This window comes from Cnephaeus nilssonii (assembly GCF_951640355.1).
Source record: "Cnephaeus nilssonii genome assembly, chromosome: 5".
NCBI classification, from domain to species: domain Eukaryota; kingdom Metazoa; phylum Chordata; class Mammalia; order Chiroptera; family Vespertilionidae; genus Cnephaeus; species Cnephaeus nilssonii.
Window position 1 is genome coordinate 96,570,768 of NC_137076.1, and position 144,179 is coordinate 96,714,946.

Here is a 144,179-nt window from a genome sequence, read left to right on the forward strand (position 1 = left end):
TTGATTGGTTGCCTCCTGCACTCCCCGACCAGGGCCCAGGCCTAGGAGGAGCCTGCAACTGAGGCATGTGACCTTGATTGGAATCAAACCCAGGACCCTTCAGTCCGAAGGCCAACACTCTATCCACTGAGCTAAATCTGCTAGGGCAATTCAGTTAATTCAAAGGTCAAATATTTTAACATAGAACTTATTTTTTCCGAAGAATATTTTCTAACCCCAAAGAAAAGAAAATAAGTGATAGTATTTCCTAAGTAGCTCTATAGAAAGTATTGGGGACATAACTCACAAAACTTATAGACAATATTTATGTCTCAAGGTCATGCAGCATTCTGATTCTGACTTAATTCAACTCACATCCTTCTCTCTACTCTAAAGCAGTGTTTGTGAATGTTAAAATAAAGCCAAGTGTTTTGTATTTGCCAGAACTACATTTGTAAAATCACAAACCTATTGCAAGGAAATGTCCTTGATTTATAATTTACTTCCAGTGAGCTCAATCCAATATGAAATAAAGGGTACTCAATTGGCATATACAGACATTCCTTGCTGCAACTGCCTGCAATATATTTATAGAGAAGAAAGCTTTGAAATATTTCCAAAACATAGGTGGATAAATTGCCTCTGAGAAGGAAGTATATAGAATCTCTCTGAGTATAGTGTCAACTCCTTACTTGTCATATAACTGATGTTCCCATTCTAAATATAAACTCTGACATGTAGAATTAAAGATTAAAGGATATGAAGGAATATCCTATTTGACATTTGTTGCAAGTGATAATCTATGGACAGATGAATTCACTGTGTACAGGAGGAGGAGCCCCACAGATTTCCTATTATAAATCCCACGAGTTACCACTTACTGAATCTTCATACACTGTCAAAAATGTATTATGTCAAACACAAAGGTGACTATTTTAACTTTCCCACTATGTCGTTATAAAGAATTATCTCCATTTTGTAGCAAATTAAACTGATACCCAAGATGGTTAAGTGATTTGTTACAATTCTGGGAGCTAGTCATGTGCAAGCAATGTTCATCCCAGGTCTCTCAGAATCCAAAGCTAAGCATTTCAATGCCTCTGCCATTTTGCCTCTGAGCTAATATAAGAGAAGAGATAGAGGAAGACATAAACAGATGGAAGAACATACTGTGTTCATGGATTGCAGAATCAACATTATCAAAATGTCCATACTACCCAAAGCAATCTATAGATTCAATGCACTCCCCATTAAAATACCAACAACATATTTCACAGACTAGAACGAACTTTCCAAAACTTCATCTGGAATAAAAAAAAGACCCCGTATAGCTGCAGCAATCCTGAGAAAGAAGAACAAAATAGGTGGGATCTCAATACCAGATTTCAAGCTGTATTACAAAGCCACTGTTCTCAAAACAGCCTGGTACTGGCACAAGAACAGACATATAGATCAATGGAATAGAATAGAGGACCCAGAAATCGACCCAAACCACTATGCTCAATTAATATTCGACAAAGGAGGCATGAATATACAATGGAGTCAAGACAGTCTCTTCAATAAATGGTGTTAGGAAAATTGGAAAGGTACATGCAAAAAAATGAAACTAGACCACCAACTTACACCATACACAAAATAAAATCAAAATGGATACAGGACTTAAACCTAAGATGGGAAACCATAAAAATACTAGAGGAATCCACAGGCAGTGAAATCTCAGACATATGCCAAAGCAATTTCTTCACTGATACTGCTCCTAGGGCAAGAGAGACTAAGGAGAAAATAAACAAATGGGACTACATCAAAATAAAAAGCTTTTTCACACAAAAGAAACCATCAACAAAACAAGAAAGCCCACTGCATGGGAGAACGTATTTGCCAATGTTATCACCGATAAGGGTTTAATCCCCAACATTTACAGGGAACTCAACAACTTAACAAAAGGAAGATAAACAACCCAATCAAAAAAGGGGCAATGGACCTAAATAGATACTTTTCAAAAGAAGACAGAAGGAAGGCCAAGAGACATATGAAAACATGCTCAAAGTCACTAATCATCTGAGAGATGCAAATCAAAATGACAATGAGGTACCATCTAACACCTGTCAGAATGGCTATCAACAATCAACAAAGGACAAGTGCTGGCAAGGATGGGGGTAAAAAGCAACCCTCGTGCAATGCTGGTGGGAATGCAGACTGGTACAGCCACTGTGGGGAACAGTATGGAGTTTCCTCAAAAAACTAAAAATGGAACTCCCATTTGACCCAGTGATCCCACTTCTAGGACTATATCCCAAGAAACTAGAAACACCAATCAGAAAGGATATATGAACCCCTATGTTCATAGCAGCACAATTCACCATAGCTAAGATTTGGAAACAGCCTAAGTGCCCATCAGCAGATGAGTGGATTAAAAAACTGTGGTACATCTACACAATGGAATACTATGATGCAGTAAAAAAGGAGTTCTTACCATTTGCAGTAGTATGGATGGAACTGGAGAGCATTATGCTAAGTGAAATAAGCCAGTCAGAGAAAGATAAATATCACATGACTTCACTCATTTGTGGAATATAATGAACAACATAAACTGATGAACAAAAACAGATCCAAAGACAGAGAAGCATCGATCAGACTGTCAAACCTCAGAGGGAAGGTAGGGGAGGGTTGGGAGAAGGGGGAGAGCTCAACCAAAGGACTTGTATGTATGCATATAAGCATAACCAATGGACACAGACAACAAGGGGGTGAGGGCATGAGTGGGGGGTTGGAGGGGTAATGGGGGGATAAGAACACATATGTAATACCTTAATCAGTAAATAAATTTAAAATAAAATAAAAATATGTAACAGCAGGTTTATTTAAAATAAAGTACAGTTAGCATACAATATTAAAAAAGAGTTATGCAAACTCAGTTAAATAATTTTTTGACTAGCAATTAAACTGTAAGCTCAGAGAGAGTGAGACTAATTCTAATCTACCTCAAAGTGGTGTTCATTTTTATTATTTTATTCAGTCATTTGTTAATTCATTTAATAAATATTTATTGAGTGCAGATTCCTTGGACATTAGGCACTTAAAACAAAACAGATAAAGTACCTGCTTTCTGGAAATCACATTCTAGTGAGGATGACTGAAAATCCTACATAATAAAAGGGTAATATGTAAATTACCATCACTCTGCTACTCCCACGATTGGGCCAGCGGGAGGCGCAGGGGGCGGGACTCGGGGTGGCCAGAGTGGCCGATTGTGCCCGTGGGACGCTGAGCTTGCGTCGCCAGCGGCGGCGCGAGCTCAGCATCTGTGCCATGGCTGTGCTGCTGCACAGAAAGGGCCTCTGGGGCAGCGAGCCCATGTCCTGATGCGGACCATCAAAAGCGGGGAGCAAAAGTGGGGAAGCTGGCTATCTGTCCACTCCGGCACCAGGCCTTTCAAAAACCTCTGCTGCACCGGAGGCTTTCGAAAGGCCTGGTGCACCAGCGCACAGACAGCTCCCCCATGATCAAAAGGATGTGTGTCCGCTCCAGCACCAGCGGACCCCCTGCCATCAAAAGCGGGGAGCAGGCTGCTAGCAGTGTCCGCGGAGCGTGCTAGGCTTTGCGGGGCAGTGGATATGGCCTGGATGGCAGGTTAGGCCTAGGGGACCCTACACGTGCATGATTTAATCATGCACTGGGCCTCTAGTAAGCATAATAAAGAAAAATAAACAAATAAGATAATTTCCAATAGTGATAAATTTTATGGAAATAATTAAATATAGGGTGTCCCAAAAAATGTATACACACACTTTGAATAGGTAGTGTTTATTAAAAGACATTTCATTTTCAAAATTGAGCTATCAGCTGTTAAAGTGTATATACATTTTTGGGACACTCTTTATAACAGAAATGAAATCTAATTTAATTCTGCAGAAAAGGAGACACCTCTCCTTTTCTGCAAAAATAACATTGGAATTGATAAAATGCGTAACACACTGAACATTTTGAAGCCTGGATTCCATATCTGTCAAGCCTTGAGATTGGTTCATTCAAATTCAAATTTGCTACCTATTTCTCTAATATTGATTCAGAGGGAGAGTCATTGAACTCTTCAGATAGAGATGCATCCTTCTATTGCTAATATTCTTTTTAATCATGGCTATTGCTTTATAGTAAGAACATGTTTTGCAAAGAATAATTGGCTCCTATGACAGTGTAACTTCAAAGAGAACGATACTTGTTCCTTACTTGTTCCTTACCATTTCAAAGGCTCCTTTCTCCCATCATTCATCTCTTTGAACATGGTTCAAACAGTGAGAGTGATCTGCTTAGTGGAAGAGGTGTGTCCATTCATGTCATGGTGGTGAGTTTCCTTTTTACTGATATGTTAGGAAAAGTGGTAATCAACCATGAAAATGGGGAGATGTAGTCAGAACACCCACTAGTCATTTGGGCACTATTGTGTAGTTGGTTTTCCCAAATTGAGTAATTGTTCATAGCTTGTATGAACCAAACTCTTCCCTAATGTTTACCTGTAATGCAACAAAAAATAGTATAGGCTAAAATTACAAAAATTAAAGACATCACAAAATTCTTATCACCAAAACAATACACTGCCAAATTTATTGTCTGCTTACTATATTAAGGTAACCTTTGAGTTAAATTTTTATTTGCAATGTTGCCTGATAGTATCAAATAAAAGCTGTCTGTAGAGGTAGTGAGAAACTTGCCTAACACTGGGGAGAATGGACCACTCATGAGAAAGGCTTTAAGAATATTATTTGTTTGGAGGACAAGATATCCTATTAAAACTCTGAAATAGCATTGCAAATTGTAATTACATATTGTTTTGCTATGGCAAACTATGATTAAAAGAATATTTATATTCTTATTATCAATAAGGTTCAGCACATTTTTCTTTTGCTTCCTATTAATTGAAGTGATGTAATCTCTAAAGGTGCGAGTAGAACCATCTGCTTTCTTCACTTCATTTAATTATTTTGTGTTAGCTTAGACAAGGTGTTATTGGAGATTTATTGCAAACAATTTCACCTCACTGCGGCTTAGGCCTGATTGTGTAAGCATGGCCAAACCTGAACTCTCTATGGTTTCTGTACATCATTTTGAAATAGCTATATTTCCAAAACAAAGCTCAATATCTAGAAAAGAGACAAGACATGACAGGTGCCATATACAATGCATGCTTGCTGAAGACAGGATTTGCTAACCAAAATTACTTTTTTGTTAACTCCTTTATATCTTGCTTGAATAATCATTCTATCTCCCCAAGTTTTTGTTCCACATATGTTCAGTCCTCTGCTTTTGTTGTACCTTCTCTGTAAAGTCCATTAGGGATGATTATTTGAAGAATAAATGTTTCCTGTTCCCCCTACCCACACACTTGCTGTCTCTTTGTAATAGTGTTAGATAGTGATACTTTCTTGCCCTAGTCAGTGGATAGAGTGTCAGCCTGTGGGTTCAATTCCAGTCAAGGGTATGTACCTCCATTGCAGGCTCCTCCCCAGCCCCAGCCCTGTTTGGGGCATGTGCAGGAGGCAACCAATTGATGTGTTTCTCTCACATCAATATTTCTCTCTGTCTTTCCCTCTCTCTTCCACTCTCTCTAAAATAATTTAATGGAAAAATATCCTCAGATGAGAATTTAAAAAGAAAGTGAGACTTTCTTCTCCAAGACTCAACCACTGAGCAACACCTGCCAGGTAGAACATATTCTTAACATACATTAATTATAAGGTATACCAGCCATAATTGCATCATTAGTTCATTTAAGAACATATCTATGGCTAAAAAGATGTAAGTAAACTTTAAAAATATCATCTTTTTAAACATAATTTTAATATATTTTAATACAGAAATCTTTAAAGCAGATACAAAAGAATACTGATTGATTGTGATTTTTCCCATGCTAAATACACATGCTTGCTAACCTTGCATTTTCATTTCTCATTTTGTGTCTTTTGATTTTTTAGGGTATATTTAGTAATCAATAATTAAATATATCTCAATCATTATATATGATACATTCATTAGTTAAATGCACAAAGGTTATACATATACTGTAGGAAGTTAGCTCCATGCACTCACAGAAATTGCTATATGAATATTTTGTGAGGCAATATGTGATGAATGTAAAAGTTTTCTAAATGAGAGGACAAGGATTATGCACGTAATCACTGATTAGAAACGATAAAGATTATGTACTTAATCATGGCTTAGAGATGGGTAATCTTAATACCTCTTTAAAAATCATAAATAGATATAAAATGTCAGCGACAGTGTCAAGCTACTAGAATATATATTGCTTGTGGGAGAGTAAATTGATGAAATAACTTTGAAAAATAGTTTAGTACATACCTCATAAAAAGAATACTTACATACCTTTTGAGGCTTAGAACTTCTATTCCTAAGTATATGCCATATACACTCTCAAGAAGACTTTAAAAATGTTTATAAAATAATGATTTGAATTGAAAAAACAACAACAACAGAACTTTCCAAATAACCACCAATCTCAGAAGAGGTCAATGGTATAGAGTATACTATTTCAATGGACTAGTCCACAGCAGAGACAATTGTGTAATAGCTACTTAAAATAACATGGATAAATCACAATATGTAAACTGGGTGAAAAGTAAAGAATATATAGTATTATCCTATTAAGATATATTTCAAATGAAACAGAAAAAATTTAGGGATATACATATAGAACTAAATAAAGAAATTCAACATACTTTAGTGGCTACTCTGAGGATGTAGACAAGGAGGTGGAAAAGGGATTGGGTACATAAAGAACTTCAGGCTGATGATAATAATCTTTTAATTAAATTGAATGGTGTGCCCACAGGGAATTGCCGTATCTTATTCTTTATCCTTTACAAATATTCCATAAATATTCTTTTGTATCTACTCGATCTTTAATTTAAAAATCATTTAATGAATAATGATAGAAAATGGTATAATAGTTGTGTTTAAAATAGGTATTTATTTTTAGTAAATAAAAATTCAAAAAAAAATCTAAAAAAGAGATAAAACAAAACAAACAGTATGTATTGATATTCCTGGCCTTAGCTACTATCATAATTACCTCTTTGCTGCCTGTGATATGGTTGCAGTGAAGACACAACCTTTGCCTATCTCTAGATCTTATTTGTGGCATATATGAGATTTAAAAAAAAAAGAGAGAACTGTTAAGAATTATAAATGCTATCATTTTTACTCTCACAGAAGCTAGGATTTTAGCCAAGCTTAAGTCTGTATGTTTTTTGGGATAGATTGTGTGTGTGTGTGTGTGTGTGTGTGCATGCACACGTGCACATACTATACACACATGCACACACAACACAAGCAAGCAAGGCACTGAAAACTATAACTGGGTTAACACTTTGATTCATTTGAGAAGCTATTTTTGTTTCAGGAGCTATGAAATATGCTTGACGAATTTAATGAAACCTGACCACTTGATGATATATCACTATTATTACATTGTGAATTGTCCCTCCAAAGGGGAGTCAAAGATACCAGGCCCCCAGAAAGAGTTGTGGGAAGTAGAAAGTAGTAACATCAACTCACAGAGGTTTTTGTTCCCATATTATATGTGAAATGTGCATGGTCCATCTCACTACTTCCTGAACACTCATAACCAGCTAGTTCTTTACCAAAAAGTTGATTCCATCTAAAACAAGTTCTGCAAAATATGTTTCCATGGGCAAGTAAGGTTGGGAAATACATTGTCAAACAAAGATAGTAAGTTTACCTCAGCACATTTTAGAGGATGTGAAACACTAAACTGCATTTTGATTCTCCTCTAAGTGGGAGACATTGTACACATTGCTCTTCAAATTCATTTGATTTTGATGACCTTTTCCTCCTTGGAGAATCACACTATGGGGTTAGTGATTTGTGTAATAGACTTTGAGAAATGCTGCTAAAATTTATTCTATTCCATTCTCTACCTTTTCATAAAAAGATATAGTAATTAGAGAACTTAGGCCATGTCAATAGATTTTTAGAACTTATTCGGGATGGCAGAATGAGAAGAGAAGCAAACTAAAATGAACCTGATAATACATATACTCTTATTAGAAAAATCATTTTATAAAAGCATATTTTATATTTTTATCACATAAGGTGCTATCAAAGGTTCTCTTTGTCTTTTTGTAATACTACCTGTTCATCCTAGTTTATCTCTCCTCCTCTCCCCACCATTTAGATGCTAAATTAATTGATTAAATTTAATCTGCTCTCTAGAGCTAAAAAAGTAAAAACAGAAATCTTTAAAAAGATTCACCTTCTCTTTAATCAGGCCAAAGGATTTTCACTTTAAATATAGAAATGTGTCTCACTCGTGCTTCTGTACAAATATCATGAGACCCACATCCTACTTGGTTGTTTTTAGATTCTTAGTCCTCATAAAAGGATAAGATCAAGAGGTGAGAAAAGTCAGGTGCATGTTCTGAATGGAATGGAATAAAACATTATTTTACACTCCATGGAACTATGCTTTATTTAAGTGTGAAACTGGGATAAAAATAAGCTATCATGCTTTTATTATGACTTATGGGTTTTCAGAATTTTAAAGTTATTTCATGCCCACCAATTTCCTCCACAAGTTTATTGAGGTTATGGATATATAGGATTATTATTTCTATGTAATAACTGGAAATATGCAAGACAACAAATTTAGATAACCTGTATAAAGTTACAGGGGATAGTATGACATCCATAAAATGAGTGGGTTAAATTAAATTAACATTAAGAGATGAGTTTAGATTTAACACTATTGGATTCTATACTATAATAATATTCTTTCTGGTCAGACTATATTCCAGTAATATCAAGAAGATACAGCAATAATGAATACAACCAAGACCATATCTCAGGAAGAGTCTTGATACTTGATACTAACCATTTACCACATTGATTAATTTCTAAATCAGCCACTAATCTTTAGACCAAATGTGATGGCATGTGTGGACTTACCTGAGGTTCATTTGTGCCCTACTTGCCTGGGAATGGGTAGGCAGAAATTATAAAGCCTATGTCTATAATAAGTGGAATCCTGCCTGCTACAAGTACACAAAACAAACTAAAATGACATTAAGATGCTGGATGGATTAAATATATTAAACAAATATAAAAAATAAGGCAAATAATGGAATGCCTGATTCCATAATTCTTGTCTACTAATTGGATGAGATTTATAGTTTGTGCTATGAAGTCCCCAGAAAATGAAGATTGGTGGTAATGTCAGCTATTGGGTAAACAATTGGCAAGTATATTTGATAATGATTCTTGCAACTTCCACATAGATGGTACACATGAGCAAAATATAGTTAGGTGTTAAAATTATAAGTATTACCCAAAGTGTAGAAAAATATAGGGGAAGACCTATCTTGTGCTGAGACTACTCTGCCAACTGAGAACTTGAAGCAAATCTCTGGTTGCAACCTGCACCTCTTAAAAAGATTAGGTGGACATTGGCACTATAGAACTGTAGGAGGGTAAATTCCAATGTTTCCATGTTACTTAAGCCTTTGAAACAATTCTTACAGAATACTCTGATTGTTATTCCCATTATATACAACAGGAAAATATACCTCGGACAGGTTAAGAAAACTAACAGAGATTTCAAAACTGGAAATGGCCAATCCAGAAATCCAATTCAAATGTTTCTCATTCCAGCACTCAAAAGCTTAAGTACTAAGGCATGATGATTCTACAGAAACTAGAAGCACCTAATGTGGAAGAGGTGTTCTGGAACCCTGAAATAATATTGTGATCCCCCCTATGTGGAAAGTGTGGAAAGCCCATTTGTCCCACATTTCTCTCACCATCAGGGACAAATTTCGACATATGTCGATGTGAAATTCAGAATACTAAGATCTGAGGCAGGTCACATCCCTGTTTTAGCACTCAATTTCCCCATTCATATAATAGGAATATTAGAGCAGATGATCTGTAAGATTCCCTTCAGATTAAACCCTGTTCAAAATTTCATCACAATTTTCCCTTTAAGTCTAAGATTTAAAAACTCTTCTAATGCATGATTCTATTTGAAAATGAGATCATACCATAAATAACTAAATAAATGTATTGACATTAAGACTTTTCAACCTAAACATTATAGTTCTTTCTACCTTATTCATTTTCATCTTTGTATAGTACCCCATAGAACTCGGTGGTATTCCATAATACACCCACTTTATATATATATATATATATATATATATATATATATATATATATATATATATATCCTATCTAATAAAAGAGTAATATGCAAATTGACCATCACGCCAACACACAAGATGGCTGTCCCCATGTGGTCAAAGATGGCTGCCCCCATGTGGACACAAGATGGCCACCACAAGATGGCCAGCAGGGGAGGGCAGTTGGGAAGGACCAGGCCTGCAAGGGAGGGCAGTTGGGGGCGATCAAGCCTTCAGGGGAGGGCAGTTAGGGGTGACCAGGCCAGCAGAGGAGGGAAGTTGGGGGTGACCGGGTCTGCAGGGAAGGGCTGTAGGGGGGGTCCCAGACCTGCAGTGGAGAGCAGTTGGGGGGGACCAGGCCTTGAGGGGAGGGCAGTTAAGGGTGACTAGGCCTACAGGGGACGGCAGTTAGGGGCAAACAGGCTGTCAGGGGAGCAGTTAGGCATCAATCAGGTTGGCAGGGGAGTGGTTAGGGGGTGATCAGGCTGGCAGGCAGAAGCGGTTAGGGACAATCAGGAAGGCAGGCAGGTGAGCAGTTGGGAGCCAGCAGTCCTGGATTCTGAGAGGGATGTCTGACTGCCCGTTTAGGCCCAGTGGGATTGGGCCTAAATGGGCAGTTGGACATCCCTTGAGGGGTCCCAGATTGGAGAGGATGCAGGCTGGGCTGAGAGACACCCACCCCCTCCATTCACGAATTTCGTGCACCAGGCCTCTAGTATGATTATATAATGCATACCTCCTTCATCCTGTTTACTTATTTAGGAAAATATCACAGACATTTCCTTATCTCTTAATATTAGTGAATAGTCTTGGTGAAACATATATATATATATATATATTTCCCTGTTTTTAAGATTATCTTACTTCTCTTATCAAAGTGGATTGTGCTGTTTTTATTTTCTTCTTACTTAAAACCTGTCTCAACAGAAATTAATATTTTAGCTTCTTAAAAATTAAACAGAAAAGCATGGCATTTTACTCAAGAATTATTCATAAAACAAGTCAAATATGGCCCTGAATTTAATTCTATAGTCATAAATTAAGTATAAATTTATAAATACATAATTCATTTAAAACAGTCCCTTTAATTTAATGGCTACATATCACATAGAGTTTGAATTTCCCAGGAATTTTTCATTCATTTAAAACTGAAGCTCAAAGTCTAAAATAAAATGATAAATGAATAAAATGGGTTCTCCTCAGGCAGATGGAGATGACAAAGTTAATATGATCTAAAGAAAAATGAAAAATGTTTGAAAGCATGAATTTTTATTTTTCATTTTTCTTTGCACATACTTTATGCCACCCCAGTTGAAATGAACACATTTTTCTCAAATAGAAATAAAACTTGAAATCACTGCTTACATTTCTGTAGATGTAAGGTACACAGAGTACTTTTTAAAAAGTATCCACAATAAAAGGTTTGGCTGTCAGTTCACTAATTACCTGGGTAGAATCAAGATTCCAAGAAAGAAATAAAATTCTCTGAAGGGAAGAGTAGGAGGTTGAGAATGTCACCAACTCAATGGTTCAAATCAAGTTCTCTCATTAAACTAGACTTTAACCCACCAACACCACCTAACTGAATTCCACCCCCATGCCTCACAATAAGTACTCCCTTCTTCTGCATCCCCAGTATCATAATTGATAACCATCATACTGCTATATCAAATAGTTAAATGTCAGGATTCAAATAAAGAAAAATCATCCTTTGAAGACTGGATTAAATAAACAGGAAACAATCTCATATATTGCAGAGTACTGAATAAGAAGAACTGCCCTACCCAGTATGACGCAGTTGGTTGGAGCATCGTCCTGTACACCAGTACACCAAAAGGTGGTGGGTCAGGGCACATACCCATGTTGTGGGTTCGACCCCTGGTCGGGGCACAAATAGGAGGTAACCAATTGGTGTTTCTCTCTCACACTGATGTTTCTCTCTCTCTCTCTTTCTCCCTCTCTCTCCCTCTCTCTCTCCTTCCTCGCCCCTCATCTCTCTCTCCCAAATCAATAAAAACATATCTTTAGGTGAGGATTTAAAAAGATTAAAAATAAGAACTAAAATATAAATACTTTACAAGGATAATCTTTATCTTTGTCTTAAACTACAAATTGAAGTTATTTTCATGGGGGTAAATAGTTGGGGGTAGCGGGTGGATATTTGAGGCCTAGCAAACAGAAAATCTGCATTTCTCTTCCTCACTCTGTCATAAATCAACTCAGTAATTTGGTATCAGTCATTAAATTTCTCTGGACTTAAATTTTTTTTTTTTTTTTACAAAAAGAATCATTGGTTAAGTATTTTCTAAAGCCAGTATCAGGTCTAACATAACTCTCACTGAGTAATTAATTTGACATTGATTAATGAAAAATGTGAGGGAGAGTAACAAAAGTATGAAAGTATCTAATTTGACCAATATAACATCAACGAACTATGGTGCTTTCAAAAAAGTTTCATTGACATTCTACTCAATATCAAATCCTACAACCAGCCATGTGTAATTTCTTAGAATGCCAACAAATATTTCACCATCTTAATTGTTTTCAAAATGTGTATACAGCGCCTTAAAAGTGAACACCAGACTGTGTGAGGCTTGAGGACAAAAATCATGCCTTGCTCACTTTTATATCCCCAGTACCTGGCACAGCATATGAAACTGTAATAGAAGAAGTATTTGTTAAATGAGCGAATGAATGGATTGATAAATTGATTTGATCTGGTTTGCCTAGGTTTCTGAAGATTAAGTGCAAAATGCTATCTATTAGAAATAGGATTCCATCAAGTAGAAATAAACCTTATAAAAAAGTGAAGTAAGTAGCTGCCTTATTAATATGAATTGAGTTAATGACAAAGGAATTATCTCTCCTATTTATTGTCAAAATGTTGTATAACCAACACCACCATCCAGCTCCAGAGCTCATTTCATCTTGTAAAACTGAAAGTCTATACCCATTAATCTTCATTCCCCCCCACACCCTGACAATTATGTCACTTCCTGTCTATAATTCTGACTGCTCTAAGTATCTCATGTTTTTGGAATCATGCAGTGTCTGTCTTTTGATGAATGGCTCATTTCACTTAGCATAACAACCTTGTGGTTTCATCCATGTTGTTGCATATGTCAGAACTGCATTCTTTTTAAGGTTGAATAATATTTCATTGTATGCATATACTACAATTTTCTTATCCATTTATCCTTTGATGAACACTTGGCTTGCTTCAACTTTTTAGCTGTTGTGAATTCTTCCTCTCATTTTAAGCCACAGATTTGGAGTTCAAGAGAACCACTTAAAGAGAATGATATGTGCCCCTTGGCAAATGTGGAGGACTTGGGGATCTACACATGACTCAGAACTATAATAGTCTAAAGGCAAGAGGCTGTGACTAGAGCTTTCTGGTAACGGGGGAAGAGACTGGATGTATTGGAAACATTCTGCACTTGCAGAGCTTGGCAACAAAATTGTGTGTTCACCATGAGTCAAATGTAACTCCCAGGAAAGGGGGTTGGCTATGGGCCATCTTGATAGAGTCCACATAAAGGACAAAGGTACGGAGATCTACTTAGAGGTGCAGAAACTGAGGGAGATCATCGCTACCACTCAGATGCATTGTCAGCACCAGAAAACTGCTTTCGGTGGCCTTTAGTGGGTATCTCCTAGGAACTGTCAACAGAGCCTCACAAGAGAGAGACAGTAATTGTGTATCTCAGGCCCTGACACCAGATTATAATGTACCAGTCAAGTGGTATCTTTTCTCCTCCTCACCCTTGTTAAAAAGCAGCTATTCGATACGTACGTGCTTGGGTGTGAATGTGGTGGTGGGGAAGAGAGTTCTGAGCTAGCTACAGAATGAGGGAAAGTATGCCAAGAAAGGAATCATTTCTCCCTTCCCTTATCAGGTTTCTTATCCTGAAATAAATCTTTTCAGTGCTACAAGAATGTTTTAAATTGCACAGTGTTAGTCTTATGCTAAGTTGAATTGCACATGTTAATACTTGGTAAATAACCTACTCATCTATTAGCTTGAATAGAAAGAGCTGTGGATATGCCTGAGATTTCATGTGGGAGAAAGAAGAGAGTCCACAGAGAGACTTGAAACGCATTTTTGTGAGAACGATCTTGCAAGAATCGATGTCTTAGATACACTGCGTTAGTTGTTTTGGGAGACTGCTAAGTGAAGGGGTCTACTGGGCAGTTGGATATTTGTTTATGAAACCTGGAAGAGTGTTGGGAAAGGGCTTATTTTGTGTTCCAGTAAAAATGAGAAAAATAGAAAATTAAGTCACTGAACTATTATCTATTCAAGGGCAAGAAATATGTTTAATGAAACTTTAAATGATACTTCAATTGAGGCCTAGTAGCAATTAGGGATTAATAAACGTTGCTGATTGTTGTTGAATAATAGAACAATAAGTAATAATAATAGATAATATTTTGAACATGTAATATGAGCCAGAAATTTTATAAGTTGTTTACATATATTAATTCATTTAATCCAGAGAGCTCTGTGAGCTCAGTATTATTAGGATTAGGCTATATGCAGATGAGAGAAATGTAAAAAATCTTTAACAGTTGTGACCCGGGAATGATATTAAAATTTCTGACAAGACTTAAAAAGTGAATCATGCCCTAACCGGTTTGGCTCAGTGGATAGAGCGTCAGCCTGTGGACTGAAGGGTCCCAGTTTCAATTCCGGTCAAGGGCATGTACCTTGGTTGCGGGCACATACCCAGTAGCGAGTGTGCAGGAGGCAGCTGATCGATGTTTCTCTCTCATCGATGTTTCTAACTCTCTATCCCTCTCCCTTCCTCCCTGTAAAAAAATCAATAATATATATATTTAAAAAAAGTGTACCAGTTTTCTTGCTTAAAGCTCTCACTTTTTGACAAAGAGAGTAGAATTTTAAAATATATTTTCTGTAAATTTAAAGAGCACCTGTTTTCTTTAAAGTATTAATCTGAGATGTTAACGTTATTTTCCTCAATGAAATAGTCTTATGATTTTAAACTGAAAGTCTTCCTACAGTTTGGTAGATCCATATTGTATTTTCTGTTTTCACATTTGTTTTCTGCTTATGCAAACTGTATCAAATAAATGGTAATGGTTGCAAATAATGATTTTATATATAGGTGTGTTTTTGTTACCACAATTAAACTTTTAAAAAAATGAAATCAATCATTTAAGAACTGATTCACCTTTCAATGGAACCACAAAAAATATAAAATTATTTTTAAAAACATTCCAGGAATATTATAGATTATTACTGCCATGTTCACATGTCCTTTACTCACAGTTTACAATCCTTCAATATTTGAAGGTATTCTAAAGCCAACAGAGAAGGAAATTCATGTTCCAGTTCCAGGCCGCCTGTTCTACCAGTCCCATCCACTAACAGTGTCACACTAAATGACACTCCTGTGACTCCAAAGTCTAAAAGAAAGTCCCTGGGAGGCATATTATTAGCAGTGAGAGACATTTGCCTGAGGAAAGTCGGTTTTACCATGTCATGATTGCCAAGAACATCTGAGAATCATTACAAGATAATTCACAGCCTTGATCAAAGTTCTTAGATCATGTATAAATGTTGAGAATGTTTACAATTTTCAAACCACAATTTGACATTTAAAAAAAGGATACACACACACACACACACACACACACACACACACACACACACATACACATATAATGATTTCAAAAGATTGGTCAACTTAGGATCTTAAGATCCATACATTGCTTTCAAATGCACAATGACAAACATCTGGAAGATACCTTATAAGATTCAAATTTTAGATTTCAACTGATTTTCAATGAGCATCTACTATGTGCCAGGACCTCTTCTGGGTGCTGAGGAAAGTGCATTAGATATGGCAAGTAAATACCCTGCTATCATGGAAAACTGATGTTCTTACATGGTGGTAGGATCATTATAAGAGGATGGAAACGGAAGCGGAGATGTCTTTGGGCTCAGACTTCAGAACTCACATATACATACATTCTATTGCACAAAATGAATCATAAGGCCAGCCCCAATTCAAGCTTGGGGAAACAGACCCAACCTCTACATCTGGTTCGTCTAATATCCTGAGCAATGAACTATTTTCACGCTCCCATGAGATTTGAGAAGATTAAGACTGAGATAACTAAGCCAAACTATTTCTTTTCAGTTATTTTAATACTGTATACAATAACATGAACATTAACCCTTGTAATATCATGCTGCAATTAAAGAAGCTAACATTTGAAAGAGCTATATATATATATCTCTTCCCATGTCACTCACAAGAAAATGCTATTCAAGTTATAGTCACTAACGGTTAAAACTGAAAAGTATCACCCATCATTTTATTGATGAGAAAATATGACAGAGAGAAATGAAGTAATTTTCCCAAAGTCACAGAGTTAATGACAAAGCCAAGATTTCTGATTCCGAACTGTATGCTCTTTGTATTATATCATGTTGCCTCTAAAGTTTTATTATAGCTGATGATTAAAGAAGTGAATTAATAGCTATGTTATTTATTACCAGAACCATGTTATTGAGAAATGGTTTACAACCATTCATAAGAGTTCAATTTCTTCCATCGGATTGCCTGGATTTAAAATCTGTTCTGCCATGAACTATATAATTAACTCTAGATTATATTAGGCAAGTAACGTAGCCTTTCTAAACTTTAATCTTCCCAGGTGTAAAATGTTGATATTAACAGTACCCACCTTGTAGTTTATTAGTGAAGATCCCATAAGGCCTGTCACACAGCACTGTGCCTGATTATACTTACTGATAAGAATATTTATTTTATCAATAGAATTTTTATTAAGGTGAAATTAGCATGTTCAGATTTTAAGTATATCATTTCATAATTTTTATCAGTGTATAACATTGTGTAATTAAGCTATAGAATACTTAATTTACCTCCGAAGTTTATCTTGTGCCTCAACTATTATAGGCACACACTGTTCTTATTTTAATCACATAGAATTCTCTTGCTGCCCTTGAAGACAATATAAATGGCATCATCAGACAGTATGTACTGTTTTTCGTCTGACTTCTTTTGCTTAACATAATATATTTGAAATCTGACCATGTTGTTGAATGTATGTTTGTATGTATATGTATATTACATATTCATATGTGTGCATTTATTTATATGTGTTATTCATAACATTATTGGGGAATAATATACGTGTTTTTGTAAAAATACCCTGGAATCTAATTATCTACTTTCCTGTTGATGATATTTGGATTGTTTCAATACTGAATAAATCTTCTACAGAATTCTTGTTCTGTGCTTTGTTTGTGGCACATATTTTTATTTTCTTTGATAAATATCTTGAGAAAGAATCAGTTGGTCATATGGAAAGAGAATGTTTAACATTGTAAGAAACTGCTAAAATATTTTGCAAGTAGCTGTAACTGTTTTACATTCTCACCAGAAAATATATGAGTTTTGTTTACTCTATATCCTCAAAAATTTTTAATTTTGTAACTTTTGTTATCAGTTTTGTTAATTTTAGCCATTATAGTGCATATAAAAAGATAGCATTATCGTTTTAATTTGCATTTCCTTAATGAAAGTTGATTATTAAAACCTTACCATGTACTAATTAGATACACACATGACTTTTTTTCATAGAGTCTGTTCAAGTATTTTGACCATTTTATTGTTTTTTTACAAGTTCATCATTGAGATTTAGAATTTCTTTATGTATACTAGATATATGTCCTTTGTTAGATATTTTTTTTTGAAATATATTTTTATTGATTTCAGAGAGGAAGGGAGAGGGAGAGAGAAATAGAAACATCAATGATGAGAGAAAATCATTGACCGGCTGTCTCCTGCACGCCCCCCACTGGAGAATGAGCCCGCAACCCGGACAAGTGCCCTTGGCTGGAATCGAACCCGGGACCCTTCAGTCCACAGGCCAATGCTCTATCCACTGAGCCAAACCAGCTAGGGCCTTTTGTTAGATATTTTCATTGTGAATATTTTTTCTCCGTATGTGACTTTGTAAGTTATGTAAATGTCTAATGACTATGCTGTACACTTGAAATTAATATAATATTGAATGTCAACTGTAATTTCAAAAATATTAAAAAATAAAAATAAAACCCATGCACAAACTTGTCCTTTTGGGCATTATAAATTTTAGTTCTAGAATTCTCTGTTTTGCTTTTAAAAAATAGTTTTCATATATTTGCTGAGATTCTCTACTGTATTCTCATTGATCATATAAACATCGTGACCATTTTTCTTTTAAGTACTTGAACTATTAGAAATAGTTAATTGAATGTCTTTATTTGCTGGTTGCATTTCAGGTTTGGTTGGTTTATAATGACTGCTAGTTTTTATATTTTTTATTGATTTCAGAGAGGAAGGGAGAGGGAAAAAGAGATAGCAACATCAATGATGAGTGTCATTGATCAGCTGCCTCCTGCTGGCATGTGCCCTGACTGGGAATTGAACCATGATCTCCTGTTTCATAGGTCCACACTCAACAACTGAGCCACACTTACCAGGCTTGGCTGCTATTTTTTAATGTGTATTATGCTGTACTTTGTATATTTCTTTTTTTTTACCATGTGTCAAACATGTTATATATTATCATCATTCTGATTTTTAGTACAACTCTGAAGAATGTCAGTATTTGTTCTAACAGGAGTTAAAATATTAACAAATCACCTTAATCTTGTGCAGGATTAGTTTATACTGCTTCCAGATTAATTCCAGTTTTGCCCTTAGGCTTCCAGCAAATTCTTAGTTCTAAAACAGAGAAGGGTTATGGTACTTCCAGGGTTTTAAAGGAAAGTCTGAAATGCTTATTATTAAGACCCTCTCTCTGGTGGGATTCAAACTCCAATCTCATTATCTCCTGCAATGAGTGGCAGCTGAAATGTTGGCTCAGCTTTTTCAGTATTTTAGTTTTTGCTTTCTTCTGGGATTTTTTGGTGTCTTTTTTCCCTTTTCCCACCCCAAAACAAACATTTAAGGACAGTTTGCATGTGAATTTGGAGTTTTACCTCTTGGTTGTTACTTTGTTTCTATGATTTGCCCTCAATTTGAGCCTCTCACTAAAAAAATAAATATAGAGCCATAAGCCACCTAAGTTTTGTGGGGTTTTTCTGTAAAAACAAACAAACAAAGCTTAAATATAAGGAGGGCTAAAGTTGCGCACAGTGCAGCAAGGAACAAGAAATGTACAAAGAAAGGGGCTTATATTTGTATTGCCTCCAATTAAATCATTATAGAAAGAAGTAAACTGACTGGATAGTGAATGTTGTTGTTGCTTTAATTGGATTATTCGCTAATCCCATAAATAACTGTCTAAGGCAGAATTCTAAAGACATGCAGGTGTCCAGGTGTGTCTGTTAGGCCCTTTTTGCTTCCTAGTCAGAATGTGTCTCCTCAGCCTCTTGTCATGAGCAGAAGTCACCAGCAATTATCTCTGCTTTCCTTGGGTATATTTTAGGGTTGGAGATGGAGTGTGGACCTACTCATCTCAGGTTCTATTCCTAAACCTCCTGGACTCCTTATTCATGTCGCCTCCTGGGAAGACTCGGTTCATATTGAAAAGGCACTGGCTTTGATATAACTTCCTGCTATGCTCCAGAAAGGAGTCCAATTGGTTCTCTTCACCTGCATCTCTACATGAACATCTTTGCTCTGGACTGGACTCTACGGGAACCTTGAAACACACCTCTACTTTCTTCTCCGTGGTCAGTGAATGGAGTTCCCTCTGTGATGGATGAACTAGGTTGTCATAGAGGGGTGTCTCCCATGTATCAGTATCCATGGTAACATTCCAGGTAAGAAGGAAGTATGCTCACCACCACTCATTCACCACAGAAATTTTCAGGATTGTCACAAAGCAGAATGAAGAAAGAAAGTCAATCCTACACAGCAGAAATCTCTTTATATTGTTAAAATGCCCTCTTGACCTTCTCCCTTTATCCAACTTCCCTTCAAAAAGCCCCCTCCTGTTTTATGGTTTATATTCTTTACCCAGGCAGCTATCCCCATGCAATTACATTATTCAACCTTCAAGTAGTTTGTGTCTTTCCATTTTCACTGGGGGGTGGAGAGCAGAAAAGGGAGGAGTGCGTCCTGGGGACACAGAATTTCTTCATGTCTTTCAAATCTTTCAATGTTTGCTTCCTTCAGTCAAACTGAAAATCCATCAAATCTGTTTTCAAACAGGATGGTTTTACAGTGAAACAGCCATTCCTCCCCCACACTCGGCTCTCCCTCCCCCCACTCGGCTCTCCCTCCCCCCACAATGTAATCAGGATTTCTAAGACTGCTGGATTTTAAACAAGGATTCTGGGCAGATCTGAGGAGACAAACCTCTGCCATTGGTGTATAGTTTATGGGTTTGCTAAAGCATCTCCAGGCTTTCATGGGGATGAAAGCCAGCCTTGCATACTTGTGCGTGCAGTGAAGGGTTAAAAAGCACTGGAGAGACGCAAGGCATGTGTTAATTCCTGCTGCAGCAGCAGTATGCATCGCTTCCACTTTGACCTCACAGTTAATCTGCGTGATAGTTGATCACGCAGAGATTCTCGTGATTTTTATGTCTTTTACACACACACACACACACACACACACACACACACACACACACACACACAGCCCTGTCCCCTTTAAAAGAAAAATAAAAGCAAGTAAATAAATAAACCTACAAGGATGGAACTGGAGGAGTATGTGTGAGTGTGAGGGACATGAGAGTGTATATCAGGGTCCCTGCTTTCTCACCACCCCCCCTTATTTTTCTCTGAGTGTCTTTCCCTGTACCCTCCCCCTACCTCAATTATATTATTCCCCCAGACTTGGAAGCCGCTCCCTGAGCTGACGCTCTGATGGTATCTGCAAGCGTGTGTGCTGATCTTATTTCTGCCCTCTGAATATTAATTCCTGAAGCTGGTAGCAATATATCTCCCCAGTGACGGGACCTACTAGAGGCAGGTGGGGGGAGCCACCACCAGATCATAAGCATAATAATAATACAAAGGGGAGGGATTCTTCTGCAACCGAGAGGCAAGAAGCAGAGGGGGTGGGGGGGAAGCGATGAGTTCGCCAAATATATGGAGCACAGGAAGCTCCGTCTACTGCACTCCTGTATTTTCCCAGAAAATGACGGTGTGGATCCTGCTCCTGCTAACGCTCTACCCAGGGTAAGATGTGCCGTTTTCAGCTTCGTTTTGCTCCGGAGAGGTGGGGGAAGGGTGAGGATGTGGCACTACGGAGACCACCCAGATTTAAGACACTCTTCTAGGATTTGGGGCTTTGTAAATTAGGGGGATGTGAATGTGCGGGGAGGGGAAGGGAGGGGGGGAAGAGGAAGGTCACTTTCGTTTATTTATTAATTTATCGCATTGCTTTGTTTTGTCTTAGAGTGGCAAAGCTAATATATTAAAGACTTTGTGTTTGAGGAGTAGCATGTTGATATTACTGCAAAATGATGTCTAGGTGGGCTGTGCTGATACATGCTGGCATTTGAGGCCATGTTGGAGGAGGCGTTTGGGGTGGGGGTCTAGAGGAGAATACTGCAAATGAGGTCCTGGCGTACACCTGGGAGATACACGTTTGGGGGAGGGGTTCTGTTCTTAAACATCAAAGTATTGCTTGCTCCTGCACTTTGGCATTCTTAAGATCAGTTTTCTATGCAGCCCCACTGACCTGGCAGCAGGCTCCGCGACACACAAGCACGGTTCAGCACCAGGGACAGCAGTTCCGCTTACAGCCAAATGGAAAGAGGCTTGTCTAACCCATAGGTCATCCCTAAATTCACACAGGACATCCATATAGTGCAGACAGAAGGCCAACAGAGCCATGGAGCACTAATGACATCCGAGGACCCTACTCTGATTATTACTACCTCCTCCTTGAGATGGGAGGGGGGCTCTGGGGCATGGGCTAAGGAACCTAGTTGATGAATGCATGGAGGAATATAAGTCTGGAAAGAGTTGGCCTTGCTGCAGTATTGAAAACTATGCGGAACCAAGGGGAATGTGATGCCAACATTGTGAAGTATGCATTAATGCCCTAGAGCCTTGATTCACTGAACAGAAAAGATGGGAGGGAAGTATGGATTCCCCAAAACCATGAGCAGGTGTGTGATCTGAAGTGCTTTCACCTACATTTTTTTGAACTTCCTTGCACCACAAGTATCAGAGGAATATTCCTCCAACTATAGTTCACCATTGATCTACCCACCTACACATCCAAACCCCGCCCCCCTCTCAACACACCTCAGGATTTCCAGCAAGGACCAAGTGCAAGTGCAGGTTAGAGATCCACTATTTACAGTACTTAAACTCTCCTGTATTGTCATTTTGAAATAAAACTCTATATTTAGGGTAGTTCTACACCCCTCTAAGAAAAGAAAAAAAAAGTAGCTACAGAATATATCAAGCCATTGCCTTATGATTTTTGTGGGAGTTGACACTTTTATGTAGTAGTTGTAACAAAGTGAGATAAGAAAGATGGAGGTGAAACTGTTATTTGATTTTATTAAAATTAATGAGTTAACTTCTCTGATGCTTCATTTTTTAGGGCAGGTAATGGAAGATACAGATTTCTGATAAAGAAGAGACTCAGGCAAAACAAGGAGTGAAAGCCTCTCTTGGAGTTTCTAAGCAGAGAGAGGACCTACTTAATTTTTCCAGCATTTTTCTCACTTTCCTCCTGCACTACAAAAATAGAGTGCATTTTCATTAAGAATATAATATTAAGTATATTTCTTAGAAGAGGAGAGGTCCTTTTACTGGAAATGGTTTATGGGCAAATACATTTTAGTGGAATCCTGGAAAAACATTTTCCTATTCAAAATTTGCAGGCAGGTTTTTCTGTCTAATGTTGTGTGTAGCTCTTAATTTGTTTCAGAAATTAGACAGTTGATGGTGGTTTTTGGATAGAAAATATCATTCTTATATCCCTACCTTTTATGAAACCTGTGGATTAAAATCTACACAAGACAGAGGAAAATAGGTCTTTCCTTCCTATTCACCTTCCATCCATCTTAATAAACAATTTTGCAACTAAATAGATAAGGACATCCTTATGTATTTCATCCTAATGGTCTTACTTTAACAAAAAAAAATCTTTAATTTTATAGTTACTCATAATAGTGGCTATTTCTCAGTTACAATTTCCTAGCCATTCCAAGACCGACTTTCTACAGTTTAACTACAAACAGCTATAGTGAAAGGGAGAATATCTAAGAAGTCTTACTCTTTTGCAACAGTACCACTTTTTCTTTTCCAATATATAAACCTTAGAAATACATTTCACTTTTCAATTCTTGGCAGAGTATTTTAAGTAGCTCTAAATAATGGTAGCCACATGCCATGCGAGCTCTCCCATAGGGGGATTTCACATTTCCTCAGTGATGACAGAAACAAGGCATTGCAGGTTGGTGCAGAGAATGAGATCAGAGTTTCAGTTTGCTGCAATCCCATAAAATAGCCAGTTGCATGGCTGAATCGGGATGGATGGAAATCGAGGCTTTGCTCTGAAGCTGCTCCTAAAGAAGGACCATAAGTAACTGGAAAAATGTGGGATCCTAGGAGACAATCTAAAGAAGGCTGTGGGGGTAAATAGTGGCAGTAGAACCACCTGAAAAGTTTAAGGGACATTTTAAAAACATTTAATTGACTTTTTCATTTATATAACTCCAAAGAATATGTTTTCCTCCTCATTAAATTGACTAAATTCATTAGTTTGTGTTCACCTAAGGAGGAATAGAAGCGTTGGAGTGAAGATATAAATAGATATAAATAGCTAATATCTCTTCTTATGTGTGAAATTGTTAATTTCTAAAACTCAAAATTACCTAAACTGTCATCTTGTATATAGTGCTGTCATTAGCTTCACCTGAAGAATGTGCTAAAATGGAGATTCCTGGACCACACGTTGGAAGATTCTGAACCATTATGTCTGGGGTGTAGCCCAGGAGTATTCATTTTCAACAAGTACCTTGGGCCACCATTGAAGAAAAGTGGTATATGCCTCACTAATCTCCAAAGTTTATTCGCCACCATATTCAATGTTTATAAGGGCTTGGATTATTGCCACTTTTTTCATCAGCTGAGCACAATGAGTCAATTTCACCTCAGAATTTTTTGTTTGTATATAAGTCATTGAGTATATTATACAAACCATAACAGGTCAGAAATAGCTATAAAATTTTTAGTAAACCCACCTCATGTATTAAAAAAACATTGGTTGAAAAATAAATAGAGACTTCTCTCATTAAAGGTATGTATGCATGTGTATGTAATTTAATTTTCAAACTATATACACTCTGTTAGGTCCCTATAGTCCTAACACACTCCATATACAAATATTCATACACTTAAGTTTTAAGACAAATTTCCTACTTTTATAAACTTTTTTGATGTAACTACATTTCATCTCAGAGTAGAAATACCTTAAGAAGAAGAAAGAAATGGAGATAAAACAGAAAATTATTTAGAGTAAACAGGAGTAAATGCTAGAAATAAAGATGGTTTATTTTTTTCTTAGAATAAAATTAGATTTTATAGTATACTTTGAGTGATAAAGAACTAATTTTAAAGGATAGATTGAGCAGAGGAGAAATTGTTTAAATTTGTGATAATCTAACCCTTACTTGAAGTGCTAGCTCTTAATTTTAAAATACACTGAGTTACAATTTTGTAAACGTTTTCTATTGCTTGAACAGAAATACTTCAGGTGACTTTTCTTATAAGCTGCTAAAGCTTTTTATCCCCTAACTAGTTTTTCAATTTTTAACTTTTAACATGCATGTAGGGGAATACTGTGACTCTTCACTATAACCCTGTTCATTTACAGCATTAATCTCTGCAGACAACCTTGTTATTTCCTATCTTTCCTAATGTTCCACTTTGTTTTATTTAGAAAAAAGAAATGTTTCCTCAGCAAATTTAATTGCTTAGTTGTAGACATAATATTGCAAATAATCTACACTGAGTCAAACATCTACGTGAAAAAAAAAAAAAAAAAAAAAAAAAAAACAACACACACACAAAAAAGTGTCACCAATTTCTTCCAAAATCCAGCAGCCCACTACCCTGTAGACAAAACATCTGGATCATAGGCAGGAATTTAAAACTTGGCTTTTAATTTAAATAGTTAGTTAAATAAATATCTGCTTGATATGCTAGACTCCATTTAGAAGAGCTAAGAGCTAATCTACTCAAAACATTGAATTATAGAATATTTAATGTTTGAAGCCTCTGTTGTACATATCTTAAAAATGTGCTTCATGCAAGGATTTCTGCTCAAGTTCAAATGAAGTTAGGACTAACTTTATAGACTTTTATCTTTGCTGTAAACATTACATTACTAAGGTTGTGGCTATTTCTCAGTTACAATTTCCTAGCCATTTCAAGACAGGCTTTCCACAGTTTAACTACAAATAGCTATAGTGAAAGGGAGACTTTGCCATCCCATAATATGCCTCTTTAGCATAAAAAATATTTTAGGCTGATTATTTTTAATAAATAGCAGACCCAGGAGAAGCTCTGAAAGCCAGTAGAAGTTACCCTTTTGGGAAGAGCCATTTATATTTATATGGGAAATCTCCATTTGTAAGAGTGTCTCCTTCCCCAGTACCTGGAAGAGAAGAATGACTAAATCTGTAGGAAATCTTATCAATTGAGAAGGTAGGAATTTAGATCTTCAAAATAACCATGCCTCCAGTTTACTGTGCTTCGCTAGGTAACCTCCTATATCTGCCTTCCCCCTAAAATAATCTTTTGTCTTTAGCTGGAGATGATATGTAAGGTGACAGATTGGGTATTCCAGGGACCTACTCATTTTTCCTGGATACCTCCCATCCATACAGGAGGTTATACATGTTACCAAAATTCTGTTTAACCCATCTTTTTATTACAGCCAAGAACCTATAGAGTTAGAAAGAAAATTATTTTTCCTCCCCTGCATGTTTCTCCAAAGTACTTCTGCTAAATTTACAGATCACAGAAAATTGGTTAAAAGTTATAATTAGCACAGTTCCAAAATTGTTTGACCACCGTGGGTGTCAGCACAATTTATGTGCTTAAATTTCAGTATTTCAATTGGGATGAGCATTCCAGATATGATAACTTATTCAAACAGATATAAAGAGAAGAATTCATCCTTCTACTACTAGGTTATATCTATGTGATATCTTCAAAGTTAGTGTGTTTAATGAAGAAATTTTCCTCTACTCTCCTAGGTTTTCAGCTGGTCTAATAATTAAATCTACATGAGACAAATGAAGAAGAGAAAATAACCAAATTTAATGACATATGTACCCATGACAACCCCACATACCTGAGAGGGTCAAAGACCCCACATACACGAGAGCTTCGGAGACAGAAAGGGAAAATGTAGTATGTATGATATTCTGAACTAAGGATGAGATAAGGCCCCTTGGGGCTTCAGAGGGTCATTGTCAGACAACAAGAAGAGTAGATGTTCAGTAACTGATCGTTTGCCCTGCTCTATGATAGATCACAAAAGCTTATCTCTGGTAATTTCTTATTATGGGAAAGGCCTCTAATTCAAATTTTTCTAGGTATCTAGGGAAAGGGAAGGAGTAGAAATTTCTGTTGAGCCCAGAGGGTCTCAGTTTCCTTTAGCTCAAAGTAATCCACATACCACAGAAGCACATATTGGGGTGATTTGTTCTGAATACCTACATCAGAAAGTAAATAGTCACAACATAATATCAATTTCAGACATTCAAAGCTACTCATGTCATGCACACATACACACTGAACCAAAATTTTACATATAAATATTAATATAGAATATATATTTTAATTAATGTATATATAAATAATATATTTAACATATGAAATATTTTAATGAATTAATATATGATTAATATCTATTATATACACTTAATTTTTACTAACATCTGTGAAGTAGTTATTGTCAACCACATTTAACAAATTAGGAAATCAAGATTACAGAGAGATTAAATGACCTGCTTAAAAGCAACAGATAATTAGAAGTATAAAATTTATTTTATAAAGTAATAAAGTGGTAAAGTAGTATATTTGTGGATAGAGATAGATGTAGATGCCTAATGATAAAGACATATACACGTATAAGTATATGTGTGTGCCTGTGTGTGTGTGTGTGTGTGTGTGTGTGTGTGTGTATCCCATCCTAGGCATCCAGTTCCCTGTCCCTAGTGGGTGCCTTCCAGAAACCAGGGAGCTGCTCTCACTCCAGTCAGCAGCACTAATGGAGTCCCCTAAAAAATTATCAGCAAGGTCACTGTGAATCCCTCCCCTGACCTATCAACAGTGCTGATCAAACTGAAGTTTCTCCTTCCTGTGGGCCCTATCACTCACTCACACAGAACTTCTCACCGTTTTATCCAGACCCCTTAATTCTCCAGCAGGGCCTCAGAAGGCCTACCACCTCTTTGTTTTATCTCTCGGGCCACAGCCACTCTTTCTCAGTGTGTCCTTTTCTAAATATGCCTTTTTTTGTATAAGTAAAAGATTATTTGGAGTCACTATATATTTTTTTCCAAGTGATCATGAGAATGGGTTACATTTTAGATTTGTCACTAATTATTTTCTATACTTTTTTACCAGTTTTACCCTATCAATACTCTTTTCTCACAAGAGTATTTAACTAGTCTAGATTATCTATATTTATCAGCATTAATTTTTATAATTATTTGCTTCTATCTTTAGACAGTAGAATTCAGAAAAGATACCTTACTTCCAATGAACCCACTGAAGAAATTAAAGTAATCTATATAGTAGCATGTTTTGAGATCCTCAGTCTCCATCAAGTATACCATTCTTAAATTTATCTTATTTTTATTGAAAGCTCTAAGCAGAAATGCTTAGGAATAATCCACTATTTGTTTTTTAATATGTTTAAAAACATGTTAAATGGCATTATTTAGATCCCAAACCAATATTATACTTAGAAAGTACATTTTCTTAATGGTTAAGTCTGTGTATATAAAGCATAGTTTAATCTGCAATTCAGTCATTTAGCTTCTGCATGTCACCCCATTTTCAAAGAAGAGATCTTGCCCCTCCATTGAGTAAATTTAAGGATAATTTGTTGCAGTTTTCCTACAAAAAATCCTTTGAAAAGTGAAAGACAAAATCAAGGCAACTATACTGAATATTAAAATAGAAATAATATTACTACTTTAACATCTGGATATTTGTAGCTTCGATATGTAGATATTTAAGGTTGATGTTTTTAATCACCTCAATTATACATGCAACTGCTTTGATAACTTGGCATGTGATAACTTAATATCAAGCTTAATTTCTAAAGGAATAAGAAGATATAAATTCTAGAAACTGGGACTTTATTTTTTCTGAGAATGTTTACATGCATGCTCTTATTCTCTCTATAGCTTATGAGTTAGATAAAGAAGATGATGGCTATAAAATATGAGATACAAAGAGCCTAAGGGACTGTCCACAGCTCCTTGAATATTATCTGTAAAGCAGATTTTAGCCTCCACAGTTTCACTTTAGTCTATATGCCATATCATACAGGTACAGTCAGCCCTTTTCTTTCTAAAAGTAAGGAAATAGTTGGATTGTCTTGAGATATAAAAGACCTCTTCAGTTTGCATTAGTGGAATGCTATTTGCTATGCATGTTTTTATTATTCTAGAGAATAAATATCCTTTAAGAGGAAATAAAAAGTTCTTTTAAGTTACACATTAGGGTAAAATAAAATGTAACTTCAAATCATATTAATTTGTATACTTTTATGATATGAGTACAAAATATGGTAATAATTCTATATCATTATGAAACTCATTGTATAACTCTTACAGATAAAGTGCTATGTAAATGCTAAATAAGTAGTGCTGATATTACACTCTCCACCCATTCATAAAGAAAACTGTATGAATCCCAAATAACATAGTAAGAAAAACAAGGAAGTCTTTTAAAGCAAAGATCTCTGTAATTACGGAAACCCTGCCACAAACTCAAGTTTAGTTGTACAACCAAAATGTGCTTAGTCAGACAAATACATACTGGGTTCTGTCATTTATTTGGAAGTATTTAAATAAAATGGCCGAAACAAACTGAATAGAACTTGCCAATGTAGTCTTTATAGAAAACTAAGTGCATGACTCTTATTTATGTTATATTTGGAAGGTTATCAGTCCTTTTTTATAAGCTGCTTTTGAGGTACATTTGAAATACATTTGAGGAGAGCCACTCTAGATACAAAATATAGTTAGGTTCAGTGTTTCAGCTAGGTCTGTGCTAGGAACTGGATGTATAATTATGAGGCAGCAGAAGCCATGATTTCTGCCATCATGGAGTTTGAATCTCAGGAGATAGCAATGATCAAAGAGGTGTACAAATAATTATTAAATTTTAACTCAGGTAAATACCACATGAGAAAGTCACATGGTGCTATAACAGCTCTCTAGCATAGTGAAAGCAAAGGACAGAGAAACGAAGATCCACAATCCTGCTGAAACTGACCTACAATCATCTAATTGGTTGATTTTTAATAGTCCATCACTTTTCTTGGTCATAATAGTTTTTGCTGAATTTTTTAGCTTCAATTGGAGAGATTTTCACTTAAAAATGAATGGTATTTTGAAGAAGTAGAAAAGTGATGTAATTTTTTAAGGTTCTGAAAACTATATTTTTTCTTTAGTATTTTAAACATCATCTACATAATAAACAAAGACTATATTTAAAACATTTAAATAAAGCAATATGGTCATATATGACACTACTTTAACATAGGCTAAATTTACAAATCAATTCCAGGTGATGGATTTTTGCTCCATTTACTCCCTATCTTATAGGTATTCAAGTTACATGCATAAAAATGATCTATTCCCCACCCCCTCATTATCTGCAACTGATTCACCTTCTCGGTGTCATTGTCAATCTAAGTAGTCAAATATAGTCAAACAGTGGGGAAAACAACACAGACATAACCACCTTGCGCTTTTTACAAAGATGGTACCAAAAGCTAAGAAGGAAGCCCCTTCCTCTCCTAAAGCTGCAGCCAAAGCAAAGGCTTTGAAGACAAAGAAAGCAGTGCTGAAAGGCATCTGCAGCCACACAAAAAAGATCTGCACATCATCCACCTTCTGATGGCCAAAGACACTAAGCCTCCCAAGGCAGCCCAAATATCCTCAGAAGAGCGCACCCAGGAGAAACAAGCTTGATCACTATGCCATCATCAAATTCCCCCTGAAGAAGATAGAAGAAAACAATACACTTGTGTTCATTGTGGATGTCAAGACCAACAAGCACGAGGTCAAATATGCTGTGAAGAAGGTCTATGACATTGATGTGGCCAAGGTCAACACCCTGATCAGGCCTGATAGAGAGAAGAAGGCATATGTTTGACTGGCTCCTGACTATGATGCTTTGGATGTTGCCAACAAAATTGAGATCATCTAAACTGAGTCCAGCTGCCTAATTCTAAATATAAAAATTCTTAACTATAAAACAAAACAAAAAAACATAACCACATTAAATATACATACCAGTTGTGAGCTTCAATTAATTTCAGAAATATTAGGGCTTGAAAACTTAGATGTAATAGGATAAAGAAACACAGTGAACATTTTGAAGCTTTTTAAAATTAAGTGCAAAATACATTGCATATGGCTATTAAAATACATACAAAACAAGATTTTAGTGCCTCAGTAATTTTTCAGTATTGATACATTATAATCTTTGGTAGAAGTATAGATCAGAGTAATTATCTATATATATGAAAACCTAAGCAACCTTTGACTGGTAGCTATGACGCTCACTGACCACCAGGGGCAGATGCTCAATGCACAGGCATGGAAACATGGAACAGACTGATGAATCTTCGAGGGAAGGGAGAAGGAGGGAGGGCAGGAAGAGATTAACCAAAGATCTTGTATGCATACTAGAGGCCCGGTGTGCACTGGTGGGGTCCCTTGGCCTAGCCTGCAGGATCAGGCCAAAACCAGCAGTCCGACATACCTCAAGGGGTCCTGGATTGCGAGAGGGCACAGGCCAGGCCAAGGGACCCCACCGGTGCATGAATCCAGGCTCCGGGCCTATAGTATACTAATAAATTGCCAGCTAATTTTTAAAAATAGTTTTAACTTTTTTTTTTTTTTCAGTATCCCCCTTCATCATCTTATTCAATTAGAATAAGCAAGGGAGCATTTAGGTCCTTTCAAATAATCAGCATTCTAAAAGCAAGGTGTCCTGTCCTTATGCACACACATGCAAATCTGTCACCTTTTGATGTTTCATTAAAAGCTCTAGAGTCTTTTGCATTTTAGCCATTATTGTGGGGCTAAAGTTGTATCTATTAGGTTTTGGGTTTTATTTTATTGTATTTTATTTTATTATGATTTGAGGAAGTACTTTAAGGATTTTACTTAAAAATCCATGGCAGATATCTATAGTGAAAATATTTTTCCCATTTTGGGGTTGATTATTTATTTATTTATTTATTTACTTATTAGAAAGTAAAATTTGTCGTTTTTTTTTAATAATGGTGAGTTTTCTTTTTCTGTATTCTCTAAGAAATTTTCCCTCCCCTAAGTATGCAAAGATATTATCATATTTTTTTGGAAGCAATGTAGTTATAGGTTTTTCATGTAGCTCTATGGTCCATCTCAAATTATTATTTTTATATAATACATGTTAGAAGTTGATATTCATTCTTCCCCATGCATTTATCCAATTGTTCCAGCCCCATTTTTTTTAATGGTTTTACTTTTTCCATTGACATTCCACAGAAACTTTGCCAAAATGTTATTAGCATATATGTCTAGGTCTTTTTCTGGACTCCGTATTCCATTTTATTGATCTACTTGTCTATGCTTATGTCAGCACGGTATAACTTTGATCATTGTAGCTTTATAGTAAATCTTAAAATCAGGTAAGAAACATGCAACATATTCACGTGTTCTTTTTCAAGACCAATTCGTCTATTTTAAACCTTTTATATCCTTATATGTTTTAGAAAATTTGCTAATTTATACCAGAACAAAACATCTTTGTTGAAATGGTACTGAATAAACAGATCAGTTTAGAAAATATAAATATTTTTGACAATTTTAAGTCTTTCAATCTATAAACATAATTTATCTCTCCATTTGTTTTTATATTTTTTTCATTTTTCTCACTAACTTACTGTATATTTCAGTGTCAAAATTTTGCACATTTTTCTCAAGTTTATTCTTAAGTATCTTGTGTGTTTTATTCTATTTTAATATTTATTTTCCAAATGTTTATCATTATTATACAGAAAAGCAATTTATTTTGCATGTTAATGCATATCCTGTGGTATTAGTTCTAGTAATTAATTCTAATAGTTTTTGTAGAGTCTGTGATTTTTATATATAACTAGAGGCCTGGTGCACAGATTCATGCACAGGTTGGATCCCTCGGCCTGGCCAGTGATGGAGGCAATCGGGCGGGCTGGGGAGAGGGACTGCCTCAGGAGGTTGGCTGTGGGAGTGCACTTACCACCACGTGGCAGCTCCTGCATTGAGCGTCTTCCCCCTGGTGGTCAGTGGGCATCATAACTACCAGCCAGTCATCTGGTCATCCAGTTGTCCAGTCTTAACGGTCACTTGGACTTTTATATATATAGATAGTGTCATCTGCAAATAAAGACAATTTCACTTCAGAATGACTTCTTAAAACATAAATATGGTCATGTTATATTGTTGTATTAGAGCTTTGCAATAACTCCCATTTCTTCCTAAGATCCAATTGTCTTATCTAGAGTTGTAGGCAATATGACCATATATTTATTGTGCAAAAATGGAGTACTTTTTTAGTGAAAGAGAACATCATTATGAATAATTATGTCAGACCCACAGGTGCCAACTGGAACTTTCCCAGGCAAACTGGGCATATGATCACTCAATATGGTCCTTCATGATCTGATCCCTGACAACCTCTCCAGCATCAGCTCCTGCCCTCTCTCAGACACAAGTCAACTGTCACCTCACTGTATTTCATTAGATTCCTATAAATATCAGCATTATTTTCCAAACTTCTTTCCAGCTACCCTAAGAGCTTCTAACCCTTCTTCCATTTTGTTTTAAACTTTTTAGTCTTTAATACAGAATTTTTATCTGAGAGATGCTTTAGGATCTGTGAGATATTTTTATTATAAATATTTTCTGTTTGTGGTTAAAAAGGAGAGATCACAGTAAGTTAAACTAAGCTAATATTTTTGAGAGCATGAAAAATATTCAACAGGAAAAGTGACTCTGAATAGATTAAAATTTTTTTCCACTCATATCATACGTCACTTGACAAAAAATCCTTTATATATTAAGATAAACAGGAAATAAAGTCATCTCAGTGCCATAAAACCAAGGATATCTTGGCACTCAAATACTGCTAGAAACATCCATCACAGTGACTAGGTTTTTCCAGGTACCCTTGTGGGCAATAGGCCCTGAACAGAATTTCCAAGGTCCATGCCAGGAGCATCTTTTTGTAGACCTGCTGCCATTTGTATTTTTGCAGATCAATTTCCCTGATGACTGGGCATCAAAGTAAACTCAGCAGAGAATCACAGGGGGAAGGAGAGATTTCCTCATTCAATTTTATTCTCCTTGACTTCAGACTTTAAGTATAATCTCTCAAACATATTCTTAATAGATGATTAAGTATCAATTCAATTGATCAGAAAATTGCAGATGAATATAAAGCAGAAAATTGGAGATAGAGAGGTTGCACACTCTGATTTAGGTGATCTAAATAGTGACCTGTTTAATTCCTATTTATTTTGTGAATCACATTTGGTTTAATCCGCATCCACTGTGTTCCTGGAACTATACCTGATACAGAAAAGCGCATTGAACAAGGCAAAAATAGTCCTTGTTTCTGTGGAATTTGTAATCTAGAATAAAGACATGGTTTTAAAAAACATACACTATATTATATTAATAATAGAGGCCTGGTATATGAAATTCATGCAAGAGTAGGCCTTCCTTCCCCCGCTGCCAGTACCGGCTTCCCTCCGGCACCCGGGACCCGGGCTTCCCTCCAGCTGCCAGCAGGCACCTGGGACCTGGGCTTCCCTCACAGCCCCAGCTTCGTCCGGAGGGATGTCAGGTCTAATTAGCATAATATGCTTTTATTATTATAGATAGTAAAATATGTTATATATCGTAACCATACTTTTACTAATCAGCAGTGTTCTACCTTTATATTGATTTGTTTCACTTATTATCTCTGATTTAAGTAAGTTGTGTAATTAGATACACATTTTATATTCAACCATTTTTAACCCACAAATTTATGTGATTCTGTCCTTTTCCCCTATTAAATGGGCTAACAAGGGATATCATTTGACTCTTGTTGAGTTATGTTAAATGTGGAATAAAAATCAATGCAAAGTGGACAAACTTCTTTCTTTATGCTTCTGGCCTTCTTGCCATAAATAGTTATTGAATTCCTAATACTTGTTTTGCACTGTACTAGAGATAAAACAGTGAGAAAAACAGACATCTTCTTAATCCCCTTAGACCTTGCAGTTTGAAGACAGGCAGACAGTAAACAAACTTCTAAATATGATCAATGCTGAAGAAATCACCAAAAAAGTGGGGTGTCATGGAGAAAAATCAATAAAAATGATAGATGATCATGAAAGACTCTTGAATAATGGATAAGAAGTTGAGATTATAAGGAGATGAAAAAATCAGCCCGGAAAAAACTGAGGGGAAGAACTTTGTCATCATTGATAACAGTAGGTTGCAAGGACCCGGAAAGGAGTAAAAGCCTGGTTTGATTAAGGAACTAAAAGATGTCCCAGATGGCTGGAAGACAATTATTAAGAACTAGAGGCCCAGCGCACGATTCAATCGTGCGGGTAGGGTCCCTAGGCCTAGCCTCCTGCGATCAGGGCCATCTTCTGCCTGTTCGCCAGTCCCCAGGCCCAATGCTGCCTCCGCCGCCACCACTGAGCTGCCAGGCTGTTGGGATCCCCAGCTCATCCCCAGCCGCTGCGGCTGCTGCTGGGGCTTGAGGCGCTGATGAAGGGGAGCATGGCAGGGGATCCGGGTGCGGACAACCGGCTCCCCGCCTCCGATGGCAGCGGAGCTGGGTGTCCAGGGTGTCCGAGGCAGCCCCCCTCAGCGGCCGCCAATCCAGCCGTTGAGAGGCAGAGGGGGGGCAGGAGTCCCGCGCCTCTCAATGGCCGGATATGCCACCCCGAGTCCCACCCCCCAGCCTCCCACCGCCCAATCGTGGGCGTAGCGGAGTGATGGTTATTTGCATATTGCCTTTTTATTATGAAGGATGAAGACGTCAGGATATAGGCTTTGGGGGACAAAAAGCTGCTTCCTATTGCACAGCCTTGCAGCCATAGTGAAGAATTTGAATTATATTTCAGTAAGGGATTTGAATCAGTTTCCTTTTTAAGGAAGAAGTGTGCCTTGATAATCTGGGAAATGGTGAGGGTTGCAATTTACCTGTCTATATTCAATTGCTTGGTAATTAACTTAATGGTTGACTTTTAGCTTCCTTAGAGTTATATATAGTATTACATATATATGGTTTTATATAGTTATATATGATTTTATATATATATATATATATATATATATATATATATATAGTCACAAAATTTTATCAAGATCAAGAATTAGTTATTTGAAGCATAGTAATTATTTTATGCAATTGTTATGAAATTATTGCACTACATGTAACTAATGTATTTAAACTGGTATATTTTTATGAACATAAATACTTTGTATCTATGAAATGTCAAAGAAGGTTCCTAAATTCCAAATTAATCAATATGATTTGGGAGCAATTGTTTGAATGACTAATTTTAAAATTTTAACAAATTCTCAGAGAATTAACAAAAGCACACTTATTTCTTGTCCACAGCATACATTGTTGGAGTTAATTTGTGTACAGCAGAACCAGGGAGGGTAATATCCCATATAAGCCTGAAAAAGACACAAAAATCTATGTACCAAATTGAAAAGAAACCCCAATACCATTTTCTTTCTCACCAGGAGATTTTTAAATTTTTACTCAATTACCTCATACTTTAGATCAGGGAATTTCATCAAAATCTCATGTCAAAGACTATTTTAAAATTCACTGATTCACTTTACAAGATGATAGCTTTGTTTTCTTTATTTATTTATTAAATATACTTTTATTGATTTTAAAGAGGAAGGGAGAGAGATCGAAACATCAATGAAGAGAGAATCATGGATTGGCTGCCTCCTGCACCCCCACAGTGGGGATTGAGCCCACAACCAGGCATGTATGTGCCCTGACTGTGAATCGAACCATGACCTCCTGGTTCATAGATCAACACTCACCCACTGAGCCACACTGACTGGGCTTTTATTTTTCAGTTTGTATAGAGAAAGATTGACCTTTATTGGTATACAGTTTTGTGAATTTTAACACACATGTAAATTCTTGTAGTTCAGTATCCCAAGTCAAGATACTAAATAGTCCTAGCACCCCTCCCCACAAATAGTTCCCTCTGCCACCTGTTTGTAGTCACACTCTCTCCCACACTTCTGGCAACAGCTGGTGTGTTATTTCTCACTGTAGTTGTTTTTCTTATCAAGAATGTTATATAAGTAGAATCATATAGTTCACTCAGCATGGTGCTTTTAAATTCATCTAAGTTACTGAGGGGTTAATAAGCACATTAAAAGATGCTCAACATTAATAGCATTAGGTAAATGCAAATTAAAACCTTAGTATGATAACATTATATACCTATCAGAATGAGCAAAGTAAAAACAATATTGGCAAGACCAAGTGTTGGTAAGGATGAAGGGCAACTAGAACTTTCATACATTGCGAGTGGAAATTTAAAAATGGAGAAAAAGCTTGCAATTTTGTTTAAGATTAAACACGTACCTAACATATTATTCATTTTCAACATATGTTTAATATATTTGAATTTGATACAGGTAAATATACATCTAAATATATGTAGATACTTCATGCAATAGAATCAGCCTTCATTTTTATTCCACAGCTCTCAGTGACCTTTAAACTATTTTAAATCTGGGATAGTTTCACCTTTTGTTCATGGACCATGAGAAAGTACAGAGATTCTGCTATCCACCTGTGACCTCCCTATAATTAAGTGAACTATTTTAAATGTTTATATGTACTATATTTCCTTCTATTTCCTAGAAGAGGGAATAAGAACTTTTAGCAGTTCCCCAAAATGTTTTGTTGTTTGTTTGTTTGTTTTTTGCCAGGCTAAGGAGTTTTATTTATTTATTTATTTATTTGTTTGTTTGTTTATTTATTTTAATTTAATAAATCTTTATTGTTCAGATTATTACAATTGTTCCTCTTCCCCCCCCCCCATAGCTCCCCTCCACCCGGTCCCCACTCCACCCTTTGCCCTTACCTCCCCCCGACTGTCCTCATCCATAGGTGTACGATTTTTGTCCAGTCTCTTCCCACACCCCTTTCCCCTGAGAATTGTCAGTTTACTCCCTTTCTATGCCCCTGATTCTATTATATTCACCAGTTTATTCTGTGCATAAGATTTTTTATTCACTTGATTTTTAGATTCACTTGTTGATAGACATATATTTGTTGTTCATAATTTTTATCTTTACCTTTTTCTTCTTCTTCCTCTTCTTAGAGAATACCTTTCAGCATTTCATATAATACTGGTTTGGTGGTGATGAACTCCTTTAGCTTTTTCTTATCTGTGAAGCTCTTTATCTGACCTTTAATTCTGAATGATAGCTTTGCTGGGTAGAGTAATCTTGGTTATAGGTTCTTGCTATTCATCACTTTGAATATTTCTTGCCACTCCCATCTGGCCTGCATAGTTCCTGTTGAGAAATGAGCTGACAATCATATGGGTGCTCCCTTGTAGGTAATTAACTGTTTTTCTCTTGCTGCTTTTAATATTCTCTCTTTGTCTTTTGCTCTTGGCATTTTAATTATGATGTGTCTTGGTGTGGTCCTCTTTGGATTCCTCTTGTTTGGGGTTCTGTGAGCTTCCTGGACTTGTAAGTCTATTTCTTTCACCAGGTGGGGGAAGTTTTCTGTCATTATTGCTTCAAATAGGTTTTCAGCATCTTGCTCTCTCTCTTCTTCTGGCACCCCAATAATTCAGATGTTGGTACGCTTGAAGTTGTCCCAGAGGCTCCTTACACTATCTTCAAATTTTTGGATTCTTTTTTCTTTTTGCTTTTCCGGTTGAGTGTTTTTTGCTTCTTTGTATTTCAAATCTTTGACTTGATTCTTGTGGTCTTCTAGTCTGCTGTTAGGTCTCTGTATAATATTTTTTATTTCAGTCAGTGTATGTTGAATTTCTAGTTGGTCCTTTTTCATATCCTTGAAGGTCTTGCTAAATTTATTGGCCTTTTCTAGGAAATTCTTGAAAAACCTTATAACGGTGGTTTTGAACTCTATATCTAGTCATTTGCTTTCCTCCATTTGTGATCTGTTTCTTTGTCTCCACATTTTCGCTGCTTCCCTGAGTTGGTAGAGTAGCTTTGTGTGCTAGGTGTCCTATATGGCCCAGTGGCTCAGCCTCCCCATTTACCTGAGGTGGACACTCTTGGTGCACCCCTTTGGACTGTGTGCACAGCCTTGTTGTAGTTAAGTGTTGATTGGTGTTGGTATCACTGGGAGGAATTGACCTCCAGGCCAATTGGCTGTGAGGACCAGCTGTGTCTACACTGGGAGAACTTCTGTGCTGGAGGCAGCCTTATGAGACAAGACTTGCAAAATTGCAAAAGCCTCTGTGCTCAACTTGGATGGGGCAGAGTCTCAGGGTGGAGCAGACAGCCTTGGCTTCCCGTCAGCCCTGCCCTATGAGGGCCCTGGGTCTCAGTGTCCTTCGGTAATTGCTGCAAGCACCTCTGAGAGAAAGCTTCCCTCGAGTTTCGCCCACTGCCAGACAGTCCAGTTTCTCCCCGAATGAGTCTGGGTTCCCAGAAACTCGCCCAGAACTGGAGTCCAGCGCAGTTGGGAGCTTCTGTCTCCCTTCCAATTGAGAAAGCCAGCCTCACACTCAGCCACCTGTGCACTCAGCAGTCAGTCCTCTCTACGCGCGCACCTCTGGACCTCTGCTTTCCGCAGCTCCCCTGAGTTTCAGTGTGCTTTCTCTTTTCCTGACAGTCCAGATTCCCCCGAATGAGTTTGGGTTCCCAGAGTTTTGCCCAGGACTGGAGTTCAGCACAGTCGGGAGCTTACATCTCCCTCCTGCTTTAGAAAGTCAGCCGCTCACTCAGCCGCCTGTGCACTCAGCCGACAGTCCTCTCCGTGCGCGAGAGTCTCTGTACCTCAGCCTTTTGTAGCTCCTCTGAGTCTCAATGTGCTTTCCTCTTTCCTTCTAGCTGTAGAATTTCCACTCAGCCAGCTTTTCTGTGGTTCTGGACCGTGTCCGTTTTGTCTTTTAGTTGTAGTTTTGATATTGTTGTGCAAGGCAGCAGTTTAGGTGTTTACCTATGCCGCCATCTTGGTTTCTCCCCCTCAAAATGTTTTATGTTCTAGAAAAAAAATTCCTCTTACCTCATAAATTGAAATTTGGAAGTGAATACAGAGTCACACTGATAGAAATAACCTTAATAGCAAGTTGGAGATGCTGGTAGACAGAGATTAGTCATAGTCTCCCCTATGACAATGTTTTTTCTATTATTGCCTTATATTATTATGTGTGTTGCATTTTTCTAGCTGTTAAGGTATTTGTCTCCTCAAATAGATGAGAGGTGTTTTGATACCAATATTGCAGTTTGCACTTCTTCCCATCTGTGACTGCATCTTGCACAAAAGAGTCTAAAGTACACGCTGATTAATGGAAGGGTGAAGACATCTAAATCTATAAGGGGTTGTTACCCAAGTTTGGCCACTTCCACAGTTTTACTTTTTATAACAGAAGACAACTACAAAGTAAATACAATGAAACCAGAATAATGTGATCATGTTGTAATTATATATTGTTTTCTATAAGAAGTGCTGAGCTTTATTTGGCTATCATTAGAAATTAGGTTAGCAAATTGGAAAATGTGGTTAAAGGCAAATTGCAAATATAATGAGACTCTGTCCTTAATATAATTAGAGGTGCTGAAAAAAACTAAAAAGGGAACGTTTTTCTAATTATGTGTTTTCATGTCTTTTAATGCTATGCCTATGTGACATTTAAAATTGTCTTGGGAATCAGGGGCAGGTACCCTCAACTTTGGAAAAGATTAATATGGGGTAAGCTTAATAGGACATAAGTATTGATGGCAATCACATGATGGCATGTTATATAGGCAGCTCATTTCAATATTAGCTGCAACTCTTAAGATATGTATATTTGTAAAGAGTGAGTTTTATCAAGTTAATTTTCACCAAAACTGAATCTTTAAAAATAACCCATACTCTCATCGATTCATTTAATACTCTGAAAATCATTCCGTTGCTGTCTTATCAAGTGCCAGGCACTTGAAAAGGTTTGGAAAAGATGTTGTTGAAGACAGAAACACTTCTTGCCCTCAGGGACCTAATAATGTTCTTCTTTTAACTCTCACACCTAAACCTATTTTTAAATGTTTTTGTTGTTTTTAACGTGAGGTAACATGTGTAAAAATTCATAATACATAAATATGGCTTCATGAATTATCACAAATTGAAATAAAAACCCATATAATCACCAACCACATCTGAAAATAAAATATTGCCAATATCCCAGCAAACACCCTGAGGCCCATCTCAATTCCTTGCCTATTACTCTTCCCTCAAAGGGATCTTTGTTCTGACTTTCAGTTCTATGGTTGAATTTTGCTCCTTATTAAATTGTACAAAAACAGAAACATACTGTGTATGTGTTCATATGTATGTGTAGCATCTTTTGCTCAAATTTTTAGTTTTCAGATCCATTTTGCTGCATGTTGCAGTAGTTCATTAATTTGTATTGTCATATAATATTTCAGTGTGTGAATATACCATAATTTATTTGTCCATTCTTCTCTTGATTTGGATTCCAGTCATTTATATTACCAATAATGCAACTGTGAGCATTCTTATGCATGTTTGTGAGTAGACATATGCATGCATTTCTTTTAGAAACCTAGGGATGGCCTTTCTGGGTGATTGGATTACCTGCATGCTCATTATTAGAAGATAATGCCAAAAGGTTGTCCCTCCAATAGCGTTGGAGTCCTAGCTGCTCCACATTCTCCCACTTTTATTTAAGAAGGCTAAAACAAACAAGAAATAATAACAAAACTACAAAAAGGGGGCTAACCCAGAGAAAATGGACTTCAGTGATAATCCTAGAACATGACCTGATATTGATGGTCTTTTCTTGTTTATACCTCTTGCTCCCAGTGAATATTGTATGCCTTCTCCACACTTTCCCTCCTCATCTTCTTAATTATCCCAATTTTCATTTGGTATTTGTGAAACCCATATGCTTTTTGAGAAGGTGATTCCATCTTTGATACCAGTGGTGGGAAATGAAATTAGGCTAAATAATTAATATAGTCCAAAACTGTAAACAAACATATTAGTTTCAAAGTATTCAGGCTAATGACACTCAAAATGAGATAGGCTTTGTAATTATATATGCCAGTGCCTCCCAATTTAGTTTGGATGCCTTAATTCTTGCAATAAAGTTCATCTTAGCTAATAAAATCATACACATTTATTTTATATGGGCCATTTGTGATTGCTAGTAAAATACACAGTTTGCATATATTGGAAATATACAGTTCTGATAATGCACTGAGTCAAATAAACACACTTGGCAACAGCTGTTATTCTAACATTAAAAAAAAATGACCTAGGCATGAGCTAAGGAAATAATTATAAGTAGGATAAATCAGTATCAGAATTGATACTTAGTGATTTACTTCCCTGCCCTAACTCTACTGTATTTGCATAATGATCACCTGTGCATTGAGCACCTTCCCAAGAGGTTCTGTGCAGTATATGCATGTCCTTCCTGGGAGGTATAGAATCCCAAAGGCTACTAAAGGCCCTGTATGGAAATGCCATGGGTGCCCCAATGCTCCTACTCATTGAACACCACCAGTGTCCCTCAAAAGCTCCCAGTCCTCCAGAGTCCAGAGCGTACAGACAGAGGCCCCTCCTCCCATGATCAGACTCTGAGACCTATGACCTCTGATGGTATCTACTCACCTTACTAGTACATACCTGTTCCTATACTTTCTACTAAAATCCACCTTTTGCAGTGGCTGGAGGAACCCTATAAAATGACCTCACTTACATGTATGCCTTGCCCCTGCAGTGTTCATTGCTTTCTAAGCCCAGAAATTGTTTTAGTGAGGCATCTTATCACATCCATTAAGTGTAAATTGTGAGCTCTGCTTTTATTCCTCAGCGTGGGGAAATCAAATCATTGCTATCTGCAATGGCAAGCTTATGAAATTCGAATGTTATTAACTTTGTGCTGAGGGTGCCATACTTTTATTGAGCTCAGGCATAAACTAATTTATTACCCTAAGGGAAAATTAGCTTAAGCAACCATTCATTTTGGTTGATCCTATTTTTTTGATGAATGTCCAGTGGCAGATTCTCTGGCCCCAAATCCTGTTTCAAAGCCTTGCGGCATAATGGTATGACATTGTGGTTTTGGCAACCTAAAGTGACTATTGGTAAATATCATTGTTTTCCTTCAAATCTAATGGTGTTTGGCATCATGAAGACAGAATACATGTATTTCTCTGACACAGGTATGTAAATAGGGATAATAATAGAAATATCAGTGTTTTAAGGATTAAGTGGAAAAATGTATGTGAATCCACAACTTAGTCTTAGAACACAGTGAATATTTACCAGTAGTTAGTGTTGGTTTTATTATTTACCTTAGGAAAACTAGTTAGTAAAGTAGCTCAGTTGGTCGGAGTGTCGTCCAATATGCCTAGGCTGTGGGTTCGACCTCAGGCCAGGCACATACAAGAATCAACCAATGAATGCATAAATAAGTGGAACAACAAATTAATTTATCTCTCTCTCTCTCTCTAAAAATCAATTTAAAATGATTCTTCCCACAAATCTTAATTAAGCATGTACTCATGGAATATATAATCTAGTAACAGAGACAGACAATAGGTAAGCCAATCAAAAATACACATTATGAGAGCATTATGCTAAGCGAAATAAGCCAGTCGGAGAAAGATAAATATCACATGATCTCACTCATATGTGGGATATAATAATCAACATAATTTGATGAACAAAAATAGATCCAGAGACAAATGACAGGGGAAGTGGGGGGATAGAGAGCAACCAAAGGACTTGTATGCATGCATATTAGCATAACCAATGGACACAGACACTGGGGCGGTGGGGGCTTGCCCGGGGTGGGAATGGCTGGGGGGGAAGGGGTGTCAATCAGGGAAAAAGGAGACATATGTAAAACTTCAGACAATAAAAAAAACCACATTATTACAAATGCTAAGAAGCAAATAAGAGATTGGATAGAACATACAAAGGTGGAACAGTTGACACGGGTCATTAAACAGTAACAGATGGCCTCCATGAGAATGTGATGCTTGTGTTGAAAATTGAAAGGGGAGAAGGAATAAGCCATGCCAAGTATTGTCTTGGGAGATGGAGAGAAGGAAAGATTATCAGTAGAAAGGACAATATATGCAAAGGTACAGGAGTTTGGCCAGGTTTCTGGAATTCCACAAACTCTCAGGGAACACTCTGATGTAAGGAACAATGCATTCTCCTGTTACTGATGCTTTAGGACTGTGAGAATCACAACAGGATCTTATAGCCTGATGAGAATTTAGGGTAGCAGGGGATCCCTGTGGTTTTAGTAAAAGGAAAGAATGGATTTTATGTTATATAGTAGAGATACACAATACAGTAGGTCCTCGGGTTACATCGGAGATTCATTCCTACGGCGCAACGTAATGCTATTTTTGCCGTAAGTCGGAACCCACCTACCTAAGCAAGCATCTAAGTCACTCACATGGAGCACATGCAGAGCAGTAATGAAGTGAAACAGTAAAAAAAAATTAAAAGACAGATAACAATTCCTGACCTTTACTTGTGGTAAATAAATAACAAAAAACATAAAGCACATATGTACATACGTCGAAATGACAGAACTTTTTTTTTAAATAAATACTGTAAATGGGAGATGGCGATGTAACCACGAAACGACCTATGTCGAGTCTGACATAACCCGAGGACTGCCTACAGGTAACATTGACAGAACAGAAAGTCCAGTGCACAGGAATTTTTAATATAAAATTTTCCAAAGGTTTCATTTTGCTGACATACTAGTATATGTATTGGGAGATTTATGTTGACATCTAAAATATTATGCTTTTGACTCATTGCACCAATAAAATGAAAGTAATCAAAAAATTGTACCAATAAATAATATTGATGGTTCAAAGGACTCAAATACTAATCATTTAAAAACATTTTAAGTATAAAAATAAATGAGTTTTTGTTTATTCAACTATTTACCTACTTGTGTCAGAGAATATCTATATCTATATATACAGGGTGTCTCAAAAATGTATACACACTTTAACAGCTGATAGCTCAATTCTGAAAGTGAAATGTATTTTAATAAACACTGCCTTTATAATTATTCACAAGATGTGTATAAATTTGGAGGAATATATATGTATTCTGTCTTTATGAAGCCAAACTATAGATTTAAAGGTACCTAAATGAAATGTTTTTATATTCATCCAAGTGTTTGCTGTTGTACTACCTGGGGAGAGTACAATGACTAGATTTTTCCCTCACAAAACTTAGGGCTTTTTTAAATCTATGGTAATCTGAAATACCTGAAATTAAAAATTTCATTAACTGCATTATTAATGTTCACAGTGGCAAATATCCAGAAAATGTAACAAAATTCAAATATTTAGAATTGTCTACAGTAATGAGAGCAATCTCTCATTATACTATGTCTATTCAGTATTTGGTTTATTTTTATAAGCCACGTGTCCTAAATAAAATCATTTTTTGTTTCTAAATATAAACATGAACTCATTACATGTCAGTATTCATGCATAAATTTAAATCATGCATAAAACTGTAAATGTGAAAATAAAAATTAATAATCTAACTTATAACATGGTGATCCAGAGTCATATCTAAGGTATGAACCTGGGAATCTATATTTTTAAAAGAGCTCACCCCAGCACACACACACACACAAACACACACACACACGCGCACACACACACACACACACACACACACACACACACACCCCAGTGTGAAAACCACTTATTGAAACATTCTACTATTGGGATTCTCAAATTTTAATACTTGAAGATGTTGTTAAAACAAAGATTCTGATTCAGGAATCTTTGTGGGGCTCAGGGTTCTGAATTCCGAGCAATTTTCCAGGAGATGCTCATTTTGCTGTCCAAAGTGCTGGGTCAGATGGCTTTCTAACAATTTTTTGAAAGCTTTCATAAATGAAAGCTTTACAACATTTTCTGTCACTGTCTTTCAGAAATTATCACTCAAGAGGACCTACGTGTAATCACTTCTAGAGGCTATTTATTTAAATAGGTGCCTTCAGCTAGAAGTTTGAATTTGTGTTTGCTCTTAGCCCTCTCAAGTGTTAAGTGGATTTTATTGAATCTTTATCATTCAACTAGAGGCCCAGTGCATGAAATTTGTACAGGGAGGGAGGTGTCCCTCAACCTGGCCTCCACCCTCTCCAATCTGGGACCCCTCTCACAATCCTGGACTGCTGGCTCCTAACCACTTGCCTACCTGCCTGCCTGACTGCCCCTTACCACCTCTGCCTGCCTGCCTGACTGCCCCTCACCACCTCTGCCTGCCTGCCTGACTGCCCCTAACACCTCTGCCTGACTACCTGATTGCCCCTAAACACCTCTGCCTGCCTGTCTGATAACCACTAATCACCTCTGCCTGCCAGCCTGATTGCCCCTAACAGCCTCTGCCTGCCTGCCTGATCACCCCTAATCGCCTTTGCCTGCCAGCCTGATTGCCCCTAAGCGCCTCTGCCTGCTGGCCTGATTGCCCCCTAACTGCCTCTGCCTGTTGGCCTGATCGCTCCCAAATGCCCTCCCCTGCCAGCCCGATTGCCCCCAACTGCCCTCCTTTGCCAGCCTGATCACGCCCCCAACTGCCCTCCCCTGCTGGCCTGATCACCCCCTAACTGCTCTCCCCTGCCGGCCTGATCGTACCCTTAACTGTTTGCTCCCCTTTGCCAGCCTGATTGCCCCCTAACTGCTCTCCCCTGCTGGCCTGATCATTCCTAACTGCTTGCTCCCCCACACCGGCCTGATCTCACCCCTAACTGCTTGCTCCCCTGCCAGCTGATCGCCCCTAACCGCCTCTGCCTCAGCCCCCACCACTGCGGCTTTGTCTGGAAGGAAGTCGAACATCCAGAAGATGTCCAGTCAACCCGGTCTAATTAGCATATTACCCTTTTATTAGAACAGATTCCTACCCTGGAATTCTCATGAGGTTCACAATTCTATAGAATGCCTTCTTGAATGGTCAGACTTCATTACCTGCTTAGACTGTTCACCTGTAAATGTAGACGTTTTTGACTCCAAAGAATGATAAAGAAACAGGTAACATTGAATGAGAGAGGTTCTTTTTTCTTTTTTAAAGACAAATCTGGACACAATCCCAGGTTATGTATCAGCCCTATTAATTTATACCTCAGCTGGGAAAACTCTAGAGAATAGTAACTCCATTTATTTATAATGGAGGGGCTCATTATTTTTCTTCCTGTAAAACATCTGTTTTATAGTCCTTCTCAGGCCATATTAGTTAAAAGGCAGCATCTGTAGAATCAGGTTTTAGTTACATGGGTGGAGCTATTACTATAAACCTAGTAAGGGTCTCTTTATCCTATCTAATAAAAGAGCAATATGCAAATTGACCATCACTCCAACACACAAGATGGCTGCCCCCATGTGGTCAAAGATGGCTGCCCCCATGTGAACACAAGATGGCCGCCACAAGATGGCCAGCAGGGGAGGGCAGTTGGGAGGGACCAGGCCTGCAAGGGAGGGCAGTTGGGGGCGATCAAGCCTGCAGGGGAGGGCAGGTAGGGGTGACCAGGCCGGCAGAGGAAGGAAGTGGGGGATGACTGGGCCTGCAGGGAAGGGCATTTGCGGGGGGACCCAGGCCTGCAGGGCAGAGCAGTTGGGGGGGACCAGGCCTGCAGGGGAGGGCAGTTAGGGGTGACCAGGCCTGTAGGGAAGGGCAGTTAGGGGCAAACAGGCTTGCAGGGGAGCAGTTAGGCATCAATCAGGCTGACAGGGGAGTGGTTAGGGGGTGATCAGGCTGGCAGGCAGAAGCAGTTAGGGGCAATCAGGAAGGCAGGCAGGCAGGCAGGCAAGCAGTTGGGAGCCAGCAGTCCTGGATTGTGAGAGGGATGTCTGACTGCCCGTTTAGGCCCGATCCTACCAGGATCGGGCCTAAATGGGCAGTCGGAGATCCCTCGAGGGGTCCCAGATTGGAGAGGGTGCAGGCTGGGCTGAGGGACACACCCCTCTCCATGCATGAATTTCGTGCACTGGGCCTCTAGTAATAATAATAATACACCTGTTTTCAAAACTATGTGTCAAGCATCATGCTAAGCATTAATAACCTTATACCAGAATTCAATATAAACTCTAGTATTAACATTATTTTCAAATGAGAATGTTTCATCCTAGCTGGTTTGGCTCAGTGGATAGAGTGTTGGCCTGCGAACCAAAGGGCCCTGGGTTCGATTCAGGTCAAAGACAGGTACCTTGGTTGCAGATTCCTCTCCAGCCCAGTTCCTGGTCAGGGCTCTTGTGGAGGCAACCAATTGATGTGTTTCTCTCACATCACTGTTTCTCTCTGTCTTTCCCTCTCTCTTCTGCTCTCCCTAAAAATCACTGGAAAAATATCCTCAGTTGAAGATTAACAAAAAAATAAATTAAATTAAATAAAACGAGAAGGCTTCTTTAGCTAGGTTAAATAATTTGCCCAATGGCATAAAAATAGTGACAGAGGCAAGACATGAATCCAATAAACAGACCTGGTAATTTCTCAATCCCAAGTATATGTCCTTAGTTTCTCCACTCTGTTTAACCACTCTGTGGCTAAGTTGGTTTCCTGAAGTCTGAAAAAAAAATCCCATCACTGACACTTTTAAATGCAATCAATTTAAGTATTGTTCTGGCATCCAATAGGTGATAATATTAAGAGAATTACTGGTGCAATTCTGGAAAGTAGCATTCCTTCTAAGCAAGTATCCCTTATCTTTTCTTTTGATGTATTTTTCCTCCTAGTTGACCTGATAATAGTAATGTCAGTAAAACAGCATGTTGAGACTTAGATCATTTCTTAGTATGAAGCAGTGTTATAAACAAGCAAACCATACTATATATGTCACCTTCCCTTGGAGAAACTTTAATAGGGTGTATTTGTCAGAGAGAGAGAGAGAGAGGAAGGCAAAGAATGAGGGATAATTTATTAAAGGCCCTATTGCATGACCAAATCAAACAGGAGTAAAATTCCATTATAATGACATCTAATGGGACAAATATATTCTTTTCCTCGGTGATTTATTGAAAGGATTTAAAATTTTCTTAGACAGTTTTTTTTCTTATTAAACTAGTAAGATTTAGGTCATAGGATTAGAGTTCCATTAGGCAGAGTTCACAGTTCTCTGGAGAAATGATGAATTGAGGCCCGAGAGGGATTTTCCTGGCAAGAGAACTGGTCTCTGCTAGTTGGAGCTTGTCCAGACCTTCATATCCTCTATAGGTATGCTATGAAATTCACATTTTGTTTAAAGTTCCTAAGCTACTAAAGTGCAAGATGTAAAATACAGGCTATGTTAGGTGTTATGCAGATGTGTGACCCAGATTGTTTCCTTTTCATAAAGCTTTAAAAGAATATAAAAAGAGATCACTTGCTTACTAAGTTGATTTATGCCAGTTATTACTCTTAAAACATCATCTCCCTGTCCTGGCTGGTGTGGCTCAGTTGGTTGAGCATCTTCCCATACGCCAAAAGGTCACGGGTTCAATTCCCAGTCAGGGCACATACCCAGGTTGTGGGTTTGATCCCTGGTCAGGAGGCAACCAATTGACGTTTCTCTTTCACATCAATGTTTCTCTCTTTTTCTCCCTCTCCCTTCTCTCTCTAAAATCAATAAAGATGTATTTAAAAATAATAAAAACTTCATCTCCCTTACTCATTCTCAAACCACATTAATTACTTATCAGCTTTCTTCTACCATATTCAATCATCTATCTATCCACCCATCTACTTATCTCCAAGCTACATATATAAAACACAGCCATATATATGACTATGACTGAAGAAAGGTGATAAATATGGTTTGAAAAATATATATATATATATGTATATATATACACACATACTGAGTGGCCAGATTATGATGATCTCTGAACACATAATAATCTGGCCACTCAGTATATATATATTAGAGTCCCGGTGCATGAATTCGTGCATGGGTGGGGTCTGGCCATCCTGGCCAGGGGGAGGGGACATGGGTGGTTGGCCAGCCTGCCTGCTGGTCGAACTCCTGGTCAAGGAGACAATTTGCATATTAGCCTTTTGTTATATAGGATATACACTGAGTGGCCAGATTATTATGCTTTCAGAGATCATAATAATCTGGCCACTATATATATATATATATATATATATATATATATATATATATATATATATATCTTTATATATATACCTTTTTCATTCATAGTAATGTGGCAGTGATTTATTTTCTAACAAGATCCAATCTATACCATAAATATTTGGAGGGAAAAAACTGATGATGGGGTGGGAAATTTTATATTTTACATTTGTAATTTTTTTCACAATAAATCATAGGAAGTACCTATATTCACTGAGTGCTGATAAAAATGAAAATGGCAGCTTTTGCAAGGTTTTGCATTGCCCCTAGATCTGGAAAATACAATTATCTTGTGTGAGGGGGGCGCGGTGAGGGGAAATGGAACTTGGAGCAGTGGAGAGACAAGCTTAGAAATTCTAATATATCTCCAAAGTCAGCCTTAGCTTCTGGCCTAATCGTGGGGCATTTTGGGGGCATAGAAAACTGAGTCAGGATATTATGTGGCTTTCTGATCACTCAAAATAGGTAATTTCATATCTACGATTGTAGTACAATAAGCAATAGTATGAGTTTCCAGCTAAGGAACTTTTGCTGTAGTAAAAGATGGTTTAAAGTCTGCGACTACATTTTCTTTCATAGTCCCAGGTTCTTAACAATCAAAGATAAATGAACCGCCCTTGCCTTCAGTGCAAGTGAGGAGAAAAAATGCACATACACACACCCTGGGGGAGGAAAAGGCAGCAAGCCTGAGCTCTCCTTGGTAGTTCAATTGAGGAGCGAGAGGCTCATCTGGCTGTTTGTGGGAGTGAATCTAATTATCAGTCTCTTACTTTCATTAATAGGTTGAAGCAAGTTAACTTCTCAAAGGAAAAAGAAGTAGACATTATGCCTGAATTCTTAGACTACATTATGATTGTTTAAGCATCACTTTCACAAAAATTGTGTGTGGGGTTTTATCCATCCTTCATAAGGCTGGGCAGGTGGGCTAAAAGAACCACTATGGAAAAGGCAAAAACTGGTAAACATAGTCTACTTAGAGATGGGAGGGCAGAGCATTCTGCAAAATGAAAGAGTTCACTTTTATAAATTATAATGTACATCTGTGCAGTTCAATTATCTAGGTGAATCCTCAGGTGAAATTTTTCACTCTAATCCATTTTAATGTATTCCTATAACCTAGCATCATTTCTCTTTTTCCACCAAAGGTAAAAGTTAATTTGGGTATAGTCTATATGTTTTTAACCAATATTTTTTGTTTGCTTAGCCTTACTAGCCAAAAATCTGATGATGACTATGAAGATTATGCTTCTAACAAAACATGGGTCTTGACACCAAAAGTTCCTGAGGGTGATGTCACTATTATCTTAAACAACCTCCTAGAAGGATATGACAATAAACTCCGACCTGATATAGGAGGTATGTTGAAGTCTTTTTTACCGTGGTGAAGATAGAAACTCATAAACATGCCTACCACATTAGAAGACAACACCGGCATATTTCAATAACCAGAATTATTTAAATGAAACCTGCACATGTTATAAAAATAGATTAAAAAATACATATATATATAGCATTTTTGGCTTGAGTATAGGATGGGCATTGATAAGTTCAAATGAGGAAAGATGATTTTCAAGTGAGACTTGAGAGTTAGAAATTCAATTTTTGCTAGATATCCCAGACAAAGGCTGTAGAAGAAAAGTGACAAGTTCTTTATGAAGAGACATCAGAAAAACAAAAACAAGAATATTGTGATAAAGGAAGGATATACTTGTTACCTATTGCTGTGTAACAAACAACCACAAATTCTCAATGGCAAATTACAATAGGCATTTTCTCAGCACCTGTTAGGGGTGGTGATTTAATGTAAGCCAAACTGGGGCTGTTCATTAAGGAATTCTGTACTCTCTCTTATTTTACTCCTGGGACCAGCACACTAGCTAGGAGTATTCTTCTCATGATAATAGCAAAGAGCAAGAGAGAAAGTAGAAGCTCATAAGGCTTAAATGCTTGTGGTTAGAACTAGCACACCCACTGTTATCTATATATTGTTAGCCAAACCAAATCAGATAGTCAAGCCCAAAGTTCGGAGGAGAGAAGTAGCCTCAATGAGGTGACAGCAAGGTTGTAGATACAAGGACTAGCAAAGAATTCAATCCACCACTGAGAATTAGGGCATACTTTCAAGGAAAGTGGATAAAAATGAGACACATGTTGAATTGAAGCCAGAAATGATAATATGAATCCTTGTTCATTAAGTGTGAAATGAAAATGGGGCATATGCATTTGCATTTAGGCATAAATGTAACACTTCATAATTTTTAATATCAGTCTTCTTTGAAAAATAGGTGTATATTGGGTTTCCATATGGTTTCCTCATATTATTTGATGAGTCACAGAATCCATGAAGTCACTGAGGAAGATTGATTTAGTGTTGACTAGAGGCATATTTGGATAAAGCAGTCATAAATGGAACCAACAGGTTCAATTATTCCAAAACAATTCACAATACTTGTTGCTCTTTATATTTACTTCATGTTTCTCATGCATATTTTTCTAGGTCACTAAGTAGTTATTTTTTCTATATGGGGCAGATCAGGTAATAATGCCCAAATAGAGCTTGAAGGGAAAATGGTAAAATTCAGGATATCTGAAGGGGGAAAAAAAGAAAATCTGAGGAGTTTTCCTTATTTGTTCATCTTTACATAGTCTTGAAAGGATAACCAGTTTTGAAACTCTACTATGCTTAGTTATAGCATTTACATACTAAATGGAGATATTTCGTTGAAAACAGAGTCATTTAAAAGAAGAGAATTAGTCACTGGCACCAAATTAGTTGTAAATAAACCACTTCTAAAATGGCAAAGTAAATGTATTTCTAGAATAGCACAGACTAAAATACTGTACTTCTCTGTGGTTTTCTTTACAGTGAAGCCAACATTAATTCACACAGACATGTATGTGAATAGCATTGGTCCAGTGAACGCTATCAATATGGTAAGTTTCTAATAGTTTGTCTGTATTATTAGCATACTAAAGGGCCCATGTAGTATGATGAAAATAGCAATAAATATGCCAACAAAAATTTCAGAAGGGGGAATCTTTCAATTTTTATCTTTTGCAACATAAGAATAATTTTAATGATTTGTTATGATAATTAAATGTGATCATAGGTATAAAATTAATTTGTGTAAAATCTTATATTTAAAATTCAGTAATTGTTTACTTGGTAAGTACTGCTTACTACAAAATACAATATAGGGCTCCACTATTTTTTAGAATAGTGTTGGTGTGGAGAAGGCATAGTTTGCTTCAAATAAGAACTATTTCTCAGAGGAAATAATTGATTAGATGTAACAATAAATGTAAGTTATCCTACATAATAAAAGGCTAATATGCAAATGGCCCAATGGTGGAATGACCGGTCTCTATGATGTGCGCTGACCACCAGGGGGCAGACACTCAACGTAGGAGCTGCCCCTTGGTGGTCAGTGCACTCTCACAGGGGGAGCGCCACTCAGCCAGAAGCCTTGCTCATGGCTGGCGAGCACAGCGGCAGTGGTGGAAGCCTCTCCCGCCTCCGTGGCAATGCTAAGGATGTCCGACTGACAGCTTAGGCCCACTAAGCCGTCAGTCGGACATCCCCCCAGGGCTCCCGGACTGCGAGAGGGCACAGGCTAGGCTGAGGGACCCCCCCGCCCCTGCAAGTGCACGAATTTCGTGCACTGGGCCTCTAGTTATTATATAACACTTTCTATCCATATCTGAAATGAGAAACTAAATTGGAGTCTATAGTATAACAACATTATATAATAATATCTAATAAAAGAGTAATATGCAAATTGACTGTCACACCAAGACATAAGATGGCCATGCCCATGTGGTCAAAGATGGCTGCCCCATGTGGACACAAGATGGCCACCACAATATGGCTGCCACAAGATGGCCTGTAGGGGAAGGCAGTTGTGGGCGATCAGGCCAGCAGGGAAGCCAGTTAGGGGTGACCGGGCTAGCAGAGGAGGGCAGTTGGGGGAGACCAGGTCAGCATGGGAGGGCAGTTGGGCGGGACCAGGCCTGCAGGGAAGGCAGTTGGGGGTGATCAGGCCAGCAGGGAGGGCAGTTGGTGGGGACCAGGCCTGCAGGGGAGGGCAGTTGTGGGCGATCAGGCCAGCAGGGAAGGCAGTTAGGGGTGACCGGGCTAGCAGAGGAGGGCAGTTGGGGGAGACCAGGTCAGCATGAAAGGGAAGTTGGGTGGGACCAGGACTGAAGGAGAGGGAAATTGGGGGGGGGGGGCGGGGCAGGCCTGCAGGGAAGAGCAGGGGAGGGCAGTTGGGTGGGACCCAGGCCTGCAGGGGAGGGCAGTTGTGGGCAATTAGGTCAGCAGGAAGGGCAGTTGGGGGGGACCAGGCCTGCAGGGGAGGGCAGTTGGGGGGGACCAGGCCTGCAGGGGAGGGCAGCTGGGGGGGACCAGGCCTGCAGGGGAGGGCAGTTGTGGGCAATCAGGCCAGCAGGGAGGGCAGTTGGGGGGGACCAGGCCTGCAGGGGAGGGCAGTTGGGGGGACCAGGCTAGCTGGGGAGGGCAGTTCAGGGGGACCAGGCCAGCCGGGGAGGGCAGTTGGGGGGGACCAGGCCTGCAGGGGAGGGCAGTTGTGGGCGATCAGGCCAGCAGGGAGGGCAGTTGGTGGAGACCAGGCCTGCAGGGGAGGGCAGTTTGGGTGGACCAGGCCAGCAGAGGAGGGCAGTTGGGGGTGACCAGGCCTGCCGGAAAGGGCAGTTGGGGGGACCAGGCCTGCAGGGGAGGGCAGTTGGCAGCCAGCAGTCCTGGATTGTGGGATCAGGCCTAAATGGGTGGTTGGACATCCCTCAAGGTGTCCCAGATTGGAGAGGGTGCAGGCAGGGCTGGGGGACACCCCTCACCCCATGCACGAATTTCGTGCACCGGGCCTCTAGTATAACATAACATCGTATACTAAGACCTTAAAATAGTGTTACCAAGCTAGCAATTAGTACACTCTATTGAGTCAGAGATATGAGAAACTTTAATTGCTCTCATAATTCACAAAAATAAGCTTACTTATTTAACCATTAGACAAATCCCAACATATTTCTTCTTTCCAACTAAAAATCACAGAATATTTAGCATTTTGATGCAAACTGTAAATCTAAGAAGAAGAAGAAGGCATAGAATTTTTACTTTCCAGAATACTAGTCCCCAGAGCTACTGGTTTGAATAATCTTAAAGCTCTTATATTTAAATTTCCTTATTTATTTGTATGTGTTTTGTCAAAGTATACATCAGAAATTGTTTAATTACTCTACTTACTGGCACATCATTAATTTGTTGACAAAGAATTTTACTAGCAAGTTTCCCTTCTCATTATGTATAGACTGCAAATATGGAATTAAATGGAGAACCAAGTGGCATGTCTTAGCCCAGTGGAAATGTAGTCAAGTGCAATGAGGTGTGGCAGCAGGAGGTACTAGGAAATAATACAGAACAGTATGGATGAGGCAAAGTAATGATAGTGAAACTAGAATTTGGGTGTTCTGATGCTAGGCCTCATTCATGGTCTGAATTCACATCATATTTAATTCTCTTTGATTACAGTCAATCACTTGCCACTTTGGTGGTATGCCCTTGAGGGTAATCATTGTGGACTAATTAATCACCACAGCAATTTGGCATTTTGAGAATATGCTTTGTGATAGAGATTAGTAAAGTGTTAAAAATTATTTGGAATTGGTTCATTTCTTCTTGCTTGGGGGAAAAGACAACAACTATAATAGTTTTGTGTTTGGTTTTTTTAAAGGTTGCCTTGTACATTGTATTGGTGTTTGCTATGCTACCTGCCAGACACACTGTAAAGCACTCAATGTGTGTTCTCCTTTTCTGTCCTCACACTACCTAGCAAGATAGATTCTTTAGGGTCCCCATATTATGATGATGTGACCGAGGCTCCACAGCTCCAGGTTAGGACTGTTTTAAGTATTCTTCACTTTCACACTACAGCAGTGGTTCTCAACCCAGGTGATTGTCTTCACTGAGACATTTAGCAATGTCTAGAGGTTTGTGTTTTTTTTGTTGTTGTTGTCACAAGTTGGTGGGTGAGGTTTGTGTTGGTGCTACTGGCATCTAGTGAGTAGAGGCTAGGTATGCTACTATCTTAAAATACACAAGACAGCCCCCACAACAAAAAATTAGATAGCCCAAATAACATGAGAAACTCTGCTCTATCAACACCAAATGCAAACAAATGTATCAGGGCTCTGATCTTTTGCCAGAATTCATTTAGACCAGTCTTTTTTTATTGTTTTTTTTTTTCTTTTTTTCATAAAAATATCAACTTGTCTACAAAAGATAGTGAGTCTCCTTAGCAAAGTCTTTGCTTTCTTTTGGACTATTCAAAGCCAAAGTGTAGCTCAAAATAGTAATGAGAACAAAGATGACAAATACCAAAAAAAATGCTCTACAATATAACCCTACTGTATTACAAATATTGTGTTTCATCTTTTTCTTTGTAACAGGAATATACAATTGATATATTTTTTGCCCAAACATGGTATGACAGACGTTTGAAATTTAACAGCACCATTAAAGTCCTCCGATTGAATAGCAACATGGTGGGGAAAATCTGGATTCCAGACACTTTCTTCAGAAATTCAAAAAAGGCTGATGCACATTGGATAACCACCCCCAACAGGATGCTGAGAATTTGGAATGATGGTCGAGTGCTCTACACCTTAAGGTATTCTTTTAAAAAGGAGTAATTGCTGAGAATAAAACAAAGATCAACCATACTCTCCTTGAGACCAAACACACACACACACACACACACACACACACACACACACACACACATCAAGCCAACATCAGAGTTGCCATGTTTGAACAAAATAGTATTTGGCAGTACAAAATTAGTTTTCTTTCTGTTGTCAGTAAGCTTTTTCAAAGGACTAGGAATGGGTGAAACTTATTTTCTCTGACTGATGTGAGAACTCTTTTTTTCCTCACAAGCACATGCAATTTTCCTTGCCTTTGTAAGATCACCTGATTTTTGCATCAATCTTGGCTTTTGTGTGTGTGTCCTGCTACTTTAAAATATGGAAACTAAAACATAGTCATCCTTGGAACTACCAGTTGTTATGCTTGGAAATGTCTCCGTTTCCAAGGAAACTGTTGCAAAAGAAGATTTGTGTTTTTTTTTATGCAGAAGTCTCCTGTATGTCTTTCTCTTTTTAGCTACACAATGGCAAGTACCTAGAATGAATTCCATCTCCCAGCACCAACTCCCCACTACACTGGTAGGCTGTTTGAATTAATTTACTGGCTATTTTGAAAGACATCTTTAGGGAAAACTTGGAGCTTTTTTTATTTTCTGAAGTTAAACATTAAGTAAAATTTTGGAGTTTTTCTATGCCATTATCTTAGCATATTATACTTAGATGTATTTAAAATAATTCTATTCAGATTTTTTTCATTGGTGAGCATATATTACAAAACAATATAATAGAGAAGTACATAGGCTTAAAAATTAGACAAACCTGGCTTCAGTTCCTAGCTCTATAGCATACTATCTATATGTACTAGGGCAACTCTTCAGAATTTCTATGTACAGGACTTGGGGGCAGCAATCTGTAGCATGTGTCTTAGTGCTAGATAGAAGATATATCTCAAAGCCTTATTTGTACAGAAAGTTTGATGCTTTTAGTTGGTTACATTTTTATTTAGAGGATTTAGGTAGGAAATAATGGGATTATTGGGAAAGAAGGCATAACCACCCTATAACACACTACCCATCCAACTGAGCTAACTCTTACATTTAATTTCTTTGATTTCTATAAAATAGAGCCGATGATTCTGATCTTATGGAGTTGTTAGGAGGACTAAATGGGGTGATAAGGAAAGTGCTTAGACTCTGATATATAGTAAGCACAGCAGATACTAAATTTATTCATAAATATTTTTAGTAAAAGATATAAATATGATTCTTCTAGGTCTTAGTATCCTAGAACTTTTAGCTTCCAAATGATTCATGTTAAATGCCCTTGTGACATATACATAATGCCTTACATAATAGTCAACATACAAAATAAAATACTTTAAAATGGCTTCAAACCTTTTATATCAGTTATATCAGTTTAACAGAGTTGATCACTAGGAAAAAATGGCTACAAGTATAGAAGAAAGTCATCATATATATTTTGAATTCATCATGAGTTTTATTAAATTAGAGGTACAACAATGACTGTAATTAGAATCTAGTGAAAATCAAAGTTTGATAAATAAGGGCTTGGTCTAGCTTTTGAAGTATTAAGTGACACTATCTCAACTTCCTTTATATTCTCATAACAGTAGAGTCATTTTTCTCACTTCCCTTGATTTGCAAAATCAATATACAATTTTTAATTATGGAAACCATCACTCATAAAATTCAAAGTTTGAATGAGTTGCCAATCTATGCTGAGATAATTTTATTCTTGTTCTTATATATAATGCGTTATGAATGTGTGTGTACATAGGTATATGTGTATGTATTTATCTTTGTTTCTGCAAATGATCTATATTGTTTTCAATTTTAACAATTCTACTTTAATTTTGGAGACATTGTACTAAATATATCAAATTTAACTAAAGTTTTACATATGACTAAAACTAATCTTTTCTTTGAAAGAGCATATAATTATTGAGTGACAATTATTAAAACCTCTAGCTTTGGAGATACATCATAATCTTGGGTCTAGATCTCAACTGTGCCACTAGCTTTGTGACTTCAGGCACGTTCAAAGAAAATAAAGCTATAATAATGCTTATTAAATGATAGAACAATTCACCTTTACCCCATGCCATATAAACAATTAATGGCTCAGTGATTATTAGTTATATTTCAAGATCAGTAATTGCTCTATTATACTATAGAAAAATAAAATCTCACAAATTAAAAAGCATGCTAAACTGCAAAATCTTTTAAATCAACAAATGATCATAAAATAACATTTTTATTACTTTAAGGTTGATATCATTTTAAGAAATATAGCTAACAAATGTGAAATTTAAAATATCAATCCATCACTAGTACAATTTTAGAATATGTTCATACTTTCTCCTAAAGTGATCAAAACATCTGAACACCTTTAAATTTTCTCCCTCCTAGAGTTCCAGCCCATTGAGATCTACTATATGTTTAATAAGTATTCCCAGATGTAAACTATTTGAAACTCATTGGCAGACATATTTCTTGTATGTCTGTGTATATTTATTCAACATTGCCTTTTTACCATTAGACATTTTTCTACTTTATAAAACCCTAGTTAATGGCATCATGGTGTCCCATTGTAAAATGCGTAATACCATACTGTGAAACAGGTATTTTAAAACTCACATGTAGTAATTTAATGCTAACAGCTAACAAGCACTTACAAACAGAAGGTTCTGCTTTAATTAGCAGATAAGATCTGAGAATTATCAGCATTCATTTATATGCAAACAGTAAATGAACTTAAGTTCTTAAAACATTTTGTTCTGTTAAATTAAATATAGTCACTGAACAATTTCATGTGTGCAATTAATTTGCCAAAAAAAATAAATACTGTGATCCTAGGGTTTGAAAAAAAATGGAGTTGAGGTCAATGAGAACCTACTGTTCAGTTTGTGAAAATGAAGGGATCACATTAAGTCTTAAATGCTATTCAACTGGACTCGGTGGATTTCTTCATTGAGAATCATCTTGTGTTATCCATAAGAATGTGAGATATACTCCCCAGGAATAAAGATGAAGAATGGTTATTAGAAATTGTGCTAAAGTACATTTTTAAAACTATGTCTAAAATATTTTTAGTTATCTTTCATGTATTTCTGTTTAGGTTGACGATTGATGCTGAGTGCCAATTACAGTTGCACAATTTTCCAATGGATGAACACTCCTGCCCCTTGGAGTTCTCCAGTTGTAAGTAACACTCATTCTGTAGTCTGTATCTCCTCTCACCAATAGTCTAATTGCATTGTCAATTAATTGGGAGATTTACAGAAAATACAAAATTGCGTCAAGCAATGTTGTTTTCTCTGAAGATTTTGACAGTTTCTTTCATCATAATACCAGCTTGGTCCTATTAGAGTGATTCTTGCAGAAAAGGGTCTAATTTATCAGGAGTTACAAATAAGTTTCATTGATGTATAAACTTTTAATAAGTTGGCAGTGGTTAATAGGATTTCTTAGTTGAGAAGAATTGTAAAACCAGGCCTATGCTGAATAGAAAGGGGTAATGGTGGATTATGCATCTCCCTCCCTCCATGGGCCCAGGAGAAGAGTAGCAGCACAGTTGTTACTTATTTTCTCCCTTACCTGTCAGGATGCAGAGATCCAACAGTGTGGTTTGCACATTCCAATTCTGTATACCTGTTAAAGACAACAAAATTAATAATTACCTCCCCCTCCTGGAGTTCTAGTAATACCTAGAACTAGATATTCACCAGTGAGTAAAAGACTGATTATGGTCATTCCATAGGTCCAGTTCAAATTCCAACTCTATCACCATAGACTTGAGCAAATTACTAAATCTCTCAGTCAGTGAGTCCACATTCCCAGGTACCCAACAGAGATTATAAGACCTGCCCAGCACAATACTCTTTTGTTTGTAAAATGCTTGGTATGCTATCTCAATGCACAAGATTCAATAAAAAGCTCTATTATTTTTCTTAATTATTATTACCATAATCAGATAATAGACTATAGTAAAAATATCCATGATGATTCTAGCACAAATTACATTAAGCTTTAGTAACCTTCACATATTTCCTGCCTGAATTAAAAACAAATATTTGTCTCACCACTTGTTCAGCAAATGTGTTAGGTTGCTCACTTCCTCCTTTTTATTGATCTGCCAACTGTACATATAAAGCAATGAAAACTGATTATGAATTTTAATTTTTTTATTTTCATAAATATAATTTCCCAGCCAGGGATTGAAGGAGACTCCTAAGAGCCAATTAAATAATAATAACCATCATTTTAAAAAATCAGTGATGAGAGAACCCATCATTAGTTTATCATTACATCAATTCCAGATGGAAGTAAAGGAAAAATATCACTGTATCTTATATAATAAAAGCCTAATATGCTAAGTGTCCAGTCGTTCAGTTGTCCGTTCAACCAATCAAAGCGTAATATGCTAATGAAATGCTAAGGCCGCTCAACCACTCGCTATGACGTGCACTGACCACCAGGGGGCAGACAGTCGACCAGTCGCTATAACGTGCACTGACCACCAGGAGGCAGATGCTCCGACCGGTAGGTTAGCTTGCTGCTGGGGTCCAGCAGATGGGGACTGAGCAAGATGGGCTGGACATGCACTGGAGCACTCCCGTGGTCCCTCCCTAGTTGGCCAACCTCCCACATCACTCCCCGGCCCCAATCGTGCACCTGTGGGGTCCATCGGCCTGGCCTGCATCCTCTCACAATCTGGGACCCCTCAGTGGATGTCAGAGAGCCGGTTTTGGCCCAATCCCGCAGGCCAGGCCGAGGGTGCACGAATTCATGCACCAGGCCTCTAGTATCATATAAACAGGGTTGTGCAAAAATATACTTATAGTTGTTCATATAAAAATACAATAATTAATAAATAAGAATATAAGAATAACCTCTGCCTTTTGATACTCACAACTGTAAACCCACTTTTGTCCCACCCTGTATTTAGAAAAGGTTTCATTATAAAACTTATTTCATATGTTTTACTTCATCCAAGAATGGAATATTTTTAAGTGAAAGCTTCCCCAAGCTTTAGGAGATTAGATTTATTTTCCTTTGATCTTTCAACTGGGATTACTCCTGAATCAGCTAAAGCTTAAGAACTGGTGATTTCTGTGCCATTACATCACCAATTGTCAACCGTCTTCTGAACCCAAACACAACTTAATATTACTTATTGCTGTCAAAAATTAAATCATAATTACATTCTCCACAGGAAGTTCCCTAATATCCTCATTATTTTCCTCAGTTTCCAGCACATCCTGCCTCCCACCCCTGCTCCATCAGGGGATACTGCTTTCTCTTTTCCTTCTTCTTAATTAATAAATACACAACAGTCACAGAGTTGGACCAAAAGAAAAGAAAATGAAGACACAAAGAATTTTATGCTAAGTAGTGAATCAGCCTCCATAATCAAGACTCATCTTTCCAAAGCATTATTAGTAGACAAATAGTTGAGATGCTTTCTAATTTTTTAAATCTCTCTCTATGTAACTAATTTTTACTTGAAAGAGTTTACTGTATCATTTACTTAATAGTAATGTTTATCCATTAAATATACATTGATAATCAATTTCATGAAATAAGTATTATCAAAACCACCATAAGGAAGCAAATGATTTGGGGGAAAAATTAAGAAACTTGTCTAGGGTATTGGGCAAGGAAATGGTACTGATAGTCATTGCATTATCATTATAGATTTCTGTATATATTAAAATGAAATCCCCCCAAAAATGAGAGAGAGAATAATTAATGTAAATGTTGAGGTTATTTTTCCCCACCACCTTCTACTAAGGGTGCATGCTCTGGAGAGGAACTTAAGGCTGCTCTTCTCTCAATATTTTCTGTTTCTGCATGACTCTCAAAATTTTGCCCTGGTTGAGTCCCCTTCATGCTGAAACAATATCTTACATATGTACTATCTATTTGTACTGATCACTTATTACATCTTACCCCAATGTAGACTGCACTTATAGTATATATTAAACCATGTATAGTATATCTGCTATGCAATTTAAGTGACTTTCAGGGAAGATTTTAACCTCATAATTTTTAAATCTAACTTCCCATTAGGATAGAATGTCATTGTATTTATTTTCTCTACGGTGAGGCTCTTTAGTCCAGGGTTCTCATTAAGTCATAATTTTATCTCTCTCAGCACATTCCTTGGTGTCTTGTTCCTGGAAGGTGGTTGCTACATATGTTCATTTATAATCATTTTAAACATGTGCTTTCCCACCTCTTGGCAGATGGCTATCCACGGGAAGAAATTGTCTATCAATGGAAGCGTAACTCTGTTGAAGTGGGTGACACAAGATCTTGGAGGCTTTATCAATTTTCATTTGTTGGACTGAGAAATACCACAGATGTAGTGAAGACAACTTCTGGTAAGATGCATTTACACAGAATTCTAAATGACCCTTTAAGAGCTAAAATTCTGGTGTATATGATCCAGTAGGCTTTTCAGTAGCTGTCTACAGGTGATATTCAGAAAATTAAAGTCTTTTAATTTACTAGAGAAAATTATAATTGGTATTCTTGTATAATAGAATATATACATATAAATGGATTATTTCAATCCAAAGCAAATTGAATTCAAATTGGATTAGTAAATTATTTGCTTACTTTATTTAAGCAAGAATAAGCAGCGATTATTTAAAAAGAAAATATTTATTAGGTATAGATATAATGCTTCTTTTAAGAAATGTTTCATAACATATTGAAATAGAAGCATTTAAAGTAATTGCACAGAAAAAATCAATTGTGCAAAAATGTAGAAAAGTGACCATGGAGAATATGCACTAATTCTCCATTCAATAAGTTAATCTTTTGAACCGACTCCATCACTGGTGCATCAAATAGGTCTGTGTTCAAACCCCAACTCCATCATTTACCAGCTGTTGATATTGAGAAAATTATTGAAATTCTCAGGGCATCAGTTTTCCCAGATAACCAATGTGAACAAAAAGAGCTGTACCACAGGCTTACTATGTGTAAGAGGAAAATAGTAAAATTCTTCCAATTTCATATATAAACCTTGTGTTCCCAGATTACCATTTATTAAGACATGTCTTTCCATAAGTTGAGCTGTTTTCTGTTGACTTACTCACATATACCTGATTTCCCCCCCAACACCCACCCTGGAATTTGTAAGACACAGTGACACAGTTTTGTGCCGACTTATGGGGACTAAGGCCTTGGTCTTTTGTACAGAAGCAAATTTAAGGCCTATACAAAAATGGAAATTTAAGATTCTACCTTCATAAAAACCAACCTCAAATTCAAAGAGCTATCTGGCCCTCACATTGTTATTGGCATTTTCAGATTTTTCCTAAATACTCTTTTATTTTGAAAAAGAACCTGAATGAGGGTTAAAGAAATGCTCAAATATGTATTTTTAAAAGGGGCCTTCTACTCCATTATTCACTAAAAACCCTGACCATCAAGTACTAGAACAGTGTTTCATTTGGTGCCAAAAAAAGATTCAGGATTGCCTTAGAAGTAAAATCTTCCATCTGTAGAAGGAAGAACATGTGTAAAAATAATCTCCAAGTCTGCACACTTCCAGAATGTGAAATTGAACATCAAGTTCTGTTGTATATTCATATCTATAATTATTTCAGCACCCTAAAACAGAACCCACAAAGTCATGACTAGCCAATCTTTTGTTCAGTCATTTGAGCTCAGGGTTGCATTAAAGCCAGAAGGTGATGAAGAAGGGGTTGGCTTATATCACAGGGCCTAACATCATCCCCTTCCCACTGTCTCATATTGAGGACGATCTAGAGTATTTACTGTCTCTTAAGAGATGCTGCCAGAAGAAAGTGATCTACTTACTGAAAGCAGAGCAAGAAACAGCATCCAGGTGTCACAAAGCTATTCATCTTCCTAGGGAAATCAAAGCAAAACTGCATTCAGATCAGATTTGATACTGAGTAGCATCATCTAATTGATCACTTCTACTCAATGCAAATTTTAATATGGTAGTTAGCCTTTGCATTGGTCTTCTTGTCCATTCCCTGCTCTTGCTAGTTTGTATTTTGTGGGCAGTCCTATTACAGCTGCCTCTGTGAAGAGGGCTGAACTGAAACTGAACACCAACGTTGAGAGGCAGCCCGATTCTTGTGATGGTTGATTTTGTAATGACTGGAATTTTCCACCTGCTCTTTTGTTTGATGCCTGATGTCATTCCTGTCTTCAAGCATAGCTCCATAATTAGTTAACATCTACAAAGTTATGTTAACAACTTTCTTGGAATATCAGATTTCTAGTTCTAGTCCTTTTTCATCTTAGCCATTATTGCAATATGGTTTTCAAGTAGACTTATATGAGATGTTTTCCTATAAGCGCCTCTGTGGAAATATTGCTTAAACTGGTACTTAGCTTACTGTAGGGGATTTCTAACCTTCAGTCATTCAAGCCTACCTTTCATGACTTTGTTAAGCCAAGTGACTCTACTGCTGGTTCCTTAGTATTTTTTTTTCTTTAAATGGATTCATTGTTTTTAGTTATAAGATTTTTAAAGAAAAGTTCATATTAGGGCCATAATTATAAACTAGAAGCATTTTATATAAATATAAATTTGTATCAAAATTTCATAAAAAACAAATGTTTTTATATTATTTAAAATGTTCTTAAATGTTAAGTGCATATATATTTGTGTTCCCCAGACTCTGAATATGTTGAAAAAGAAACAGAAAGAGAGGGTATTAGAAAAAAAACAGGAAAATGCAGCTACTATGAAAGTAAAAACATACTTGATGTAAACAGGACAGAGAGAGCATTTCATAGAAAATAACTTTCTCACCATGGAGACAACCCATGCACCCACCACCCGGATCGTCTCCTACCACCAGCTGATCTGTATCACACTTGATTAAAACATCGCCTTGGTGACAGTTTGATAAAACTTGAAGAATACCTTTAATCCACAGTCAATACATCAAAACAGATTATGGGTCCATAATTTCTTCTCCAAATCATCATGTCTTCCTGGTTAGTCTATATCTGGAAATAGTGAGCCAGGCACGAACACTAAGAGAGTCATGTCTCTGCCTCCCACACCTAATGAATCATGAAGGCACTTATGAAATATCTTGTGTAACTGTCCTCGTTTTAGTTGCCATCGCCACTGTCTTAGTTCACGATGTCGTCTGTTATCATCTGGACTGCGTTGGTAGCCTATTAAGTCCGTCCCTGTTTTCAGTCTCTTCTACAATCTATTGTTTACTCATTAACCATAAAAGCTAGCACGTTCTGAGTACTAACGACATGCATCATAGCAAGCATTTTACATAAATGACTTACTTTAATTCTCATAATCATAGTCATAGTTACTATCATTAACACTGAGAGTAACACTGTGGGTGAGGAAACTGAGACGTCTAGGGGTTCATTGACGAGCAGGGATCATTATGAAAGATGGGATATAAATTCAAGAGGCTTATTGGCAGACTCAGGCTCTTAATCCCTACACTATGTTACCCCCACCATGGCCCAGGTCGTCTGAAGCACAACTTGCATCTTGTCTCAAGAATTCAGTACATTCCATGAAGCACAAGCTATTGTTCATAATATGTGAGCACCTGATCTCAAGAACTTCCCAGGTTTGTTTTCTATAATTTGCCAGCATGTGATAAAACTAATCTGTTATGTTTTCTTGAATATAACTAGCCAATCTCACTGAATCTCAGCCTCCTTTCTCTTTCAAATGGTTTCTCCACTCATCCCCTTCTTCTTTGTGACTTTAAGGTTTAAATAAGCAGCACATCCTCAATGAGGCCTTCACTGACCCTATCACCAAAACAAAGTAAAGCAATTTTTAAGAATGTGCACCCTTGAAGTCAGGCAGCTCACATTTGAATAATGGTTTGTATACATGATTTAATATAATTTAGTTCAATAATATTGCTGGGTTGCTCTGAGGATTAAGTAAGGTATTCCATTAAAATGCTGAAAACTCTGTCTAGCACATACAACTGACTCAGTATATGAAAAGCATTATCATCATCATCATTATCCCATTAATTCCCCTCACAGCATTTTCACCCACTGTATGAAATCACAATTTCTGCTTAATGTTGCTGGGCATTCATTTTTCTCCTTTTCTTCCTCCTCACTCCAACAAATTGCAAACTTCAATACAGAAGCCTTTCAATAATTACCTTGGTATTATGATGCTTTTAGCATGGTAGCTTGCCTAGAGTTGTTAATTAGTAGGTAAATAGAACTGATTGTTTATGATAACTATATGGATAAAACTGTACATTTTCCCTCAATTTAATAAACAAGGCAGGATCCTAGTGTGTATTCTTCTATCACTCAATGATTATTCTAAAGTAGAAGACTGTTCTTTTTGGTCATTCTCCCATTTCCAGTTCACTAAATTATCTAACCCAATTTTTAGTATCAAGCAGAACTTTGTTCCTTCATGTTTTCAATGTGAAATGTGGGCTAGAAAAGAGGGAAAATTAGTTTCATAGGAGAATCTATCTATGTTCTTGGGATCCAAATGCCATCACATTGATTTAAAAATAATATATCCCAGTCTTCCCATATTAAATAATATATCCCAGTCTCTCATCTTACCTAATAATAGACAAATGTGTAAATTGACCGTACCTCCGCTACCCCACCAGCCAATCAGGAGTGATATGCAAATTAAACCAACAAAGATGGTGGTTAATTTGCATACAGAGGCGCTGAGTGACTGGGGGCGGGCGAGATGCTTGCATCATTGCCATGGCGACGACACAGGCATTCTGCCCCACCCCTGGTCTTTCAGGGTCACTGGGCAGTGTGGGAAGGTGGGGTCAGAGCAGAAAGAGGCCTCCAGGACTGGGCTGGAGTGGAAAGGTGGTGCTGGCAGCCAGGAAAAGGAAGGTCCATTCTAGCACGAATCTTCGTGCATCGGGCTTCTAGTATTAAATAATATATCCCAGTCTTCCCATATAAAAATGCCATTAAAACTTCCATTTTGTGGCCCTGGTCAGGTAGTTCAGTTGGTTAGAGAATCATCCTCATAAGCCAAGGTTGTGGGTTCAGTCTCCAGTCAGGGAACATACAAGAATCAACCAATGAATTCATAAATAAGTAGAATGACAAATCTCTCTCTCTCTCTCTCTCCCATCCTTCCTCTCTCTCTAAAAGTCAATGAATAAAATTTAAAACTCCCATACTGTCTTTAGCAATGCAACCATCAGTATTTCATGAAATATCTTCATAATTTTTTTTGACAAACCCATGTACATTAACTATTATTTACTTCCTTTTTGTCTTTAACATCTTTTTTACTTAGATTCCATGTCCTAGTTATATTTTCCTGGTTTCCAATGCAAGAAATGCATAAATGTTAAAAAGTTCACATACCACTAAATTAATCTTACTTTCCAACAGTAACATGTAGACCACAATTTTAGAAAAGTCAGCTCCATGGATAAGTCCCTGTTCACTCCTTGATTCCTAACCTTTCCTACTATATTCCCACCTTCCTTCGCTTTTCTGTGTAAGTTGTACTCCAGGTCTTTGTGCCCAGTTTGCCTTATTTAATACCAAGCTCAAGTCCAAACTTCTCTGTATACTGGTCAAATAATTCAAATAACTCTCCAAATAGGAAAAAATTAAAAAGCTCCCATCTTCCAGGCTGTATTTATTTTTAAGAATTAAGAGGCTTATAGCCTCTTTTTTAAAATGTTTATTGGTTGTTGTTGTTTTTTTTAGAGAGAGAGGAAGAAAGATAGAAACATCAATAATGAGAGAGACTCACTGATTGGTTGCCTCCTGTACACCGCACACTAAGGATTGAGCCCGCAACATGAGATATGCCTGACCAGGAATTGAACGGTGACCTCCAGTTCATAGGTCAACACTCAACCATTGAGCCATGCCAGCCAGGCCAGGCTGTATTTTAATTAAGATGATTTTTACTCATTATTGAAGTGAACTAGTTGGAAGCAAGAAAAATGAAATTTTTTAAAAAGATACACGTTAATGGTAATTTTTTTCACTGAAGATGTTGAAAGAAAATAAATTAGGAACCTAAATGATAGAGAGAAGTAAATAACTACAGTGTCAATCCTAGAGTCTCCAGCACTTCTGAGTCACAGTAAGTTGTGAGACCATTTTAGTCAATAGTAAACTTTTCAAACTACTTGAAGCAGCATACTATCTTAAAATAAATCAGTGGAAGACTGCATAATAATAGAGTTTTATTTTCTTTAATTTAGAAAAACGAGTATGGTTTCAGGAGAGGAAAATGTATAAATTATATAAAGAGAGTTGGGCCTCTAACAGCCATGGGAAGAAGCTTAGGATGAAAGCTTATTTTCTTAAAATATATTTTTATTTATTTCAGAGAGGAAGGGAGAGGGAGATAAAAATAGAAACATCAATGTTGAGAGAGAATCATTGATTGGCTGCTCCTTTATGCCCCCCACTGGGGAGGGAGCCTGCAACCCAGGAATCAAGCTATGACCTCCTGGTTCATAGGTCAATGCTCAATCACTGAGCCATGCCAGCTGGGTGAAATTTTCTTATTTTTAAAATAAATGCATTTGACTAGATGCTCCTTTAAAGTCTTTGTCCTTAGAGCTATCCATAACCTCTGATGCAACCAAGGTCACACAATACATGTATAATGTAGGAGCGACTTTCTTTATAAATTAATGTTCTCCTGAAATGTTTTTCTTCATTAACTTTTCAACATGTTTTTAAAGCAAGTCTAATGCAAAACTCCATTAAGTTTTTAATTTAGGGGGAATGGCACCCTTTTCTCTCTCCCTCTCTCTCTCTCTCTCCATATATATGGCCAAACATTTTTGTTATTTTCTTTCAGTTGCAATATTCATATATGACATTTAAGAATCTCACAATAAAATTTTTAAGTGCCAAGGTTGCTCTGACATTACCCACTGGGGAGATAGGACTTGGAAGATAGAGAGAGGTTGCATAGAGAAGTCCTATTAAAATCGGGAAAATGTTTGGTGCAGAGGTGACCCATTTCATTTCTGCTTACATTCCATTGGCAAGAACTAGCTGCATGTTCCCATGAGATAAAATGGGGCTAGAACGTGTAACTCATTTGTGTGCTAGGAAGGGACAATGGGTTTTATAACTTCCTAACATCTGTGAAACATGCATGATATCATTTTTATTTCTCTCAACAAATTTCTGAGAAAGATACTATTTTTCCATTTGACAGATGAAGCAATTTAAGTTGAGAGGGGCTAAGTAATTTGTTCAAGGATATTCAATAAAGCAGAGTTATTTATCCAGATCCCAAATTAGGTAAAAAGATTAATTAATTAAAAGTTATGTCTAAGCTTTATAAGAGCTAATTTTACAGAGGCAAATGAAATGAAATAACAGCACTTAATATGACAAATGCATGTAGGCATCAACTAAATGTTAACCTATAGGAATAGCAATTATATTTACACATAGCAATAAGATCAAGTGAGAAACAATTAAGCAATGATATTCTTTCATTTTTCCAAAACATGTTTACTGCATATGAGATGTTATCATTCACTTGCTAAGTAGACCTATGGGTTACCACCCAAATCTGGACTTAATGAACTGTTGGATCCACCGTATTTGTATAAAAATTTTTCTTCAAAGAGAAATCTCATCAGAAATAAAACACAATAAAATGTTTGCATGACTGTATTTACAGTAGTTTTGAGGATTAATATCTTATTTTCACAGTCTATCAAAACCAACCAGATCAAAACAACATTAATTTTTATCCAAGTTTTTGGTGTTTCCTAACTCAATTAAAAATCCCATTTTGCAGTGTTCAAAAGACACATTCATCAGTGTGATTGATATAACTAATAGAGCCCTCCTGTCCAGCTGCTACCCCAAAATAAACGTAAAACAGTATTTTTTTAAAAATATAGAAATGTGAGTGAAATGATGGAGACCGAATGTACAGACACCATGCTGTGTACTCAACTCATTCCTTTTACTCTATTTGACACAATTGAATAATTTCTTCATCTTATTTTTGCATTTTCAGAAAATAATGCTCTCCAGCATTGAGATATGTAAATTTAAGCATGTCAGAGACTGCAATGGGCAGTGAATAGTAATAAGGAAAATAATTTTCATTTTTTAAAATTTAACTTTCTTCAAAAGGAAGCTATTATGAGGATCATAGCACACAGCAGTCTTTTACAGCCCAGGAAAGAATTTACTGGGCATACAAACTGGGACTGACCAGAATTTGTTTACCACTCTCATCTGCCACTCCCGTAATCTATTGCCTTTGGAAAATCAATTAGTACATTCAATAAGGCAGAAAAGTTCAAGGAAAAGAGATTGACAAATATGTTAAACATGACTTAGTATAATATTTTTTGTTTACTTTTATGTATGTGGGTGTTTTTGCTGTTCAAAAATTGACAATGCTTCACATTTAACATATAAATCACATCATAAATGCATAATTATTCACATTTATCTTCCTATTTATCCACCCCAAATTAACTGCTCCTGCTATAAACCATCTTTCAGAATTATGACAAAAAGAAATCCTAACAAGTAGTGTTTTTCTCCTATCCCCACCACAAACCTAATTGTTTTACCCATAAGTGCTTTTCTATCAGCAATATATCTTTATTTATGAATACTTAAGTACAATAAGTGACATTGCTGATAATATGAAAGCTGCAATTTAAAAAACTGAGTTCACTGGAATAATTTCTAAACACAATTTTTAATCTGCCTACACTCACATTACTTACAGTATCACACACCTTGTTTTCCATCATTATATCTATTATTTATTGCTAAGTGGTGAAGAGCTATGTAATATAAAAGGAAATGTGTAATTCATGAGCTGTGTAAGAGCTACTTGTTAAAGAGATAAGAGATAATGCAATTATGGACAGAAATTGTAACAACCTAATAATTACTTTTTCTTAGTTGGTGGTTTCTTGTTACCAGGATTAGTGACAGAGACTAAAATTAGACTGATAGAAAAATAAAAATTAGGGCTAAATCTTGAAGATCAAGCCCAATTTTAATTTTACTTATAACGAAATTACTCCAAAGAGGCAAAGTTGATTGTAGTAAATTGTCTAACTCTAGCCTAGATCACCGATCATTAGACAAGGACAGAGTTAAATTTTATTTATTTTAGTCAACATTGAACAACTGAGAAATTTTACATGGGAATTTTAAACATCTTTCCATTGTCAACATTGGGGTCTTCACTGGCATTTGAAAATGATTGGGCAGAGCTGAATTGTCACCTGTCCCAATAGGTAAGGCACAATCTCGGGTTTACCAGAGTCCCTACAACTTCCTGTTGTATTTTCAGGGCTATATGTCTTTCTTCTTAAATAACTATTTCCTTATTTTAGAAAATTATGTGCCTCTATATCTCCACCTAACAATAGGGAAAATGAAAGATAATGAGATCAAATGGGAAAACATATGTGTCTGTGAAAATAAATATTTTTATCTTTGATAGGTAAGGCGAGTTTCTATCATGAAACAATGCTCTAAGAGATGAATGTGATATGTATTGCCCAACCAAGGCTTGCCTGAGAATATACAGTGAGTTACAGAGAAGTGCCAGAACTTGGCTGACATAGGTCTCACTTGATTTTTACATTCCAAAACTGCATTTATTTATCATAACTGTATAGTACAGAGTATTCAAATTGATTTTAAGTTCATTCTCTTTAGCTATGCGATCCATTTTCATGGAAGATGGACTTAAAGTAAATATAAAATTCTGAAGTTTCCTGTACAAACATCTGTGCATCTAGCCTTCTCTGTGTTTTGCTTCTTTAGCCCACATCCAAGCAACCAAAAGCTTTGATGCAATTTTCCTGCACATTACTGATTAGCAGTTTTGCATAGCCAATTAACACTTTTTCCCATTGTACTTTTTTGAAGATGAATACTAGTACAGTTATCGTTCTGTAATAAAGCCCTGTTCTCCATTTTCTTTGATAAAATGAGATAGCTGGACATAAAGCAAAAGACTATGACTGCTATTTAAGAGTGGCCTTTGAGGTTGCGCTACCATATAGGTGAATGACCTTGAACTAGTGATTTTCTCTCTTGCCCTTTAATTTCTTCATCTCAAAACAAAACACCGAACTAGATTTAAATTGAAGGTTCTTTTTGTCCCTGAAATGTTGTGTTGTATTTCCTTATATTTAGCAGCTCTGTGAAAAGCAAACTTCTGGTGGGTATTTAGGTTTTCTATATCCCCATGAGTTCCTAACAGAAATTTCCTCTGGTTTTCTGATTCTGTGAAACTCATAAATTAACAGATCTATTTTATCTATCATGTATAGAGAACTTTGGTGGCAACTGTGGGGGCAAGAGGCCCAGGGTGTTGCCATAGAGATTGTTGATAAGTTAGTTAAGATCTGAAAAATGAATTTGGCACAGGAAAAATAGGCCCGCTGTGGGTGTGAGGAGCAAGAGTGGATGTCAAGTGAATTTACTGTGAATGAGAAATTGAGAGAGGGTCAGGATAGGACAATGATTATGACAATGCTTTCGAAAGGAGAAAGGACAGTAATTGACCTTAAATAGAGAGAATACTTGTAATCAGCAGTGATTAGCATAACCTTAATTTATTATTTTATTTTTAAAAGCTTAATTACATAAATTTGACTGAAGTATATATGCTGTGAATTGGCAGTCCATTAAAGTAGTACTGATGCTATCCTAGCTGGTTTGGCTCAATGGATAGAGCATCAGCCTTCAGACCAAAGGGACCCAGGTTGGATTCTGGTCAAGGGCAAGTACCTTGGCTGCAAGCTCCTCCCCGGCTGGGGATGGGCTCATGTAGGAGGCAACCAATGGCTGTGTCTCTCTCACATTGATATGTTTCTCTCTGTCTTTTCCTCTCTCTTCTACTCTCCCTAAAATCCAATGGAAAAGTATCCTGGGGTGAGGATTAACAAACAAAACAAAACAAAACAAAACAAAACAAAACAAAACAAAACAAAACAAAAACAAAACAAAACAAAACAAAAACAGTACTGATGCTAACCCTTCTAAAATAATAAGATAGACATGATGTGCCAGCATTGGTAAGCCCTTTGTATAAACACTAGAAGCCCAGCACGTGAAATCGCATGGCCCCGCCCACCTGCACACGCCTCACCCACACACTGCCTCCTGGTGACCAGTCTTTGGTTGTTAAGGCATCACGACCACTGGGTTTTTATTATATAGATCACCTCATTAACTTTGCACAGTAATTCTATAATATGATGCTCATTTTCCAGGTGAGATTATCATATACAACCAATCTTGCAGAAATGTACCCACAGACAGTAAGGACCTTGTTCAAAACCAGAGAGCAAGTTTCTAAACAGACACCCATTTTCCTGACTGACAGGTTGATTTTCCAATCCAGTGATGACATGAAAGCTAGAGCTGTTTCTGAATTTGTATTTGCAGAAAGGCTTGCCTTTGGCCATTTATCTTTATCTGGTATGTAATTTGTTTTCTTTGTATTGTTATGGCATCTATTTGTCCATCTGTCTGTCTGTATATCTTTCTATCTATCATCCGTCTATCCAAAGCTGGTTGTATACAAATAAGGCAAAATTAGATAGTACTGGCCAGTTTAAGCAAATAGCCCTCAAATCTCAGTAGTTTAAAACGAATATGTAATGTATTGCTCTTCCCCATTTCTTTTCATTCTCTGGCTTGTCATTCTCATTGTCAAAGGGAGAAATAATTTTTAAAAATGATTCTTGAAATATCTGCTATGATAGGCATGTGTCACTTGACACGCATTCTATTTGCCAAAGCAAGTCACAGGGGCAAGCAAAGGGCCACCAGGAAAGGCCTCTGCAGGTATGAACGTGGTAGAAAAGATAGCAAATAGTTTGAACTACAAAATTATAACCAAAATTTACCATTAGAATAATCCTTTATGCTACACAGGGCCCACCTACCTGGCCACGTAAGTGTAGCTCAAGATCAGATGTCAGGATGTCATCCCAGCCAGGGAAAGGAATGACTACCTGTCAAAGAAAATAGAGCCCAGGCATAACATGTCTCTCACTCTGAGAATTATCCTCTTAAAAAAAGACTGGGGTTAAGCCTGCTTCACTTTGTCAGTGACCTAGAGCCATGATTTCCTATTTATGTAAAATTGGCTTCAGAAGAAGAGGTGAGAAGACACAATATTAACATGAAAATGACTGTGGGGTGATAGGAACTGTCAGGTTTTATAAACACGGGCAAGATTTCCTCTACTGTACTGCTGGGACAGCTTATTAATTACAACACAAAACAAGCCCATAAATATTGGTCCTGTACTAAATTCAATTTTACAGATATTAGGCAGTGGTGACTTCTAGGAAACAATAAACCAGAATCATCCTCATGTCAGTAGGAGAAAGTAATTGAACACGATTTAATAAAGAATGGCCATAAAGTAATGCAAGGTCAGTCTGTCTTGATTGCTGTTACTTTTTGCATGGAAAAAAATCCTGAATGTCTCTAACAGCCCTAAGAAAGAGGAAAGAGTGCAGGTAGAGTAGCTGCAAGTAAAATTTATGTTTTATTTTATTTAATCATAACTACGAACTAAAATTTTAACGCTACCTCTATGAAACATTCTTTAAATTAATTATTTCTCTATTGATAGAAGTATTTCATCTATCAATAATTTAAAACATTTTCTTTTGTCCAATTAGTAAAACTAGAATTAAACAATATCATCTAAGTCCCCAAGCCCCTGTCTCCTTGTCATTATATAAGACTAATCCTATATAATAAAAGGGTAATATGCAAATCCACCAAACGGGGGAACGACCGTTCGCTATGATGTGCACTGACCACAAGGGGGCAGACACTCAACGCAGGAGCTGCCCCCTGGTGGTCAGTGCGCTCCCACAGGGAGAGCACTGCTCAGCCACAAGCTGGGCTGACAGCTGACAAGCGCAGAAGCCGTGGCAGGGAGCCTTTCCGGCCTCTGCAGCAGCACTAAGGATGTCCAATTGTGGCTTGGGCTCACTCCCTGCAGGGACATCCCCCGAGGATTCCTGGACTGCAAGAGGGTGCAGGCTGGGCTGAGGGAATCCCATCCTCCAGTGCACAAATTTTGTGCACCAAGCCTCTAGTCTAATTTAAAAAAAAGGACTTCCATTTCACTGGCTGCCAATGGATAAGTAAGTAGTAGGAGATATTTTGGTCCTAAAAATCTGCTACTATTAATTATTAATCTATACACTGATAAGTCTTGTTGATAATGACTTGATGGTGATAATGTAGATGTTAAAGCCAGCTTTTATTGAGCATGTCACATCTATGTGAGGCACTGTGCTAGGTGCTTTTCAAGATTCATGTAAACATGCAGCAGAGTTAAAAAGATGACGTATGTCTACTTCTATGCTTTCTGGAAAACCTTGGCATTCGATGCTTTCTGTAGGATAAATTGCATGTGCTTTAGTACTTTCCATAGTAGCTTGGAAATTTAAGTCATTAGTTACAATATCATGGAGTGGTGAAAGAAAAGTTTTAGTATTTCTTAAAATCCAGTTTCACTCCCAGGCCTGCCTCTAACTTATTGGCATCACCTTGATCAAATTATTTTCATCCCTGGTGCATCAGTTTCTTGTCAGTAAGGTATACATGACGTTAGCAGGCGTCTTTTCTCGGACAGGTGTAGAGAGAGCTAAATGAGACAATGGATGTGAAAATGCTTTATAACAAAGCATAATCATCATCATTGCTTTACTAACTATCTATAAGGCCCCTGGAAATCTGATGTCTAAAGCCTTGGAGTTAAGACTTAAGATATATCTATACTAATAAAAGGGTAATATGCTAATTAGACCAGGAGACCTTCTAGAACACCTTCTGGACAGCCTTCTGGACAAAGCCATGGTGGCAGGGCCGAGGCAGAGGCGGTTAGGGGTAATCAGGACGGTAGGGGGGGCAGTTGGGGGCGAGCAGGCTGGGAGGTGGGGCAGTTGGGGGCAAGCAGGCCAGCGGGGGGACAGTTGGGGGCGAGCAGGCTGGCAGGGGGGCATTTGGAGGTGATCAGGCCAGCAGGTAGAGTGGTCAGGGGTGATCAGGCAGGCAGGCAGGTGAATGGTTAGGAGCCAGCAGGTCAGGATTGCGAGAGAGATATCCGACTGCCAGTTTAGGCCCGATCACCCAGGGATCGGGCCTAAACCAGCAGTTGGACATCCCCCGAGGGGTCCCAGATTGGAGAGGGTGCAGGCCGGGCTGAGGGACACACCCCCGTGCACCGGGCAACTAGTGCACCGGACACCCCCCCGTGCGCCGAATTTCATGCACAGGGCCACTAGTGTATATATATATATACATATACTAGTGAAATATATATATTATATATATATATATATATATATATATATATAATAGAGAAATATGCAAATTAGCCGGGACGCCATAACATCACAACCGAACAACAGGGACCTGAGGCTGCATGATGCCTGGCTGGGGCAAAGGACCTCAGGTCATGCCCCCCACCCTGTGGGGCTTGATGGGGACATCAGACCATGCACCCCGCCCCGCGGGGCTTGACAGGGGACCTGAGACTGTGCCCCCAATCCCAGCACCAGGCCGGGGGACCTCAGGCTGCGCCCCCTGCCCTGTGGGGCTTGACGGGGGACTTCAGGCCATGCCCCAGACCTGGCAGTGTTTGACGGGGGACCTCAGGCCGCACCCCTAGCCTGGCGGGCCTTGACGGAGGACCTCAGGCGATGGCTCCCGCCCAGTGGGGCTTGAAGGGGACCTCAGGCTGTGCCCCCCGCCTGGCAGAGTTTGTCAAGGGACTCAGGCCGCACCCTGCAACCCAGTGCCAGGCTGGGAGACCTCATGCAGTGCCCCCCACCTGGCGGGGATGGACGGGGGACCTGAGACTGCGCCCCCTGCCTGGCACTGGGCTGGGAGACCTGAGGCTGCACCCCCCACCAGAGGGGCTTGATGAGGGTGGGGCTGGCCGGGTCTGGGTCTCACCCAATGGGGGTAGGGCCAGCCGGGTCTGGGTCTCTGCGTTTTCAAAGCATGTGTGGGTGGTGAGTGGGGACTTGACTCTAGGTCCTGTGGCATGCCCCAGACTCTGACAGGAGGGAGATTTTCATATACATTTTACTAATTTTCTTTCATCTCTGACACTTCTATTATAGAGAAAGGGCAAATAGCAATATTAAAATATTTCCTCTAATTCCCTTTTAATGTGCATGAATTTCGTGCACTGGGCCACTCGTGTGAGTGAAATCACACAGCACTTCCCACCCACCCGCCGCCCTGCCTTAACACCTGAACCTCTCCACGCAGAGCTCCAGCGTGCCTGGTCCAGCCCCCAACCCCTCTGGCCTTCTCTGGCCGCTTCAAGCCCCACCCTCAGTCCCTCAAGTCGCCTCGGGCTGGTCCCGCCTTCTCCAGGCGCCTCCCTGCTTCTGCCCTGTCTCCTGAGCAACGTGGCGGCTCCGCTGTGTCATGGTGCCAGAGGAGAGCATGGAAGCCTCCCGCTTGCTGCACTGTGCTCCTTCTCCTGGCAGGTGGGCGGCGGGGCGCTCTGAGTGCGAGTGGTGGGTGGTGAAGGACTGGTGAAGGGGGCGCTACGGGCTCTCACCCCCACCCTCCCTGGTTTGGGATGGTCCCACCTCCTCCGGGCGCCTCCCCGCTTCTGCCCCTTCTCTGGAGCAACACCCCACGGCTCACGCAGGCAGCCTCCTGTTGATAGGAGCTAATAAAGAGCTAATACGCTAATGGTCCAGTCGTTACACGTTACGGCGTCCTGACCATTAGCTATTAGCTCTTTATTAGTGTATGTGTGTGTGTGTGTATATATATATATATATATATATATATATATATATATATACACACACACTAATATTTGTGTCAGTAAGGAAATGAAGACATGAAAAAAAAAAATGAATCACTTATCCCAGCTCCAGAAGGAGCAAGCCTGGGAGCGTGACTCAGGTTCTGCTTCTCACTCTTGGGTTCCGTGATCAGATTTTGCCATTAGCACTTCATGAGAATAACAATCTGATAACAATCAGAGGAATTATTAAAGCAACACAAAAGGTAAACTTCTGATATATATATATATATATATATATATATATATATATATTTTTGCTATTCTTGGGCGGGGGGATTGCTATTTAAAAAAAAAATCAAGGCTAAATTTGGAAATGAAAGGATAAATAAAGTTACATACAGAGGGAGACAGGAAGAATGGATTCTGCAGGTGCCTAGGACTAATGCATTGTCATCTAATACCAAGAAGGAACCTGTAGCATTTGACAGCTTTGAAGTCCCTAGGGGTTTGCAAGAGAGCTGAGCAGGGCTAATCTCAGTCCTTTAACTTTTCTGGGACTGAAACGTTAAACCTTTACATGAGGAATGTAGAGTTTTAGAAACACATTTTAAGAGAAGTATGCTTTCATTTTGACACATTGAGTGCAGTCTCTTGCCTCTAAGAGGGGATGCAAGAAGCATTACCAAACTTTGCATGAGTGCTAGGCTCTGTTCTAGTTGGGATGAGAGAAACAAATGCTTAGTTCTTTAAAACTGATGGCCTCATTGAACATTTCTCTCGGGATAAGTGCTGTTTATTTTAAGGTAATACTGTTAGTCAATGAAATAATGAATACATGATTTATTTATTGAAAGCAAATTGCAGAACAAACTGCACATGGCAATTTCTATAAAGTAATCTCTTAATCCACATAAAAACCTCCAAGTATATATGATTATTACCTTCTTTGAGAGAGAAGAAACACAAAGGAAATTAGGTACCTAGTCCAAGCCCTGACATTCAGTCAGAGAAACAGAGGGTCCGAAATCAGAGCAAACCAGGTTCTTAAACATTCTGCTCTGTAAGTTTCCTTTATGAGGATGCCTTGAGTGAGGGGGAGGGGTGAAGAGATGGGTGGGGGGGGAATGATTCTGCAGTTATGATGTACTTTAAAACCACTGTAATCTGAGACCAGCAAGCCTAAAAGGCACATGCCAAAATGCTACTAGTTTTTGCCCAAGGCAGGTTCAAAAGTGCTGCTCCAGTTTCAATCTCTTCCCTCACCATATGTTAATTAATGAAAAGAAACATTTTAAAGGTCGCCTCAGAGGCACCTGAATGTGTCAGTTTCCTTTTGTTTTAGAGGCTTACTGTTGAATTTCAGCAACTCTCAGAATAGTCAGAGGCGCAGTACAGAATGCATGCAAATTAGTGAGCAAACCCACTCAAAGCATACTGGACAGAAAAAAAATGGTTTCTTCATTGTTTTCTTTTAACTGGCTCAGGATTTATATTGCTCTAAAGAAAATGTACCTCACTTCAGTAAAAAAAATTAAAGATATTTTTTGCTACTGAAATAGTAAATAGTGTCAATGTTATTTAACTCTCTCAATGACCCCATGCAATGGGTGTTAATACAGCCATTTAACAAATGAAAAAATAGAGGCTCAGAAAGGAGGTGTAAGTTGCCCAAGGTCACAGGTCTAATGAGTGGGTCATCCTCAGTTCAGATTGCAAAGCCTGCCTGTATACATCTGTGCACCATGGCTCCGCTCTACCGAGAGTGGTCCAAAGCCCTGGCTAGCTCCTCTCTTTGATATCAGCTAAGTTCATTTCATTGTGATTCATTCAGGACCTCCTACGTTTCAGCACCATTAATAGGGTCCAAGACGATAAATTAGACATGGTTCTTGCCCTTGAGCAGCTGACAGTCTAATGGGATGACAATGAGCTGTATCTAAGTGAATTTTAAATAATTTTACATGAATCTCTGTGACAAGCCTAATGAAGCATCACGCACAGAAATCCATACTTTTTACTGCACCAGAGCACATCAATGCATACATGCTTCAATAGTACAGTATGTCATCCTCACTCTTTTTTCTTCCTGAATGAAGAAACTATTATCCTAAAAATATCTCAAATTTTTAAAATACCTTAGTATACCTTTGGAATATAATTGGAGAGTATCTGTATAGTCATTAACCGGTTTAAGAGCTATTGTAGTTCTTAATTGTGACTGCTCCAGGGGCTTATGCTTGTGAGGTGCCTACCTCCACCCACCCCTCTTTCTGGCAGTAGGGATGCTCGCCCCCATGCCTGCAATGCCTAGTGCCTCCCAGACAGAAGCTGGTGGGAGAGAGGTGTCTGCAGAGACCAGCTGCCAGTCACACTCTGAGAAATGGAGTTTGCTTGGGGAGCTTTCACTAAAAACTTAGCCAAAGTGACGTTTCTGTAGCTGTGTCAGCATAAGGCCCAGTGAGTGAGATGCTGTAAAGTTTCTGCTTGTCTTCCCCTGCTTTTTGCATTTCTCTCCCATGGAAGTGCCAGGAATGAGCTTTGCATCCAGACAATTCTGATCTCTAGATATGATAGTCAGTTGATGCTACAGTCAACCTTTGATCCACCATCAGTTCCACAGGAGTTTCTCTCTGTGGCCTGGGAGAATATAATAGGGCATAGTCAAAGAGAGTATTGATATTGAGCTCTTCTTGAGATCTATCACTCTAGGATTGAAATCCCATGCCTGACATGGAACCATACCTGCTAGAATTCTCTGTGCAATGGTGACATTAGGAAGTTGCAATCAGCACTCCAGTACTGTAGCGTTTACTCAAAGGATGCATCTTTCTAGCTAAAGAGGGAGACCTGGGAGAATTCTGGACGAGGAGACAGATACCCAGAGTTCTGATGCCATCTCTGCAAACTACATGGACTAGGGTACGTTTCTGAGCTAGTTTCCATGCTTATAAATAAGGACTAAAATATTCTATTTAGAATCTTTATAATAATTAAATGAGATTAAAGTATGTGAAAATGGCTTTGTAATTGCAAAGCATTATACATAACTTATAGGATCATTTATACAGCATTATACAGCAAGGAAGCTTGCCAATTTACATTAAGAATTCCTATTAAACATGGTATAAAATCTAATGTTTCTCTCATTAACCAAGGTGTTCTTCAGTTAGTTACTTTGTTCATCACTCATTTAGTATTTCCTGAGTACTTATAATAAATAAAACACTGTCAGGAGATAACAGGTTAAAAGTAATATGAGGCATGCATCTCACTTTTAGGAAGTGTAAGGACTACTTATTTTAGTTAGTTATTCATATAATTATAAAACTGTAGAAGCACTCTTTATTCCCTTTATTTAATTCACTTCAAACTAATCTACACAGCTACCCTCTCTATTACCTCTGCAGCAAGTACTGACTGATGTCCAAGGTAATTTGAATACTTGAGGCTTATGGGTTACTATATTACATGTTCTTAAAATTATTTGAATTTAATATTTAGCCAGTCTGCTGAATTTCTAACCAGATCTGTTTATAAAAGTTAAACTATTTTAATAATATATTAATACTACAAAGAGGCATATATTTAGTTGTGGGCTAATTATAAATTATTATAAAATAAACATATTTTTTAAATATTACACTTGATACTTTTAAACTGGATGAATCCATATGTGATTCATGTATGAAATGTGATACTTTGATAACAAATTGGCAGGTTCTTATTCAAAGAAAAAAAGCCTTGGATCTGTTTGTTTTTTCAATGATGGATAAAGTGTATATTTTTTAGGTAAAAATGCATTTTAAAACACTGTATAAATCATATTTATTAATACCTGATAAAAGACCACTTCTAATTAACTGACCTGCAGACTCTTTGTATTTGATGACAGGGCTTCTCCTTTATAAGCGTGAGTGCAGATGAAATGCCATAGAAGCCCAACTTCATGGTCATTTCCCTGGCAGCCAGCTCAGGACCTGGCACATAGTAGGTGTTCTATGACCATCTGCTGTAGAATTCAAGGAAGGGAGCTAAAACAAAGATTTGTGGATATACAAGCATTTGACTGAATCTTGAAAACAGGGAGAAATTAGGTTGCATAGAGATGTGGACAGAGCAGAAAGAACATCAATGTGATCTCTCTAGACTAGAGCAAGGGAGTATTGCTTAATGTAATTATTTGTAAGCTTATCGCAGAAAACTATTTCAAAATTCCAGGCTTGCACTTCTTCTCACCAGTATTGGCTTCAACAGAGAGTGAGAAGATGACATCAGGAAAATTAATTCCTGTTTGTGCTGAAAGATCTTAGTTTGGCATTTAAATGTCTGTGCTTGTAAAATGTGGAAGAGTTGCAATCAAAGGGTCAGATAGAACTATGCACAGATGAATAAATTAATGCTTTCACTGGCTTTGTAATGTCTTAGTGTTACTGAGGGCAAAAGTCAGGTTTTAAAAAGTTCTTAACTTTAAATTATACAAAGAAGCATAATAGAATTTGTGGAATTGAGTGAGATGAATTTCATATATATCTTTATTCCACTAGCCTAGAGCTTGAAATATTTTGCTGATATATTAAGGAACACACACACACACACACACACACACACACACACACACACACATTTATTTTAAAATCAGACAAAAATGTACTCACATATTTTGAAGTAATTTTGATTTATGCAGAGCTAAAAAAAAGTTACATTGATAAAAATTAAGCAGGGAGTTGAATATTTAAATGCAATTCATAGAGTTAGATCTCTACTGCAATGTTGTGCCTATAAAAACCAAATCAAACCAAAGCAAAACTGAACCAACTCTTTTATAAAATAGAATTAATATTGTCTACATCACAGGATTATCCTGAGATGCCAAGGGATACACTGTAGGGAATGGGCCTTGTCCCATAGCTGACTGAGTGAATGATAGGGTAGTGTTGGTTTCTCCATTACCATCCACTACAATTCTATTCCCCCTCCTTAAAATACTCAGCTCCTTTCTTTGTGGTCAAATCATGCACAGCCCTTCAAAAGCCAAGATCAAGTGATACTGTGTGCATGACATCTTCCCTGACTCTTGTTTCTTACACAGCTGTTTTCAAGGTGTTTATTATACTGATAGTCACTACCATGCAGCTAAGCACTTTGTGTTTCCTTAATTATTGCATATATGTTCCTTGCCTCGCCAAATAGATTATAAATTCACTGACAACAGATGCATTAAGTGATCCCCCTGCTTGTGGCACGACTTTGAGTGAATACGTAAGGGAAGCTCAGTGCACTCCTGGGGAAGTCCTAAAGCTTAGTTGGTCACTGGTTCCACTCAAGAAAGAACGGTCCACATATTCCAAGTTATTTAAAGATAGTCACATTCCCTTTGTATTAAAGTACTCTAAGCAAAATTTACTTTGAGCATCAAGATATGTGACAGACTGGAGGGTTATTTAAGTCAGATTCAGTTACTCAAAAAAATGTTACCGAAGATCTGACTTCTGTCTTTGTCTTTCCTCTTCTACCCATGGTTTGGCTCCATTCTCAGACTCTAGTCTGTGGATGATCCACCATGGAGATCCAACTTCTCACTTAGTAGTAGTAAAATGACCCAATGAGACCAGACGTCATATCTTCCCACCACACTAACAAGAGAACCTCCCCTTGTAGCTTCTGATATGTCTCTTTACTGGCTCTGAATTTGTTCTGGTTCACATCCTTGAATCACTCTAGCCATAGGGGTAGGATCTGCATCTTAATCCTGACCCCAATCTGGAGTGAGGATCTGGAGTGAGATGCTTACACAAATTCAATGGCTGAGAAAGGAGAAAAGTAAATTCCTAAAGGGAAATTAGGGTATTTTGGTCAAAGAGAAAGGAAGGAATAAGATATTGAGTAAATGACCTGTAAACTTCCAATACAATGGTGCTCATTTTCTTAAATCTAGAAAAGATTAGAATGAATCTCATTAATATGAAGAAAAACAAATAATAAAAATCAGTATAAAAATAGTTTATCATCAAATTTACATTGTCTTAATATTTAAAAGTAAGCCTAGAGGTTTGGAGCAATCTTTGGTATCAGACCAAAAATATATCAGAATATATTTTTACTAGAGGCCCGATGCACAAAGATTCGTGCAAGAATTGGCCTTCCTTCCCCTAGCTGCCACCACCACCTTTGCTCTGGCTGGAACCACCTTTCGCTCTGGCCTGGAGCCACCTTTCTGCCTTCCCACGATGCCCAGAGGCCTGGAGTGGCTGGGGCGGTGCGGAACGCCTGCGTCATCGCCATGGCGACAACGCAAGTGTCCCGCCCTGCCCTCGGCCGCTTGGCACCTGTGTATGAAAATTAACCCACCATCTTTGTTGGGTTAATTTGCATACTCACTCCTGATTGGCTGGTGGGCATCATGAAGGTATGGTCAATTTGCATCTTACTCTTTTATTAGTGTAGATATTGTTGGTGGAAATGGCCCAGGGTAGGAAACAGTGGTAATGTCAACAGCAAAATTAATACACAACATTATTAATTGACTAGAGGCCTGATGCATGAAATTCATGCATAGATAGGGTCCCTAAGCCTGGCTGGTGATCAGGGCCGATCTGTGGGGTGATCAGGGGGACCCCCCCACTGACACCAGCCCTGGCTGGCCTGGGGCCTGTGTGCTGGGGGCAGCTCCTGCGTTGAGCGTCTGCCCCCTGGTAGTCAGTGCGCATAATAGCGACTGGTTGTTCCACTGGTTGTTCTGCTGTTGGGTCAATTTGCATATTAGGATTTTATTATATAGGATGCTTACTTTGGTCATTTTAGAGATTAGGAATGGAAACAACTTAATAATATAGATGCAAGGCAGTAAAACTGAATAACAGCAGATTAGTGAGTGCTGTAACAATCAGGATTAGGCTACCTTAGCAACCACATGACCACACCTAACTCCAATCACGATGAAGGAGTGGTTTACTACTATGATCCAGAATACAAGGAGAAAGCGAATATTTGTGAGCTGCACTAAAGAACTACATGAATGCATACAAGCAAAACATTTTAGGAATTCATATAAAGAAATTTTAAAGTTGCATTTATATTGCCATTGAAGTGCAGTTTTTCTTTCTTAATTTAGTAGTGAACGAGACAATTTTGGAGCCAGGCAGTATAGCACAGTGTAAAGGATCTCATCGTCCTTATAGTCAGATCAGACACATTCTTATCCTGCTCTGCCCCTCCCTAGCCTGTCATTGAGAAAATCTTTTAACCCTCTGGGCATCAGTTTCCTCACTTTTATGATGAGGTGAGAGCAATAAGCCATTTTCCCCCAGAGGAATATTGTGAAAACAACAACTGATCATATGTGAAACACAATAAAATGCCGGGCAAATATTAAGTATTTAATAAACTGTTGCTATTAAAAGTCTATAGTGTCTTATCCACAGTATTCAATCTCAAGTGACAGCATTAATCTGAAAATTAAATCTTCTATTTCATTGCCATTAAACCAACCTGATCTCAACGCATTTGGCAGAAAGAACTGACCTGAAAGGACACAAAGCTTGTTATAGACTTTATCTCTCAGTTAGTATGAATATTCATACATTTTCCTGCAGGAGCATTGGCATGTTTGAGTATGGCTACTGTCCCAGACTCTTCTGAATTGTGAACAAGACATAACCCATGTCACATGCATAGTGTTACCATTTTAAAATCATTTTTAAAATGCTTCAAAAACACATCTATCCCCAAGAGGTGTGGAATAAAGGATTTTATGTCTTTACTTAAAGCTCTGCAATTGATCCAGATGACTGTGTTATCCACTCCTGTTGGTCATTAAAATGACTTAGGGGGACAACTGATTCTCTTCCCCTTTAGAGCAATGATGGGGCTTTGAAAGAAAAAGAGGTAGCTTTGGAATCCCTCAGCTGTTGCTTCGTTCCTAACCTTTGTTAACTGGTCCTCTACCCCTCTGGTTTTCTTTTTACTTTAGTTTTAATGTTTACACTATTAGAGATGTGCCCATTTCCCCCTCTGACTTTTTTAGAGCGTGATTTCTCACAGGACGGTATGAGTACTTCAACATCATTCCTGTTCCTTATTCAAAGTGCAGATTTCCAGGCCTCACCTCAATCTGTGGAATTAGAATCTCCAGAAGTGTAGCCTTAGCATCAGCATTTAAACAGGACCCAGGGTGATTCTTAGGCACCATAAAGTTTGAGAAGTGCTGCCTCAGATATTAAGGATACACTGGCCTCATTATGTCCTCTTACACAAGTGATTCCGTCTCACCACAACAAATTTCTGCAGGTATGACACGGTGGATGCATTCTGTATTCCTATTCCCAGGAGTACCACTGGGAGTCTACTGCATTTGATACGCTACTTAGTTCCTGGCATACTTATCTGGACCTTTCTTATTGCCAATGCTTGCCACCTGGGCTTAGTTTCCAAGGAGAGGTCTTGAAACAGCACCTTGCAGAAGGAAAAGGCATAACCTTCTTCAGAAAATTAATCCAGAGAAAGCAAGGGATACTAAGGAAACTCTTATTCTCTTTTTAGCAATGGCAGGAATGTGACAAAAAGGTGTGCTTTCTTTCTTAGTTATTAAGAGGCATGTGGTGAAGAAGTGGTCTCTAGAGTCAAATAATACTATGGAGCTTCAAATATTTCCAAGGGAAGCCTCTAAATAGATATTAATTTGTTACCTTAGAGTCATTAACTTCCAACAGGCCCTGGTTCTTCAAACAAGAATGAGAAAAAAAAATGGCTCAGTAGTTGGAAAAACAGGTTTAAACCACAAACTCACAATGGAGCAGTTTAGTGAGTCATTCATTTTATCTGTTTTTAACAGACATTCCTTTATCTATAAAATGGAGAAAATATGTACCTTGAAGTTTACTTGGATTAAATAAGTGGAGGGCAAAATATAGTACTTGACATTTTATATTTTATTTAACAGAAGACTGTCTTCAACCCATTCTAGATTTGGATTACTTTTTTAGAAAAATATCAGATAAGAAAACCAAAATGCACTGGCTCCTCTTAAAAATTCCCAGTAGCAATGAAATAGAACTGAAATAAATACTTCTCTGCAAAATGGCTCAGGAGAGCTTATAAGTCACCTAGAAAGGGCGTTTCATAAACATAAGTACAGTCTTGAAATCAGGAACAGTCTGTTCCTTTTGCAGTGGAGGAATATGAGTGTGTATTTGCACCTAAGCATATGAAAAACTGTGTGCAAGACAAGGTTCCTCACCTTAGATCGTGCTATTTTTTTTTTACTATACCTCATTGTGTTCAATAGTTTGAATAAATAAAGCTGAAAAGATAAGACCTTGGGATAAATATGCTGTATCCTGAGATGTCAGAGACTTGCACTTTTTGGTGGAGAAACAACTACAAGAACCTATTGCCTCTAATTTTTTTCTTCTAATTCCTAAAATGTGCATCTATTTGCTTCAGGTTGAATCTCTGGGCCAGCTATATTTGGTGCTGGAGTTCTATTTAATCCTTTGGATATTCAATGTTATCTTGCTGACTTACGTATCCTTTCTGCCTTAAAGTTTTATAAATCATTTTAGATTTTCTTTTTTTTCTTATGAAGGTTGGGACACTGGTCTACACGGTCCCAACAAGCCTTATAGTGCAGCTGTTCTGTGCGTTTGCACTGAGGGCTCTTTAGTGTCTGTGTCACCCACAATGTTGGCGGGAAATGGCTTGGTCACTAGAACCCAGATGCCCACTGATTATTTTCATAAGAAAAATATGTTAATGAATCGTAATGTAAATATCAGAAAACACAGATATTTACATTACGATTCTTAACAGTAGCAAAATTACAGTTATGAAGTAGCAATGAAAATAATTTTATGGTTGGGGGTCACCACATGAGGAACTGTATTAAAGGGTCGCGGCATTAGAAAGGTTGAGAACCACTGCTGCAGACCATTTTGCAAAGTTAGGATTCCCAGATTTCTAGATACTATCTGCTGATTGCCTCCAAGTTACTACGGCAAGAGGGTGGCTGGACTGCCTAAGGAACCAGCAAGACGGTCAGCTCTGCCTGGAAGTCTGGGATTCACCACAGAGGCCAAACCAGAGGGAGGGAATGTGACGCAGAGGAGAAATGAGTGTAGGTATGAGGGAACTGATACTCCAAGGAGCTCAGTAACTTCCCTAACGTGATATACACAGTAAGAACTAGAGTCAGGGTGCACACCCAGATTTGCTCTCAAAGCCTACACTGTTTTCATTGCATTAACACGAGTTGAGCACCGAGAATTGCCTTGGGCAAGAAGAGGCCATGTGTGACGTTAGCAGGGGCAGGAAAGGAGGTGGTGGGTCACATAGGACAGAGCACATCAAGAGGCAAGAGAGCAGAGAAAGGGGGACCATGAGATAGAAATTCAGCTTTTATTATGCTTTTGCTTAGATCCACAGAATTAACCAGAAAAGGGGAAAACCTCATTTGCTTATAACTGCCGGTCCAGTTTCCTGAATGCCCTTCCTTTCCTGGTGATTAAAGAACGTGGCTCCATGCCAAGCCAAGATGCTCCTCTGCTGAGCTATCCCAAGTGCTCTTCCTTGGCTGAGACCCAGTGAGGAGGTGCATTGATTTCAGCTCAGATTTTCATCAGGGTCATTCAACCTACACTCAGCAAGTGGCGTGCTTTTTACTCCTAGAGGCAGAGGAGGCAGGGACACTGTCAGTCTCTCCCCGGAGGGCAGCTGAGTCAGTGTGGCGAGCCTGTTTGTTGGCATCCCTTTCCTTGTCTGGGTTTGTTTTACATAACAACATGCCACAGCTCTTCAAAGAGCAATGCTAGAAACTGCCCTGGCTTTCCTTCTCCTGACACATAGCAAGGAAACCTCGGCACTGGCAAATGCTGTTACTCCAAGCTCAGTTCCCAGCAGGCAGATCATCAATTTTCCCCAATGCCAAGCTCCTCTCTCTCTTCCACTCTCCCGCTTCTGCCACATTACACATGGCAACCTGACAAGGACACTGACACCTCTGGGTTCTCTAGGAGGAGGGGTGGGGAGGGTGGGGAGGGAGCAGCCTCTCTTTGGACTCAGTTTCCTCATTTCCAAGATGAAAGAATTGAACAAGTTGATAACTAACATTGCGTATCTCTATGATTATGTTAGCATGTTATTATTTCAGTGGCATGCCATGCTTTTAATGGAAAATCACTATGAGAAAATTTCAAATTCCAAAAAAAATTTTTTAAAAGAACCAAGCTACTGGAATTTTATATTTTGTATCTCTTAGTAATTAATGGTGTGACCCTGAGTATATAATTTTAACTCTGAGTATATAATTTTAAGCTGGGTTAAGTGCTTTTGGAGATCCCCTCTAATTCTACATTGTTTAAACTATATGCTTTCTCTTTTCTTATTAGCATATACTTTATTTACCCTTAAGTGATAGTGGTTAAAGGAATGATTTTAGTACTGCAACAAAGCAGTCTGTTTATAGTCTATTCTGTATTTATCCGTGCCTTTCCTTAGTGTGAACAAGGGCCAAACACTACAGGAGGGAAATGAGAGTTTATGGGGAATGTTTACGTCACTAGAATTTTCTTTGCTGCTCTATGAAAGACGGGCTACACATAAGCTTGGTGAATTTGTCATCGGGGTATATGACAGATTGTTCACCAAAGCTGACACGTGGCCAACATGGAAAGGAGGATCTTCTCCTTTTTCAGAACACAGTCTGAAAACATTACCAAGGGTATCCTCCATTAAAAAACTGAAGATACTAATATTTAACCTAAAGCAGCCTTATTCTGTTCTATAATGTCCTAAAGCCTGCAAACCAGTTTTTACAAATATTTCCCATTAGTAGTTCCATGCCACCAAATCCAATAGGTTGTTAAGAAATTGGTTGGGGTGGAAGACCTATACATTAGTGATAATATATTCTACAAAGTGCACATCCTATGGAAACTGCTTGAAAAGAGAGCGAGATATTTTTCCCCTTTAAGGAAGACTAGAAAGGGGAAGAAAAAAAACTTCAGTTTTCTCACTACTTAAACAGATTTGGAGCAGGTTACATTTTTATTAGTGCCAATATAAAATCTTCCTTGAGAAATCTCTCCTGGCCAGCTGGCTGAGAAGTTGTCTCGGTGCTGGGAGAACAATAGTACTTTAGCAAATAATACAGATTTTACAATTAAGCATTATCATTATTTTCCCATCTTATTCTTTGCAAATCATAGAGCAGTTTACTCCATAGCAAGGGTTGTTTAACTTTGGAGTATATTCAGGAACTCAAGCATGGGAAAAGAGAGAGAGAATCTAATTAAATATTTAATACATAAAGCACAGTTCAACTTTACAGCTCAAAGTTTAGTATTTAAATGATAGTGTTAATGGAAATAATAAAGCACTCAGTGGGCAACTGAGAGACCCAGCTTCTGGTGCAGGTGCTATGGGTGAACAGTGACCTTCAGCAAGCTCCTGTGTTCCTCAAAGTTCTCTTTTCTCAAAGTTGTCCTTTCTTGCCTGTAAAGCAAAGACACTGGCCTGATCTACATTCCCTTTCAGCTCTGACACCCAGAATCAAAATCCCAATTCTAATTCATTAATAGAAGCACTGAAAACTCCCTGTATGAGTCAGTTTTGGTGAGTAGAGTGTTACACCATTGTTCTTGATGGAATACCATCTGTGAAAATAAAGCAAATGCCAACTAAAGAAAAAAAGGGGGGGGGGGATTGGAGGGGTTCCTGATAATCTCCTATCAAACCGGCAATAGCAGAAGCCAGATGTGAGGCAGATACCAGATGTGAGGCTCTGCCCTCCAAGCTGGGACTTGCACGTGGCAATGAGAGGACTGTGCCCTTTCATCAGTCCGAGGCTTGAACCTGTCCAAACACTGTAGCCGCTCTCCACAACAAACAACTGTCCTTAGGAAGCTACAAGTACCACCTCATCTATACATTGTCTCTGAAAGATTACAAAACACTTTCCCAACCATTAGCAAATGTGGTTTTCACAAGAGCCTTAGCAATAGGTATGATATCCCTATTACTGGAAGACTATAACTTACCCAAGCCTTTTCACTTTGTTAATGTCACTAGTATTTGAATCCCAGGTCTGAATCCTGTATATTTTCCAACAGGGAAAAACAAAACAAAACAAAACAACAACAATATATATATTATAAAAATTTTATATATATATAAAAATTTATATATATAAATTTTTAAAAAATACTTTGAAATCGAGTGCTTGGGCATAGATCAAAGAGCCAGTAAGGTCAAGTTTTTAGCCTATAATTTTGCAGAGTATCCCCAGCAGTGGCTTCACATCTCGGGGAACATTTTGTGATTTGACCTTTTGCAACCATTGCCTGCAGTTGACTGAATTTAAACGTTCTCTTTCCAGCTGCTTTCAAAGCCATTTTAGAAAGCATGGTATTCTGATAACATTAAGTTTCTCAAGCTCTGTGGATTCTTTTCTTTAAGAAAATGTCAATGCCTGGCTTAGATTAACCAGGTCTCGCTTCAAACACAAAGCTATGCCAAGCCCATTGAAAGAGTGAAAATAAGAAGAAAATGAAGTATTTCTATTAACATGCTTCTTTCTCCAGAAGAGGTTTCTGAGTTTTGACTTATAATCATTAACAACATTTCTATTTTTGTCTTCTTATTTTTGGAACCATTTGTAAGATACATTCATAAATTAAACAGAGTTTAAATACCATCTTCATTCCTAGTAGTATTGGTTTGGAAGATAAGTCTATTGTCACAGATGGGATTCTTACTCTTCATCATCCAAATCTAATCTTTGGTATTAATATACAAAGGACAGGTGAGTGTGCAAGACTGACATACTTGCTAAGAATAGCTCGCTGGCATCTATTGAGTTCCTAAAGAGAGGACTGAGGAAGACAAACTTTTAGATTAGCTTTTAGAAATGAACCCAGGCCTTGACTCAGAAGAGCTTACCAAATGTATAACAGATCTGCTGGTGTCACAATAATACTCTAAGCAGAGATTAACCGCACATAAAAGGACATTTTGTTGCCTTTAAGTACCATGTTCATATGTAATTCTTCTATGCTTCAGAGTTCAAGTTGAACAGAAAAGAATATATAATTTTTGTGACGCAGCCTATGAATTATAGTTAAATGATGGTATTAATGGTATTCATGGGTACATTTATGTTCATATAAACAAGAACAAAATTGACTGCTTTACTATTATTCTTGACAGTTCCAGGTAGCCTTTTAACAAGGGCTGAAAACAAACAAACAAATAAAACAAAAACACACCAACAGGCAACTTACCTACCGGTACTAATGTCATGGAAGCACTTTTACAAACTATGGCGTGCTGGCACGGCCATGGCATTCTCAGCCCCAGGGCGACTTATGTGCGCCAGCTCAGCCAGGTTCGGTGAGCCTGAAAGGGGGCGGTGAAGGATTGAGAAAGACAGACAAGAGAATAAAAGCTGGGTCTGGGTAGGACGCTGTCTTCTCTGGTGGAGAGATAGCAACAGCGCCACAGCCTGTAAACCGTCTCTTTATTTTATAGCCAGATTCCACGAGGCAAAGTAAGGGTGTGGTTGCAAAGTTCTCAAGGGTTTTGAATCTACTCAATTACATGCACCTGAATTCTATCAAGCCCACATTACTCAGGCACGTGGGACCACGTGTTTTGACCATAGGTTCAAGCTTACAACTATAGCTTCTGGCTATAATTGTGCTGGAAGGGCTCTGCCCTCCAAGCTGGGCTTGCACGTGGCAATGAGAGGACTGTGCCCTTTCATCAGTCCGAGGCTTGAACCTGTCCAAACACTGTAGCCGCTCTCCACACAAACAACTGTCCTTAGGAAGCTACAAGTACCACCTCATCTATACATTGTCTCTGAAAGATTACAAAACACTTTCCCAACCATTAGCAAATGTGGTTTTCACAAGAGCCTTAGCAATAGGTAGGATATCCCTATTTACTGAAAGAATATAACTTACCCAAGACTTTGCACTTTGTTAATGTCACTAGTATTTGAATCCCAGGTCTGAATCCTGTATATTTTCTGCAACCATGAACTACTCTGCCTTTAGGTAAAAACATGTTTTGGTATCTAGTCTGATGTTTGCAGGAGTCAGATTTAATTATGCTGGGAAATAGCGTTCCCTTTGGATGGATCAAAGTGGCAAATGCATTCATTTGTAGCTTCAACTTTAGACTTCCGAGCCAAAGTTGTTTTATTACTATAAATCCCAAGGTGAGTTTATTCGTTGTATTGCTGGAATTTTATGATGGGCTCACAATAATGAATTGTATTACAAAAGGCCACACTGAGCTAATAATCTGATGGCTTTTTCATAGGGCATGGAAGAGAAGCTATTACACTAATAAACTTCTCTAGTAAAAGCGTAGAGAACTGAGATATTAGCCAATAGGTTCACAGAGTGAACCTAGAGAAAACCACTAATCTCTGGAGGCTGTAAATATTGAGCTTCCTTCTGTCTAAAGCTATTCTCTGAGAGAAAATCTCTAGCATGGTTTGTTGAGTCAGACAGTCTGGTATTTCAGACAAATGAGTTTTCATCCTCCTAAAAGCACTACATTTGTTATATAAGGTTCAAGAAGAAATGAAAGGAATTTTTCTCTGTGTGGTTGGGGTGCCCAGTTATCCAAACCAGCCTTGCGTATTATCCACATTCAATAATGACCCATCTTTGTTTTACATCTATGATCCTGATCACTGGATCAGAATGAACAGGCTGTTGACTCCAGAATCAGTACTGGTTTGGGCAGCAGGATTCTTGGGTCTGACAGTTTCATCTCCTAAGATAAAACATGCATCGTCTTCCATGAGTTTCAATAGCTTCCTTTATATAACATTACACTAGTTTGTAATAACTGACATGCATGGACCTTTTACTATGAGTCAGGAATTATACTAAGGAATTATACTAAGAGTGTTAACTCTTCTTCTGTTCACAATAACCCTGAGTTCTAGCAAAGAAGTTGAGACACAGAACGTTAAGGAATGTACCCCAAGTCACACAACCAGGTAGTGAAGGACTAGGATTTTTTAACCCTGGGAGCTGCAGGGGTTGGCCTCTACCAGCCTGCTACTGACTCCTTCTCTGAAGAATTGCCTCTGGCCACCACAGAACCATCTCCTCCAGCCTACAGAATACAAATGACTGCTTTTCTGCCTAAGGTGGGGCTAACTCTGTGGCGCAGTTTGTTCCAGAACCTCCTGGAAGCCCTACTGCATAGGCAGAAATAAATCATGTTTAGCTTTTCCCACTGATCTTTCCTGCTTCCTTCATCCCCTTTTCCTGACAGATCAACCCCCTACAAGTCAGCATTGAAAGATCTCTGGACTCCAGCTCTGCCTCTAACCTGAAGTGGCCCCTGCTTTTCATCACCATCCTATGCTCTCTTTCCTCACTGGGGATAGATTTAGCCTGGAAAATATGATATTTTATACTTTAATTTTCCATTGCATTTCCCCAATTGTTATTTTGTTCTTTTTTTCACATAGGAGCTTAAACAAGCAACAGATGAAATAAAAATGGTGCAGTTCTGAGATGGAAACGTACCTATTAGGCTTGATGTGGCAGACTGATGGTTCTGTTTCAGCAGCCAAGCCCTTTGTTCTCGTCTGGCACTAATTGGATCTGGCTGAGAAGCTGAAATCGCCAATCGATTCTTTAATAAGCATAATGTAGCCACTCTAATGTAGCTGATTTCCTTTCCCTCTTTTCTCCTTGGCAAGCAGTTAATATTGCTAACAGGTCTCTCTGACCTTATATGTACATCTGCAGGCTTCAGCAAAATATCTAGTAAAGTTATTTCCAGAAGCAATAATTTCTAAAGTAAAAGTTTAATATTTTAGAAGTCTGTGTTGATCTCTGCCTTGATTTTAATTGCTTTTGGTGTATAATTTACCCAGAATTTTCTTCAAGGCCCTTTTAGCTAAATTTACTCATCTATATACATAAAAGCCTAAGCAACCGAATGACCAGTCAACCAGTCGCTATGACACGCACTGACCACCACCATTGAGCAGATGCTCAATGCAGGAGCTGCCCCCTGGTGGTCGGTGCACTCCCACAGCCAACCTCCTGTGGTCCCTCCCCCAGCCATCCTGCCCTGATCAGCCCTGATCAGGACTGGGCGAGTTGGCCCAGATCGACCCTGATCGCTGGCCAGGGATCCCCACCTGTGCACGAATTCATGTACTGGGCCTCTAGTTCAATAAATAGTTGTTGAATTCCTTCTATATATCAGGCATGTACTAGATGTTGAGAGTAAATTCAGTGAGCAAAGAAGATACAGCTACTTTGCTCATGGAGCTCATGGACTAATTATAAACTAGAGCATATTCCAACATGCACACCAGTCATATACCTTCAGGTATAATCAGCTCTAATGTGGTCATAGATGGTGCTGTGAGATCTTACTAAGGACATCTGATCTAATAAGGTTTGCTAATGTTGAGATAAATTAATTGACATCTGAGAAAGAATAGTCAGTTAAGATGGAGGTATTAGAGTTTGCACCAAGGAAATCATCCTGTGAAAAGACTCTAAGGCAAGAGGCAGCAGGGGGCATTGGAGGAACTAGGAGAACTATAGAAGGAGTGTGAAGAAATACTATTTAAGATTAGGCTGGAGATGTGGTCATGGAAATGACCATACAGAGAGTTATGGGACAAGTTAAAGAATTTTAGTGTGCACTGACATCAACTGGCAATTATATGACGGTTTAAATGTGTGCATATGTGTGTGATATGATTAGAGGAGCACAGAGTAGAGTAGAAATTCAAGGTACCATGATGGACAAACGAATGAGCAGGTCCCCTTGGGATAGCAGGTAGTAAATCCGGTTGGGTGGTCATAAAATGGGGAAGGTCATAAGTGATATCAGACACAGCTGGGATGGTGCAGTATGGATCAGGGCAAAATGGACTACAATCATATGCTAAGCAGTGTGGATTCTATACTCAGGAACTTAAAGGAAATGAGCAGAAATTCATTCCAGAAAGATTAGTTTAGACCAGCACTGTCCAACAGAGCTATCCACAACGAAGTAACTTTTCTATAATCTGTGATACCACAATACAGTAGTCACTAGACACGTGTAACTATGGAGCACATAAAATGTAGCTTGATCGACTGAGGAAATAAAGTTTTAACTTTTATTTAATCTTAGCACAGGTTTAGTCACAGTAGAGAGTACATATGTCTGTTGGTTGAAGGGAAGTGTTGGAAGGTTGGAATGAGGAAAAGGAATGAGGAGATGAATTAGGGATCTAGGTGAGATATGATTCCAGGACAGATAAAGACAGAAAAAATATAGAAGCATGCAATAAAAATATTTAATTTTCCATGTGCAGTATTTAAATTCACAGTTAAATTTGGGTCATTGGTCCATCCATTTTAAATTTATTTCTGTGTGTTAGGTATGGTATAGATCTAATTTCAGAAATTTCCCCAAATGAAAATGCAACCAACTATCCTACTTGCTAGTGGTCAAATGAACCTCAAGGAATTTTGCCTCAGATTCAAGAGTTTAACAAGAAAGACTAAAGGTAGATATAATGCATTGTCTCAGCATAGCACTCTATCTAAGTTGTAGTCAGAGATAAAATACTTTGTTCCCATTTAATCCATTTAATTTAGAATTAGTTGTGCAATTCCTTTGGTGCTAACCTCCACATTACCTAAAATAAGTGTTCTATGTATAGCAGAGATTAAAAATATTTTTTGATTTAAATAAAGATGAGACTAGAGAAAGGAGTGTAAAAAAGAGTACAATTGTAATTATGTCTTCAAAGTTAACCTGGTGGAATAAAATATACTCTATTCACTATGGTTAAGCGGAGGAAGAATCATGAGAATAACAAAATAAAGTCTTTATTATTATTTTGACAAAGTGATTAGGATGTTTAGAGATAATATATGCACTTCATTCAGCCCAGTGTCTGCACATAGTAGGGCTACATTACTGGTAACTAGAAAGAAATTAGTTTTTTCTGATTTTAGGTGTTCAATGGAGGGGCATATTTCTCTATCATGGAATCTTCAAGTTTTTAAGAGGTAGTTTCATGTACGAAATAGAGCCTAAATGCTCCAGTAAATTGGAATTTTAAAACTTTCATATGGTTTATTTCACTCCAAAGAAATAATAACTGGAGTTCATTGTTCACTGATGTTGACAGTCTCTTCCTGAGACTAGACATAAGAAGCTTACAAAAAATAAAGAATAGACATTAATGGGTGTTTTTCAAATTCTATGTCTTCTCTCCTCAATCATAGCTTGCCTATTATGTCCTAACTTGGGACAAAAACAGGGAACCCCAATAATTTATAATATGCTATGACTTTAAATATTTATGTTAGAATAATTCAATAAAAAGAATAAATTGGCAGTGGCTGAAACCACCACCTTAGACTGGGTTGACACTGAACACTTTGCCTTGGTGAATCACTGATGCAGCACCCTCAGGGGATTTGATTTCATAGGCTCCTGGGCCCAAGAGTTTTTAAAAATACAAAACGTGATAAGGCCTTAGAGATAAGACAGGCATCAGGCTATCACTGGGAAGCTGCTTTTTTTTTTTTTAAAATGGCCCATTCCCAAATTTGAATCTGTACTCTAGTGGTAAAAAAGCTTTGGATTTGCTGGTAAGGATGAAAGATGCTCAGAAGCTATTATCTTAAAATAGAAATCGACGGATTAAAAAGCTATGGAAGTTTAGAAGCTGGCCTAAAGGGAAGAGGAGAATTGAATTGAGATAATTATCTTGTTACTTGAGGAAAAATTAAAGTTCACCTTTCAGAGAGTCAGATCATTAATGCCAAAGTGTAGATTCTCTTTCATGATAAAGAGTAAAAAGAAGTTACTAAAATTGTCCAGATTTATTTAAAATAGTATAACTTGTAAAGTGTCATTTAACACATTTAAAATATGCAGAAAACTCTCAAGGACTTGGAAAATACTCTTTCTCAAGGGGAGAAAAAGTATCTCCTGAATGTTATTATTTTAAAAGAAACCTTTTTTTGTTTTTGTTTTTTTTGTTCCAATCTTGCATTTGCCTCTGGTATTCAGATAAAAGAAACAGAGTGGGGAAAAGATAGCCATTAGTAGGGATCAACCCAAATGACTTTAATCCTCAATCCTAGCCTGTGTATATTATATTCTAAATGAAAACAAAATCGAGGCCCAAACTAATTTATAAAATGTTTGACTTTGAATAGTTTAAGTCCAGATAAATCAATACAGAGAAGCATAATCTCAGGGAACTAATCAAAATCTAGTTGACATCAATAAGAAATTTGTACCTTTGCCCCTTTGCCCTAGCTGGTTTGGCTCAGTGGATAGAGCTTCGGCCTGTGGGCTGAAGGTTGCCAGGTTCAATTCCAGTAAAGGGCAACAACCTCAGTTGCAGGCTCATTGTCACTGCCTTCGCCAGGCCTGACTCAGACAAGTAATAGTACATTAATCCACCAAAGGCAGGGTTAGCAGCTACTCATAACTCCACTTAGAAAGGGAGAGTCTTTACTTCCTTGAAAAGAAGCCAATGAGGGCTTTCTGACTCAGCAGCTTGGAAGGGTGTGGCGTTGAGCTTGAGAGTGGGAGGAGGAACTGGGCTGGGCAGTAATATCTCATCCTGCTAAATCAGTCTTGTCTGCTTGAGGCTTCTAAAGTACCTTATTTTCAAATCAGATCTAAATCAGCCAAGTAAGCAGGGAAACGTGGGCATGAAGCCAAATAATTAAAATGAAACACATAATTTGGATTTCATTCTCCCTGCATTTTAGGACAAATTATACTTTGGTAAAGAGAAAAGAAGCAATATTTGAAAACCGGTCTCTCATGTGTTCATTTCCCATTGCAAGAGCAGATATAGTCTTTAAAACTGATGTTGTCTAAGCATATAAAGAAAACATAAATCTGTGATAACTGAGATATATTCCCATAGTACATTTTCTAAACTTAAAAATCAAAATTCCCTAAAATTTCACTTAGAACCATGCAAAATGCAGGGCGTGGACTTTTAAAAGCAATGCATGACTCCTGATTGTAAAAAATCAGAGACCTCAAATCATGTCCCATTAAATTGTTCTCATGCATAGCTATATGGTTATTCCTTGATTCCTTTATGACTCTATTCTGGATTATTTACATAAACTCCTTTTTTTAATACAACTGTTCAAAAATACAGCCTCTGGATATCTTGTTTTTTTGCTTTATGCTTACATTTTTAAGTGTGTTCATTTATTTGAAATTATTCAACAAATGTTATGAAATACCTATTTAGAATCAAGCAGGATGCTAATTACTAGTAGTGTAATGATGGGCTAAAATAGGCACTTTTTGGACTCAAGCTGTTAAAGTCTAATAGTGGAGACAAGCATTACAAAAACAACTACACAAATAAATTAGAAATTACCAATTGAAGTAACTGCTATAAGCAAAACCATATGATTCAATGAAAGTATGAGAAAAAAATGTCTCAGCATAGGAATTTCATTGTGAACTAGTCATTTACTAGTTTTAAGCACCAGCATATTACCCTCTGGTTTGTATGAAGATAGGTCCTGAAACAAGAGAAAATCATTACAAATCTTAGGATTCATTTTAGGCAAGTATAAAAGCTCTGCTCCATCTCTCCCTACCAAACAAACAAACAAACAAACAAAAAACTATGTATATTATGTGTATTATGTAGGCAGAAAAGGCACCATAAAAAATCACCTGAAAGAAGAAAATATGATGAATATGCTCAAAAATGCTTCCTTCTTTCTAGTAGTCACATTGCTTCTAGAAGGATCAGACTTCAGTTTCATTTGGATTTTACTTTTTTTTTTTAAACCCACGTTGGTAGAAGATGGTTTTCAACATACCCCTGTATGGAACTCTCATTTTAAAAGTGAGAGATTTGAACATATGCTCATTTTTAAATGCTTTTCAGTTTTTGATAAGGGGTTGCATGGTGCTATCTTTGTTCGGTTCCCAGGAGATTATGTGGTCATGTGTGTCTACTTTGACCTGAGCAGAAGAATGGGATACTTCACTATCCAGACCTACATCCCCTGCACACTCATTGTTGTCCTATCCTGGGTGTCTTTCTGGATCAATAAGGATGCTGTGCCAGCCAGAACTTCTCTAGGTAAGATACAGTTCTTCGTGTTATAGCACTTAGCCAAGGTAAGTACCCAAAACTCGTAATCTTTATCACCCTTTCCAAATTGATTTGCTTTTAATCCAGTCAGCAATTACATAGAAATGTTCTTTGTTTCATTTTAAAGAAAACTACTATATTAGAAAAGCAAAAAAATATTTAAGTTTTCCTAATTCTGTTTTTCTTAACAAATTTAATATGCTTTTCCCCCCAGTAAATTATCTTAATAAATTTAAGTTAGCTAAAAACAAATAAACAGACAAACAAACAAAAAACCCTTCTAATTTCAATAGACTTTTTGTTTTGGTCTCTGGGCAGTTCTGTATGCTGGAGCTACTGACACCAACTCATGAGAGCTAATCATTTGTCCTTTCCCAATAGTGTGTCTAGCGATGTCACACTGGCAGCTTGACATCAGCCAAGGTGAAAGTAGTAATACCATCAAAATAGGCAAACACTAAAAATCAAGGCAATCATTTCTTCTAGAGTAATTTGTTACACCTTTACCAGAATACCATGGGCTGTTAATTAATTCCAACATCCATGATCATGATGACATTAGAGGACATACATACATGTTAATTGGCTACTTACGAGCCACTAGGAAGATTATTTTTGGGAGGACACAATTACCTGTGAAATTTTGAGAACCCATCTCCCCACTTTCAAGATTATATACAGTTTGCTTAATCTATTGTATAATGGTGATATGTGACTCAGGTTTTCACATATTTTTTTCTCACATGAGGAAGGAGGTGCACAGAGATTATAAGAAAGCCACAGAATCACAAGAACATTGGAGTCTAGGTCCATGAATAAAAATTTTATGCTACATAAAATTCCCTAAAGATTTAACTAAGAATAAAGCTATTGAAAGATGAATTATTAAACCATAATCCCTTTCATCAGCTATGAGAAAATTAGAACCACATCTCTTGCTCAGTCTTTTCTAGGAAGGCAGTATCATGCAATAGTTAAGAGCTGGGGCTTTGATATCTAACAAATCTGAATTGCAACTCACAATTATAGTATGGACTTGGAAATATCCTTTAATCTCTATTCATTACAGTTTCCTCACATGTAAAAATATATCATTTCCTTTACCTAACTTATGGGGTTTTATTAGGTTAAGTAAGTTATTCCATGCAAAGAATACAAACCATAGTAAGACCTAGGAATGTTAGCAACTGTGGTCATTTTCTGACAAAATGATCTGTCCCAGGCAACTAAACCTAAGGGCAGAGTGATTACTGGGGAAATTTTTTTAAATATATCATTTGCATATTTGTGCTCTGCCAAATCTAATTTAGTCTCCCATCTGTTTCAAAATAAAGTTATTTTGATTTTTCCCGTTATATGTGGTACTTTATGTTACAAGTACTATTCAACAATAGTGTCTAATGCTACATGCTAAAACAAACCCAAAATAGTGTGAGCCTATTACTTTAGGATGATTAATTGTCACTGTGAGTAGAATGTGTTGTATAACATGCTATGTCTGTCTCTCACATCAGCATGCAAATATCTTTTATCCCAAGTATAGTGCAGGGCACATAGCTGGTAGCACAATGATTATTTTTGAGTAATGTATGTACACTTACGAATAAACTAGAGGCCCGGTGCACAAATTCGTGCACAGGTGGGGTCCCTCTGGGTGGCCTGCAGGGATCAGGCCAAAACCCGAAGTCCAATGCCACCTGCAGCTCCTACCTGCCACTTCCACTCATCCCGGCCCCATTGTGCCTGCCGCTGGCTTGCGCCCAATCAGTCCTGATCAGGAGAGGCTTGCACTGCCAGAATGCAAGACGGTGCAGGCCAGGCTGAGGGACCCCACTTGTGCACGATTGGACCAGGGAGGGACCATGGGAGGGCTTCAGGGTGTGTCCGGCCCATCTCTCTCAGTCCCAATCAGCAGGACCCCAGCAGCAAGCTAACCTACCAGTTGGAGCATCTGCCCCCTGCTGGTCAGTGCACGTCATAGCGACTGGTCAATCAGTCAACTGTCTGTCCCCTTGTGGTCAGTGCACGTCACTGCGAGTGGCTGAGCAGTCTTAGCATATCATTAGCATATTACACTTAGATTGGTTGTTCGGTTGTTCTGCAGTTTGGTCTATTTGCATATTACCCTTCTATTATATAGAATGGAACAAATAGTTTGCTGCATTCTAATTTATCCACCCCACAAATATTTTAAGGAAAAGATTTCAAATCAATTTTCTCTCTTGAAGTACACACTTCTGCTGATCAAAATCCCTCTTATGGCCACTCTGCTAGCTCATTTAACTACTCATTAAATGAGTGCTCATTGGCAAAAGACCATGGTGGGAGAAGGGAGCAAGGTGAGTGAGCTAAGAATGAGTGAGAGAACCCTGAGCAAAAAGCAGGTCATTGACTACAAGTTGATCATTGAGGACAAATCAGGCATATTCAATATGGTCCCCTTGCCTGTTCTACTCTTCATAACTAAAGCATGTAGAAGTCGTTGTAATGATTACAAAAATTATCACATTTTTTTAGAGCTAAGAAAGCAGAGGTGCTGCAAGGTTAAATGGCATTTAAGAGGCAACAAATATTTGTGGGTATAGTCTATGATTCTAATTGTACTTCTTTCCCATTACTGAGGTTGCTTATCAGAAGCCACAAAACAGGTTTAGCTTCCATCGTGACTGAGTCACCCAACTTGCTGATGTGGTCACATGACCTTTTCTACTGTGCCTCTCTTCAGGTATCACAACTGTCCTGACAATGACAACCCTCAGCACCATTGCCCGGAAGTCACTGCCCAAGGTCTCCTATGTCACAGCAATGGATCTCTTTGTATCTGTCTGCTTCATATTTGTCTTCTCTGCTTTGGTGGAGTATGGCACCCTACACTATTTTGTCAGCAATCGGAAACCAAGCAAGGATAAAGACAAAAAGAAGAAAAACCCTGTATGTATCATTTCCCACTGGGACCACTGAAATTTTTATGCAGAAAGACCACCTGGTTTTGTTTTGGTTTTGTCTTGTTTAGTCTATCTGCAGGTTATGCCTCAACACTTTGGGCTCCAAGATGAAAACTGAATGTGTGACTTTGACTGGAACATAAGGATTCTTTATGGTTATTAGTTAAGAGAGACCTGATTCACTAAGGCAGACTCTTGCTCTCTTCATTTCATGGGGACTATAACCATTGCTGAGAGATGCGTCTCTCTTCTAACTGCTATTATTCCAGCTTTTATTGATTTTCACCATTCTGCCCCCTTACTATAATATTTTAAAATTATTGATATTTTAAATTAAGATTTTTCTATCCAAAGCTTTCTACCAGGAAGCCATAAGAATCTTTAAATTTCAAGAATCACCATACTTTTGCAACTAATGTGTGTGTGTGTGTGTGTGTGTGTGTGTGTGTGTGTGTGTGTGTGTATTGCCACCAGAGGACTTCTATTGGTTTCATACTCTGCACCTGTTTATTTTAAAAGAAATATCTCATCTATTGTTTGGACAAGTTACTAAGCCTTCCTATGTTTTTATATTGTCATATATAACAGAATATTGTAAAATATGTTATAGGGCTGCTGTGAGAAATAAATGTAACAGTGGTAAAAAGCATTACATAGTACCTTACACATGAAAGTTCTTATCATTTACTAGTTGACGATGATGGTTGATGTGGATAATTATATAAGTACTAACCTGGATTGATTTCAGTGATTTGGAACCAGAGAGAATGACTTCACCTTGCCACCAAACTTAAAATAGAGATGATGAAGCACAAACTTGAATGCCGAAAGCAATTGTCTTTTATTATTAATGTTGAAGAGAGCACATAGCTACCCATTTACCCAACTAAACACAATATCTGGCTCATAGGAGGCCCATGAAAGTTAAAGTCCAGTCCCTTCCAAGGCAGGGGCCAATGAATTCACCCCATTGATAGCCTTTCCTGATCTTCTGCTCTAAGGGCCATGAGAGATATGATAGTGGCTAACTGTCTGACCCGTAAACTTTGGGAGACTGAATTATGAGGAAGTCTGGCTGATTCTAGGTTGTATCCCGATGCATCTCCAAGAACACCAGTGAAATTCTCTACACGGTATATGTTTATTTGAATATAAGAATTTATAACAGGTAAAGAAAGAAGCATCATTTTTTATGATTAATAAAAAAATAAATGCTTATCTCTAATTCCCCAAATACTCATTATGCAGTCCTTCTCTTCCCTGTCTGTTCTGCCTCTCTTTGCCTTCACATCTTCTCTCCCCTTATTTCCGTTTTCTAATTTTGTTTTTGTTTTCTCCCTCTCCTTCACTTCCATTTCATCCCTCCACTCCCCCCCAAGAAGATGGTTCTATTGATACTTAGCATTATTACCTGCCAGAAATTACAAGGGCATGAGAGGACTGGCTTTCAAACAAATCTGAAGAGTCCTCTCTCTCTCTCTCTCTCTCTCTCTCTCTCTCTCTCTCTCTCTCTCTCTCTTTCTCTCTCTCTCTCTTCCTCTCTCCCTCCCTCCCTCCCTCCCTCCCTTTTTCTGAGTCCTTGGGAAAAAGCCCTTTGCCCCTCTCTAACAGCTAGGTCACTGCAGAGTGCATTTTGTTTCAGAAATAGAAACATGTGGATTCCTTAATCCATGGTCATGAAGATGACAGAAGAAAACAAGGCAGAAGAGAAAGAAGATGAAAGAAACTGAGAAAATAAAGTTACCTGAGAATTTCAAGCATTTCCCCCTTTTAAGTCAATTAGATGCTTTATCAGAACAGGCAAGAACATAAGGTACGAAAGAGAGGCTGAATTTAATTTGCCCATTTAATATGTGCTTTGATTCATTATGTCAGGATTCACTTAATAAGACCTTCTTAGTGATAATTAGAAAATAAAATAATAAAAAGATTCCTCACAAATGAACAACCCTGGCCTTTGTAGTTAGATAATTGTGGGTTAATTTATGGAAGATTTCACTAGCAATCACCAAATTCTCTTTTTCAACGTTAGGCATATACTTTGTTCCATGTTCAAAATTGTCCTTCTGTGCTTATAATTTTAGTTTATTTCACCTACTATGTTTTCAAAATGCATTTTTAATTTATCTTATTTTGTCTCTTTTTCTTTCTTTTTTCTTCCTCTTCTTTTAATGAAATGAAATGCATTCTCTTTTCTGTCTACAAACCCAAAGCTTCTTCGGATGTTTTCCTTCAAGGTATAATGTTTTTGGAATGGAAATTCACTGCATGCAACGGCTGAATTTAAGTATTAACGCTTACATGGTGTTTGTTTGTTTTTTATGAATAGACATTTAAGCATTCTACTAAAGATAAAACATTTAAAATGAGAAAGTTCTGTTTATTTCTAGAGTTGATTCAGCAACCCTATGCTAATTCACAGAGGTTTTGACCTTACATGAAGCTAAAAAGCTATAAGCACTAGGAGATGTCGTTAGTGAAGAGGGCTTCTGTAAACATCAAAGCCAAAACTTACCCTTTCTTCGCAGATGAAAATGAAATCCAGTGTCACTGCCTGCATCTGCCATATACCACATATAACCTATGTGCCCTTAAATTTTCGTTCTGTAAATCCTAATGCAAAAAATAATCTCCTTTGGCCTAAGCTTTACCAGTCAGTTCTGTAAAAATAATACTCTCTTTAAAATGCTTTAGTTAAAACACCCATCCCGCCGAAACCGGTTTGGCTCAGTGGATAGAGCGTTGGCCTGTGGACTCAAGGGTCCCAGGTTCGATTCTGGTCAAGGGCATGTACCTTGGTTGCGGGCACATCCCCAGTAGGGGGTGTGCAAGAGGCAGCTGATCGATGTTTCTCTCTCATAGATGTTTCTAACTCTCTATCCCTCTCTCTTCCTCTCTGTAAAAAATCAATAAAATATATTTAAAAAAAACAAAAACCACCCATCCCTTCCTTCTAGGATGACCCAGGAGCCTTTTGGCTCTACCTTGCAATATTACAAGATTTCTATTCCCAGTTGAATTCTGACAGCTGATTCGGAAACACTAGGGTTTGTATTTATATTATCGTAAAACTAAATCATCCAAATTAACATCAAATAGATCACTGAGTCTTAAAGCAATTTTATAATTCATCCCAAAGCAAAAGTTAGATTAGGATTCAGCTGATTAGTACTAATTTTTTTCTCAAATGCTAAATAATGTTTGACAGGCAGTAGCATATTTTTCTGAATCTCACTCATTAGCAGGTAAATCTTGCTGACATTCTGAAGCTTCTAGATGGTGAATATTACACAAAGTACCATATTCCTCTAAAACAAAAGCCATACTTTTGTGGTATAAACTCAGGAAACTTCTATATTATACATATTTTTAACATTTTATATTAAAAGCATCTAACAAATTTGCTCAGTATAATGGGGTTTACTATTTGCCGATAGGTAAGCATGACACAAAATTTGATTTCAAAATTGATACATTTTTTATTTCTCTGTTCTACTCACATGCAAAACCATTAAATGCCTTCATGTAACCCAGCTTGCATCTAATATTTACTAGAATAAGATTCCATGTAGCTGTTTGATTTAAATCTTTAAACTTTGCGTTCTTTTGGTGTTTAATCTTCTTGCTCCAGCTATTAGCTTGATGGTATTATTTTCAGCTGCACTGCTTAAACTCAAAATTCAAAATCTGCAAATGTGCTATCTTTCTGAGTTCAATTTCACCATTGTAGATCACGATGTCATAGCAATTTCCTGAGTACTCATTTTCAGATTCATCATTCACATTGGTAACATTGTGGAGAAATAGCCCAGGATTTATCAAGTGGAATTAACTCTGATTCCTCTTTGTCCCTCCCCTTGTCTCAGGCCCCTACTATTGATATTCGCCCAAGATCAGCAACCATTCAAATGAACAATGCCACACACCTTCAAGAGAGAGATGAAGAATATGGGTATGAGTGTCTGGACGGCAAGGACTGTGCCAGCTTTTTCTGCTGTTTTGAAGATTGCCGAACAGGAGCTTGGAGACACGGGAGGATACATATCCGTATTGCCAAAATGGACTCATATGCACGGATCTTCTTCCCCACGGCCTTCTGCTTGTTCAATTTGGTTTATTGGGTCTCCTACCTCTACCTGTAAAGAGGTAGGGGTCTTATTGTTATAAGGGTCTTATTTACTAAATCTCATGGAGAGAAGATGTCATTTTGAAGTCCACTTAAATAATCCTCTGTGCGGTTTATAATGATCTGAATTTGTTTCTTTGTTCTAACCTGGTAAATTGTATTAATGTCATAGTTTGCACCCAACTCGCCTTTGATAAGTGTAATTTAAACTATAATGTTTCTGTGTTGCAAACCTGCAGGGCAAGTTGAAATTAGAGCAAGAACATTGAAATCAAACAAGATATTTCCAGCTACAGAACTGAAATAGGAAAAGCAATGAGTATTTGCAATGGTGGTGTCCTCATCCCATTCAAAATACAGTTAGATGCAAAATATCCCAAACTGTTCCCTAAGACCATCTGGGGTCAAGTTGTAGTAAATTGATCCCAACAGAATATCTCCCACATTTGAGACAAATCACAACTCATTTTAAATATAAGAACCTAGACAAGAAACCTATTATACCTCGATCCCAAGATAGAAAGAAAATTTCCTTCATATCACATGTACAATGATGTAAATATTTCAATAACATAGAATGCGTCAAGTTTAATGCATGCATCTCTTTAGAGCCAAAATAAATGGATTGAAGTTAACATCATAAAGCATTGTCTTTTACTCTTTGTGTCTTTGGGCTACAAAAAAATCATGAATGCAATTATAAAGATTTGGGATTGGAATTGGAGGGGAAAATTTTCACTACCTTTTCCCTCATGCATAAAGATTGAAATAGCTTATACTTACTCGTATGACATATTAAACACTCTAAGTAAAATATGGACTGAATATAGACATTTGCCATCTCTAAATATGCCCAATTTCATAGAGTGTAAAGTGATTGTATGTGCTTGCTGCTATTTTTCCTTCCTTTTAGGATTATAGATCTTAACAGAACTTACTCTCCATCGAAAGATCTGCTTGTAGTGATTGTGAGTGCCTTGGGGGCAGTGTCCTTTTCATGTCCTCTTTGGGTCCTCAGCACCTTGCACAGTGCTTGGCACACAGTCGGTGCTCAACAAGTATGGTTTAGAGTGAACTGGACCCATATCATGCCAGTGCATCTCTCTGTGCAGGCCTGGAACCAGTGACTCATCTTTGCATGTTGGCATTGTCAAGTGATATTTAACTTTGTAGAGATAAACAGAAGGATCCAAAGAACTTAGGCTATTCATTTTCAAAAGTTTATTTTAGCTAATGTCTATATTCCTTTAAAACAATACTTACGTCCTCTATTTGTATACAAAAATTAGTCTTCTAGAGAATAATTAAAAGTTCTATATTATTTCTTCATGTTTAGAAGTGAGTCAACCTTGACCTATGACAATTGTCCTTGAGGACACATGACAGGCATTATAAATACTCATACCTGACTAGTATTTAGAATATAGTATTCTATACTCTGTGAAAAATTTAATGTACTGAAGATTAAATTTAAAAAAAAATGAAATAACAAATGAATGACTTACAAGGAGGCTGAGCCTATGCAATCATTCAAGTAGATTGTAATCACATAAAGTGGTTGTCACAGACTTCAAAACATCATGAGTAGAGCTTCATCTTTGTGGATTCATCCTGAATCCTTATTTTTCTAAGTTAGCATCCTTTGTCAGTTCTTCTTTATGGTAAACATTGCTCTAAGTCAGAATTCAATCATAGCTAGTAAAGCTTTATAGATAACCTAAAAAAAGAGTAGAAAAAAAGAGACTGACTTTGTTAATATAAATCCTTGTAAAGTCATCATCAAGTCATCTGGATGAATCTTGAAACACATTTAGCTGCCAATTTTACAAATGTTTAATATACCAGTGCTCTAGTATGTAACCTCAAACACATGTAAATAGAATCAATTATTTTCTTGTTTTGGATTGTTAACATATTAAATGTTGACTCCTTGGGAGAGTTGTTGGCAAATTTTCAATGGTGAGACACATGTTATTATTGTCAACTTGAAATGTATTCCATAATGGGGATACTCAGAAAAGCTGGCTTTCCAATGTGTGCATAGTATTGGGAATATGAATATATATTATACATACCCTAAATCTTAATTATCAACTGCTCCCTGTCTATGTATTTGAAAACCTTTTCGCAAAGGGAAATGCCTAATATGTGGACTTTTACAATAAAAATGCTGCATTCTCATCCATGGTGGCATCCCAGTGGTCTGGTTGGACGTGTATGTCTTAAAGATTGTGACCATTTCTTCCTGGCTCATTCCCCAACACTGCCTTCCCTTCCAGTGAGATTCATTTGTGAGCAGTGTGATCATCTTTTGCATCACGATGCCCCTCACTTCACAAGAATTAAGAGATGCATTTGGGGTGTGGCGTTAGGGACAGAAGGTAGAAAGGTCATGATATAATAAAGCTCAGGCCTTCTGTACCTCAAAACTTGTGGTGTGGTTAAGAATATGGACACAATGTCAGACATAGTTGGAGTCCCAACTCTACATTTTTTAAAATATATTTTATGAATTTTATAAAGAGGAAGGGAGAGGAATAGAGAGTTAGAAACATCCATGAAAGAGAAACATTGACCAGTTGCCTCCATCACGACCCCGACTGGGGATCAAGCCTGCCCACAACCAAGGTACATGCCATTGATCAGAATCAAACCCAGGACCCTTCAATTCATGGGCTGACGCTCTATCCACTGAACCGAACCGATTAGTGCCCAACTCTACATTTACTAGTTATTTAACAATTGTCAATTCAGCCTTAATGAGGCTCCATTTTACCTGCTATAAATTAGGTACAATAATGCCAACTAATGTAGTGTCCCTCAACAAAGGGGCAAAAGTCCCTTCCCTCACTTCTAGTGCCTATAGTGCTCGGCTAAATATGCACCCCGTTGGGTCAGCTCTCCTAAAGGAACCCAGCCTTAATGTGACTCTATGTCACAATGTTTGATCTTTAAAGAGTACGCATTGCAAACGTTCTTTAAAAATCTAGGTTGAAAATCTAAGTCTACTGTTGAAAAAAAAAATACCCTCACACATTAGATTAGTTATTTTTGAGGCCAAAGAGCCCTTCTCTGTATCCCTGAAACTTAGAAACATAGGGAGCTATCCTCCAGAACCCCATTTTCTTGAAGTCCTTTGAAATTTTCAAAAGAAAGTAGCATCATTTTTTACAAACACAGCTGCTCTAACCTTCCTCTGCCTGTCATTATCCTGGCCCCTCATGGCTTCCTGCATCCAATTTAAACATCTATTTCTCACCTCTCAGGCATGTAAAGAAAAAGTTTTTACCTAGGTCTTGTCTGTTCACTAGCTAATGCCCTTATCTTAAGCTGAGTGGATATTCATGGTATGGCCTTTACACACACACACACACACACACACACACACACACACACACGCTGTTTTAAAGTAGCAACATTATTCTGACAAGCAGCAACAATTTTTATATGGTGAAGGTCAAATTACATTAACCAAATGAAGTGGCCTTTAGGGATTTTGTCAAAAATTGCTCTCTCTATGCTTTGTCACTATGGTTTTTTGTCAAACATGTAGGAGAAAGGGAGACTGACCTAGGCCAAGAGCTCTGCTATATTTTCTTAGTACACATTACATTTCCAAAGGTCACACAACCAGTTAATGGCAAACATGGAAAAGCCACCTGGGCATTGCTCTTTCTACTGAACCTCAGAATGTCTCGAGATTGGGAAGTAAAATTCTGAAACACTTTATCCTTCTATCTTTAGGATTTGCCAAACTTGAGGATGGCTTCTTTCTCTGATCTTGACCTTACTTTCATTATTTTAATTTCAATAGGACCAATTTTAAAATACCTAGCAGCAGAAATGAGTTAATAGATTTTGCATTTCATTTCTTCTCTAGTATAATAACTAGTAAATATTTAATGTACCCACAGTTTTCAAAATGCTGCTTGAAAGACGGGATCTACAGTGGTATAAAAAATTGCAGAGTAAGAGTTGGCCTTTGTGCCTCAGGGATTGGGACATTAGACAACCATGCAGTTTCCTTTGGCTGGTCCATAGGCTCATTCTTTCTACTCTAACAGGAAAGTTGTGTGGGTGATCTAAACCATTCATTCTGACATTAGAAATTATAGGCTACTTACAAAATCCAATTGTCACTTACTTTTGCTATAATCCTATATAATAAAACTCTAATATGCAAATCGACTTAACAACTGGTGGAATGACTGGTCACTATGATACGCACTGATCATGAGGGGGCAGATGCTCAACACAGGAGCTGCCCCCTGGTGGTCAGTGCACTCCCACAGGGGGAGCGCAGCTCAGCCAGAAGCTGGGCTCACGGCTGGTGAGAGCAGTGGTGGTGGCAGAAGCCTTTCTTGCCTCTGCAGCAGCACTAAGGAGCAGCCGTGAACCCAACAGTAAGGAGCAGCGAGCAGGTGGGTGGTAAGGAGCGAGGGGTCCCAGACTTAGAGAGGGATCTCGGATTGCAAGAGGGATGTCCCAGACTCTGAGAGGGCACACACCAGGCCGAGGGACCCCACACCCCAGTGCACAAATTTCATGCACCTGGCCTCTGGTTAGGATAATAAAAGTCTTCCCCTATTATTGTTTGTATAACAAAATGAAAAAGCAGAGGCTTTTGCCCTAGATTACCTGGGTTCATATCCTGACACTGTTCAAACCTAGTGTCCAACTTTATTTTGCCTCAGTTTCTTCATCTGAAAAATGGGGATAATGATGGTTCATAGTTTTATTGTAAGGGATAACTGTGTTACTACTAAAGGGTGATTGAATGTTAGTAATTTTCCTCAGCACCGATATGAAGTGCCAGAAATAAAAGGGCACAAGAATCATAGTCTAACTTGTTTAAGAATAATTATTATTTACAAAGTTAACTACTACAGATTTCTACTATGTATGAATCCTACCTAATAAAATGGTAATATGTAAATTACCATCGCTACGCCCACGATTGGGCCAGCGGGAGGTGCAGGGGGCGGGACTCGGGGTGGCCGGGGTAGCCGATTGGGCCAGCGTCTGCACCATGGCTGTGCTGCGGAACAGAAGGGGCCTCTGGGGCAGCGAGCTCACGTCCCGCCATGGACCATCAAAAGCGGGGGAGCTGGGTGCCTGTCTGCTCCAGCACCAGGCCTTTCGGAAGCCTCCGCAGAGCCGGAGGCTTCCGAAAGGCCTGGTGCACCAGCGGACAGGCACCCAGCTCCACCGCGATCAAAAGCGAAAGTGTGTAGGGGACCTTACACATGCACGATTCAATCATGCACTGGGCCTCTAGTGTATTTAAATAAACATCTTTACCGGCATCATGCCATACTTGGAAAATTCATGTACATAAAGAAAATTATAGAGCTAAGTAACTATTTCCAAGTGGAACTGTGTATCATTTAAATTACTGTATGTGATATATAAGAAGATACAAAAGTAGATATTTTTAAAAAGCAAACATTATGACTTCCCTTAAAAATACAGAAATGCCTAATTGAATTACTAAATAAATAAATAATGCTACAAATAGATGTGTAGTGCCATTTTAATGTAGTGTTTTTTGGAATATAACTACGTCAATACATTATTTTGTAGCTAAGTTTGCAAAATCCTTAATGAAATGAACATGAGGATGCTTAATCATTATTGAAGAAATCTTTCCATAAATAATAATAGTAACAATGGCACTGGACTAGAGGTAGATAATTCAAGTGACACCTGGGATTTTCCTAAATATCCCTATCTCAAGAGACTCAGTCTCATCTATAAATGAGGATATTTAGTCATTTCTCCTTCTGACATATCTTTATTTTTCTTTTAATTAAATTTGTTGGGGTGATATTGGTTAAAATTATATAGGTTTAAAGTATACAATTCTATAATATATCATCTGTATATTGTATTGTGTGTTTACCACCCCAAGTCAAGTCTCCTTCCATCACCATTTATCCCTCCTTTATATTCTTCTATCTCCAAATTCTTCTGACATATCTTAACTCTATCTCTCCTCTGCTGCTTTATTATGGTATGATGTTATTAATTATCATCGAATATTCAGGCTCTCCTAAACTCTTCCATATCTTCACACTACTATCTTCACTCATTGGTCCTATTTTCTCCAAAAGAGTACCATATTCCTAGAATGCCTCTCTCTGCTCAACAGGCAGAACAGTCACTAATTAAAGATTCTACCTGGTCCATAAACTTTCCAATTTCACTAAAGTACAATAGGCTATTTTCTTTTCTCTTTGCCAGTACTTGATGTGATTTTTGAGTAGCCTAATCCCAACGTTTACCTCTGCTAAGTACTTACATTCATCTAATCCTCTCAGTAAACATATTTTAAATGAACAATTCTGTGACAAGAATATGATATAAATAATTCACTATTCATTTGCATCTTAAGAATCTTCTGTGTATTTCCTATAAATTTGCCTCATAATTCCTTCTGTTACTTGCGTTTTTATGGATATGGAAATAAGTTTCAATTAAGCATCTATAAATTCAATTCAGTATAAAGCTTTCTGTAAACACATACTGCAACTCTCACATACCTGCACTAAGAGTGCAAGACAAAATAAAATGTAGGACATTCTCTGCTGTAAGATGCCCATAATTTGATAGAGGAGTAAGATAAGAATACAAGTATTCCTAATGGGGCTGCATAAAAATAGTTATAGGTAAAAGAAATCATTATTCTAATGGTGAGTGAAACCATAAAATATTTTTTTCTGGCACACAAAGCATTCCACCATATGTGAAGAGTTCCCATTCCTGCTTTAAAACTTCCATTTGTAAGACTATAAATGAAAACCTTATAGAACATTTTAAAGAGAAAACACATCATCTTTCAACTACTAGCAGAAGTTAACCACTAAGCACATCATTTATCTCCCCAAAAATTAGCACATACAGTGCATAACAGAGCCTTTTTATTTACATGCTAGTCATAATAACTCTGATGATAAAGGTAAAATTTAGGTCTTTTAATTGATTCCTATTTCATGAAAAAAAAGCAGTCTTTAACAGTAATCACATTGGAATACTAGAGATTTATATATGTTATACGATGCATTCTGTTCAATATGAACAACTTTCCAATTGGTTTTATAACAGTCAAGCAAACGCCTCCAGAAAACTGCTTTCTGGGAGTTAATGTGGGTTAATAGCCATGGCCCTCTGGTGAGCACCATGCAAGGGTGCCAAGTCAGTCAGTGATTTGCCTGGAGCTGTTTTAACAAAGGGTGGACTTTCTGAGCCAATACTTCTCATCTGCTCCGTTTTAAAAGAGACAGGGCTTCTGAGTCAGTGGGAACCCAAGGGTACAATTCTATATTGGGTTTAAGGCTAAAAATAGCAATATCAGGAGTCCTGGTTTTGTAAACAATATGACTACAGGGACAAGTAAAACTTAACTGGTACAACTTAACCTAAAGTGACTATAGCTGGACCAGATCAGCTCAGCAGACACTCTGAACCCAGTGTACAACAGAATGCAAGACTATGACGTCTTCATTGAATAGCCTCCACTCCCATAAAAGATGGAGGAACTAGTCCTCTTTAGGACCCGATTTAACTCTGTTGAACAGAAGAATAGAGAAATTTTACTTGGTACTTAAATTTAGTTCCTTTCTTTTTCTAAGGCTCTAGTTAATCTGTCTCTACCCTTTCACTTATTTTTTTTCAAAAAGATAAAGATAATTGATGCCTTTGCAAGGTAATGAAGATGTGATTCCATTCAATTAAGTATATTGAGCACCTACCATATGCCTAGCAATGCAGTAAGCTTTAGAAATATTGTGGTAAAAAGTATTGGTACAGGCCTATCCTTACAGAGTTTACAATATAATGCCAAAAAGTCTTAAATTTGAAATTCAGTAGGTGGTGAGAATTATTACTGCATAAGTAAAGATGTGATCACAAAATAGTTATCCCCAACCCAATACTATAAATATGGGAAAGCTGCCTTAAACTGGTATTCTGTCATTAATTTTAATATATTTATATCTTACAAATAGAAAAGAAGCTTAAAAGTGATGGGTTATAGGGTTTCCCTAAACTAGAATTATTCATTTTTTATTTTAAAAAATCACTTGTTAAAGACATTAAGTAAAACTTTATTCAATACTGCACTGGGGGTTTGTAGTAGGGGAGAGAGATTGGACTCAATCAACTTCAAATATAGGACAAATGGAGACTTATAGCAAAGAGCACAGTGGGGATCAGTGGATAAAAACATATAAAGGGAAACAGCAAGGCTAGCAGGATTTTTCCTAAATGGACTCAACAGGGCTGTTGCTGAAACTGGGCAAAGCAAAGATGACTACAGATGTCCAAAGCTTGGTCCTAGTGGATCAAAGAGTTGAGAAGAGTCTGATTACAGTTTGGTCAAGGTGAGAATCTTTGTCAATATATAACATTTCCTTCAAAAATGTCTTCTGGAATATAGATGAAGTTATACAGCCAATGTGCATTTCTTTTGGTTTACAGGCATTGTGATTTTTACTTAGGAAATAAGCAATAGAAATTCTTGAAGTGCTCTGAAAAGTGTTTTATATTAAGTCGCTGACCTCCCCCATTTGGCAATGGAGAATTGGTAGCAATTATTAAAGTAAAAAAACAACAACAAAAAACCCTGGTGTTACCATGACAGCTGGGGCTCTCAAGTTAGTATTTTTTAAAAGAGTAAATAGTGTATAATTCTATTTATTTATCTTTAATATATTTTTATTGATTTTAGAGAGGAAGGAAGAGGTAGAGAGAGATAGAAACATCAGATGAGAGAGAATCATTGATTGGTTGCCTCCTGAACACTACATACTGTGGATCAAGCCCACAATTGGGACATGGGAATAAAACTGTGACCTCCTAGTTCATAGGTCAACACTCAACCACTGAGCAACACCAGCTGGGCTCAAGTTTGAATTGACCTATGGTAAGAAATCATTTTATGTTACAACTAATACACAAGCACTACATACCATATAATGGCAAAAAAGTACTAGATTTTAAATTCAGTAGGTAGTGAGAATTATTAAATCAGAAGAAAAAATCTGATCACAAAATCCTTATTGCTCTTCACCAAATTTGCAAAATGAATACATGATGTGTATCATGCATACACATAATTTCTTATAAACCTTCTATATGTAAAGCTTCCTTATAAAGCTTCTTATGGCATTCATGTAAAGCTGTAAGATCCTTAAGAGTGGGTGTTATAGTTTTCACCTCTGAATCTTTAATGTCTAGCAAAGTCCTATTTCATAATAGGCACTTGAGAGATGAAGGAGAGTTTTCAAAACAAAATCTGTAAAATGAATGCTACTTACTATTTGTGACATTTCCACTTAAAATACTAGTGATATTTTTTATTCTTGAAACAGGTTACTCAGAATAAATATATGTACATATATTTAATATATATACATATATGTATATTTATTTATGTATTTATCCTATATAATAAAAGGCTAAGATGCAAATTGTCCCCACAGGCGGGAGTTCGACCAAGCGGGAGTTAGATATGCACTGACCACCAGGGGGCGGTGCAGAACATGGCAGGTGTTGGCAATGTGGCACTGGCAGGGGGCAGCAGTGGAGGCACTGCCAGCCCTGATGGGCCCCAACAAGAGCCAGACTGTGGCGGGATGGTAGAGCAGGTGAGCGGGTGGTGCCAGGCCAAGACGGGTGCCAGTGGGGACCCTGATGGTCCTGCCGGTTCCCCAAAGATGGTGACCGGTGCCGGGGGAGTTGGGGGGGCGGGGGTAGGGCCAGCAAGTGGGTGGTGCCAGGACAAGGCAGTTGCAAGCAGGAACCCCCAATTGCCCAGCGGGTCGCCCCACAGATTGGCCCTGATCGCTGGCCATACAAGAATTTCGTGCACCAGGCCTCTAGTATTTACATAATTCCACAATCTTCCAAGGCACCCCTCCCACAACCCATCCCTCAGAAGAGTACACTAACTTGAACAACATCAAAAGTAATCTTCTGCCCCAGCCAGTTTGGCTCAGTGTATAGAGCATCGGCCTGCAGACTAAAGGGTCCTGGGTTCAATTTTGGACAAGGGCATATACCTTGGTTGCAGGCTCTTCCCTGGTCCGGGCCCTGACCCATGCATTAGGCAACATATCGGTGTGTTTCTCTCACATTAGTATTTCTCTCTGTCTTTCCCCTCTCATTTCTAAAATACAGTGAGAAAATAATCCTTTGATGAGGATTAAAAAAAACGACATGGAATCTTCAAAGTTAAATCTAAAACCAACATCAAAGCCAGCATCTAGCAACAGAAACAATAAGATTTCCTAAAATATAATGTGTTGTTTTTTTAAATTTACTAATTATCCATCAATGACAACCAATAGACTGAATTAGTTTTGGGGGAAAATTTAAAAGATATATATATATATATATATATATATATATATATATTTCCTTAAATTAAATTTTGCCAGGAAGAGTCTGTCCAAAAAAGGGCAAAACTAGAAATGCTTTTCTTCCTGATAAGTTATCTATTCTTTATAATTTTCTTAATTAACTTTTTTAAGTGATTGTAAAACCAATTTTGTATGCTTCTTGTTTTTCATACCTGATGTTCTAATATCTAATCAGAAGTAGGAAAAAAAAGAAATGATTATTTAATGATTATTTTGAATAACTTCTATATCAAATAATTATTTTGACTACATCATGCAGTCTGTATGAAATATAAGAAATAGGTCACCTTTATGTCTTCTGAGTCAGTGACCGTAAGAACAAGACCAATAACAAGTTATAGAGATGAAGGATGGGGGAAGGATAAAGATATTTATACTTTCCTGACAATCAATCCATTAATGTGGGGAGTAATCTAACTAGAATTCTAAATGTAATAATTCTGTCATATGTGATTTGATTTTTTGTTATTAAAATTTACATATTACCACTTGTAATAATTTAAGCACTTATATTTATATATTTAATAGAAAATATTTCACAATTTTTCAAAATGTTCTGTTATTTATGACATAAAGCTTATTCACAGTATGCTGCTCAAAGATGTTACTCAATAAATGCCTGCTTTAGTGACAATTGATAATGACAAAAGTTGACACATATTTCTATATTTCAGATGTGTCACTATATTTTGATACACATCATTGTTATACAGTTTACTTCACAGACATTGATATTTTAGATCTTTGCACATTCTCAAAGTATTCTATTTTTCTCCTAACAAATTATACCTTGTAGAATTTTGTGTTATGTAATTCAGACAAAATTTTTAAATACTTAAAGGTCTTGAAGGAAGAAAAGATGTCTTAGTTAAAATTTTTTTAAAAGGTGCTAACCATAATATAAACAGTGATGAATTGAATTATATTAAGAACTTTTTTTCTAAAGACAAATTTAAGAAAGCAACCTATAGAGAAACTAGAAATTGTTTGAAGTACATAACTATGACAAAGGACCCATTCAAATTCTAAAAAGAGGTCATATAAGTCAAAAAGAAAACAACAACCCAATAAAAAAAATGGGCAAAAAGTGAACAGGCTCTCTTCACAAATGAGGATACTCAAATAATTTTATATAGTCCTCACTGGTGTGTAAATTAAAACTACAACTCCACGTAACTAAACAACTGCTGAAACTGATTTAAAAAAAGCAAGAAAGAAAATGTCAAGCATTGGCTAGTATGGAGCAACACAAACTCCCACACTCTGCTTGTAGATGTGTAAATTGCACAGCACTTTGGAAAACTGTTTAAAGAATCTACTAAAGATAAACTATTCATAACCAAATGACCCAGCAATTCCGCTCCTAAAAGCATTTTGTTCCCTAAGACAAAAATGATTACAAGAATATTCATCATGCCACTATTTTTAATAGCTTTACTTAAATATCTATCAACTGCAGAACAGATAAAAAAGCTGTGATATACTCTCACATAGCACATTCTACATAGTAGAATTCACAACAATTAGATAAACTACAAGCAACAATATGGATGAATCCACATCTGTGATTTAGAGCCAAATGACAAACTCAAAGGAAAGCACCTGTAAGATTCAATGTATATAAAATTCAAAAAAAATCCAAACTAATCTGTGGGCAGAAGTACTAGTAGGGAGTATTCTTATGAGTGTTTTGTGTGTGTGCGTGCGTGTGTGTGTGTGTGTGTGTGTGTGTGTGTGTATCTGTGGGGTTGGGGGGGTGTATGGGGGTGGGAGGAGAGAATTCCTGGGCACAAGAGAGGCTTCTGGGATACTGTTAATACTGTTTCATTATATGAAAATTATTTATCAGTGTATTTTTCAATATATATACTAAAATACATACTTTTAGTACATACTTTTAAATATTTAAAGGGATATGTTTATACATATTCATATTCCATATTCATTCTTATCTATCTACAAACATTATTAATCCTTTGGCTGTGAAGTCATGGGTCACAGTAGAAATAATGTTAATAGAAAATCAAATAAATTTTAGTCTAGCTCTGTTTTTGCAATTAACTGGCATTGTGACATCAGGGGGATCAGAATGTTCTCATGAGGGATTTGGACCACATTAACTTGTAATTTATTTATTATCTACACTAATAAAAGAGAAATATGCAAATTAACCATCACTCCACTACACCCACAAACCACGCCCACCAGTCGATCAGGAGCAAGTATGCAAATTAACCCAACCAAGATGGTGGCCGGCCATGGAGCTGGAGTAAGCAGGAGGCTTGGGTTGCCCCAGCAATGGAGGAAGCCAAGCTTCCAACCCGCCCTGGCCGGCCCTGGCCTCTGCTCAATGCTACAAAGTTTCAATTATAGAAGATAAATAAATCCTAGATACTTGCTTCCAGCCAGCCCTGGCCTCCGCTCAAGGAGGTGCTGAAAAAAAAGAAAAAAAGGAGGGCCTGGGACCTTGGGTCGCCAGGGGGTGATCAGGCCAGGATGAGACGGCAAGTGCTGTTGGGGGTAAGCAGACCATCAGGGGGGGCAGTTGGGGGTGAGCAAGCCATCAGCTGAGGTCAGTTGGAGGTGATCAGGACAATGAGGGGGGCAGTTTGGAGTGAGCAGGCCAGCAGGGAGGCAGTTGGGGGTGAGCAGGCCAGTGGGGAAGGGAGGTGGGGGTGAGCAGGCCAGGACAAGGGGGCAGTTGGGGGTTAGTAGGCTGGCACGGGGGGCAGTTGGGGTGATCTGGCTGGCGTGGGGGCATTTGGGGGCAAGCAGGCCGGTGGTGGGGGACAGTTGGGGGCGAGCAGGCAGGCAGGCAGAGTGGTTAGGGGCAATCAGGCAGGCAGGCAGGCAGGTGAGCAGCTGGAGCCAGCAGTCCCAGATTGTGAGAGGGATGTCCGATTGCCGGTTTAGGCCCAATCCCTGTAAACCAGCAGTAGGACTTCCTTCGAGGGGTCCCAGATTGGAGAGGGTGCAGGCCAGGCTGAGGAACACCTCCCCCCCCCGTGCACAAATTTCATGCACCAGACCACTAGTATCTTATATAAGCATTTGAAAAAGAATGGAGAATATATATAGTTTGTTGAGGATTAGTAGAGCCATTATTATGTTTATTTAGGTCCCCTGTCCAGAGTCTCACGGCCCTCTAGCTGTGCCTAGATCTCAGCTGCTTTGAAAGCCAGCTCTCAAAGAGAGCTCTCCAATGAGAACTTAAAGTCTTTTGCCACCTGTCTGAGAACGGGCTACAAAAGTCATGCATGTGTGAAGCAAATCATGACCTTCAATCTCTCTGGGTTTCTAACCCTGGGCTCCCCAGAGTAAATTTTAACTATGCCACCTAGCATATTTTAAATCAGAAAATCATAAAGACAGCTTCCAAATTTGGTACATAGATTAGATAAATGGATGAAAAGATGATAGAAATATATAGACAGATATCGATAGATAGATGATAGATAGATAGATAGATAGATAGATAGATAGATAATAGAGAGATAGATATGAGGGGGGGTAGCTAAATATATTTATGCTGTTTGGAGCATTAGAGATTATTGGTGCTTTTCTTTCAAAAAATCCTCAACTATTTTTCTAAAATCCTCAATTATGCAGATGAATTAATTTAGTAATCAGAAAAGGGATATGCTATTAAATTAGAAAATTGCTATTATAAATATCTGGATTTAAAAAAAATACATTATATGTGGTCAGTATATGAAAGCTTAGAGAACAAGAAATTCTACCTAAAAAATTACTATCAGCAATGCAGGCCTCAGTGGTACATATACACCATACACAATACACACACACACACACACACACACACACACACACACCACGAAAAATTTTTATTTCAGGGAGCTACTTGAAGATTTAGCCCATCCCACACACACACACCTTCACTTTCAATTCCTTTTATTTTATTTTTTTTTAAACAGAAGATGTTCATGGGGAGTGACAGAACAATGGATCTTTACATTTCTGTCATTAGTGGAGCTCAGGAGGCAATAGTCAGTCTATGTTGCACCATCCCACAGTGTGGTTTTAAATGTTTCTCAAGTGACAGGGCTCCAAAACTGGGTCATGGTGGCCCTCCTCCAATTAGTCAGAGCTACTCTGCTGTGAGAGCGATGAAAAAACATTACAGCATTCTTCTTCCCTAAGGTTAAGGATGATTCAGTAGTGTGCTTTGCTCTCCACAGTGCCCACACAAGACTATAAAGTGACATGTTTCAAGAGGACACTATGCAAGGTGCACATTGATTTTTTTATTATTATAAAATCTCACAGCTTACAACAAGAACCTTAAAGATCATCTACTTCATTCAGAGAGAACTCGATTCAATTATTCATTCATTCAAAATATTTATTAAGCTTACTAAGTGTTACAAACTGGGGATTCAACCATAAACAAGTCAACAAAACTTTCTCCATTCTTTTTTAGAAAAAAAAAATCACTTATTTAATAAATATTTTTGAGTACCTACTATATACCAGACACTGTGAGGTGTTAAGGCTAGAACCATAAACCAGGGTGTAGCAAATGCTATGGATTCAACCTTCAGCTGCCAGCTCTTAAATTTCTTTATTTGGGGCCTTTGTGTTTTGGAGTTAATTGTGCTTCCTACATAGCAGGCTAGAAGTGTCAGAATCAATACCCTCTTCTCCACTTACCTGCTCTCCCCTTAACTGCCTTCAACCAGTAATTTATAATAGCTGGTGGTAGGGTGATTAACTTCCCTGGTTTGTTCAGGACAGGGGTTACTCTGGGCCAGTGGTCAGCAAACTCATTAGTCAACAGAGCCAAATATCAACAGTACAACGATTGAAATTTCTTTTGAGAGCCAAATTTTTTAAACTTAAAACTTCTTCTAACGCCACGTCTTCAAAATAGACTCGCCCAGGCCGTGGTATTTTGTGGAAGAGCCACACTCAAGGGGCCAAAGAGCTGCATGTGGCTCGCGAGCCACAGTTTGCCGACCATGGCTCTGGGCTAAAACTATAATTGTCAGTGAAACCAGGATAGTGTGTGAAAATGCTAACTCTCTCATGTGGGGTATCTCTGAGGCGCAGATTTTATTAACACTGGGACCCAGAGTGCCTCAGCATATTAAGCTCCACTAACCCACACTGGTAATGGACTTGAGCTCCTCATGGACTATCTTTCCTTCCCCGCCTCACTTCTTTACTCTGCCTCCAGTGTTTACTGAGATCACCTCCAAAATTATTTATAATTGAACCATTCCCTCAGACTCTGCTTGTGGAGAAAACAAAAATAAAGTCATGATGGCTACTCTTGAAGGGGCATAATAAAGTGTAGTGACAGTCAGGCAAACAAATGGGTAATGAAGATGCCTAAGCTCACTATGCCTAAGCGCCATGGGAGAACATAGGGGGATCTTGGTGGGAGTGAGAAGGCTTACAAGAGTAAGTTCCATCTAAGCAGAATTGTAAAGGATGAAATGCAGTTAAAACTCATTTAATGGGGAGAGAAAGATACAATTTTTCAGCAAGACAAAAATAATTTTTTTAAAATCTTAGAATCAAAATAAAAGCACAGCCTGCTCACAGATCTGTTCATAATTGGAACTTAGAGTGACGTGAATAGTTTGGATAGAAGATGCCATGGATTTGGAGAGGCTCCATCACAAATGACCTTGCATGCCCTGAGTTTGGACTTTATCCTGAGAGCAGACCAATGGCACTGACAGGCTTTAAGCCAGCAAGGAAATGACATGAACAGATTTGACTTCAGAAAAACATTCAGCCTGCATTGTGAGAAATGGATGGGAGGGGCCATGACCTGCAGCAGGGACACCAGTCAGAAAGCTGCTACGTTGATTCAGGGGAAGACTCTGGTGCTCTGACCAGTGGGGATTGGTAGAAAGTGCTGCATTTTCAGGTACTAAGGAAGTAGAAGTAGAAGCTATTTTGTAATAAATAGCAAAAAATTGTGATTTATTAGTTATGGTCTATAAAACAAAAAGTCCAGTTTCTTCATTGTGTAAATTGATTCAGAGTTTGAAAATCATTGGGTTAATAAGTCAAATGAAAGAGTTCAGTTTAGGGCCTGCTAGATTTGAATGTTTGTGGAGAATGCCTTGCATACATATGAGTGAAAGTGGTATAAAAAAAATGGTTAACCACATGAGATTAGGAATCAAGAACATCTGGGATTCTAATTACATGCATTAAGTAATTTATTAAATATCTCTAAGCCTCAGTTTACTCATCTTAAAATGGGAACAATATTTGAAGCTATTTTTTTAACTTTGAGATAATTCATGTAATGGATTTAGCAGAGAGGCTGGTCCACAGGTATTTCTCAATTATTATGATCTTTACATTTAATAGCAGTATTATGATCCATATTGTGATATGCATTAGATACTTGGCTACTTAGAGTGGGGCCAAAGAAAAATATAAATTGAAAATATCCTCTACAGTATATTGATATAAGGAATGTCCAAACCTGTAAATTATTTTTATAAGATTTTATTTTAGCTAAACTGACAATAATTACCTGGAAGCAAGATCTCAAATGCTCCTGAGAATAAAAGTTTTGCAGTTTCTATTGTGCATTTGAAATTAAGGAGGGGCCTTAAGAAAAATTACAAGAAGTTTCCAGGAGAAAACAAGGCAGGGACTGGATTACAGGAGAGTTAATAAGATTATGTGCTCTCTTGAGGATGGTTAGCTTATTTCAAAGGTGTGTTAGCACAGATGCACAAAAACAATGGATAAAGATATGCTTAAGCCAAAGATAAACCTTTTACTAAACAAGTTATATGCCTGGGACATGACCACCCACAATGACCTGCCCAGTTAGGAATTTATGATCAAACAGATTCTCTCTTCTGGCCCAGTTAGGAATTTATGATCAAACAGATTCTCTCTTTGCAGAAGAGAGAATCTGTTTGATCATAAATTCCTAACTGAGATTACTTTCTGTAGAACCTATTTTTCATACAGGATTATCCTATACTAGGGGCCCAGTGCACGAAATTCATGCACTGGGGAGGGGTCCCTCAGCCCAGCCTGCCCCCTCTCACATACTAGGAGCCCTCAGGGGATGTCCTACTGATGGCTTAGGCCCGCTCCCCATTTGGGGCGAACCTAAACCACAGTCTGGCCTCCCTTTGCAGGATGTGACCGGGCTGATCAGGGGAAGGCGCCAGCCCCATCACCCTGCTGCTGCAGCCACTGCCAGTCACTGCAGCCACCAAGGTATTTTCATCAACACGGACTCTAGTCCCTTCACCATGAAAAAAATGACAACCCACTTTAGGCATTTTCAAGATGTGTCTTTAATAGAATATGACATTTCTTTCTTTCTTTTTCTTTTTATCCTCACCTGAGGATATGTTTCCATTGATTTTTTGCCCTTCCCTCCGATCCCAGGCTTGGCCCCTTCCCAAGCCTAAAGCCTTCGCCCCAGGCTTTAGGCTTGGGAAAGGGCCCCCACGCCCCTTCAATGGCTGGCTGGGAGTGATTTGGGTGCCAAGGAGGTTCCCAGGACCCAGGTAAGTATGCAAATTAACCGCCATATTTGTTGGGTTAATTTGCATACTCACTCTGATTGGCTGTGGGCATAGCGGAGGTATGGTCAATTTACATGTTTCTCTATTATTAGGTAAGATAATAAAACTCTAAGATGCAAATTGACTGAATGGCCGCTATGACACACACTGATCACCAGGGGGCAGACACTTAATGCAGGAGCTGCCCCCTGGTGGTCAGTGCGCTCCCACAGGAGGAGCGCCACTCAGCCAGAAGCTGGGCTCACGGCAGGGAGTAAGGAGCGAGGGGTCCCAGACTGTGGGAGGGATGTCTGACTGCCGGCCTAAGGATTGGGCCGAAGCCAGCAGGCAGACATCCCCCGAGGAGTCCCGGACTGTGAGAGGGGTCCCAGACTGCGAGAAGGCACAGGCAGGGCTGAGGAACCCTCCTTCCCCCTCCACCCAGTGTACAAATCTCGTGCCTCTAGTTAGGATATAAAATAGTACATGAAAATCAGAAAATGGATAGTATTACTAAGGGAAAGTGTTTAGAATAAGAGAGAAAGAGAAAGAATGTAACTAGGATGAAAACAAAAGGAAGTTCCAATAAGGACGTAGCAAAATGTGTGGTGTCACAGTACCCTTGCATCCTCTAAAATAGAGGGTAATGCAAAGAGAAGTTCATGAACAGATTAAATTCTGCACAGAGGCTAACTAAAACTGGGATTGAGAGGTTTCCATTGAATTTAGTAACAAAGAAGTCAATGGTGATTTTTATCTACGTCAATTTCATGTTAGTGGAGTTGGTAGAAATCAGAGTGTAGTGGTCTGAAGCACAAATGGAAGGTGAAAAAATGGAGACAATAATTGTAGACATCTCTTTTAAGACACTTGGTATTGAAGGGAAAGAAGAGAGATAAGAAAATAGCTCCAGGGGTCTAAAAGAGGTGAATGGAAATATTTATCTTTTAAAGATGGGAGAGAATTTCACAGGTTTAAGTGCTGTTGGGAAGAAGACAGAGAAAAAAAAATGGTTGAAGATAAAGAAAATCTTATCACTAAGATCCAAACTCTTAAGAATACTGCAAAGGGATCCTGTGTGCAGGGGAAGGAAAAACACCTTTCATATCATAACTCAAGGAGGAGTAAAAAAAAATAAGTGCAGATGTGATGAAATATGAAGGTGGTTTGTCAAGAAGACAATAGCATAACTGATGGATCTCGGAAGGAGAGTGTTTTACTTTTTAATTAACATTTTAGAGAGCTTTCAGTCAACAAATTTACCAACTCATATCAATATCAAGACTGTTAATATTATTGTCAGTGTCTTAGTCTGTTTGGGATGCTATAACAAAATACCTAGACTAGGTGGCTTATAAACAATATAAATTTGTCTCTCCCAGTGTTAGAGGCTGGAAAATCCAAGACCAAGGGCCCAGTAGAGTTGTTGTCTGGTGAGACCCCTCTTCTTATTCATAGCTGGCCATCTTTTCACTGCATTGTATTATGGCTGAAGGGGCAAGGGAGTTCTCTTGGACCCCTGTTATAAAGGCATTAATCCCATTCATGAGGGTTCCATGCTCATGACCTAATCACCACCCCAATGGTCCATCTTCAAATACTACCACATTGAGATGTTTAATTTCTCTGAGGCTCATTCTCCTCTTCTGCAAAGAGAGAGAAGGCTTCCTAGGGTGGATGTAAGAAATATATGAAATAATGTATCTAGAACAAATCAAATGTTTGAGCCATAATACACATTAAAAAAAAAATGAGAACTGCTAATAGTATGATCATGACAACCGTTTTCACGGAACACCAATTAAGCAAATTATTCAGTAATGTTTTTCTCTAATCTTTAGTCTTTGGTATGCTAAATATGGTTAGAAGATTAACTTTACATATAATTGTTAATATAGCACTTAAAATTGCATTTTAAGGTGTTTTGTAAACTCCAAATAACCAACTGGGTGAATGTAATTTATTCCTTTGGATAAATCAGATTCAGTGTGAAAATCAAAAAGTTCAGGATTCAATTCCCTGTGAGTACTACATCTTTTTATGCTACTTCGCATTGGCTTTCCCCCTTCTACTAAATAAATTGTGTTTGTCTCTATAATATGTCTTCTCACACTATCCATAGAGAAATGGAAAATCGTGATATTTTTAATGTAGGCTTTTTTGCTCCCCAGAAATTGAGCTAAAAGAAGGTGAGAATCTATCAGAGTTGCCAAAAGAGAAATGTTTGGTGATAAATTATCTATCTGAGCATGTACAACGGACATACAAGATATTCTAAAACTGTCAAATTGAATGTGAGCATGATTAGAATAAAGTTGCTCTGTGTCAGGGTCTTGCTTAAATAAAAGTGACAAGTTCTGACAGAATTTCTGCCTGGTGTGAATGATTGACTGAGCAAACAGCATTGAGATGATCTCTGAAATAGCTTTTTTTTTGGTTAAGGAAACATTAAAAAGTCAAAGTATTTTTGCTCTATACCATCTGAAGACAACACTTTGGAAATGAAAAGCATATTTTCCCAGAAGCCACACTTTTCACTGATTCCAATAGTGTGGTCTTTCTTCCTTTGTCACTTTCAGCTGGACCTCGTCCTTGATCAGCTGTAGGTAAAATGACACTATGGTTTCGAAAGTTACATGGGCAAGCTACATGAGTTAGATTACACAGCTTTAAACTATCACACATGGATTGAATTCTGGGAGGGTGGGGAGTCAGGGTCATAGTTTTAACTCTGGCAGTAACTAACTGACCCCTATTCCTCCCTTTGCCAGGCAAGGATGAGTTGTATTCTGACTCAGTTAATGCTGTTGAAATATATGTTCCAATACCCAATGGCCAAGTATGCCTCTACGCAGGCCCTGTGCGTACTGAGATGGATTTCAGAGTCCACAGAGATCAGTTTTCATTTTCTTAGATGGCTTCACTAACACTCACACAATATAAAAATATGATTAGATTGTTTGCCAGTTCTTTATTTCTTCATTCTGGCCTTCCCAACTGATGTTTTTTGAATGCCCCAGAGGAAACTGATATTGTGCCCAGGAAGAAACAGAAACCAGAGACTTTTTTTTTTCCAATTAAATACTTGTTATAGCTTTAGCTCCTGTTTTCACAGCCAGAGGGGAAACTAAATTTATTAAATAAGAAAAGGATCCCCACCCCCTCTCTTTTGCAATATGTTATTCTCTTAATATGTGAAAACATTCAAAGTAGAAAGTTATTTCAATGAGGTCTCCTTACAAATATGACACATGGATTGATCCAGCAAAATTGTGCTTTCTGGGAGCTATGGATGAGTACTATTACCATGGACTAGTACTTGATTTTCCTAAACATAATTGTCTTAGCACATGTTTAGATACAATAGGGCCTACCTCATGTGGTTGTTTTTCTAAAAAAGTAATACAAATAAAGAGATTAATAGAATGTGCAACATGGGTAACTGTAGGGGTCAACAAATGTTAAAGGGATGGAGGTAGAGGAGAAGGAGTAGGAGGAAGAGGAAGAGGAGGAATAAAAGGAGGAGGGGGAAGAGGAACAGTTACATTCAGTGGAGAACAGAATCCAGAATAATTAAATACCTTGTAAGCCATTCATGAGCAAGGAGTGGTGAGGGTGGGACAGAAACATATTCCATTGCTGAACATTATGACATTATTAATGGATGGGTCCTTAATGATATTAGTAATCAAGCTCACTAAAAGTAAGAAATGGAATTATCCAATCCATTCCAGTTTTGTGATATATCAGATATCCTATCTAATAATAGAGTAACATGTAAATTACCATCACTCCGCTACGCCCATGATTTGGCGGCGGGAGGCGGGGGGGCGGGACTCGGGGTGGCCTATCCGGCCATTGAGAGGCACGGATCCGCTGCCACTGAGGGGGGCTACCTTGCTGTTGAGAGGCGCAGGGGGCGGGACTCCCGCCCCCTGTGCCTCTCAACGGCCAGATCCGCGGCCACTGAGGGGGCCTGCCACGGACACCCAGCTGTGCCTATCAAGGGCAGAGTAGCCAGGTGTCCACAGCAGCCCCCCTCAGCGGCCGTTGAGAGGCACAGGGGGCGGGAGTCCCACCCCCTGTGCCTCTCAACAGCAGGGTAGCCCCCCTCAGCGGCCGCAGACCATCAAAAGTGGGGGAGCTGGGTGCCTGTCTGCTCCGGCACCAGGCCTTTCAGAAGCCTCCACCGAGCCGGAGGCTTCTGAAAGGCCTGGTGCACCAGCGGACAGGCACCCAGCTCCACCGCGAAAAGCGAAAGTGTGTAGGGGACCCTACACGTGCATGATTCAATCATGCACTGGGCCTCTAGTTTTAATCATATATTCCATCATTAAATAAACATTGTCAATACTATGTGCTGAACATTCTGTCATGCTTCGAAGAGAGACCAATTAAAAATATTCTTTTGTTTATATTGTGTTATTTCTCAGGAAGAAGGAGAGCATCTTCAAATTTAATAATTATTGACCTTAAAACTTTCTCAAAAGATAAACTTAATGTTAAGAATCTACGTAAGTTGTGATCAATATGCATTCATTTGGCACTTAAACAGGTGATATCTAATAAAATTAAATCGGTGTTTATATTAACTATCACCACTATCAAGTTATATCAACCACGTTGTTAACACAGTTTTCCTACCTACAATTTTGTTGCCACAACTCCCACTGCATTATCATCCATCCTATGTCCATTGCAAGAGGAAGTCCCCGCCAGCAGGCATGCCTCCTAAATATATTTAGCTTTTACTGCTGGTTCTTATTAGTGCTAACTCCTGCTAGGCAAACAACCAAAGATTCCTAAATCAAGTCCTAGCCAGATGCACCCAGGATTGCCTCAAACATCATGCATATTTAGGACGTTTGGGCTCCTTTTATTCAAATGTGATTGCAATATTCTGTCTTTTAACCTATGTAGCTGCTTTCAGCAAAAAGCTTATTTGTAAAGATATATGTACCCCTATGTTCATTGCAGTATTATTCACAATAGCCAAGACATGGGAACAACCTAAGTTTCCTTTGACAGGTGATTGGATAAAGAAGATGTTGTACGTATATACAATGGAATACACTCAGCCATAAAAAAACGATGTAATGTTGAGAATTATAAAATGTAATCTTGAAATGAAACAAGTCAGATGGAAAAGGACAAGAACCACATGATTTCACTCATATGTAGAATATAAAACAGAAAGCAACAACCAAACCAAACAAACAAAACCCCACAAACACAGACAATAGTATGCTAGATACCAGAGGAGAAGGGGATGGAGGGAAAAGAAAGAGGTTAAAGGCAGTCACATATGTGGTAATGGAAAGAGACTAGACTTTGAGTGGTGAACACACAATGCAATGTATGGAAGATGTATTATAGAACTGTATACCTGAAACTTATGTTATTAACCAATTTCACCCCAATAAATTTAATTTTAAAAGTTGTATCTTAGCAAAATAAAACAGGTGCAAAAAAAGTTTGATAACAGCCTCTTCTGTAGATTTCCCAGCTACATAGTATCATCTTGGGGCCTAACAGAGACCCTTTCTTGCTGACTGCCACTCATCTCCCACCCTATTGCCACAGGAACTGCACTGGGGCATCACCCACCTCAATGGCTTCTTGCATTACTCTGTATTTTGAAAGGAAGATACTTTTCTGCTAAAATAAGTGAGGAAACATTAAAATTAATGTCAACTTGAAGCCCCAATCTCCTGTGCTGTACTCAGCTAGAAGAGTATGGTAGCATTGATCATTGTCATTAGTTCTATTTTTATAACTGTGATCAAGCTTAATTCTCATCAGCAACCCTAATATCCTGACCATAGTAAGATAGTGAGAGGCAATTAGCTGGTTTTCATCATTATTCTTATTTTTAACCCTCTGAGTCCTGACCTCTCATTACGGTACGCTAAACTGATAAATAACAGGAAATCTGTCCTTTCAATAACAATTGTGTATCTATTGTTTGGTCAGGCAGAATGAACTGTTGAGCTATTAAAAGAAGAACTCACATTAAGGATTAAATATATTTTAATATTTATGCAGGAACTGAAAATAAAATATGTTCCCCATGAAATAATGGTATAGGAAAAATACAGGAATTCTTCTAATTCTTTCGGAAAATTTTGGAACAGTAACAGAATTAACATCCTATAAAAACAATCATCCAATCATTATACTTTCCCTATTACTTCAACACTAGCTCAATGAACTATATTCATGATATTCGCCTAGAACCCCCAACACATAGGTGTCACACTTTTTAATATTTCATAATTATATAAGGCATGGGGAGTGTGAGAGATTACTTAATAAGAGTTGGGGTGTTCTATAATCTCCATTGTGTCTTCTCAAGTTAAGGGAAATAATTTGGGTTGCAGTACAATTCTAGTTAAACCCAATTTAAATTTATTATGTTCAGGAATCCATCCCACAATATTGAGTGACTACTGTGTCAGGCACTAGGGTAGATATAATGGATGCACATATGAGTAAGATAGGATTCTTGTCTTCAAGGGTCTCATTATATATCTGGATAGAACTAGTAATTAAATAGATAATTTCATTATTTTTAAATACATTCTATATTGGAGTAAACATAACGTATTAAAAAAGCACAGGAAAGTTGCACAGATTCCAATGTTATGCTATCTGTCGTGGTTTTTCTTTTTTACTTTATGATAGTGAGACCGGTTAACGAAATCTGGTATGGTTTTTCATAGGTGGAACATTGAAACCAATTCTAAAGGAGGAAGAGAAAGAAGTAAAATTGTGAAGGTTGGTGTTTGGGGCCTGTGCATGGTATAGAAGGCATGAAGTAGGCTATTCAATTCGTTTTCATTTCAAAAAGAGTACTTTTAGAAACCTTGTAACACCAAAATAAAGGGACCAGGATGTTAGTATGCAACTAGCAAAGCAAGTAGACCCTTGCTGTACTAGCTGTGACTTGTGAAATACAAGGCACCTCTTACAGTTAGTCTATGAATTATTTAAACAAAGCTATTCAACCTTACTTTTGGAGAGATGAATACATATATTCATTTACAAAGTATTTTTCTCTCCCAGAAAATAATGCATATTAACTTATCCTTTATTTTTTATTCCTTAACATATAACTTCATTAAAGACAGCTTTTTTTTAACTTTTTATTATGAAAATTCTCTTCTTTAAAATATTTTATTGAATTTATTGGAGTGACATTGTTAATAAAATTACATACGTTTCAGATGTACAATCCTATAACATATCATCTGTATATTGTATTGTGTGTTCACCTCCCCAAGTCAAGTTTCCTTCCATCATCATTTCTTCCCCCTTTACCTTCTTCTATCCCCACTCCCCCTTTCCCTCTGGTAATTGCCACACTGTTGTCTGTGTCTATGAGGTATTTTTATTTGTTTTGTTTTGTTTGTTTTGCTTAATCCCTTCACCTTTTTCACCCAGAAGCTACCTAGTGTCACTGATTTTTGAGATCTGGAAATAGTCAGGGTGCCAGCAAGAAACAGATGGCACATTCCAATTAGGATAACTCAAGGAGTTTACCTAAGGGACTATTTACAAAGATGTGATCAGGTCAACTGCAGGGCTGTTTGCACCCCTGAAGGGGGAGTAGGCAGAACATTCATAGATATTCTTAAGGAGAACCATGTGGAGAGGGCCACCTGGGGAGGAGATCTGACCTTTAGTTAAGGGATGCAGTCTGGCCAATGAGAAACCATACAGCTGGAAGAATAGATACCCTGAATGATCTCTCTCTCTCTCTCTCTCTCTCTCTCTCTCTCTCTCTCTCTCTCTCTCTCTCTCTTTCCAGTTGTCAATCCAATGGAAGAGACAAAATGATCCATAAAGGCCAGCCTTTGGAGGCAGAGGGCAGGGCAATAGGGAATGAATGATCTAAGGGCATAAGAAAGCTACCCAGCACAGTGTAACTCATGAATCAGAAAGGGGACCAATTCACATGCATCCACTTAATTATTTTCTAACCCTTCATGCTGCACTGCTTATGAAATTCTTTACAAAAAGGTCTTATGACGGAATTGCAATTATTAAAGAATTCTCCTGTGTGCGTGTATGGGGGGGGGGGGGGTGAGGGGGTTCAATTATGCCTTTCTAATTCTTCTGAGTCTGTATTACAGGCCTCTTAGCTGATCTATTAATCTTCACCAGGGAAATCATTGGATGGGCTGAGTCAATTTTAATCTCCTCTTCTGCAAGATTACCATGTTTTAGAAAAAAATACTATAGACCTCACCAAACAATAAAATTAATCACCAGGAAATGTTTTATAGTCCTATAAAACTGATCTAGCACAGCTAGTATTGTTGCTAGATATTACATATTCACCATCTATGTTTGAGGATGAAAGCCATGCAGTTTTAAATGGAGACATTCCATGGCTGAAGAATAATAGATGCCAAGAAAAATACTAGGACTAGAGCCAGAAACAATTTTTCTATTGGATAACTCTGAGGTTCTAAATTTGATCTTCATCTATTGCTTCCTAGATTAATTTCAAGGTATACAGAGCCAGTCCCACATTAAAGAGACACTGATAGATTTCAACAAAGAGGTCAGATGCTCTCCCTTTAGTTCTAGGAAATATTAACCATAGAAAGTGACTTTGGAGGGATAGTCTGGCTATTATAACAGAAGGTGGCCAACATTTCCCATTGTCCAGACTGAGGAGTTACTTTCTATCCAGACCATAAGCTAAGTTCAGTGTATTATCTATGACATATAATAAATACAAAATAAAGTCTTTATTATTATAGTAGAGCAGGTTTTAAACTTGCCCCTCTTTGCACATATCCTGTTCATATTCTATTCTTACATCCTTACCATATCTTGTCTTCTTTCTACCACTATAAAGTAAGTAAAGTTTATCCCAGGGCAGAGGTATTCTCTTTATTTTGTTGGGGAGTCTTTTGGGTTCCTGATCACTAAACCCCAATGTTGGAGGAAGGTTACACCTGCCCCCCAAGAGTTCAACTCAACTCAGACACTATCTACCCAGAGAGAGCATCAGATTCCAGAGGTTAAGTGTTCAGTCTTACAAGATTGCAACCCTCCTCTCCTCTTCCTAGTTCAGCTGCCAATTGCAAGCCCAGGCTGTTACTTGTGCTTCTGACCAATCAGCTACCAGATGTACCAGTTAATAATGTGGATTTTTTTTCAATAGATGGGGTTACACATATGTTGATATATATGCGATTTGATATGTATGCTATTTTGTTGTGTTGACAGCAAGCTTCAACACTTAATATGTCAAATTTTCTAAAGGTGTTAACATCATAGATATTTTTACACTTAAAAATGTTGAATTTTGTACCAAAAAGAGGAGCATTTTCGGGAAATTTTAATTCATTATTTTGAAGAAAAGTGCTGCTGAACGTTATCGTATACTTCGGGAAGCTTATGGTGAACATGCTCCATCTCAAGATACTTGTGAATGCTGGTTTAAACACTTTAAAAGTGATGGTTTTGATGTACAAGACAAAGAACGTCCAGGTCAACCAAAAAGTTTGAAGACCAACAATTATAAGCATTATTGGATGAAGATGTGTGTCAAATTCAAAAACAACTTGCAGAAAGATTAAACGTTGCTCAGCAAACAACTTCCAATTGTATACAAGCATTGGGAAAGATTTTAAAGGAAGGAAAATGGGTGTCATATCAACTGAACGAAAGACAAATGGAAAACTGAAAAGTCATCAGTAAAATGTTGCTTCAACGACACGAAAGAAAGTCTTTTTTGCATTGAATTGTGACTGGCGATGAAAAGTGGATTTATTTTGAGAATCCCAAATGCACAAAATCATGGGTTGATCCAGGTCAACCATCAACATCGACTGCAAGGCCAAATCACTTCGGAAAGAAGACAATGCTCTGTGTTTGGTGGGATCAGGAAGGTGTGGTGTATTATGAGCTTCTAAAACCAGGTGAAACCATTAATACTGGTGGCTACTGACAACAAATAATCAATTTGAACCATGCTTTGATCATAAAACGACCAGAATGTGCCAGAAGACACGGCAAAGTAATTTTGCTTCATGATAACGCACCATCACACACTTCAAAACCAGTTAAAGACACGTTAAAAGATCTTGCCTGGGAAGTATTAACCCACCCGCCGTATTCACCAGACCTTGCTCCTTCAGATTACCACTTGTTCTGATTGATGGCACACGCACTTTCTGATCAGCACTTTAAAATGTATGAAGAAGTGGAAAATTGGGTCTCTGAATGGTTTGCCTCAAAACAAGAAAAGTTCTATTGGGACGGTATCTACAAATTACCTGAAAGATGGGGTAAATGTGTAGCTAGTGATGGACATTACTTTGAATAAAGCACTTTTGATGTTTCTCTTGAAATTACTGTGTTTTCTTTGATTACAAAATCCGCATTATTAACCGATACACCAGGTATACCAGTAAATCAGAGGTCTCCACTACTCTCTTCTCTCGGATTTGATTAATTTGCTTGAGCAGCTCACACAACTCAGAGAAACATTTTACTTACTAGATTACACGTTTATAATAAAAGGATATAACTCAGGAACAGCCAGACATAAGAGATGCCTGGGTCAAGGTGTGGTGAAAGGGCTTTTGTGCCCTCCCCAGGTGCACACTCTCCCCAAATCTCCACATCTTCAGCAACCCAGAAGCTCTCCAACCCATGCTTTTGGGTTTTCCCGGAGCTTCATTACATTGCACATTTCATTAAATCATTGGCCACTGGCAACTGAACTCAATCTCCAGCTCTTCTCCCCTTCTCAGAGTTGGGGGGTAGGGGGTGGTAGGGACTGAATGTTTTAACTCTCTAATCACATGGGTGGTTCTCCTGGCCACCAGCTCCCATCCTTAGATGCTTTGCAAAAGTTACCTCATTAACACACACTCTCTCCCCGCCCCCCCCCCCCCCCTCTCTCTCTCTCTCTCTCTCTCTCTCTCTCTCTCTCTCTCTCCATCTCAAAGGCTGAAGGTCAACAACATCATTCACTACATCATATACCGATACATGATATACCAACATCATTTGCCAATGAGTTTAGTGTTGCCCAGGTGCAATTAAATCAAGCAGATGCTAAGAAACATCATTGGAAAGCTATCATCTTCTTGTTTATGAGAAGACTTATGAAGATTCTCAGGATTGCTTTTAAAACTAACAAGATTAATTACATGAAGTGAAGTGTAGTTATCCTCCATTCATATTTTTCAGTGTATTCTGTTATAGTCAATTTTAGTTTTCATAGTGTTAAACAAAACCCAGCTTTAAAATATTTCCTTTGGATTTTGACCAGAAACCTTGCAGTAATTGCCTTCTCAGGATTCTGAAATTAGTATACATCTCCTTATTTATTTAGCTTTTTTAAAAGAACCAGAAATTCTTAACACAACCAAGGAAGACAGAATTCTCACACTCTGTAGCCTGGTATGATGTCACCATGAATGCAAAACATTCAGGCAAGTTATTGGGCTAAGTTTTATAACAAATGTCCCTGTTAAGAAGTATACAGTGAACAAGCTCTTTTTCATAGCAATCTCTTACTTTAAATAAATGCTTAAAGCCCTTTTCTATACAGTACTCGCGTGGCTAATTATCTTTTCACAGAGCTCCCAGAGGGGGGTCAATGCAGCATTTTCAGTCCCCTATGAACCAAAAGTGTCCTTTCTCATGGCGAGACCCCTAGAGTTTCAGAGACACTGAAAAGGCTACATTTTAAAAATGCACGATTTAGGTGTGTTCTCCCTCCTAGGAGCACTACTGTGCTTTTCCCTTCCCTTTTTTCTTCCCCCATAGGCATGCATCTTCGAAACTCTAAAGGACCCCATGAGATGTGCAGCTCGGGGAGCAGTGGGCAGCAGCAGCTCATCCTGGGCTAACCCCCTGCACCTGTCCCCGAGGCCCCCTTTCTCTGACTCCCCAGTGAGCCAGAGCAGCCCCGCCGAGGCTCATTTCTTTCCTACAACATCTCTAGAGAGCTGAAGCAGCCCTGCCTAGTCTCTCTCCTGCTGCTTCTTCTACCTGGGACCTTGTTACACTGTCCCCAGCTTTAATTAACATGCTCTCGAAAATGCATAATTTAAAGCTCTAATTTAAAAATGCTGTTTTTTTCTTAATATTGAAAGTGATATGGAGAGGGGTTTGATTCAATAGTGACAGTGTACTTATATTTCCAAGAGAACGATCCCATATCAACTGCATGCTTGCAGTTAAGGAGGGCAACACTCAATCCTTCTGCTCCCTGGAATTGTTAAATTAGGAGAGAGTATATTCAGAGATGAATATGAAAATGAGAAATAGAATTCCACTTTATTATTTTAGAACAGTACTCTCTAGCTCACTAAACAAGGGGGTTCTGAATGTTGGACAAGGTGGCTTAAGTTGGAAATTGAAATGAGGCTTCCTTCCCCATTCCCCTCTTGAATTTAAAACAGTTGTATCCAGAGAAGATTCAGATTTACAACATTACACTTGAAATAACTGGCTTTGTTGAGCATCATCAATTATTTTAAACTGTCACTTACCTAATATTGAATATTTAAATTCATTTTTAAAGACAGCTGTATATGCATGTGTGTGTATTTCCATTGTAAAGGATTTAAAGCAGATATAAGGATTTTCTTTCTTGTTTATTCCTAAGATTTCTGCAAATAAACACACAGATGCTTTACATATTGTGAGCATGCGCACACGTACGTGCGCACACACACACGTGTATATATATAATGTTGGCATATAGATGACAACTTAAATCAGTATTGACTCCTTGAGTCACAATTCTTTTTTCCCTCAAAACTGTCAACATCATTGCATTGCCTTCTGGTGTTTCATACGATAGAGGAAAAGTATAAGAGAGCTATTTTCCCTATATATATAGCTTTTTTCCCCCTTTGTTGATATATAAAGGTTATATTTTCTTTATTCTTGAATGTAATATTTAGGTCTAAATATTTTTAACTTTGTGGACTCTTTTTGATCTACATTCAAATGTTTCAGGATAAACTTAATTATTATTCATATTATTAATTATTATTTCACTGAGTTTTTCACCTTCTCTGTCCATTCTTTTCAACAATACCCCTATCCCAAATCTAGTAATCCCCACATAGAAACCAGAAGTCCTGTATCTATTAATGTATTTCTTTTGTAAAAAAAAATATTTTTATTGATTTTTAGAGAGGGAGAAAGGGGTAAGGAGAAAGAAACTTCAACATGAGAGGGAAACACTGATTGGCTGCCTCCTGCACACCCTTTTCTGGGGATCAAGCTCACAACGCAGGCATGTGCCCTGACCAGGAATGGAACCAGCAACCTTTCAGTGCATGGAATGACACCCAATCAACAGCCTCACCAGCCAGGCAACGCCTTTTAACTATTATATCACTACTAGAGGCCTGATGCAGGAAATTCGTGCATGGGGCTTGGCCCTCGCAGCCCCGGCTTCGTCCACAGGTCATCTGGAAGGATATCTGGTCTATTTAGCATATTACACTTGTATTATTATAGATTCTTATCTTATGGATTTCAGTAAATACCTCAATTTTGTCTTCTATACTTGCTTAACTTTATCTTTATTTGTAATTTAGTAATTATGTTGCTCATCAAATATAGTTTTCTAAATTTTACATTTCCCCCACTTCACATCTGCTTGCTTTAATTTCAAAGATTAGATATCATTTATAATCCCTTTTTATTTTAGAACAAAATCACTTTCAGATAAAAGTTTCCCTCTGATTCTTTAGGATTTTTCCCTTTTGTGGGCTGTAATAAATATTTTGCATAGGCCCACACTTTCCTTCTGTAGGAAGAATTTGACAGGAAGTTCTACTCAGTAATATTGAACTTATTGTGAACAAACTAGCTATTGAGGCCTATTTGGAACAGGTTTTCTGTTTGTTGCAGCACCTGCTTTGAGACAAAGCACTGCCATTTTATTCATTCAATTCATGCAGTCAATAAAAATTGCATATCTAGTAGGGCCTAGATGTTGGCAATGGAAATGTAATGGAGAACCAAGTAAGATGTTTTGTTTGAGTATATGCCCCAGAAGAGGGGGGGTAGGGGGGAGAGAGAGAGAGACAGAGACAGAGACAGAGAGGATCAAAGGACTAAAACATCTCATAATATGTAATAATGCCATTATTATTAGCATTGAAAGTTCTCTCTCTGTCAGGCTGGCTGTGATCCTTTTTAAAAAGGCAAAGTAGCCCAGGTGGCATGGCTTAGTGGTTGAGAGTCAATCTATGAACCAGAAAGTCAAGGTTCGGTTCCCGGTCAGGGCGCATGCTTGGGGTACTGGCTCAATCCCAGGTGTGGAGCATGCAGGAGGCGGCTGATCAATGATTCTCTGTCATCATTGATGTTTCTCTTTCTCTCACTCTCCCTTCTGCTCTGAAATCAAATTTTTTTTTTTTTGAAAAAATGGCAAAGTAAAGGAAACAAGGGATCAGCTATCCTTTCCACCCACACAGTGACATGCAGTTTTATTTCTGGCAATATTTTTATTGCTATTGTGACCCTTTATTGTTGCTTTCTAGACTCTGGTCCTTGCCAGAGTCTTTCCTGAAATTGAAGTATATTAAATGGTACAAGTGGAGAGGGGACAGAGGATACTTGTAGTTCTGATTCCTTTACCTTTATTCTATTTAGAGTCCTACCTGTGTGTTCTGTTGAGGATAGGAAAATGAGACCATCACCACACAAACCCAAAAGGCAGAAGAAGGATTTTCAGATTGTTGTTAACTCTGTCAGCTCTAATGTGTAGGCCTCATTACCCAATGAAGTTATTTATAAATCATGAAGTTTGCTCTGATTACAGTCTATAATAATTTATCTAATTAGTCATTTTCTGTTTTAGTGTTTCACTCCCAAAATAGAAATGCTTTGTATTTCATTCCTTTCTTTCTCTTTCACCCACTTCTTCCTCACATTTATATCTTTTTTCTGAGGGACTTTCTGACACATGCAATTACTCGTAGATGGTAATTTGGGAAATTCAGCCTCCAGCCTCAATAGGAACCGATTGGTTTGCTCTTCACACTTGTACAGCAAGTCCTTGAATAAAGTTTCATTCAAGTTGTTTTGTCATAAAGTTAATGAGATGCTATAGGAACTTAACTCTTATTTATATCAATTAGCCTATGGTAAAATTGGTTTCATTATACATCTTTTTGCTTAAAGTGGCAAAAAATTGAGGACTTACTGTACTTTGTCTCATTTTCCCTCTCTTTCTTCTTTCAATGTCATTCCCCAGCATTGCTTGGCCTCTTATATTCAGGAATAAAATGTATTCTTATATTCAGGAATAGAGTAAATCATTCATTCAGCCAAGAAATACTACTGATTGTCTATTATGTACAGGCATTACACTGGGCATTGGAAATCCATGGAGACACATAATCAGAGACTTTAAAATCTGAATTTTTAATTAATACATTAAATTAAAATAGCTAGTGTTTATTGTATATTTAGTGTATGTCTACACCGTATTAAGCATTTTCATGCCTTAATTAAATTCACCCTTATAAAAAACTTCATGAATTTAATATTGTTATCTTAATTTTACAGATGAATAATATGATGCTTAAAATAGTTAGAAACATCTTTATCTCACAGCTAGTAAGCAGAAGGTTTATAAACTAAATCTAAGATCATCTAAGGTCAAAACCCACTAACTCCCAACCAGAATATAGTAAACATATTGCATTATTTGGTATATCATTTCAGCAGTCATAGCTACTTCTTTTTCTTAGCCTCTGGTTAGTTTTAATATTTTTCAATTCTTTGATTCCATTTAAGGCAAAAGCACATTGTATTTTAGGGAAATGTAGTTTATCCTGCATTAAATACCTTTGCAAGCACTAGAGGTGGCTGTCTAGTTCACTAACCAGCTAAGGACAGGGGTATTTGTCACTGTTGCAGGTGGTCAGCAACCTCTGATTTGAAGTTGTTTAGAACAGACTGAATTTAATTGAACAAATAATGCACCACTTCATAAAGCATTGAAGATCGTCACAAGTACTCACAAGCACAATTGAGTGGAATACAACAGCAGTTTAAAAAACTATACAAAATAATAATAATAATAATAATAATAATAATAATAATAATAATAATAAATAAATAAATAAAAGACTATACAAAGTAGAAACAACACTACTATGTTCCATCTCTAAAACGAATATGCTGGGGGAATTGATTTGGTAATTGGTGCTGTACTTGCTGAAACAGAAGAGTGTTGTGCACAAAGCAATGCAATGCAGTGTATTACTATTTTTTTTGTGTGTGGGATCCTCTAAATGCAAGGTAATTGCAGAAATTGTTGTTCAAAGGGTTGAAAGTAAATGTTTCAAGGGGCACCAAAGAAACTGCTGCAGCCTGGGAAGGAAGCTATAGGGGCTTAGCTCCAGGGAGTTCTTTAGAAAGAAGCAGCTGAGGAAATAATTAACGTCCCTTGGAAGAATGAATGGAAAAGTTTCACTGTCCAGTAGGAGGAAATACTCCTGAGTTGAGCCTTAGGAGAGTCCATGACTTCATCACATTAGTCATCTAGACAGGCATTAGTACTAGGGGACATGCCTTTGTTACTTATCTAATCTCCTCCCCAGGCATTTTGTTTTGTTTTGTTTTTATAGTACTGGTATTTAAAAGATGCATTTTTAAAAGAGGGTATAATCATGAAGCTATAAAATAAATACATGTCAAAACTTGTATAAAACTCATTAATTAAGGAGAGAACCAGTAATATGTTACTTTAAATTCTCAAAGAAAAATCTAAAGAGAAGGTGACTATATTGGGCAATCAGAAATGCTGAAAATAATGTGCTTAAATAGATGCAGAATTGGCAAAACTGTCAATCTCCACATGGATTCAAACAACTGAACCTCCACTGGAAAACTTACATTGTTATAGATAAGAGTCTGCATAATTGTCAGTCTCCTAGAACTGACAGACTTTTAACACAGTTCAAAAACAACGAAAAGATAGATATAATTGGGAGGGGAGGACTAGACAGGACACTCAGTAATCTTTTTGATCCACTCAAAGTCTTTCACAATTTTTCCTTATATCGAATCTAATTTTTAAGTACCTGCATTCTTTTTTTAAATCTGAACTTACCAGATATTATTTTCATCATCTCCATGTTTGAGGTGGGGAAAGTGAGGCCAGAGACCAGTATGATACAGCTAATGTCAGTACAGCTTAATGCAGATTTGTCTGAATTCCTAGTTGATATTTTTCTCTAGTCTACATCATCTTATCTAAATCTACATAGTGATTTTCAAGGGAAGGAATGGAAAAGGCAGAAGAAATATGCTTAAGATTGGATAGTCTGAATAATTTTAGGGGCTCTAAGGCATAGGGACTGTCCCTAGTCATCTGGTACCTGCCCCTGAGGTATCTAAAGCAAGTGGATAGTGGCCCAGAGTATGGGAGCTTCATAAAGAATGTAGGTGAGGGTGTGGGTGGGCTCTGGATGGTTGGTGTGCACTGCAAAAACAAGCTCTTGGGCAAGTTGTTTACTATCTCTAGGAATTGGCTAACCCTGGGAGGAGCAGTCCCTCTAGAGTCAGCAAGGCCCCTGATGTCAAAGCAGCAGAATGCAGGAAATCAAAAAACATGGTTAATACACTCATATGTGTTTTTTTCCTTTATGCTCAATACCAAAAATTGTTAGCACTATAGGCAGAGAGATGAAGGTCATTCAAATGACCAGAGAAGGAAATAAATGAGGAGTGATGCTATCACAAATGAAAAAAAAAAAGTACAGAAACCCTTTTACTTCTTTCCAGCTTCTTATAGGATGAATAAGATGGACCAGTTGAGCAAGCTGTGATTCCAGAGGAAAAGTACAAGTAAAAACAACAGCTATTCAAGGTTTGCTTATCAAGAGCCAGGCATTAGCTCAGTGCTTTGCATGTAATTATTTTATTTGATCCCTTCAGTGACTCCAACAGCTTTAGGAAAGTAAAGCTTACAAAGTTTAAGCAACGTTCCCAAATTTACATAGCAAGTAAGTGGTATTGCTGGGATTTATGCTGAGATCCAATGGTGTCTAGAGTTGGATCTCTTAATTATTACACACACAGACACACTTATTTATACATGCATATATGTGTGTGTATCCACATACCACAGAATCTTTTATTTGAAGAAGAAAGATTTTTAAATGCATCATTCAAATTATATTCAGTAAGATTTAATTTTCTAGAATGCTTTAGAAATGGAGTGTGGGAATGAGATTATAAGAGTCTTGAAGAGATAACTATAAATGTCCTTCAATAATTATGATTTAAAATCTTCACAAGCCATATAGTCTTATGCTGAAATTCTTCTAAGGAATTTAATATTATCTTTGATGATTAAATACCTTAGCAAACCTTAGTGTCATCATGAACATGAGCTGGAACTAGATCATCCTGAAGAAGTATTCAGTGTGAACCTAAAGGAACTGACTTTACCCAGTCATCATGAAAATTGCATTCATTGATGTGGCTGTGATTTTTCTTACCTCTTTCTCCTGTAAATGTGACAGGAAATACACACACACACACACACACACACACACACACACACACATATGGCGTAAAATATTATTTGAGATAGGTAGGTAGGTGGATAGATCTCAAATGGCTAGATAGAGTGGATTTACTAGTTCTTGTATATCATCCATTATTAGGTAAACTAAAAGCAGAAAAAGAGTCATTGCCTCTCAGATTAAAGAGAACTTGGAGAAAGGGAGTTTAATTGATAATAAGAACAA

At 37.9% G+C, this 144,179-nt stretch overlaps 1 protein-coding gene across 6 annotated transcripts; it reads left to right on the forward strand.

Annotated features, from left to right (window-relative positions):
• Positions 1-21,253: 21,253 nt before the first annotated feature.
• On the forward strand, positions 21,254-107,490 carry GABRG2 (gamma-aminobutyric acid type A receptor subunit gamma2; the record flags this gene model as incomplete). 6 transcript variants are annotated; one of them, XM_079773105.1, is made up of 10 exons in its annotated part: positions 21,254-21,360; positions 50,997-51,148; positions 52,659-52,726; positions 56,255-56,475; positions 59,591-59,673; positions 62,721-62,858; positions 100,194-100,391; positions 103,129-103,334; positions 105,562-105,585; positions 107,215-107,490. In XM_079773105.1, 10 exons carry the CDS (start codon positions 21,254-21,256, stop codon positions 107,488-107,490), a joined length of 1,473 nt encoding a protein of 490 aa, XP_079629231.1. The 6 variants fall into 6 exon arrangements, with proteins under 6 accessions (XP_079629231.1, XP_079629234.1, XP_079629235.1 ...); XM_079773108.1 differs by having other exon boundaries at positions 100,239-100,391; XM_079773109.1 differs by having other exon boundaries at positions 100,242-100,391.
• Between the last annotated feature and the right edge of the window lie 36,689 nt (positions 107,491-144,179).